The sequence below is a fragment of the Neoarius graeffei genome, chromosome 21 (assembly GCF_027579695.1).
Source record: "Neoarius graeffei isolate fNeoGra1 chromosome 21, fNeoGra1.pri, whole genome shotgun sequence".
In the NCBI taxonomy this organism is placed as follows: Eukaryota; Metazoa; Chordata; class Actinopteri; order Siluriformes; family Ariidae; genus Neoarius; species Neoarius graeffei.
This window is the reverse complement of record NC_083589.1, coordinates 11,747,073-11,891,251: the sequence shown is the minus strand read 5'-3', so window position 1 is coordinate 11,891,251 and position 144,179 is coordinate 11,747,073. Positions and strand designations below refer to the sequence as shown.

Here is a 144,179-nt window from a genome sequence, read left to right as displayed (position 1 = left end):
TTTGGAGCAGTGCTGGCATTAAGCAATTCCATGATCTTTATCTCAATGGGTCCTTTGTCTCCTTTCAACATTTGTGTGATAATGTTAGTATCCCTAAAAATAACTTCTTCCACTTTCTTCAAATTCATGACTTTGCTAGGAATATCTCCTCAATATTTCTAAACCAACCCCCATGTACATCCTTTGATATTAGATAAACCACCATCATTTAAGGGCGTTATATCAGTCATTTATAGTAAACTGATGGCGTTTTCACATTCCATGCTTCCCAACATAAAATCTCAATGGGAGGGGGAACTTGGGGAATCTGAAGAATCTTGGGAGGCAGCATTAGGCAGAGTACATAACTCTTCAATTTGTGTAAGACATGGACTATTACAGTTCAAGATCATACATCGCACACATTGGACTAAACTCAGATTATCCAAGCGATTTTCTGATGTAAATTCACTCTGTGATCGATGTAAGTCTAACCCAGCATCACATACCCACATGTTCTGGTCTTGCCCAAAGCTGAACCACTATGGTCATCTATCTTCAATACTATATCTGGCTTCCTGGGACAATCAGTTTCACCATGCCCTAAAATTGGGTTATTTGGCATTACACCTGACTCAAATCATTTAATTAAGGCACAATCTGATAGTATTGCCTTTCTCACTCTTTTATTGCTAAATAACTAATTTTATTAAAATGGAAAGACTGCAAACCCTGTATTAAAGATGCACTTTTCTTTCTTAAACTTGAAAAGATTAGACACTCTATGAAAGGATCAGCAAAGAATTACCCTAAAATATAGGGACCTTTCTTGAACTACGTTAAGGCACATATTACACTACCTGCCTCCCAGTAGAACAAGGAGAGGTGATCCTTCACCTTCTGGGGAAGGATACCTCTCAGTATGTGAAGCAGCAATGATGACCTCAATGGAATTGAAATTGTATATTTTGTGGTCCCCCCCCCGTGATGTAAATGTGTTTTCATTGTTGTGTAAATCAATACACACAATTCTCTACCTAACACACGAAAATCTAACAGGAAGTAACTTGATTTCCTATTTCGAACACAACCAATCAAAATGCCACACTTATTCATCAGTGCCTCAGACTATGTCCTCATATGTGCAAATAATAATTGCTTTAATGAACACCAACCAATCACTGCCTGTCATAGGCCTATAAACAGGGTAAAGGTCAAGTTATCAGTCTTGAACAATGGATAACAACAATGCAGAGAGAGCCAAGGGAGTCAGAGGAACGCACAGAGGACGACGAGGAGTTCGGGTTCGTGGAGGACGCTTTAGAAGGGGAGCAGGAAGAGGACGAGGACGAGTTGAAGGAGGAAGGGATGAAGAACCAAAAAGAATAGTCTCTGATGAGATTAGGGCTACTCTGATTGATCACATGATCAATCGTGGGTTGACCATGAGAGAGGCTGGACTCGGAGTCCAGCCCAACTTGAGTCGATTTACAGTGGCGGCCATAATTCGAACTTTTCAAAATGAGAACAGGTATGCAACAATCAACAGTACTGTAATGTACATGTACATGTAATAGCCATTCCTGCATAGCTGTAAAATACATGTATACTATTGTAGCTCCAAGCATCCATTTTACTGCACTACACTGTATGAATGGTCACAGGGCAGTACAACCTTGACTTTATACAGCACTCTTACAGTACTACTGTATTTCTGAATTTTCTAGAGTGGAAAGACAACAGCATCATGGAGGACGAGGTCATATATTTTCACAGGAGCAGGAGACCGCAATTGTGAATATGGTTTTGGCAAATAATGCCATTAGAATCCGTGAGATTCAAAAACATATTTTGGAAGACATCACCATATTCAACAATATTGATGCTGTTAGTCTTTCTACGATACATCGGGTCCTCCAGAGGATTCAGTTACGGATGAAGCAGCTGTACAGGGTCCCATTTGAAAGGAACTGTGACAGAGTCAAGAACCTGCAGCGTGACTATGTGCCAGTACATCAGACTTTCACCTGCTGAGACAGACTATTGTATTGTGCGTATCCTAATCTATTCTTTTGTCCAATACAGAGAATTTTGGAGATGGATGCCCACCCCATCCTCCATGAATACATTTATGTGGATGAAGTAGGATTCAACCTCACAAAGTCAAGACAGAGGGGGAGAAACATCACTGGACAGAGGGCAATTGTCAATGTCCCAGGCCAACATGGAGGAAATGTCACCATGTGTGCCGCCATAACGCAGAATGGTGTCCTGCACCACCATGCAACACTTGGCCCCTATAACACTGGTCATATCCTAACATTTCTGGACAATATTCATGGTATTCTTGCTCCAAAGGAAGAGAATCCAGAACAGGCAAGATTTGTGGTTATATGGGATAATGTCAGTTTTCATCGCTCCCAGCTGGTCCAAAATTGGTTTGTCAACCATCCCCATTTTTCTGTTGTCAACCTGCCTCCATATTCACCATTTGTTAACCCGATCGAAGAATTCTTCTCAACATGGCGTTGGAAAGTGTATGATCATCATCCCTATGCCCGCCTTACACTTCTCCAGGCAATGGAGGAAGCATGTGGTGACACTGATGCTGCTTCTATCCAAGGTTGGATACGCCACACAAGATGATTCTTTCCTCGATGTTTGGCAAGAGAAAATATAGCATGCGATGTTGATGAAATATTGTGGCCAGACCCAGCCCGGAGGAGAGATTGATCCTAAATACACACCCAACTTGCTCTCCCCATCAACAAACACACACACACACACACACACACACACTCTTTTTCATACATGTCTATTTTTTGGTTGCGGTATCACCATATGTGGTGGTTGGTGTACTTTGCTTTCTTTTCTTATATGCTGTACAATACTGCATTCACAACAGCAACCGATTTATTCAGAAAATTTTATATTTTTGGTTCCAATATTGCTTGTGTTGACTTCTATTTGCATAATACTGTATTTTCATTCTTGTATGGCAATATATAAAAAAACATAAAAACAAAAGAGCTTTAGATTTTGAGCAACAGTGTGTAAATGATATACACACGTATGTGATACTATAGGAAACGTGTTTATGATGTGAGACAAATGCTTGCTTTTGAGGTGTGTTTAGAATATTCTGAATACTGTGTTTCATTTCGCAGGAGATAGGGCGCTTTTTGCATTTCGTGTGAGTAATGGCTGGATTTGTGTGTAAAGTTTTGAGAAAAAGACACAGAGCTTTGAAAATGTGTGTAAGCAGTTGAAAATAACCTGTACTAGCGTCAACTATCACAATGTACGAATGTCACTGTAATGTCATGGCTATGTTAAGCTGAAATAAAAAACATTTTTAAAAAAGAATGGTTATATGAGTGATTATATGAACATTAACTGAAGCTCTTGATTTGTATCTGCATGATTGCGGCAGCAGGGGTGTGGTCAAGCATCAGTTTGTGAATCGAGGACAGGGCCAGGGAAGGTGAGTGGCAAAGTGATCACACCTGTTGTCAATTGATGATGTGTGTGTGTGTCTGTTGCAGTGATGATTTGTAATCAAAGACCCACATAATTAGGGGTTCCAAGGTTGTCATAGCCAGGGGTGGTAGTGGAGATAAACTCCCACTGTCTAAAAAGTGCTCCCATTCAGCCTGTGGCTCAAATAGCCTCTGACAACCGAGTCCAACTCCTGGTCTGCTCATGTGGCTTAGCCTCTAAGACTGGCAGAACTGCTCTTACTGACAGGAGAAGGGGGTGAAGGCTGGTCTCTGGCATCTTAAAACCAGTTGCTTTGGGTAGGTGGATCTCGTTAGCCTGGGAAGGCAGTCCACCTAGGAGAAGGAAAACTCTGATCTCAAACCTCTACTGCCTTGCAGCATATGGGAAAGGCTTCAAGAGTCAACCCTGAGAAAAAAACCTGGAGCTGGAGTCCTTAAGGCGGTTTACAGCTGTTTTCAGCTACACTCTGGCAACTCCTGTGATGACACTGTTGCCAAGCTTTATCGGTGATTGCCTTTCCCTTGGATCGCATTGGTGGCATGGAGAGGAGGGACCTACCGCATGGACAACAGTTGGTTCTCCATCCAGTCTGCCCAGGCTTGTGCCCTGGAGAGGACACTCTAGTGTCGCTTGACAATGTTGATACAACACGGGAAGTAGCATTTACTGGTTCTAAGCCTACTACTTGATTGGCATAGAGTGAGGTGCCAGGGGTCACTTCCAATGGTGGGAGAAATTCCAGGATTTCACTGGACATCTACCACCCGCTTCAAGCTGCGCAGCCCCTATCCAATAAGGCAATGCATCACCACGGTCCACCTGCTTCACTGGGTGCATGGGGCATAGGGCAAACCCGATAAATGGATCATCAACTGTGCACCAGGCAAAAGTAAGCAAAAACACAACAGACCAGTTCTCAGACTGGGCACCTGGAATGTAAGGACCATGACACCTGGCTTCTCAGAAGATCTACAGGAAGTGAATGATGCTCATAAGACCGCTGTGATCAACAACGAACTGAGCAGGCTCAAGATGGACATTGTCACCCTTCAGGATACAAGACTTTCCTCATCTGGCAGCATCAGGGAAAAGGACTTTACTTTCTTCTGGCAAGGCAAACCACCTGAAGAGACCAGGGAGCATGGCGTTGGCTTTGCCATCAGGAACAGACTGCATGGCTCCATTGTACCACCCACAGAGGGCTCTGAAAGGATCCTCAAGATCCAGCTCCAAACAGCAGCAGGAATGGTCAGCCTTTTCAGTGCCTATGCACCAACTCTGACCTCCTTAGTAGAAGCAAAGCACAAATTTTATGACTGTCTCAGTTCCATCATCAGCAAAGTTCCCCAGCAGGAGCCAGTGTTCCTCCTCAGAGACTTCAATGCCAGGGTTGGTCCCAATCACAGCTTTTGGCCTTCTTGCATGGGTCAGTTTGGGGTTGAGAAGATGAACAAAAATGGACAGTGGCTCCTGGAGTTCTGCTGCCATCACAGCCTGTGCATCACAAGCACCTTCTTCAACACCAAGCCCTAGCATAGGGTCTCCTGGACACATGCCAGGTCCAAGCATTGGCACCACATCAACTGGGTGCTTACAAGACATGGCAACTTCAACACCGTCAAACTGACCCATAGCTTCCATTGTGCAGAGAGTGACACTGACCACTCTCTTGTGGTCAGCAAAGTAAAGTTCCAGCCCCAGAAAATACACAGAGTAAAGAAGGAGGGCAGTTCACGCATTGACACCAGCAAGACTCACAATCCTGACAAAGTGGAAGAGTTCACTCAGGCACTGGAGGATGCCCTCTCTGGGCTGCCCAGTGGCACCAACAATGAGAGACAGTCATACTTGAGGGATACCAGCTACAATGCTGCACTGTTCACCTTCGAAAAGAGGCAGGTCAAATCAGCTGACTGGTTTGAGGCCCATACAGAAGAATTGTTACCCCTGATTGAAGAAAAGAGACGAGCCGTCTTGGCCTACAAGAATCTGCCATTAGAGAGGAACCTGCAGGTACTCCATACTGCCAGGAACAAAGTTCAACAGGTTGCAAGGCACTGCACCAATGATTCACTGCACCACTGCTCCAGCTCTGCTCCAGCATACAGACTGCTGCTAACTTTGGCAACATAAGGGGCATGTATGAAGGGATCAAGCAGGCAATAGGACCCACCCAGAACAAGACAGCTCCTCTGAAGTAAGCCACTGGAGAAGTTCTCGAGGACTGTGAACAACAGGTGAACCGCTGGGTGGAGCACTACTCAGAATTGTACTCCAGAGAGAATTTGGCCAGCACAGAAGCCTTGGATGCTGTGGTGAGCCTGCCTACCATGATCAAACTTGATTGCGAACCTACATTGGAAGAAGTTGAGAAAGCACTGGATGCACTTTCCTCTGGGAAAGCCCCAGGAGGTGATGGCATTCCATCCAAAGTTCTCAAGTATGCCAAGGAGACACTCACCAAGGAGCTGCATGAACTTGTGTGCCTATGCTGAAGAGAAGGCTCAGTGCCCCAAGACGTGAGAAATGTGAACATCATCACTCTCTACAAAAACAAAGGCAACAGATGCGATTGCAACAACTATCGTGGCATCTCACTACTCAGCTTTGTGGGGAAACTCTTCACCAGAGTCTTGGCCAGACTTCAGATCCTCTCTGAAAGAGTATACCCTGAGTCACAGTGTGGCTTCAGAGCTGAGAGATCGACCATCAACATGGTGTTCTCCCTGAGACAACTCCAAACAAAGTGCAGAGAGCAGAGAAAGGCCTTGTACATCATCTTTATTGATCTTACCAAAGCTTTTGGCCTCATGAGTAGGGATGGTCTCTTTAAGATCCTGGCAAAGATTGGAGGTCTTCACACCTTGTTCAGCTTGGTAAGATATTTTCATGAGGACTGAAGGGAACCATCGTGTATGATGGCACAACATCTGAGCCATTTGACATTCGTAGCAGAGTCAAGCGGGGCTGTGTCCTTGCTCCAACCCTGTTTGGCATTTTCTTCTCCGTCCTGCTGAAACACGCCTTTGGAACAGCCACAGAGGGCATCTACCTTCACACAAGGTCTGACAGAAACCTTTTCAACCTGTCCAGATTTCATGCCAAGACAAAAGTACAGTTGAGACTCCTCAGGGACCTCCTCTTCGCTGATGATGCGGCACTCACCACTCACACAATGGAAGACCTGCAGCAGATCCTGAATAGCTTTGCTGCAGCCTGCAATGTGTTCAGCCTCACCATCAGCTTAGAGAAAATGCAGGTAATGTACCCAACAGCACAGTGCTTGAGAGAGCAGGGGTCCCTTCTATGTTTACCCTCTTGAAACAGACATGCATGTGTTGGTTGGGACACGTCACTCGTATGAAGGATGGCCCTATCCCCAAGGACCTCCTCTATGGAGAGTTGGCAGCAGGGAAAAGACCAAGAGGAAGACCCCAGGTGCACTTCAAAGACACTTACAAATGTGACCTCAAGGCACTTGGCATCAACACCAACACCTGGGAGGCAGTCGCTGCAGACAGAGACGCCTGGAAGTGCGAAGTGCAAAAGGGACTCACACTGTTCGAAACCAAGCTGATGTGGCAAGCTGAGGAGAAATGACTCCAGAGGAAGTTTCTGCCACCAGCGGAGAGACCTACCTCAGCTTTCACCTGCACCCGCTGCAGCAGGGACTGTCAGTCCCACATCATATTCCATAGTCAACATTGTTGTTCCCGGACAGACACCTAGGGCATAACTCCATAATCCCCCTGGATTAATGGATGCCTACTACTACATAATTGGGATAAATGGCTTGAGCCCCTGTTATTCACAGTACGAGAGATCTCACAAGCCTCCACGGGGTAATATGGGCATAAACCTCATGGCATTTTGGATGTGCTGTGGGAGGAGGGACCTTCAAACAGTAAAAATGAAATTCAGTAAACTCTCAACCTGTGCGCAAAGCTCCACACACTCGGTCATTTAACCCAGGAGAATTTGCAGCAGGCACAAGAACATCAAGCCCAGCTGTACAACAGGGGTGCGTGCCTTAGAGAATTCACACCAGGAGATAAAGTGCTCATATTATTACCCACTTCGAGCTCAAAATTACTTGTTAAGTGGCAAGGACCCTTTGAGGTCACAGGGCGAATCAGGGACTACAATGAGGTGAGGCTAACAGATAGGGGCAGGACACTACAGATATACCACCTCAACCTACTAAAATCTTGGAGCGAGGGGGTCCCTGTGGCATTGGCATTGGTAGTTCTGGAGAGGACGGAGCTGAGGCCGAGGTAAAAACAAAAGTAACTACTCAAGCCAGTCTAGTTCCCTGTGGAGATCACCTCTCATCAGCTCATGAAGGTTGCCAAGTTGTAAGTAGAGTTTTCCAAAGTGTTCTCGCCCCTTCCCAGCTGCACTCATCTCATAGAACACCACATTAAGACATCTCCAGGGTTGGTGGTGTGTAGCCACCCATACCACTTGCCTGAACACAAGGAGGCTGTGGTTCAGGACAAACTCAAAGCCATGTTTGAAATGGGAATAATTGAGGAGTCCCACAGTATTTTGAGCAGCCCAGTAGTCTTGGTCCCCAAGACCGATGGGTCAGTCTGGTTCTGTGTGGACAATAGAAAAGTCAACGTGGTGTCTAAATTTGATGCATACCCAATGCCTCACATTGATGAGTTGCTTGACTGATTAAGTGCTGCTTGCTTTTATTCAACACTGGATTTGACAAAGGGATATTGGCAGATCCTTTTGACGCCTCTATCCTGAGAAAAAACGGCCTTTTCCATACTGATGGGTGTATCTAATAAAGTGGTCGGTGAGTGTACAATCTACATCTAGACCAAAAAGAACAATCTTCTGGATCTCACAATCCAAAATACTCTGTTAGCTTGAAAACTGATCTGGCTTAAGAGAGCCTGTTAAACTCACTCACAGAGCTGTTAATATTCATACTACTAAATATTTCTACAAAGTACTGTAACATGGCTGTTGTTATCTAAGGTGGTTGATAGGGTAGTGTGACTTGGTTGCTAAGTACTGTATGTAGTAGCTGTGGTAATGAAGGTGATTTATACAGAGTTGATTCAATTGCTATGGTATTTCAGGTGCTTGCTAGGCAGTTGCTATGGAGCCTCAGGTGGTTCTCAGTTTGAGGGTGTTGCGCTGTGGTTTTTGAAGCAGTTACTAGACTATAATTGGGCATTTGATGTTTTTGACCAGGTGGATGCAAAGCAGGTTGTCCCAGGTTGTTGCTATGTAGTTACTAGGTTATTGTTATGGTACATTTGTGAGTGGTTCAAGTATTGCTTGGGTGGTGATAGATCATTGGTAAAGTGATCACTATGGTTGCATGTTATTGTTAGGTAGATATTATGGTGCTGTAGGTGGTTGCAGTGGTATCAGTAGGTTGATGCTGTATTAACTCAGGTTGTTGCTAGGGTGTTACAAGGTGGTTGTTATAACAGGTTGATATGCAGGTGGGTGGTATGATGTTGATAAATGAAATCTGAGTTATCCCAGGTTGTTGCGAGAGTGTTGCCAGATAATTCCTGTGGTATTCCAGGTGATTCCTAGGTGTTAATTGAGAGAGTGACGGAAGTGGTGCTCTACAGTGTGCACCTGAGCTGTGTAACTGACAAACATTCAAGTTTAGAATTTTGAGTATTCCACCATTAATTTTCCCATAAGGGGAAATCTGAACTGAAAAGTTGCTATGTACAGACTGTATACCATTTATGCCAGCATGCCTCTCAGTTCGACTGAACATTCTGTTATTCTGGTTTATTCTGAATGTTAGTAGACAAAAATTCATGAAAAGAAAAAGAACTAGAAATTGGTCATTTCCACTGGTCATTTCCTTAAGAAAATGCAGCATGATTGCGTGCTTTAAGCTATTGGCTAATGTTGACAGAGTGTAATTAGGCTTTTGTTATTGTGTTCTCGGTGGTTGCTGCAGTGCTGCTTGGCAATTGTTAGGGTATCTTATGCAGTTACTAGAGTGTTGCAGTTGTGATGGTATCAAAGGCAGTTGCTAGGGGTTGTTATGTGGTTGCTAGGATTTTGCAAGGTGGTTGCTAGGCTAGGTTGTTGCTATGCTATGTTCCAGGTGGTTGACAGGATTTGCTACATGGTTTCTATGGTATCTCGGGCAGTTGCTGTGGTGATGTTGGGTTCTTAGTATGATCTTACACTGTCAGAAATAGGGGTACAGTAGGAGTCCATTTCTGTCCCCAAGGTACAATTTACACTAATGTACCCTCTAGGGCTCATTATTGGACCTCGAGGGCCAAAAAGATACATATATGTTCCCAAGAAGTATATAAAGGGTACCTTAGAGGGTACTGCCCCAGTGACAAGCTGTTGTATCCCAAAAGGCACAAAAATGTACTTAATTTTTTGAGAGTGTACAGGTGGTTGATCGGATGCTTGGTAATGTTTTGATAGATGGTTGCTATGCGATCTGAGGCCAGAGCATTTATTTGTTGTTTCTGTCATCTGGCTCCTTGGGTATTGGCATGTGGGTGCTATGGTACCATAGGTGGTGGGCAGACGGGTTCTGAGGTTCCTGCTAAGGTATCCCAGGTAGTTGATAGGATTTTACAGTGTGGTTGCTACGAGGTGGTTGCGAGGGTGTTGCAAGGCGGGTACTATGGAATTCCAGATGGTTGCAAGGTTGTTGTTAGGTGATTGTTGTGTGTCAGGTGCCTACTAGGTTATTACTAGGTAATCTGAGGTGGTGGTTGTTGTATACCACATAGTTGCAAGGTGATTGCTACAGAGTTACAGGTTATTGCTAGACGACTGTTGCTAGAGGCTTTAAGTAAGGGGTGCTCTAATGAGAGGTACACTTTTTGGTGCATATATATATATATATATATATATATATATATATATATATATATATATATATATATATATATATAAAACATATGCTACTATAATATGAATCAAATGTATGCCGGTCATGCAACTACCAGGATCTGGTGCACACAGCAGATAAGAATACAAACAGCCAAGACATAGTTATACAGGTCCAAAAGGATGTCACATACAGCGGACAAAAGCACATTAACATATGCACAATATTTTAACAGCACAAATACATTACATTACATTATATTATTTAAAGCCCTGGCTCTGTGACAGGATGCAGACATCAGGTGCATGCACACAGTGACAGGAACATACAAATAACCTGCATGTAGTTAAACAAGTCCATAAGTTCACTGCGCACAGCGAACAAGAATAGATCCAAATACGCACAATATTTTAACGGCTCCAAAGACCCAGTTTGCACAGCACACCACAACATAGGCTAATTTTGCTCCAGAAATGAGTTTGTCTATTCACTTTTCACAGCTTGTCCCACTTATGTGTGTGCGGTCACTGCCATGTGAACCGTATTGATGCACATATCATATTATTTGGAGCATAGTTTTACGCCGAAAGCCCTTCCGCAACCTTCCCATTTCTGGGCTTGGTAAATAACCATTCACATTTATGGACAATTTAGAATAGGGTTAACCTAACTGCATATCTTTGAACTGTGGGGGGAAACCAGTGCACCCGGAGGAAACTCATGCAGGCATGGGGAGAACATGCAATCTTCATACAGAAAGGCCCCTGTCAGCCACTGGGCTCAAACCCAGAACCTTCTTGCTGTGAGGTAACAGTGCTAACCACTGTGCCACCCATCAGTCAGAAATTATTATTTATTGGTTTGTATAGCTGCTTGGTGGCAGCTCATACAAACCAAAGCCTTTAACTTGAGGTGGGTTTTCTAGTTATATTACTCCAAACATGGCTTGGAACTCAGAGGTTGAGAAGATCAAGTCCCTCATGAGGGCATTGATGTCCAAATGAAATAATAATGAATAATTATTCAGCATTGCTAATAATTTTTCAAAACTTATTCAAGCATTAAATTCTTAGGTGAATTTAGGTGAATTTAACAGGAGAATTAGTTACTATTTGTTTGTGTGTTTGTTTGTATATTTATTTAGCAATCATCCGGTAGAGAATACTGTGATATCTGCCTTCTCCAACAGGAGGTGCTACAACTCCCTCAGCACCCCTCCTTCCTCTGGCCCTGTGTACACGTGATTGTTACCCAAAATAGTTGCTCGGTGGTTGTATGGTTTTTCAGGTGGTTGCTGGGGTGTTGCTGTGATCTCAGGTGGTTGCTGGGGTGTTGGGATGATCTCCAGTGGTTGCTGGGGTGTTGCTATGATCTCTGGTGGTTGCTGGGGTGTTGCGATGACCTCAGGTGGTTGCTGCAGTTGGAAGAACACTGTGTAAGGTTCCTCAGGTTGGAAGAAGAGCAACCTGTTGGGCGATTGCTGTGGAATCTCAGGTGGCTTCCTGATATAAAACAGAGTCCTGAAGAGTGATTCATACCAAAGCAGTTTCCCAAATCTAACAACGTTTTATTTCTTTAAAAAAAAGTCACACTTTTTTACCCATTTGTAATCATATACATGTTGTAGAACATCTGTGAAATAAATAATTCCCTGTTAGTGCACATACTGGAGACTGCTTGTATGAATGATACATAAACATCTCGTCCTTTTGTCTTTCTTTCTTTTTACGCTAAAATCTTCCAGAAGGCACACATCTGTAGCGCGGAAATTACATCTCAACCATGTGTCGTGCAGCTTTGTTCATGATTTCTTATTACTATTATTATTCAGACGCGCAGCTTGTGAACAGGCAAGGCAGGCAACTGCTTGGGGCCCCCTGGCCCAGGGGCCCCCCAAGAGTCAGGGCCCGAGGGCTTATTTATCTCATCTCATCATTATCTCAAGCCGCTTTATCCTGTTCTACAGGGTCGCAGGCGAGCTGGAGCCTATCGCAGGCGGGGTACACCCTGGACAAGTCGCCAGGTCATCACAGGGCTGACACATAGACACAGACAACCATTCACACTCACATTCACACCTACGGTCAATTTAGAGTCACCAGTTAACCTAACCTGCATGTCTTTGGACTGTGGGGGAAACCGGAGCACCTGGAGGAAACCCACGCAGACACAGGGAGAACATGCAAACTCCGCACAGAAAGGCCCTCGCCGGCCACGGGGCTCGAACCCGGACCTTCTTGCTGTGAGGCGACAGTGCTAACCACTACACCACCGTGCCACCCAGGCTTATTTATTTTGTTTTTATTGTTCTTTACCATTGTATTTTCACATCTCATCTCATCTCATTATCTCTAGCCGCTTTATCCTTCTACAGGGTCGCAGGCAAGCTGGAGCCTATCCCAGCTGACTATGGGCGAAAGGCGGGGTACACCCTGGACAAGTCGCCAGGTCATCACAGGGCTGACACATAGACAACCATTCACACTCACACCTACGGTCAATTTAGAGTCACCAGTTAACCTAACCTGCATGTCTTTGGACTGTGGGGGAAACCAGAGCACCTGGAGGAAACCCACGCGGACACGGGGAGAACATGCAAACTCCGCACAGAAAGGCCCTCGCCGGCCACAGGGCTCGAACCCGGACCTTCTTGCTGTGAGGCGACAGTGCTAACCACTACACCACCGTGCCACCCAGGCTTATTTATTTTGTTTTTATTGTTCTTTACCATTGTATTTTCACATGTGGAATTTAAAAAACTTTGGTTTCATACATTTTTCGTTGGTGTCAGATTATTTATAACATATTGGTGATGAACACTGGTCAGAAGGGCCTCCTGGAAATTTTTGCTTGGGGCCACGTACAACAGACTCTAAAATCGCCTCTGTTATTCTTCTTATTATTATTGAGTGTTGTCAGTAGTCCACTTTTTAGAGCTTTAATGAAGTTATAATATGTAATTGGTTACTGATTGTAGTCAGTTTCATGTTTTCGGCTGAATAAATCCCCCAATGTTGGCTTGTGCCATCATTCACAGGAGGAAAAGATGCTGCTCAGATGGTGAGAGTGTAGAGAAGAAATAACTGATCACCAAGAGGGGGCGCTGTCTCACAACACACAACTCTTTAAAGCCTATATAACGCTGACGCCCAGCTGAATGTAACAGATGATCATCAGAGCGATGTTACACTGAGGTCCTTACAGCAGCACAGGAGTGGAAGTCTCTGAGACTCTCAGATGTAAACTGTGCAGTCTGGCGGATTCACCTGCTACCTGAGAGCAAGATGATGATTATATTCCTTTTATATGCATTCATAGTGTTTATTTTAATTTTCCTCTTACTGAGGACAGGACACACACACACACTATTTACATTGCGCTTTTAACAGCAGATATTATCACGATAATTTTTTATATATATGAGCATCCTTTGATAAATGTATTTTTGCACGAGATTATATTACTGTCAATCCCTGCATACAATACACTATCCCTGTTTTATTTCTATTTAACAGGCTACATGTTAAATGTAAAATGATCAGTAAATAATTTAGGAAATGTATATTTATTGTATATTATTATTTCTTTTGATGTATATGAACGAACTGTATAAATGGGCGCGTGAGAACACAAATAAATAACAACAAACGAATAAATAAATTACATAGATGACATGAATGAATTAATGCATTAATATGTTCTTATTTGGCAGCTGGACCCCATCACCCTGTCCCAGTTACAGGAGTGAAATGTGAGTCCTGGAGTGATATGTGATCGTGCGGCTCAGTGTGTGTGGTGATGATGATGATGATGATGATGGTGATGCTGAAGGGCAGCTGCTCTCAGGTTTCCGGTTTAGTTTCAGTGACACCGAACCGAGCCACTGCTCCACCACCAGCTCCAAAACCTTTTATTCATACAAGAACATTTATATTTTAAAGCGCAATAATCCTGCTGAGTTTTATTTATTTTTTTTTTAAATGAACTACTTTATTAAATCTTGCTGGCTGCAGACAGGAGGAGATGACTCTGTTGATCCTGAGGATGGAAACAGTGAAGATGATTAAATATGCAGCAGGTTTACAGTTACAGCTCTCCACTCAGAATACAGAGCTGCAGCATCCTTCATCCTGCCTCTGTATAATTCATCATGGACTTTTACAAACACACAGCAGCCTCATTATTTTATTTGGAATTAATTCAGCTTTATTCACTCTCATACAGGAATACAACTCACATTACAGACAGCGTCCTGTTCAACAATCGCGACATTATTTTTCTTTGCTTTTTGCCTATATTTATAAGGCTTTATTATTATAATAATTATTTTTTTTTAATGTCTTTTGTACGCCTGCACTTTGTAAAAGCTGAAACCTGGGGATGATTTGTATTTCTGAACAAAGCTGATTTTTTAAAAAATAATTGTTAATAGAATAGAATTGAATTTCATGATAATTAACCTTAAAATAATTTTAGGTCATTAAAACATTTTCTCCAGGTGCTGTATTAATTCTGTAAAATAAATATATATAGAGAGATTTTAAAAAATGAGATTAAATAAAATGACAGAATCCTTGCTTTATGAAATATTCTATTCGACTTTATTTTCATCCTTTTATAATAAATTAATATTCCCTATTTAGTCCTTTAGTATTTTGTGAACGATTAAAGAAAACAAGTCTATGAAATTATTTCTTATATAATTTGTAGCTGCCTGTTTTACTAAAAATATTTTTTCGATGCTCGGTTAAAAACAACAACAACAGGACTGTGCTGCTTCTGCTCCTGTCCTACATGAAATTCACATTGTTCAAATGTTTCTACGGTCAGATCCCATCTTTCATCATTTGTTATTTTTTTTCACACACAAATTAACTTCGACCTGTTTTTAAGTGTTTGACAAAATGTGAAGAAGTATAAAATGCAGCATAACAAAACTGTCTCTGCTCCCTTTGGTCAGCTCTCCATCAGGACTCCACAGTGTGGATGATGAACAGGGTCAGAACATGTCCTTTTTGGATCAACCTGGTTGAGAAATGGAGAATGTGTCAGATCTCTTTGTCCAGATCTCCCCTCTCAGGTAACAGGCAGTGTCCTCAGCAGGTGGTGAAGGTAAACATCTACCCATGGAACTGGACACGACCGAGCTAACGAAGTGAATGTTTAAAAATGCATAGACTTGAGTCATGTCCTCCAGGTTACACTGTCACAGGTGATCCGGAGCTTGCGTTTCAGCTTTCCAGAAGTTAATACCTCTTCGACAATTTCGACAAAGACCTAAACAGGCTCATTTTCGTCGTTGATGAAACAACAATGAGCCCCTGGGATTGATTTCACCGAGGCTGTTGTGTTTGTAAAGATGTAACCAGAGCCACCCGGAACCGCAGTCCAATCATTTGGCGTTATTGTTTCGGTTTCTTTCCACCACGGGGTGAGTCTCATTACCGACAGCAGGTCAGTGGAATCAGCTGCTCCAGCAGAGAGGACTGTGGGTAATTTTAGGCAGCATATATAACCAAGCACAGTGCACAGCAGTATATGTGAGTTTTAGTGAAGAGCTCGGGGTGGAGTGAACCTCCATCACTTCTGCTGGAAGATGACTGAAGGGGCGTGACGTCGCTGCCTGGAAGAATGTGGAGGTATTAGTGACCCAGGAGGATCCCGGGGACAGCAGAGCACCACGGTGACGTGTGTAACACACCTGCATCCCTCACTTCACCTCTGTCTGCTTCACACACCTTTCCTTCTCTCTGTAAACACAGTGTGACTATTTGACTTAGTACATATTGGACAAACTGTGCACAATCCGCCTGATCTTTTTCAGCCTTTTAACGTTAACCTGTATACATCTAGCATAATGAAGTGAATGGTTAGCACTGTCGCCTCACAGCAAGAAGGTCCTGGGTTTGAGCCCAGCGGTCGGCGAGGGCCTTTCTGTGTAGAGTTTGCATGTTCTCCCTGTGTCTACGTGGGTTTCCTCTACAGTCCAAAGACATGCAGGTTAGGTTAACTGGCGACTCTAAATTGAGCGTAGGTGTGAATGTGAGTGTGAATGGTTGTCTGTGTCTATGTGTCAGCCCTGTGATGACCTGGCGACTTGTCCAGGGTGTACCCCGCCTTTCGCCCGTAGTCAGCTGGGATAGGCTCCAGCTTGCCTGCGACCCTGTAGAACAGGATAAAGCGGCTACAGATAATGGATGGATGGATGGATGGAGTGTGTACTGCAAGAGACATGAACACGAAAAATAGTTGATTTACTATAAAACTGTCAGAGGCCTATCATGAAATAATTCAGCGGGAGTAAATGAGGGTGTGTGAAGAGCGTTCTGCTTCGAATGAGTTCCACCTTAACACGAAGGAGGGGTAAGAACCTGACCTATGCTGAAGTGACACTGCAAAATGCAGGCCACAGGGAGGCTGGATTATTCCTCTGCCTTTATTATTAACTCCTCGGCTAATGATCACTTGTGCTGGAAGACTCTGTAACAGACCAAACACACACACACACACATTGTGTGTGTGACCTGAAACAGCAGGACCCCAACCCGTCGCCTAGGTGCGCGCACACACACGCGCGCGCACACACACACACGCACACGCAGTGTTGAGGAGAGAATGAAGGCTCAGGGAAGGGGACAGAGAGAGAATATGAGCGGGGAATCAGTGCAGGTGTTATTTGATACCCAGGAAGTCAGTGACGACGCTTTGACTTCTTTGTTCATTTAAAATCCACACTTGTTCCTGGGAGAACTCGCTCCTTCCACTTCAGGTAAGAACCCGAGTGTTTTGTAAAAATCTGGATCTCTGGGAATCTGGATCTCAGCTCAGTATTTCGGCCTAAACATCTTCAGCACTGCGTTCTTTCTGACCTTTGGGTTTAGAAGGAAGGAAGGATGGATTAAAGTGTGCAGTGAAGCTGTGCGTGTGTGTGTGTGTGTCAGTGCGTCACTCAGAAGGTGCTCAGAGGTTCTGGTTCTGGATCTGGGTGAGTTTTGGTGCAGATCAGCTGCAGACTCTTCACCATTTCACTGGAAATAAAGTTTCCGTGCATTTACACTGAAAGTAACAATAAAACGGTTTAAAGTGTTCTCACTCTCTCTCACTCTTTTTTCTTCCTTTTTCTCTTATTTCCTATAATTTAGTGCTTTAATGTGACAGTAGTGCTGTTTATCTGTAGATTATCTGCCTGTTAATCCAGCCGGACTGTGTGTCAGTGACTCTAGAGAGTTCAGTATTTATCAGAAATGATTTCATTCACTGTTTGCATGATAGAACTTTATGATTTGTTGTTGTTATTGTTATCATTGTTTTTAATATTCAACCAGAATATCTGTCGATCTAATTCAGTACAGTGTTCTTGATGCAGGAGGTCAAATTCAAGAAACCGTTTTTAAGAAAAGTTTCAGAACTGATCCAGACAAGATCTAATCAGACAAAATGCGATTAACTGAGATGCCACTGAGCTGAACAGAAGTGAACCAGGTTACCTTGTGTTCTCGACCCAGGACTCTGCCTTTAGGCTATTCGTGTAGTTTCCAGATCTATCTCTTATTTATTTGTTGTAATAGAATAATTAACACCTTTACTTTTTACTACATTGGCTTGTTAATATGAACCATTATATATTTATTTTCTAACAAACAAAGGTTTTGGTTGAAATAAATATTTACTGTAATGATATACATTTCTGCATAGGAGTACATTTGCGTCTTAATTCTGACCTCGATGTTCTACAAATCATATTGTTTTCAATTTCTGTGTCAGTGTTCTGTACAACAATGCACAAGGTCCAGCTGGTTTTCTTCATTCATCACATTTAATCATAATTCATTAACATTTTGAAAAAGCTGAAGCTCAGAATTGAATCGTGTTAAAGGAAAAATTTCAAAAGACCATTTAGCTCTTTCCAGCTTTTTAAATAAGCATTTTAGTGGTATTGATTATTCCAGGAAATGGTTCGAGGAGTCATGTTCAGGGAGCCATTTGGTAATGTGAAAAAAAAAAATCACTTAGAACATCAGTTTGAGCCGGAATCAATCGGGGTTCCATCTCCTGCAGGAGGAGTGGGAGCAGGAATTAATGGCTGCTATTGAGTCCTCCAGGGCGTGGCCGGGAAGGGGGGGGTATTATACCCTAGATATCATGTTTTTTTCTCACAATTCATACACAACTATTTATTTATATGTGTATTAACAGACAGGAAAGAGTTTTGGCTTGATCTCAGATGTTCCAGACTCAGTTAATGCACATATACTATATTTTTGTTTGTTTGTTTGTTTGTTTGTTTGTTTTTATTTGTTTTTGGTGGGGAATTACTGGTCAGTATTTAGGTCACGATTCCGGGACACATCCCAGGGATGTATGGAGAGATCTTAAGACGGAAGCTTTACTCAGGCTCATGACCACATTTTGAAAGTCACCCAAAGGACAACTGGACAAAACGTTCACTCCGTTGCGTCACTGAGACCGTACTCTCAGTTTCATTCTACTTTAAGTGTAATTAACATTTATGGACTTTCTTGTAAACATTGTGCCATAAGAAACTTAAATAAATGTTACGATAACTTCAGCTCAATCAGCTTAACAGCTTAGTCAGCTCTGCAGCTAATTAAAAATGTCTAGTTGAGTAAATCAGGACCGATAATGTCAGCAGGTCAGTGCTTTACGCTATCATGTTTATTTGCCATATGAGAAAAGATTTTTTTAAAAATATGTGCCTCTTCTTCTTTGAGCTGTAGTTCTTATGTCTGATGGTCTGAAGGTAAGATGATCATCAGAGCTGTATTACAAAGCCTTAGCTTCTGGTTTGCTGCTTCTTTATTGTTTGTTCATAAATGTAGGAATATGAAATGACACTGTTTTAATGTGAAATATAAAAAAAGGCTTATTAGTCGGTGTCAGATTCCCTCCATCTCACACTTCCTCCTGCCATTAAGAAGATCCCCAAGTTTGGGAATAGGGTTTGTCGATCTATTTCCATAATTGCTATATATAGCTAATAAGTGACATAACAATAAGATATATATATATTTTTTTAATGTGTTTCCATAAATGAAAAAGGGTTGACCTTGGTCTCTAAGCTTGTGAACATGAAGGTTAAACATTAAATTGGTTTCTTTTTATCAGACTTGTTCTCGGGAGCCTTCACCGTTTCTTCTGATTGACATTACAGGTTTACAGGCTGACAGACCGTTCCGTCTGCGTTCCTGTTCTTGTGCACTGGGGTAATGCTGACTCCTGTTCTGTGTATGGCACTGGTAGAATTCACTGTGAAGGCACACTATCAGTGAATTACCATAGGGCCATAAACAGAGCAGAGAAAGAACCACTAGATGATGCTGTTCAAATTCCCCCCCCAGTGGAAACATAAATCTCTTCTCAAATAAGCTTAATGCCTTTATATAACACTCTTATCTTATCCTGGCCCATTTTGGCACTAGCACATTTTTGCTTCTTTAGATATCCATTGAGCAATTATGTGTAGTGCCAATATCGGAAAAGATAAAACGCAGCCTGATTTTGTCCTCCAGTGGAGTTCATACCCAATGGACTTCAGGAGGAGACAAAAGGACAGTGACCTGACTGTATCCACTCCATCCTTCTTTTAGTTTTACTTTTTGTTGAGCGTAACATAAGACATGACATCTCCTGAGGTAAACTAATGCCTTGTGCTGTTTAAGAGAAGGCCATTTTACACTGTCAATGACTTTATGCCAAAAAATAGTAATGTTTTCAGTGACTGATATACAGATGGACACTGATCTATTTCCTGTGATACATTTTCATTCGTGTGCTGGTTAAAACGATCACTACAGACTTCTGTTAGGTGACCATCATCATTTTGTATTTTAATCTGCTTCTGTTTACTTTTAATACATTGAATCTGTTCAGATCGACCCTGCTTAGAGCAAATATATCCGAAGTGTTCTGTCCCTTTTACTAAGACACAAGATTTTTTTTTTTCTGCATTAAAATCACTATTAATTTTCCATGTCTGGGGATGAGTTTCATCCATGTTCTTCAGTCTCAATGAGTCTATAAATATGGATAATTTTTCGACATAGCATGCGTATTTAGTGTGTATGTCACCGTGTTTCTCAGCTTCAAGGTTTTAGGAAGACACAGGTAGCTCTCTGGTGGTATTTGGCAATAGTAGAACTCACACTGGTAATGTAAAAAAAGGATCCGGTGGTTCTAGACTTGCCAACTACTGCTTTAGTGCTCCAGCAGACTCCCCGGTGTTACCTTAGTGCTCCAGCTAAATCTGTGGTCCTGGGATGTGACTAGATCTTGTTGAATGTCCTGTGTTTTCTGACTGTATACGTAGATATTTTCAATCTGTGGAGGGTGGAGCACTGTCGTCCTAGAATTACTGCACCACTGCACCCCTCAGTCTCAAATCTCCTGATGCTTCTTTGAATATTTTAATACACAAGTGTCAGCCCTTAATTAATACGGACCTTCTTAAATCCTGTATAATGATCTTTGTATTGTCTGTAGTATTGTAATAATGTTTGTATTACTATAGAATCAGGACCGAAATCATTATTTTGGACTGAAGAGATGTAAGTTGTAATGCTTGTGATTTATTTTCGATCACATGAAACATGTTTTATTAACAAAAAAAAATGTTTAAACCCATTGAACAAAGATTTGTGTAGCCTAAAGCAGGTGGTTCGTACAGATGAGATTTAAGAATAAACATTTTATCCCTTATACGTGTCACGTGAAATATTTTCTCTAAAATAAATACAACTTGGGGGGGAAAATTATTATAATTGTGCGTATCTGTGCCTAAAACTCCTTGTGGGAGTTGTGTGTGTCCTCAGGTGAGGAGCAGTTTTTAAATTAAATGAAAAACTATAACCTATATGTGATTAGTTTATCCTTTAAACTGTGGACAGATTTTATTGACAAATCAAATTAACAAAAACATTCATGTAATTTTATTCATTCAAGAAATTTTAAGAGCGAAAAAAAATAGCTCACATATTTCATGACTTTGAATTAATATCTCATAAAACGTGCATGGGATTTAAACATTTTAATCTATTAGCTATTAACCATCGACACACAGTACAGTATATATTTTATAAAAAATAATATCCTGTCCATAGTGTCTGCAAATCATGCAAAACAATATCAGGTGCAAGTTTATAATCTGCCAAATAATGAGGGTGAATAATGAAGCCATACTCGTACTATGCTATCTTTTCATTGATGTATCATTATATTAGTTTTCATTTACAATATATTGTGGGTATCAGCAAAGAAAAAGCTCCAGCTTTCAAAAATGCTTCTTTGGTCCATATTTTCTATCCCCTGATTTTTGGGGCACGTATTATTCTTCTGTCCAGCACTTAACTCTTTCTTGAGTTAACTACAAATTTAATGAGATGAAATCCATTACGAAAGGTACACGTCTGACCAGCTTGAACCTCGGCCCTCAAGATCAGCTGCACATTCTACAATATAAAAATCGCATTTCTTTTCATCTCTGCCTTCACATTTTTATTCAGTGAACTGTAGTTATATTATTTAAGGATCCAAAATAAAATAATAAACTTTGTCACGTTCAGTTCATCACCTGCAGTTGAAGATATTTTCATTTCTGGCAAAAGAAAAATACTGAACGTTCGAGAAATAAAAATGGCGCACAGTTCATTCTTGGCTATAAAAAGAAAAAGAAATGCGGCAGAATGAACGGTTTTAAGTGTGACCTAACAGTTGTGACTGTGTCAGTTTCTTAAAAGAAATCCACACCACAGTAGCTGACGCTGCTAATACCAATAAGCCATCTGGTGTTAACGTGCTGGTGAATTAAATCGGCTGTTATACACTGACCAGTATTTACATCCAGTTTCAGTTCAGTCCGGTTAGGTCAAACCCAGCTGAGTATAATACAAGATCGATGGATAGATGTGCTCTGAAAATAACAGAAGCATGATTTTAAAAAATGGCCTGATTTTAGTAGAAATACAGTATGTGTATGGGCGTGCATCTTTTACTGGGTACTGTTACAAGCCATTTTGTTCATGTGTAAAAGCAAAGGCAACATCAGGAGACGTGTGATAATATAAATCTAATACATCAGACACCAGATTAGACGTTCGGATGTCAATGAAATGCAACTGAAAGACAGGAACAGGAGCTTGTTGTGGAAGAATAAGCATCAGGCTGAGTAATGACCAGCATCATGAAGACAAGGACGACTAACTGAGCATTTTAGATTACTTTGTATATGGCAAAAAACAGTAAATGAAAAATACAGTTCCTCTCCTCTCTCCCTATAAAAAAAAGGACAAAAAGGCTGGAGTTTCCCCAAAAGAAAAGGCACTCAGCCTTACAGTCACCTGGCAGCTCTAAAGGACGCGCGTGTGTGTGTGTGTGTGTGTAAGTGTAACACATATCTGTCTGATATCAGAGCTGGTATGTACAAAGAAGCTGATGCAAAATCATTTAAATATTTACACATGTGCAACATACACAGTCATAGAGTTTATACTCCATTCTGAACGCTAGTTTAAGTTCTATATCTGGCAGATTGTGTGTAAGTGGCAGAAGCTTTATATTTTTATTATCCAAAGTTTAAAAGATGTCAGGAAGCTGAAAGTACAAACCTAGCAACAGGACTGACATGTTGGGCTCGAAGCAAGGCCTCCACTGAAACCGACCGTCTCCCTTTTATACTCTTCCAAGCACTGACGTCACTTCTGATCAGCCAATCCTCATTCCGGATCTGGTTCTCTCCTGGGAAATCCTAAATGCGTAGAGACCGAAGGAGGGACAAGGAGAAACGTGCGTTCACACACTCACGTGCACATACACATAGGTATATATTCAGGTAGATTACAACAGCATATATGTTATTAACATGCAACTTTTTTTTTTTTTTAACAAATCCAGGTAACGTTAATAACAATCTATTCATTGTCAGAAAAGTTTAACAGAAAGAGGTTTTCTTACACCAGGTTAAGATGTTCACTGTTTTCTGACTCATGTCTGCTCTCATGACAGCATCCTCAAGCTTCTTTTCATTTCCACCTTTTTGACTGATTATTCAGTAAAAAGGCTTGTTTAGCTCATATTAATATCATTTATTTATTTATTTTAAATCTCCTGTATGCAGGAACTACTACTCATTGTGATGTTAACATTGGATGAGAACTAATAACAGCCAGTGAGTAACATATAACATGATTTATACATAATTATTAGCACCAGATGATTATTTGGAAGGATTCCTAATCAAAATGCTGATAATTTGTAATAACATACATGTCAACCTATACGGAATGTCCATATTTTATACGGATTTGATTCAATAAACGTAGTATACGGGCGTATAAATAAAGTTATACGGATTCTTTTAAAAAAAACTTCAATATTTATTTAGAGCTATAATCAATTCCCACGATGATAAGAGCGTATAACATTTACAAACGTACTGTACACCACAGACAGCCAGTAAAGAGTCTTATGAAATCGCGCGTTATCTTGTGGTAGCGAGACTTCGTTCCACTTTTGATCATGCGCACACCGCATTGCGAGAATCCCGCCAACCGTGAAGTCATAGACATATAAACATAGACGCCGCCTTCTGCGTAGAATCATACGTCATCCTCGCCGCCATATTGGATGTGGCAAAGTGGAGATTCTTCAACCGTCTCTGGTATAGCGTCTAGACAGTAGCCGAGAATAAAGATGCCTCATTCATGTGCTGCGTTTAACTGTACCAACCGGTTTACCATCCAAACGAGATCACATGGGATTACCTTTCACAGGTGAGACTGGAAAAATACTTTTCATTGTATTTGGTCATTATAACGTAATTTTACAAACAGATTTTCCTGACTTTGTGGCTAATATGAAGTCTCGCGCATAATAGCCGCTCGGTGAAACCTGTCTCCAAACAACGAAGTATTTCCTTCGTAACTACGCTGATAACACTTTGTGTTTTTGTCAAACATTGGAGCTTTGTATTCATTCTGAAGGTTTATTGTTATTAATATTGAATAAAAAGTAACTGGGATACATCATTGTTAATTACCATTCAAATTTTCGGTAAATTATTTTAATTTGCATCTTATACGGATTTTATAAGGGAAATACGGATTTTGGAGGTTGGTTATACAGGTTTGATTGACCAAAGGTTGACATGTATGTAATAATTAGATACAAGAACTTGTAATTCAAAAATATTTATTAAAAAAAATTGACTCTACATTGAATGAGGCCTTGATGAAGCAGCTGGTTTTTCTGTATGATGAGGGCTAAAGCTATATGTGGGTCATTGCTAATGTAGGTGAAAGAAGGATCTGCAGATTAAAGTCGTTTTATCTGCTTTTGCCCAAATCCAAGCGAGACACTTGTCACATGATTTGTACTGTTAACCATTCTCTTTTTTTATTCATTTGCACACAAAATTATTTGAACTACGTTGTTCATGCAGAATATTCTTAAAATATAAGTAATTAGAAAGAAATCCAGTTTTAGTGATACTGACAATTTCCCATATTGCACGATACATTATTTAAAAGGAAAAAAAAAACAGTAGTGCATAATAATTTATATATTTATAAATTATTTCAAGTAACATTTGAGGTTTAATATTTTTGAAATTTATAGCATTTTGCTTGTTTGTTGCATTGTACAAGCTTTTTTCTTCTCTTTATGCATAATTCTAGCTCTAGCAGGTAAAAATGTTTATGTACAAAGAAAGGTTATGGCAGATGCCACTTGAAACTTCATCTGCTATAATTGGTTTGTGGGAAATCTCTGTTGATGTGGCCTTCTCCAAATGGGCTGCAAAGCTCAAATTACTCCCCTCCCCCAACCCCACCCCACCCAACCCAACCCCACCATCTCTGTGTAGAGATCTCTGTATCAGAGGGTAAGAAGGAGCAAGAAGCAAGCAACTCTGATATAGTGAAAGAGATAGATATAAACAACACACGAAAAACATTAAATGGACAAAGAAACAGAAAGCGTGATATTGCTGTGCCTGTCCTTTAATCCAAATAAACATTACGAGAATGAGATTAACGGCTACCAGTTTCACAGACTGCCTCAAGCATAGATGGGATAAAGAACAATTTGATCTCTTACAACCAGAATATAACCAAGATGCTGTGAGTGAGCACAACCTAGAGGTAAGACACCTATCCACAATGCCCAAAACATTGTGACTGTCTGGCGCACATTCTTCAGTGAAGGTGTGGGATTGTGGCAAAGTCATAGATAAAGAGTATAAGCTTCTTGTGATTATATGAATGGTGACTGAGCCCCTGCTGGTGCTATATTAGCATAGTGCAGATGTGTGCACACTACAGGAAAATGAACAAAAATAAACTGAAATGTACAACATAGCCAGTGGGTTGCTGTTGTTCTTGTTCGTCCGTCGTTGTCAATGATAACCAAGGACATCATTTGAAAGACGACTGAGGCCCTGTCCATACGGCAACGGATTCAGGTGAATCTGATAAAATTTTTTATCGTTTCGGCCTGGCGTCCACACGGCACCGGCGATTTGGGTGCCCCAAAACGATATTTTTTGAGAACGATTTCCAGAGTGGAAAAATCCGGCAACGGCGCCATTGCGAAGTCGTCTGGATGAGTAGAACGGATTTGTTTACGATGACGTCACAACCACATGACTAGAACAAGTTATCACGCCGGGTAGAAGAAGGGGTTTATGCGCATGCGTCCTACTTCTTCTATTGTTCTGGTGTCTCCAATGGGACCGTCTTAGGCCCTGTCCACATGGCAATGGATTCAGGTGAATCCGATAACATTTTTTATCGTTTCGGCCTGGCGTCCACACGGCACCAGCGTTTTGGGTGCCCCAAAATGATATTTTTTGAGAACGGTTTCCAGAGTGGAAAAATCTGGCAATGGCGCCGTTGCGAAGTCATCTGGATGAGTAGAACGGATTTGTTTACGATGACATCACAACCACATGACTAGGACAAGCAGCACTCACTCATTCACGCAGGGTAGAAGAAGGGGTTTATGCGCATGCGTCCTACTTCTTCTATTGTTCTGGTGTCTCTGATGGGACCGTCTTACAGCGCACGTAGAGGTGTGGCATGTGTATTGCATTGTTTTCAGCAAGCGTTGTGTTGCCATATGTACCTGATATTTTACTGATCCGTTGCCCATGTGGACGCGATTTTTTTTTACCCGCTAAAAAAAAAAATCTCGTTGCCGTTGTCGTGTGGATGTAGCCTGAATGTGGTGTGTCTGGCCACTGGTGTAGAGGGTATGGCTGGGTAATGATGTCTTGACTTGCACCTGAATCGGATTTTAGTGAGGGAGAGCTGCACATGTTATCAGCCTCACTCTCTCGTCCCAGACCTACCTTGATCCAGTAGCAAGACATAGTCAAGATGACTAGATAGGCAGGGATGCAGTGGCTGGTCAGCAGTGTCTTTCATGTCTCACCATGCCCTAGTTGCTCTCCACAGCACTTCACTGGGTTCACCTTCCTGCCCATTAAACCAATATGGTGGTTTCCTCCATGCAGACCGCTGGATCCAGTCTTCACGTGGGTCAAAAAGCCATCATCTACATAGACTCAATATACTTTTGGAGTATCTCATAACTTTGGCCAACTGTGGAAACACTGAGGACTCTTACTGAAATGAGGACTGGATTGCTAGCTCAAAAATTACAAGCCGCACTGCAACTGCCAGAAGAACCATCACTCATGAAAGCACACACAAAGCATGAAGCATGGAAATAATATAACAAAATGTGCTAGTACATGAGTTATGAAGAAAGGGGCCAACTAAAAACGTAACTAACACCAAAAGCCAAAAATGAGACACTGTAATAAAATTATAAGGTGGATGTAGTGGAGAGGAAAGGTGGTTCTTGGATGGACAGTGGAGTGACAAACAATGTAAATGAGGACACAAAGTCATAGCTACTGTAAAGTTGCTACCATATCTAGCCACACAGCTTCATTCTCAAAATATGCTCCATAGGTTCAAACCCATCTTGTGGAACCCTACATTCAGAAAAGAGGCAGAGGATATGACACAAAGATGCACCACCTCTCAGAAAAATAATATAGTGGAGAAAAAAACCCTCAAACACCTGAAAGCTCCAGCACCTCCAGGTATTTTTCAATACCACTAAATTGACATCACACTGCCAGCATCATGGCACAACAAAAGGATGCTGGGTTCAGCCCATGTAAAGTTATTACAGGCCACTCAAGGACTGTGTGCCTTTATTGATGTACATCTGAACTATGAATTCTCTGAGTAGAAAGTGAGAACAACTCAAGTTTAGTTCAAGTTTATTTTTATAGCGCTTTTAACAATAGACATTGTCGCAAAGCAGCTTGACAGAATTTTATTGACTTTAAACATGAGCTAATTTTATCCCTAATCTATCCTCAATGAGCAAGCCTGTGGTGACAGTGGCAAGGATAAACTTCCTCAGATGACATGAGGAAGAAACCTTGAGAGAAACCAGACTCAAAAAGGGAACCCATCCTCATTTGGGTGACAACAGACAATGTGACTATAACATTTTTAACAGTTTTAACATGAAGTCAGTTTCGTTGATGATATAAACTCTTCATTGATGGAAACTTGAGTGCAAAACTGTTCATGACAACTGCAGTCCTAAAGTTAGCAAGTCAACTGTAGTCCTCAGCCATAAAAGCATTAAGTGTCCAGAGCGTCTTCCAAGTGTGACTTTCAACTGTCCATATGGGGCCGTTGTCCACAGGAGCAATGTGATGAGACTCCAGCCAGACATAGGGGATCAGGATGGATCAGGCAGGGGCGAGGAGCAGAAGAAGTCAGCATCTCGATCTCAGGATTGACATGTAACTCAGAGGGACAGACAGAGTGGGAGGGGGGGAGAAAAAGAGAAAGAGAGAGAAAACACAGGTTGTTAGGTATGCCCAATGTCACCTGATGAGTAGGAACAGTATACATTTTGCGTTGAGTGCAAGCAGGGACTCCGGCAAAACTAACTATGACAACATAACTAAAAGGGGAGCGCCAGTAGATAACACAGGCATGAGGGCACCCCGGGACATAAAGCAGCCAGCCACTACACCATCAACAAACTCGAGTGAGCAAGTAAGTGGGGAACTGACAGCATCCATACATCCCAGTTTATCAAAACAATCTATGTCTGAGGACCCTCCAGATCTACTCCTTTACCTCATAAACACTATTAACAAAAGGCTTGACTAAACAGATATGTTTTCAGCCTAGACGTAAATGCTGTGACTGTGTCTGATTCCTGAACACTACTTGGAAGGCTGTTCCGTAACTGTGGGGCTTTGTAAGAAAAGGCTCCGCCCCCTGATGTAGCCTTCACTATATGAGGTACCAACAGATAGCCTGCACCTTTTGATCTGGGTCATAAAGGACCAGAAGTTCGCTCAGGTACTGTGGCGCAAGACCATTCAATGCTTTAAAGGTCAATAGTAGTACTTTATAATCAATGTGAAATTTGATTGGGAGCCAATGCAGTGTGGATAAGACAGGGGTGATGTGGTCATATTTTCTAGTTCTAGTAAGACTAGGACTCTTGCTGCTGCATTTTGAACCAACTGGAGCTTGTTTATGCACTTATTGGAACATCTAGACAGTAAGGTATTACAATAATCCAACCTAGAGGTAACAAAAGCATGAACTAGTTTTTCTGCGTCACGTAGTGACATTAAATTTCTTATCTTAGCAATATTTCTGAGATGAAAGAAAGCTATCTGGGTAATGTTATTGATATGAGTTCCAAATGAAAGACTGGGGTCAATAATCACCCCAAGGCTTTTTACTGCTGCACGTGAAGAAACAGAAAGGCAATCCAGAGTTACTGTGTAATCGGAAAACCTACTTCTAGCTGCATGTGGCCCTTGTACAAGTACTTCAGCCTTGTCAGAGTTAAGCAGAAGGAAATTAATAAGCATCCAGTGTCTAATGTCCTTTACACATTCCTCAATTCTATTAAGCTGGTGTGTCTCATCTGGTTTTGCAGAAACATACAACTGTGCATCATCAGCATAACAGTGGAAACTAATACCATGTTTATGAATAATATCACCCAGAGGTAACATATAGATAGAAAAAAGCAGTGGGCCTAAGACAGAACCTTGTGGAACACCCAACTTTACCTCAGTATGTCTAGAAAAATCATCATTTACATCAACATACTGATAGCGATCAGTTAAATAAGAGCTGAGCCAGGAGAGGGCCATTCCCTTAACTCCCACAACATTTTCTAGTCTATCCAGGAGAATGGAAAGATCAATGGCATCAAATGCTGCACTAAGGTCAAGCAACACAAGCAGCAAGACACAGCACTGATCAGACACCAACAGTAGGTCATTTACTACTTTAACCAGTGCTGTCTCTGTGCTATGATGAGGTCTAAAGCCTGACTGATACATTTCATGGATGTTATTCCTATGTAAATATGAGCATAACTGCTGTGCGACAGCTTTTTCTAGGATCTTGGAGATAAAGGGGAGGTTTGATATTGGCCGATAATTGGACAGCCGACAGGGATCAAGGTCAGGTTTTTTTAATCAGGGGTTTGATAACTGCAAGTTTAAAGGATTTGGGTACATAGCCAATCCTAAGAGAAGAATTTATTATTTTACAGACATCTCAGAAGCTCCTCAGAAGACAAATCCTGGTCTAGAGCTGGCCTCACCATCCACCTGGAAACATTGCTGTGATCAGCTAGCACCAGTTTTTCCAGACATCGCTGGACTTCTGCACTGTTCCCACATGCTTCAACTCCCTTTCTCCTGAGTAACCATCAATTAACCAAAGACCTGAATGAGTTCTACTGTAGGTTTGACAATAGGTTTGAATCTTCAGCCCTATTTTATAATTATTCTGCCACCCACCACCAGCCATCAAACCTCAACTCACAATCAATGAGCAGGACATTAAACAAGCTCCTCAGAAGACAAAACCTGGTCTGGAGTTGGTCTCACCATCCACCTGGAAACATTGCTGTGATCAGCTAGTACCAGTTTTTACAGACATCTTCATCCAATTGCTGGACCTCTGCACTGTTCCCACATGCTTCAAGTCCTCCATTATCATCTCAGTCCCCAAAAAAGGCAAAGATTACAAGATTAAATGTCTCCACACTGGTTGGCCTGACCTGTGTAGCTATGAACACCTGGTCTTAATATCATGAACCCCTTGATGGACTTCCTGCAGTTTGCATACAAAGCCAACATGCTTGTCAATGAAGTGGTCAACCTAGCCCTGTACTTCACACTACAGCATCTTGACAATCCGGGGACCTACGTGACAGTTCTTTTTGTAGACTTTAACACCATCACACCAGAGCTGCTGCAGGTTAAACTTTCCAGATTTTCCAGATGTCCATTTGTGATCACACAGGCTGGTGAGTAATGGACATCCTCACAAATAAGTCAGACAGTGTGGCTAGGCAATTTAAAAAAAAACACTTTAAAAAAAAAAATAATAATAATAATAGGGCAGCACAGTGGTGTAGTGGTTAGCACTGTCGCCTCACAGCAAGAAGGTCCTGGGTTTGAGCCCAGCAGCCGGCGAGGGCCTTTCTGTGTGGAGTTTGCATGTTCTCCCCGTGTCTGCGTGGGTTTCCTCCTGGTGCTCCGGTTTCCCCCACAGTCCAAAGACATGCAGGTTAGGTTAATTGGTGATTTTAAATTGACCATAGGTGTGAACGTGAGTGTGAATGGTTGTTTGCCTCTGTGTCGGCCCTGCGATAATCTGGCGACTTGTCCAGGGTGTACCCCACCTCTCGCCCATAGTCAGCTGAGATAGGATCCAGCTTGTCTGCGACCCTGTAGAACAGGATAAGCAGCTACAGATAATGGATGGATGGATAATAATAATAATAATACATTTTATTTATTAGCGCCTTTCAAGACACTCAAGGACACTGTACAATGAATAAAAACAACAATAAATAAAATCAACATACATAAAAGAAACAATGAAGAGTGTAATAGAAGTTAAAATGAGTGAGCAATCTTAAACAGGTGAGTTTTGAGTTTAGACGTGCAGATGGGGAGAGAGTCAGAGTTACGGATGTGAGGAGGCAGAGAGTTCCAGAGGGGGGAGCAGAGCGGCTGAAAGCTCTGCTCCCCATGGTGCCAAGGCAGACAGAGGGGACAGTGAGGTAGATGGAAGAGGAGGAACAAAGGGAACGGGCTGGAGTGGCGATGTGAAGAAGGTCAGACAAATATGGAGGGGTGAGGTTGTGAATGGCCTTGAAGGTATGCAGGAGGAGTTTGAATTCTATATGTTGCTTGACCTGGAGCCAGTGGAGTTGCCGGATGATGGGGGTGATGTGGTGATAAGAGGGGGTTTTAGTGATGATACGGGCAGCAGAGTTCTGGACCAGTTGGAGTTTTTGGAGGGACTTTTGAGGAAGGCCGAAAAGAAGACAGTTGCAGTAGTCAATCCGGGAGGTCACAAGGCTGTGAACAAGGATGGAGGCAGTATGGGGGGTGAGAGGGGGCAGAGTCGATTAATATTACGTAGATGGAAGTATACAGAACGGGTAATGTTATTGATGTGGGATTGGAAAGATAGTGTGCTATTGAGGATGACACCCCAGGCTCTTAACCTGAGGAGGTGGGGAAACTAAGACATTGTCAATGGTGAGGGAGATGGTGTCAGCTTTAGACAGTATGGATTTGGTGCCAATAAGGAGGAATTCAGTTTTATCGCTGTTTAATTTTAGGAAGTTTGAGGTGAACCAGGATTTTATTTCAGATATGCAGGAAGTGAGGGAGAAGGGAGGGAGACAGGAATCCGGTTTGCAGGATAAGTAGAGCTGAGTGTCATCTGCGAAGCAGTGGAAATGAATGTTGAATTTGTGGAAAATGTGGCCAAGGGGAAGGAGGTAGGTGATAAAGAGAAGGGGCCCCAGGACAGAACCCTGGGGAACACCTGAAGTGACAAGAGAGGGGTTGGATTTAAAAGTTTTGAGCTGTATGAACTGAGTGCGGCCTAAGAGACAGAAGTGAAACCAGTCCAGGGGGATATGAGTGATGCCAAGGGAGAAGAGTCAGCTGAGGAGGATGGGATGTGAGATGGTGTCAAAGGCTCCACTCAGGTCAAGGAGGATGAGGACGGAAAGTAACCCAGAGTCAGCTGCAGTCAGAGTCAGGAGGAGATCATTTGTAATTTTTAATAGGGCAGTTTCAGTGCTATACAGTGCAAAAGTCTCAGGCACCCTAATTTTTTATCATATATTTTTTCTTAGATGTTTATTTTATGACTTCCACATTACTGAGTCATTAAAATTTGATTTAAAACAACAAGAACAATAAAAAAAGTTGCAGAAAAATGTTTGTATGTCATTAAAGAAAATGACATATTATGCAATACACAAAAAGACGTCTGAGACAATAAACATAATGCTGGTTCTCAGGTTTTACTTTCAAAAACAGAGGCAAGTGTGACAGAGGAACTTGTGCAGATTTGCCAAGATACTGAGTAAAACTTACCAGCCATGTTCCTTATAAAACTGCACAAAAAAAGCAAACGGTTGTGACAACAAATACTGACTTTGATTAGTTCAGTTACTATTACTTAAAGTAGGCAACTAGACTTGCTTGAAATCCTTGAAGATGTTTCACCTCTCATCCAAAAGGCATCTTCAGTTCTGTCTGACTATTGGGAAGTTCCAGGTATTTATCCTCTAGTGGACCAAAAGCAACCCTAAGGAGAGTTGTTGGGGTCGCATGGGTCGTTGACCCTCTCAGTCATCCTGTAGGTTGTTAGGGCCACTGGAGGCCAGGTGTGAATGGTGTTAGCAGCCTACAGGGCCATTAGGGTGATCTGTGGGTTGCTGGCTCTCTCTGCCATCATGGAGTCAGCTGAGTCTTGGTGTGGATGTGTATTCAGTTTTCTGGGAAATGTGCCAAGGACTGTATTGTAGGTGGCTGATAAGTGGTGTCTCAGACCACCTCCTCTGTTCAGCAATGGTCATTCCAGGTTGATGAAGATGGCTTCTCCTACTGCTCTTTCAAACCTCCGGTCTTCTCTGGCTAAAATGCATATATTGCAGTCCTGAAATGAGTTAGCCTGGGCCCGCCCATCCTAAGCGTGACGCAACACGAGGGCCTGTTGCGAGCTTAGTCTGGCCAAGCAAGCTATCTACAGCTCTTCCAAGCTCCCGAAAAATCGGGAGCCAATCAACTTTGAGCATCTCCAACGGCCCTGGGTAGAGGCGTGTTCAAGGCACTGACGTAGTAGAACTGCGACCGGAAGCCATAGATTGTTTACAGAATCTATGCCGGAAGCGCTTCATTCACTAGAAACAATACGAACATGGAGCAAGTTCTCATTGAAAACGGAGCAAAGAGCAGCCCTGGAGGTATTTATTGAAAGGAAAGCCGTTTTCGCCTTGCTCCCGACCGGCTTCGGTAAGAGTTTAATCTACCAGTTAGCCCCGTCGCGTCACACACGTCAGAGGAAAGAGTGATGTGATTGGTTTAAGCTTCATCACAGCCTTTTCTGGCTTCGACCAGTCGCAAACTGAGGCATTTCAGGGAGGCAGGTCAACCACGCACTTTGGGAAACGGTTGGGCTTAATATCTTTGCCAGACCAAATGCTCGCAGAGCTTTGAAGTCGCGTTAGCCAGACTAGAAATGAGTATCCTTTGTTACTGAGATGACAATAGATAGTTTTCACATGACGTCACAGAGTCGGGGATTCCCTGGTGGCGGCCATCTTGGGGGGCGAGCTTACCGTACGGGTCATTGAGCACACATTGTAATGCGCGAGTTACATTTATTTATATATTATTTACATTTATAGTTACATTATTACTATTTAAAGCTAGCAATGGTGCACACCTGTTGTATTCACGGCTGTCGTAAAAGGTCAGGTGAGGACGTCAAGCGGAGCTTTTATGGAATTCCCACTGTACGGGAGCACGAAGGCGAGCAAAGAAACTCAGCATACAAAGGAGAAATCTATGGCTTGCGAGAATCAACCGCAAGGATTTTCAGCCTTCCAAACACAGCAAAGTCTGCTCCGATCATTTTATAAGTGGTAAGTTGTTTAAATAAACAATCAATTGTGTTTAAGTTTGTTTTTGGAAACCAAAACATCATGTAAACAATCTCTAGAGAATGCCTAACTGGAACCGCTGAGTGTACTGTATTTATAAAAACATTTGGTACAAGGCTACAAACATATGATTATTACTGGCCTATAAATTGTCATATTTATCATAACAAACAAAATGTAACAAGCTTACATACCAGTTAATTATATTACAAAGTTTATACTGACATGGTACTGTAATACCACTAATGGATGTAAAATTTGTCTTAAATCAACTCAATATTATACACACACATATGCAGTGTTGAGAGCTCTAAAATTCCAATGTGTACATACCTTGGCTGTAATTAGGACACGGCTCTCACTGTTTTTTACATGGCGGACTTCGCGGACCCAGCCACAGACAAAATAATTGTATGACTCCAGCGACTTGTATGCTTTGAGGTCGTCAAGTGTGTAGGCACTTTTACTATTCACGAAATAGTTCACAATATCAGGGTACGATATGGATGGCAGCCCTGCATAGTCACTTGAAAATGCTTCTTTGTCCACTTCGTAGGGGTCAATTCCCCCAATCAAGGCCAGTTTGACTGCATACCGTTGTCGTGAGATGTAGTCCAATGTATCTATATACTTCCATTTGCTTGATTTTGCCGACATTGATCTTTATTTTAGAAAACTGACTATATAACTTAATAAATTCGTCCGAGATAACGTAGCCGGTAGTGGCGATGGTCCGTTTTGTTAGCCCCGCAAGATGGCAGCTGGGGGGTGTTCCCCGGGATGCTGTGACATCAGTGAAAACTATCTATAGACTGCAGAGTCCTGGCCTGAGGAACTGGCTCTCCTGTGTTGAACCATGTGCTTGTGAAGCAGTTGTTTCTTTTCCTCAGTGTACAGGTCTGTGCATTCCTCACTGCATTGAATTGTGTACACTATGTTGCCCTGTTTGTATCTAGGTATTCTGTCCTTAGGGTGGAACAATTTCTGCCTCAGTGTGTTACTGGGGATGAAGTGTACAGGGATGTTGTGTTTGTAGAAGATCCTCCTGAGTTTCTCAGATAGTCCAGACATGGAGAGAATTACATTGTTCTTGCATTTGTTGCTGTTTTCTTCCCTGTCTGTTGTTTCTTTTCCTGGTCTTGATGAAAGTGAAGTCAGGATACCCACACTTCTGAAGTGCTCCCTTGATGTGTTTTTGCTCCTTCCCTTTTCCCTCTACCATTATAGGAATTTTCTGACCCCTGAGATGGAAGGTCCTAATGACCCCCAATTTGTGTTCCAGTGAGTGGTGAAAGTCAAACAGTAGGTACTAGTCTGTGTGTGTGGGTTTCCAGTAGACCTTGATGCTAAGGCTTCTGTCTTGTTTGATGTGGATGCTGCAGTCCAAAAAGGCTAGGTTGTTTCCACTGACATCCTCCCAGGTGAACTTGATGTTGTTATGCACTGCACTGATGTGCTCTGTGAAGGCTTCCACCTCACAGGTTTTGATTTTTACCCAGGTGTCATCTACATACCTGAACCAGTAGCCAGGAGCAACTCCTGAAAAAGTGGTCAAGGCTTTGTTTTCCACTTCCTTCATGTATAGATTGGCCACTATAGGGGACACTGTTGAGCCCATGGTGCATCCATGCTTCTGTCTATAGAAACATTTGTTGAACTGGAAATAGGTGGTGGTCAGGCAGAGGTCAAGCAGGGTGCAAATGTGGTCCGTGGTGAGGTTTATTCTGTATGGTAAGGTGCTGTCTTGAAGAAGTTGTTTCCTAACTGATTCAACTGCTTCTGTGGTGGGAATGCAGGTGAAAAGAGAAGTGACATCGAAGGAAACCATGGTTTCATCTGAGTCTAGCTTTAGGTCTGCAACTTTTGTGACAAAATCTTGGGAAGTGATGTGGCGTGTTTCTGACAAGAGAAGTCAGGATGGTGGTGAGGTGTTTAGCAATGTTGTAAGTAACCAAGTTCATGCTGTTGCTGATGGGTCTGAGTGGAGCTCCTTCCTTGTGAATCTTGGGGAGTCCATAAATGAGAGGAATGGCTTCCCCGGGGTACAGTCTGTAGTACAGAGATTGGTCGAGGGCATGGCTCTTTTCTAGTTGTTGTAGGCAGCTCACAACTTTCTTTTTGTCAACCTGAAATGACCATCACTGAACAGAGGAGGTGGTCTGAGACACCACTTATTAGCCACCTACTGTACAATGCAGTCCTTGGCACACTTCCCAGACAACTGAATACACATCCTCACCAAGTCTCAGCTGACTTCAATGACTCACATGATGGCAGAGAGAGCCAACGACCCACAGATTGCCCTAACAACCCTCTAGGCTGCTAACACCATTCACACCCTGTCTCCAGTGACCCTAACAACCTACAGGATGGCTGAGAGGGTCAACGACCCATGTGACCTCAACAACTCTCCTTAGGGTTGCTTTTGGTCCACTAGAGAATAAATACCTGGAACTCCCCACTAGTCAGACAGAACTGAAGAAGTCTTTTGGATGAGAGGTGAAACATCTTCAAGGATTTCAAGCAAGTCCAGTTGCCTTCTTTAGCACCTATGGATTACGATGACCTGGATGACTGAGAACCTTCACAGATATATTCAGTTACTATTCTTTATTGCAGATTGTTTTTATGTAGCTTGTTAAATAACATTTAATTTCATTAAAGCACATTCAAAGACATCTTTGCTATACATTTCTTTATACCTATCTAAGACTTTTGAACATACATTGCCATATGTATGTATGTACAGTACCTGTCAAAAATTTGGACACACCTTCTAATTCAGTGTCTTTTCTTTATTTTTATTAATTAAAAGTCACTTCATGTCTTAAAGTAATGATGGATATCATTTCTCTTTACTTAGTTGTTCAGTTCTTGATATAATATGAAATACTATAATTGTGGAATAGGGCTATTTACTTTGTTTTTATTATTTATTATTTACTGTTTGATCTCAAACACATTAAGAAGGCAAGAAACTCATCCACTAATGATGAGACATACCTGTTAATTGAAATTCCAGTTGACTACCTCATGAAGTTGGTTAAGAGAATACCAGTAGTGTGCAAAGCATCATCAAGGTAAATGCTGGATACTTTGAAGAATCTAAAAAAACAAAGTATTTGATATTTAACACTTTTTTGTTTACCACATAATTCCACATATGTTATTCCATAGTTTTGATGTCTTCAGTTTTGTTCTATAATGTAGAGAATTGTCACAATACAGGAAAAACTATGAATGAGTAGGAGTGTACAAACTTTTCACTGGCACTGGAGGAACACATTGTGGTATTCAGCTGTATAATTAATTTAGGTTAATTTTTACTATGACCAAAAGCACAGAATAACCCTAATAGGTTCCAGTAGGTACATATAAGTTTAACCCTTTGGTGACTGACCCCTTGAAAATGGTTCCTCCAGGAACGATGACGTTTCAGTTGTCAAGACAACGGAAAAACTAAAATACAAAAACAGAAAGATACGTCACAATGCTCTTGTGCACAAAACAAAATGCTCTTGTATTTGTATTTTAGTTTTTCCGTTGTCTTGACAACTGAAACGTCATGGTTCCTGGAGGAACCATTTTCAAGGGGTCAGTCACCAAAGGGATAAACAGTTATGCCGCTTTTCCACTACAAACGCGGCTGAGTCGGGCTGAGCCGTGCCGTGCTGAGTCGGGCTGAGCGGGGCTGTTGGAGTTGCATTTCGACTACAACCGCGCTGAACCGTGCTGGCTGGAAGTGGGTGGACACATTGGGTGGAGTTAGCGAAAGTGGGTGGACGTCAGGTGATGTTGTTAAGCAGCGCAAACAGTGACATCAGTGAGCTTTTAAGCGGTAGTCTCACGACCCGGATAGTAAACAATAAACATGGAGGACATGGAGTCGTTAGTGTTGCTGGTCTTGGTGCTGTGGCTTGTTGTCACCGACAACGCGGACAGATACTGGCAAGAGCGTATAGATGAGGCGAGGCGCATAAGGCTTCAGAAATTCTCGTAATTTGTAATTCTTCTCCTTCCGGGTTTGCGGTGTTTACAGATCCCAGCGTACTCGCGGGGCGTGTGTGGGCATGTGAGGACACTCCTCCTCACCAATCAGTGCACAGGGGAGTGTCTGCTCACGCCCCCAGCCTCACTCGGCTCGCTTTGGCTCGCTTCAGCCCCACTCCAAAACGGTGCGAGTTTTAGGGGCTAAGCAGGGCTGAAGCGAGCTGAGTCGTGCTGGTTTTTGGTAGTCGAAACGCAAGCCGTGTCGGGCTGAAGTGAGCTGAAGCGAGCTGAAGTGAGCTGGAAAAGGGTAGTGGAAAAGGGCCATTAGTGAAAAATGTATCAGCCTTAACCAGAAGACTGGTTCGCATCACCCCTATTGTATCCACACTGCACTGGCTTCCAGTAAAATTTCTTAATGATTATAAACTACTGTTAATGACCTAAAAAGCACTGACTGCACTTGTGCCACAGTACCTGAACAAACATTTGTTCTTTTATGATCTGCCATGCCTGCTTTGATCAAAAGATGCAGGCTCTTTATGAGCACCTAGAATAATTCAGACTACAGCAGGGGGCAGAGCTTTATCTAATAAAGCCCCCAGTTATGAATAAGCCTTCAAATTAGTGTTCGGGAGTCACTCTCAATCTTTAAGTCAAGGCTGAAGACCTTTTTTTTTGTCAAGATTTTTGTTCATAAGCTTTTCTCTTAAGTAAAGCTGCAGATCTTGGGGGTTTGTGGGCATAGAGTGTTTTGGTAAACTAGGACAGTCAAAACCCAGACCTAACTGCAATTGTGACTAGGTTTTAAAAATGCTATTCACCAACAGTCTCCTGCCATTCTGACAGCTTCAACCCACTTTTCAAGAAGAAAGGGCAAAAATATCAGCATCCACATATGTGCTGATCAAGACATATTGCAGATGTTTTAGAGCTGTAATTCCAGCCAAAGGTGGTTCTACCAAGCATTGATCCAAAGAAGTGAAGATTCATTAAAAAGACATTTATTCTAGTTAATTTGTGAGAATTGGTGTCACGATAAAAATATTTGGTACCTTCAAATGACAGATTGTGTACATCAACTGGTAAAATCAGAATTTATTGTTTTCAGTTCTAGGTGTATCACTATAAAATGATGAAAAGCTCAAGGAAGTAAATACTTATGCAGGCTTAAGAAACTTCAGTTATCTTTGTTCACCTCATGACCCTCTAATAGTCATAAATATTCTTCAGTGCTCCCTGTTGTGTTCAATGACAAACATTAGGACACAGTAGAGAGCTACTAATGTTTCTGAAATCTTAAACAAGAATGTATTTGATGAAACGAGTTGTCTAGTCTCTAATGTCTTCTGATTCTTTAGCTGGTGGCCTAAAACCTGTCCATTGCAGAATGTAATGTCTGTTCTTTTAATTGAATATAACTTATAAACATCCATCCATTATCTATACCACTTCTCTGTCAGGGTCATGGGGGAAGCTGGAGGCAATCCCAGCTGACTTTGGGCAAAATGCAGGCTTCACCCTGGGCAGGTTGCCAATCTATCGTAGGACTACACAGAGATGAACCATCACACCTACAATTTAGAGTAGAACAGTTTAGAGTAGCCATTTGACCTAATCCAAATATGTTTGGACTGTGTGAAGAAATCAGAGTATCAGGAGGAAACTCACACAGGCACGAGGAGAACATGCAAACTTCATAGAAAAAGGCCTCAGTCGGCTGCAAGGATCAAACCCGAACCTTCTTACCATGAGGCGACAGTGATAACCACTGCACCACCCAACTTATAAACAATATGTTGTAAATGTTATAAAATATAATGTTGCAAACAATATGGCATCCTCATGTTAATTTATCCTTCCTCAGCTGAGCTTGGTTGACTCAAATAGCTGTAACTTGTGGATCCCCATAAAATTAATCCCATGACAGGACAACATTGCAAAGATGTGTGTAAAGTTAATAATAAAACATTAATGGAGGGTTTGATAACATTCAAATAACTCTTTCTTTTGGAATTTCATTTCAGGCTGAGCTGAAATTTGACATACTGCATATATGGAAGAAACCTTGATAAGAACCAAACTCAAGCTCTTCTGGAGGGGTAAAAGATGCAAAGATTATAAATCATTACTTTTTTACAACTGTATACTATAAAGTGAAACATTACCATGTTGAAAGGATATTAATTATGAGCATTATTATTACAGCAGCAGTTCTCAGGTACAAGTCACTATCCAGCACTGAGCTCTATTAAAAAAATCTGGAGAGCTCATAGACTCATCAGAGTGAAGCCATCTGGCTGCCATCTTATGACTCGCATCACGGAGCGGAACAGTCATTTAGACTGCTAGAAGCTACACAAAACTGGACAAGTTACTGATGTAGTTGGTGAGAAAAATTACAAGAAAAATGCCTGCATGTACAGCAGTGAACTGCACAAACCGTCAAGTCAAAGGTTGTGGACGGATATTTCACCTGTGAGGATTGATCATCATACATGTCAACCTATACGGAATGTCCGTATTTTATACGGATTTGATTCAATAAACGTAGTATACGGGCGTACAAATAAAGTTATCCGGATTCTTTAAAAAAAACCTTCAATATTTATTTAGAGCTATAATCAATTCCCACGATGATAAAAGAGCGCATAACATTTACAAATGTACTGTACACCACAGACAGCCAGTAAAGAGTCTTATGAAATCGCGTGTTATCTTGTGGTAGCGAGACTTCGTTCCACTTTTGATCATGCGTACACCGCATTGCGAGAATCCCGCCAACCGGGAAGTAACATTTTGTTTGAAACGCGTATTTCCACCTGAGCAACTTTCACTAGCGACTGAAAAGATTCTGAATGGGCACTCCGGCAAGATCAACACAGACACTTGCTGTGACATGCAGCCTAGTGAGGTATTGGTGCAGACTGCTAAAAAAGCTGTCATGGAGTACAATTCAGAACATTAGAGTGACACTTTGTGTTTTTGTCAAACATTGGAGCTTTGTATTCATTCTGAAGGTTTATTGTTATTAATATTGAATAAAAAGTAACTTGGATATACAACCCAGATTCCAACAAAGTTGGGACAAAGTACAAATTGTAAATAAAAACGGAATGCAATAATTTACAAATCTCAAAAACTGATATTGTATTCACAATAGAACATAGATAACATATCAAATGTTGAAAGTGAGACATTTTGAAATTTCATGCCAAATATTGGCTCATTTGAAATTTCATGATAGCAACACATCTCAAAAAAGTTGGGACAGGGGCAATAAGAGGCTGGAAAAGTTAAAGGTACAAAAAAGGAACAGCTGGAGGACCAAATTGCAACTCATTAGGTCAATTGGCAATAGGTCATTAACATGACTGGGTATAAAAAGAGCGTCTTGGAGTGGCAGCGGCTCTCAGAAGTAAAGATGGGAAGAGGATCACCAATCCCCCTAATTCTGCACCAACAAATAGTGGAGCAATATCAGAAAGGAGTTCGACAGTGTAAAATTGCAAAGAGTTTGAACATATCATCATCTACAGTGCATATCATCATCAAAAGATTCAGAGAATCTGGAAGAATCTCTGTGCGTAAGGGTCAAGGCCGGAAAACCATACTGGGTGCCCGTGATCTTCGGGCCCTTAGACGGCACTGCATCACATACAGGCATGCTTCTGGATTGGAAATCACAAAATAGGCTCAGGAATATTTCCAGAGAACATTATCTGTGAACACAATTCACTGTGCCATCCGCTGTTGCCAGCTAAAACTCCATAGTTCAAAGAAGAAGCCGTATCTAAACATGATCCAGAAGTGCAGACGTCTTCTCTGGGCCAAGGCTCATTTAAAATGGACTGTGGCAAAGTGGAAAACTGTTCTGTGGTCAGACGAATCAAAATTTGAAGTTCTTTATGGAAATCAGGGATGCCGTGTCATTCGGACTAAAGAGGAGAAGGACGACCCAAGTTGTTATCGGCGCTCAGTTCAGAAGCGTGCATCTCTGATGGTATGGGGTTGCATTAGTGCGTGTGGCATGGGCAGCTTACACATCTGGAAAGACACCATCAATGCTGAAAGGTATATCCAGGTTCTAGAGCAACATATGCTCCCATCCAGACGACGTCTCTTTCAGGGAAGACCTTGCATTTTCCAACATGACAATGCCAAACCACATACTGCATCAATTACAGCATCATGGCTGCGTAGAAGAAGGGTCCGGGTACTGAACTGGCCAGCCTGCAGTCCAGATCTTTCACCCATAGAAAACATTTGGCGCATCATAAAACGGAAGATACGACAAAAAAGACCTAAGACAGTTGAGCAACTAGAATCCTACATTAGACAAGAATGGGTTAACATTCCTCTCCCTAAACTTGAGCAACTTGTCTCCTCAGTCCCCAGACGTTTACAGACTGTTGTAAAGAGAAAAGGGGATGTCTCACAGTGGTAAACATGGCCTTGTCCCAACTTTTTTGAGATGTGTTGTTGTCATGAAATTTAAAATCACCTAATTTTTCTCTTTAAATGATGCATTTTCTCAGTTTAAACATTTGATATGTCATCTATATTCTATTCTGAATAAAATATGGAATTTTGAAACTTCCATATCATTGCATTCCATTTTTATTTACAATTTGTACTTTGTCCCAACATTTTTGGAATCGGGGTTGTAATATGAAGAACATTACACAGTGGCATGATGATATGAAGTTTATCTTCTCATGTTGAAAAATATTTCACTCATAGGCTTCACTTACTCCTGAATATATTTACTACTCGAAGATAAACTTCATATCTTCGCGCAACCATGTAATATCCTCTATATATTCTGTTTTTTAAATTCTCTTTGGCCACAGGTCCTAAGACTTGCCCCCTCACATATGGTAAATCCCATAGGGTTGCCATATGTGCCTTTGGAAGTTTTGAACTAAGCTAACCACAGTTGGCTCAGACCCAAATGTCACATTGGCAATGAGTCACCCAGTGTCCAGGCCCAAGTGGTCTACCATTAAGAGAGAGGTTTCATAACTCATTTCAAAACATCAGCCTCATAACTGAGAGGTCCACTGCTGTGCAGTGACTCGTCCTATGTCAGCAACACAACTGCTAGCATACAGTGTCTTGCAAAAAAGTATTCATCCCCCTTGGCATTTGTCCTGTTTTGCTGCATTACAAGCTGAAATTAAAATGGATGTTTGGAGGGTTAGCAGCATTTGATTTACACAACATGCCTACTACTTTAAAGGTGCAAATTGTTTTTTTGTTTTTTGTTTGTGACACAAACAATAATTAAGATGAAAAAACAGAAATCTGGAGTGTGTATAGGTATTCACCCCCCAAAGTCAATACTTTGTAGAGCCACCTTTTGTTCCAATTACAGCTGCAAGCCTCTTGGGGTATGTCTCTATTAGCTTAGCACATCTAGCCACTGGGATTTTTGCCCATTCCTCAAAGCAAAACTGCTCCAACTCCTTCAAGTTAGATGGGTTGTGTTGGTGTACAGCAATCTTCAAGTTATGCCACAGATTCTCAGTTGGATTGAGGTCTGGGCTTTGACTCGGCCATTCCAAGACATTTAAATGTTTCCCTTTAAACCACTCCAGTGTAGCTTTAGCAGTATGTTTAGGGTCATTGTCCTGCTGGAATGTGAACCTTTGTCCCAGTTTCGAACCTCTGGCCAACTCAAACAGGTTTTCCTCCAGAATTGCCCTGTATTCAATGCCATCCATTTTTCCTTCAATCCTGGCCAGCTTTCCTGTTCCTGTAGATGAAAAACATCCCACAGCGTGATGCTGCCACCATCATACTTCACTGTAGGAATGGTGTTCTCTGGGTGATGGGAAGCATTGGGTTTGCACCACACATGGCATTTCCTATGATGGCCAAAAAGTTACATTTTAGTCTCATCTGATCAGAGAATCATCTTCCATGTGTTTGGGGAGTCTGCCAAATGCTGTTGGGCAAACTCCAAATGTGTTTTCTTATTTTTTTCCTGAAGCAATGGGTTTTTCTGGCCACTCTTCCATAAAGCCCTGCTTTGTGGAGTGTATGGCTTAAAGTGGTCCTATGGACAGATACTCCCATCTCTGCTGTGGATCTTTGCAGCTCTTTCAGTGTTATCTTCAGTGTCTTTGTTGCATCTCTGATTAACGCCCTCCTTGCCCGGCCTGTGAGTTTTGGTGAGTGGCCTTCTCTTGTCAGGTTTGTAGTGGTGCCATATTCTTTCCATTTTGCTATAATGGATTTAATGGTGCTCCGTGGGATATTCAAAGTTTGGGATATTTTTTTATAACCCAACCCTGATCTATACTTCTCCACAACTTTGTCTCTGACCTGTTTGGAGGCTCCTTGGTTCTCATGTTGCTTGCTCAGTAGTGTTGCAGAGTCAGGGTCCTTCCAGAACAGGTTGATGTATACAGACATCATGTGACAGATCATGTGATACTTTGATTGCACACAGGTGGATCTTAATCACCAATTTCACACCAAAATTGAGACAGTACGTGAAAAGTTCACCACTGTTGTTAAATTGCATGTTCGACAGAGGAAACTACCATGGGTTAATTTAGAACTAGTACAGCTTCTTAAGCAAAAAGCTGCTTCTTTAAAAACTTATAGATTAAACAAAACAGCTGAAAGTAAAAATGATTTCATACTGATAAGAAATAAGTGTTCCGCTGAATTGCGTAAGGCAAAGGTGGCCTACTTTAAAGATCAAATAACTCAAGCTGCCTCTAATCCTAAAGCACTATGGCGGACACTTAAAACTATTACAGGAGACAATGTAAAGAATAAGAATACACATTTTCAGATTTCTTTTAATGGTACACTTATCTCTGATTCAGAAAAGATTGCAAGAGCTTTTAATGATTATTTTGTTACATCTGTGAAAGAACTTGCATCTAATTTTGCAACTCCCTCTCATCATATTGGTGTTTCTTCTTTAACACCTGATCAGTTCTCATTTGTTGAGATCACACAGGATGAACTGCTTAAAGTAATGAATTCCTTGAAAAACTCTCATTTTTGTGATATATATGGTTTAAATACTAGCTTTCTGTTTACTCATGTTAGCACTTTCATACCTATGTTCCATCATCTTATAAATCTCTGTATTAGGTTCTCTACTTTTCCTTCTTATTGGAAAACTGCCCAAATCACTCCAATCTTTAAATCTGATGATCCCACTAGTATATCAAATTATAGACCCATATCAATCCTTCCAGTAATGTCCAAATTACTTGAAAAAATTCTCTGTAATCAACTAAGTTTTTACCTTGAAAATGGAAACTGGCTCAATGACTCCCAGCATGGTTTTCGTGCCAAGCGATCAACTATGACGGGACTATTATTATTTACAGAACACATTAGACACTCTTTAAACAAAGGCCATATAACTGGTGCTATTTTTATTGATTTCCGTAAAGCTTTTGATACTGTAAACCATCAGATTCTGTTGGACAAACTTATCTCATTTCAGTTATCTTCTTCTGTGATCTCAATGCTGTCTTCATATCTCACTAATAGGTCACAAGTTGTTAAGATTGGTCATGAAAGATCTGACTCTTTAGAGTGTAATATGGGTGTCCCCCAAGGTAGTATACTTGGTCCGTTACTTTTCCTGCTGTATATAAATGATCTTCCTTGCATTTGTAAATTCTCAAACTGTTTGTTGTATGCCGATGACACTGTTATTTTTCTTTCTGATTCTGACCCTAACATTATTAATTTAAAACTATTATCTGACCTTCAGCATCTTCATGATTGGCTGGAAACAAATCATTTAACCATCAACGTCAAGAAGACTGAATGTATGTATTTTTATTCCCAAAGGAAAAGCCTGTCCATCTCTGTCCCTATTACCCTTTCAAATCAAAACCTTGTGACCACAAAAATCTATAAATATCTTGGTGTGATCTTGGATTCACATCTTACTTACAGAGAACATACAATTAAGTTAGCAAGTAAAGTTAATCAGAAGCTATATGTTTATAGTAAGATCAGACCATATTTGTCACCCTCAGTATCACACACATATTTACACGCAATTATTCTTTCAACATTATCTTATTGTCTTCCTATTTGGTCTCTCACTACAAAACAAATCACAGAACCAATTGCTAGATTATACAACAGAGCATTTAAGATCCACCATCAACTTCCTAGTTGGACACATCGCTGTACTGCACTCACCCACTCAAATGCTCTCACTTTTCAGAACTACATTAACACCCATGCTATGACATTTTACTTTCAGCTACAATCAAATTGTCCCATAGCTAGTCTTGCTGTGTTCCTTCCAACAACTAACATGCAACAGGGGCGGACAACAAGATCAGTAACTAGGGCACTTCTTACAGTGCCAGCCTTTAGAAACACCTATGGCCAGCGATCATTTTTTCACACTTACACTAAAACATGGAATGATATTCCACACCACATCAGAATAATACCATCTATTACTCATTTTAAAAAGGCTTATATATTTCTTTTGCTGAATAGTTATACTTGTAACCACTAACACATCATATATACTTACATACACTGACATTATTCAAAACCTTAACTGATTTATGTCTGTGTAATATTGTTTTCTTTTGTTTACTTTTATCCTTGTCCCACGTTTTTGTTGCTGTTATTGTACTGTATTGTGGTGTTTATACTTGTCAGTCTGGTGTTGGTGTCTTGTACTCTTGTTGTTTTATGTGCTGCAGAACAGGAACCTGCTGAAAACCAGCTGAAGCTGAGCCAGGCCCTTTAAACTGTAACTGTCTGTTACTTTTAAAAATTCCTGTATAATAAATGAAATGAAATGAAAATGAAATCAATTAATTATGTGACTTATGAAGTGAATTGGTGGGAGCAGCTCTTATTTAGGGGTTTCATACGAAAGGGGGTGAATACCTATACACACTCCAGATTTCTGTTTTTTCATCTTAATTATTGTTTGTGTTACAATATAAAAACTATTTGCACCTTTAAAGTGGTCGGCATGTTGTGTAAATCAAATGGTGCTAACCCCCCAAAAATCCATTTTAATTCCAGCTTGTAATGCGACAAAACAGGACAAACACCAAGGGGGATGAATATTTTTGCAAGACCCATATGCGTGCAGACCTCAAAAATCTTTGTCAGAATGGAATACAAGTTTACGCATTACTGGTGGCATTTTATAGTGGGTCAACATGCGAATTGGTGTCAAAACTTCTTGGAATGTGTGCACCCTTGTAAGAAAGTATCCAGGTGTTGAAACAATGCCAGTGATTGTTAGCAGTGATTGTTACCTAATTTTTCTCTTTAAATGATGCATTTTCTCAGTTTAAACATTTGATATGTCATCTATGTTCTATTCTGAATAAAATATGGAATTTTGAAACTTCCACATCATTGCATTCCGTTTTTATTTACAATTTGTACTTTGTCCCAACTTTTTTGGAATCAGAGTTGTATCATTGTTAATTATCATTCAAATTTTAGGTAAGTTATTTTAATTTGCATCTTATAAGGATTTTATAAGGGAAATACGGATTTTGGAGGTTGGTTATACAGGTTTGATTGACCAAAGGTTGACATGTATGGATCATGTGTAATCATTTTTACACGTGTGTGCACAGTGCCATTTGCGTGGACCCCCTATAGCATTTTATGATGGTTTGCAAGAGCGAAAGGGGAAAAAAATAGCAGAAAATCTATCTCATCGTCTTGTCTGTTTTTGTTGAAAATCTGACATTGATATCTGGGATGAACACCATGACTGTGCCAGATTTTCAATGGAAATGTCTCAGACTAGATCAAAGCCAAAGTCTAGACATGTTTGATATTGAACATGAGAGCTCAAGCTCAATGGCTCAGATTCAAAAAGAAAAATGAACTGAGTAAATTAGCCTCAGTAGCCTAAATGAAAGAAGGAACATAGCCTAAGGTAGAAATGGCAGTGAGGGATGCAAATAAAAAGAGAGATGTTATTGTTCTAGTTGCACAAATTGACAAAATGTGCATGATTGTCTGTTTTAACTACATGATTTTAGCTTAAATTGAGTACAAGTACATTGATAAGTACTCTTAAATCAGGGTCGGTCATATTTCCCGGTCAATGGCTTATTTCCCGGACGGCATCCGATATATGATTTCCTGTACAAAGAAAAACTAAATAATCCCTGTAAAAATAATTATAGTCATAAAAGAGCCATTTAAAAAAAAAGTATCAGAGACTGAACTGGAAAAAGAAAAAAAACAATAACAACAAAGGGGAGCACTATAAAGATATGTAAGGAATGTGGGTAAAGTTGAGAAAATAAGAGGAGGTAATGAAAGGAAAAAAAGGCAGGAGATAATTTTCTTGGAGCAAATTTGATCAGATACGATGGGTTAACACATAAGCCAAAGACAAGCAATGCAAGTGGTAAGATGGCAGCCACATGGCTTCACTTGTCTCTACAGCAGGGAATGGGCTATGAGCTCTCTAGATTTTATGTAGAGCTCAGTGGTATCGAGGTAAGATTATCCGCTCTTTAGGGTATCCAAGTTTAGGGACCAAGCAAAATTTGAATGGTGTGGTAATCTACGCCATGTTGAAAAATCTAGCTTGGTCTGACCAGATACCAACAGCCAAAACACAGGCTGAACTGATCCAGCTAGTAGACCATCCTTGCCAACTGGTCAGTTATTTTCCAGCTTCCTTATTACTTGATTAGATGTTTATAAGTGATCTAATGTTGCATAATTTTCTTTTTAAAAACTTTTTTGTGATGTCACCTTTGTAGTGGTAATTCACAATGGTTACAATTACCAGCTGTCAGAGACGGTCTACCAGTTTAACCAGCTCTGCTTGTGGTTTGTCAGCTGGTATCTGGTCAGACTAAGCTGGATTGTTCATCAGGTTGGATTTCCATGAACTTTCATTACAAGATTTTGCCACCAGTATGCTCTAATTTGGCATTTAAATATTTCATACCCAACAGGTTCCTCTCGAGGTTTCTTTCTCATGTCGTTTGAGGGAGTTTTTCCTTGCCACCGTCGCCACATGCTTGCTCATTGGGGATAGATTAGGGATAAAATTAGCCCATGTGTAAAGTCATTCAAATTCTGTAAAGCTGCTTTGCGACAACGTCTTTTGTTAAAAGCGCTATAAAAATAAACTTGCCTTGACTTCTCATCTCATTATCTGTAGCCGATAAATTGCCTAATAATCTGGCATCTCAGTGAATATCTTACGGCTTTTGGATTAATGACAAGTGTTTGCAGTAACACTGCCCTGATATTCAGATTCAGCCTATGCACAAGGCTTTCCTAATATTCAGTCTCCAGTTTCCACAAGCATGTCCTGACATTCAGTCTCAGGTTTCCACAGCAGTGGCCTGACACTCAATCTTAAGATTTCCACAAGACCGTTTTGATGTTCAGTTTCCGTTTTCCACAGCATGACCTTGCATCTTTGGTTTTGCTTTAATTTTTTGCCCGTGCTGATGCCAGTCTGACTTATGCACGTAAGATCTGAGACAGCCTAACATCAGGAACTATTTCTGATATGACGTATACTGTATATTAAAATTCACTGGGCAGTCAGGATTGAATTCCCTGTATGATTTCACAGCACATAAAGGCTCTATCAGGACTAGTGGAAAGTGCAAAAGCGTTTATATTCCATTTATAATAAATGGTACATCATTGGTTACTGATGGTGATGTGTGAGTTAGTAAACTGTAAGGAAAATGATTGCAAATGTCCTGTAAAATGTTTACATTTTTCAATCATACTGATGGAGGGATTTTGCTCAATGCTCCAATAAATACATGAATGTTTGCATTGCAGTCTCAGTGTCTTCTCTTGGAATAAATGTCTCTTTGAAGTATTTTGTTATGAGCCCAACCAGAGAGTTCACACATCCACTATGCCCGCCATGTTGTAAAGATTTTAACTAACACACACAGCCTTTTCCACTGTGAGCCCTTGTGGGCTTGAATTCCCTTGTAAACAATGCAAGCCCAAGCTAATTTCAGAGGAAACTGAATGCATGTACTACCACTAGGTGTCAGTCTCTCTTTTACTGGTTCAATAGGTGTTGTTTTCTCTAATCCAGATTTTAAGCATTTTTTTTTTTACTCAATGCATTACCACGTTTTGTCACTGAACGTAAAATATTGGTCTTATTGGTAATTTTTCTTCAGAATTAAAACACATTTTAATAAGTGTCCCAAATGACCCGTTTACGAGTCCATATGAAACACCGATATTTTTAGTATATATCTTTATAACCATGTTTCTCTGTGTCTTTGTGAAGTCTTTTTTCTTCGTTTTTCATTGTCTTCATTTTTGAACCTGTTACTCAATTTTCATAGTTCCCTTGATTTGTAATTACAGTTTGACAGTCTTTTTTGATCCTGGTTTGCCCTAAATAAACACAATGATAACATGCACTTGCCTTCTGCTGCTTCTTTACACATGATATAAGACTTTGTCCAAAAAGGCAGTGCTACAGTTCTCAGCCTACAGAGTTAACGTCTTGTAAACACTGCCCGCTCTCTCGATACTAGCATTTAATTCCATCGTATTCACACAAACATTTATGAAGCGCTATCATGCTCCCTACAATGGCTTTATCCTTCAGTGTGAATTTTATTCTCAAAGCATCGCAGATCCTAATCCTGATGTGTGTGTGAAAGAGAGGTGGTTAGATTCATGCTATCACAGCATACCAGTCAAACTCATGTTTAGGCAGAATGTGTGTATATGCAGGGACATTCAAACCTAATGACAATTAAAGGGTTCTCCAGCTTCCTGAAAGGGGAATTTTCAACAGCCAAGAGAGAGCCTCACTTAGAAAATTGAAGCCTCTGAAGCCAGTGCTGAAGCCTCTCCAGACCTGCATGAGTTCAGCATTGAAATATTTTCAACCCTGCATGAGGGTTCTGCCAAGGATATCACTCTGCTGCCTGACTCCAGTGAGGTTGTCAGTCCTTATCCTTGCTCTGCTGAGGACATCACTCTGCCCCAGGCAATGCCTTCATGCACCAATGAAGACGTTGATTTGCCTCCTATCTCCACTAAAGACATCACTCGTTGTGCTGTCCCTGTGTCCAGGGCTGGCCAATGTCTTGGTCTCTCCACCTTCCTGGGCTTTTCTAATCTGTGCGTCTTCCTCCTTTCCACTTCCCGGCTTCACCAAAGTCAACTCCTCTCTGTCTCCTGGCCAAGATCATGTTGTCTCCTCTCCTCCTCTTGATTACAGAAGAAGCCAAGCCAAACCATTTAGCCATTATCCATAACTGCTTATCCTGTGCAGGGTCATGGGCAAGCTGGAGCCTATTCCAGCTGACTATGTGCGAGAGGCGGGATACACCTTGGACAAGTCACCAGGTCATCACAGGGCTGACATATAGAGACAACCATTCACACTCACATTCGCACCTACAGTCAATTTAGAGCCACCAATTAGCCTAACCTGCATGTCTTTGGACTGTAGGGGAAACCGGAGCACCCGGAGGAAACCCACGCAGACATGAGGAAAACATGAAAACTCCACATAGAAAGGCCCCCGTCGGCCGCTGGGCTCGAACCCAGAACCTTCTTGCTGTAAGGTGACAGTGCTAACCACTACACCACAGTGCCACATTTCACTGCCAAGGAAGTCATAACTCTGTCTGACTTGGCTGAAGAAATTATCGTTCCACCCAGCAATTTGGCCCAGTGTGGGGCCTGATGAACAGCTTCATCACTGGTTGCATAAATGTGTAGATTAGTACTGTCTTGTCATGTCCTTCACCTCTTTCACATACTGTAAGCATACTGATACCTTCATCTAGCATGCCAATCTGATGTAGTAAACTAAACTCCTCTGTCAGAGACAGTGTCCTCTGGAAGGCCATAGTTCCTAAACTCGCTTTCTTCCTGGCAGTTGGAAGCTTAGGCAGAGGCACCAGGCGACAGACTTTAGAAAAACAATTGATTATCATTAGAATTGTTGTATTATCTTTGGAAATGGGAAGATCTGTGATGTAGCCAAGGGTAATATGTGACCATGGCTATCTTGGAATGGATACAAACTGAACAGGATTTGACAAATTGTTTGACATCAGAGTTTAAAGTTCTCCACCAGAATGTGTTTCCTGGCTGGGGTTGGGTTATCTCATTATGCACATAGAATATCATCCATGATTTCCTGGTGCTTTCCTGAATTTTGCTTGGGCAAAATGGTTTCAAAAGAATACAGAGTCATGCAGTCGTAGAGGATGCACTTAATGGTGCTGCAGTAAAAGTTCACCAGGACTTTTTAATCAGGTAAGAGGTATTAGAGGACCATGCCAGCTCTTTTGTTCTGTAGACTCCAGTCGAGCTGGGATGTACAGTTGCGGTCAGAAGTTTATATCTGCAGACATGAATGTCATAGCAATATCAGGATTTCAATGATTTCTTTGAACTGTTTTTTGCCCCTGTGGCAGAATGATTGTACTATGTACATCTTTAATAGAAAAAAACACAAGAATTTGTTGGGTCAAATGTAGACATACAGCACACCTAATATTTGGTTAAAATTCCCTTAGTAGGTTTCACCTTGCCCAGACACTTTTGGTAGCCATCAAAGCTTCTGCCAGAAATCTGGTTGGCTCTTTCTCCACTCTTCCTGGCAGAGTTGGTAGAGTTCAAATAAATTTGTGTTTCCTGGCATGAACCCAACATTTAAGCACAGTGCATATATTTTCGATAGGATTGAAGTTAGGACTTGTTTTAAGCTTAAGGGTACCCTGCTTTATCAATTCCACAACCAGCTCTGATATGTGTCTGGGGTCATTGTCCTGTTGGAACATCCAGTTGTGTTTAAGTTGCAGCTGTCTAGCTCATGGATTGTGGTTATGCAGAAGAATACTGTGGTAGTCCTCCTTCTTCATTATTCCATCCACTTTGTGCAGTGCACCAGTTCCACCAGCAACGAAACATCTCCAGAATCTGATGCTACCACCAAAATGCTTCACAGTTGGTACAGTGTTCCTCTGTACCCCTGGTCATTGTGGATAAACAACTCAATCTTTGTCTCATCTGACCATAAAACTTTCCTCCAGAAGGCTTTTTCTTTGTCCATGTGGTCAACTGCAAACTTTAGGCGAACTTGAAGGTGTCAATTTTGGAGCAGGGGCTTCTTTCTTAGATGGCAGCCTCTCAATCTATGGCAATATAAATCTCTCTTGATTGTAGACAGTGTTCCAGCAGCTTCCAGTTCACCAATTTCCTCTCAACTCAGGGTGACAGTTTGGGTCTTCCAGCAAAGTGGCTACACCTCCCAATAACTTGTACTTACATATAGTTGTTTGAACTGATAATCTTGGAATCTGCAGTTGTTTAGAAATGGCTCCAGGAGACATTCCTGTGTGTACATCAGATTCAAAAAGAAAAATGAACTGAGTAAATTAGCCTCAGTAGCCTAAATGAAAGAAGGAACATAGCCTTAGGTAGAAATGGCAGTGAGGGATGCAAATAAAAAGAGAGATGTTATTGTTCTAGTTGCACAAATTGACAAAATGGGCATGATAATCCATGTAATATCCTCTATATATTCTGCTTTTTAAATTCTCTTTGGCCACAGGTCCTAAGACTTGCCCCCTCACATATGGTAAATCCCATAGGGTTGCCATATGTGCCTTTGGAAGTTTTGAACTAAGCTAACCACAGTTGGCTCAGACCCAAATGTCACATTGGCAATGAGTCACCCAGTGTCCAGGCCCAAGTGGTCTACCATTAAGAGAGAGGTTTCATAACTCATTTCAAAACATCAGCCTCATAACTGAGAGGTCCACTGCTGTGGAGTGACTGGTCCTATGTCAGCAACACAACTGCTAGCATACAGTGTCTTGCAAAAAAAGTATTCATCCCCCTTGGCATTTGTCCTGTTTTGCTGCATTACAAGCTGAAATTAAAATGGATGTTTGGAGGGTTAGCAGCATTTGATTTACACAACATGCCTACTACTTTAAAGGTGCAAATTGTTTTTTTGTTTTTTGTTTGTGACACAAACAATAATTAAGATGAAAAAACAGAAATCTGGAGTGTGTATAGGTATTCACCCCCCAAAGTCAATACTTTGTAGAGCCACCTTTTGTTCCAATTACAGCTGCAAGCCTCTTGGGGTATGTCTCTATTAGCTTAGCACATCTAGCCACTGGGATTTTTGCCCATTCCTCAAGGCAAAACTGCTCCAACTCCTTCAAGTTAGATGGGTTGTGTTGGTGTACAGCAATCTTCAAGTTATGCCACACATTCTCAATTGGATTGAGGTCTGGGCTTTGACTCGGCCATTCCAAGACATTTAAATGTTTCCCTTTAAACCACTGCAGTGTAGCTTTAGCAGTATGTTTAGGGTCATTGTCCTGCTGGAATGTGAACCTTTGTCCCAGTTTCGAACCTCTGGCCAACTCAAACAGGTTTTCCTCCAGAATTGCCCTGTATTCAATGCCATCCATTTTTCCTTCAATCCTGGCCAGCTTTCCTGTTCCTGTAGATGAAAAACATCCCACAGCGTGATGCTGCCACCATCATACTTCACTGTAGGAATGGTGTTCTCTGGGTGATGGGAAGCATTGGGTTTGCACCACACATGGCATTTCCTATGATGGCCAAAAAGTTACATTTTAGTCTCATCTGATCAGAGAATCATCTTCCATGTGTTTGGGGAGTCTGCCAAATGCTGTTGGGCAAACTCCAAATGTGTTTTCTTATTTTTTTCCTGAAGCAATGGGTTTTTCTGGCCACTCTTCCATAAAGCCCTGCTTTGTGGAGTGTATGGCTTAAAGTGGTCCTATGGACAGATACTCCCATCTCTGCTGTGGATCTTTGCAGCTCCTTCAGTGTTATCTTCAGTGTCTTTGTTGCATCTCTGTTTAATGCCCTCCTTGCCCGGCCTGTGAGTTTTGGTGAGTGGCCTTCTCTTGTCAGGTTTGTAGTGGTGCCATATTCTTTCCATTTTGCTATAATGGATTTAATGGTGCTCCGTGGGATATTCAAAGTTTGGGATATTTTTTTATAACCCAACCCTGATCTATACTTCTCCACAACTTTGTCTCTGACCTGTTTGGAGGCTCCTTGGTTCTCATGTTGCTTGCTCAGTAGTGTTGCAGAGTCAGGGTCCTTCCAGAACAGGTTGATGTATACAGACATCATGTGACAGATCATGTGATACTTTGATTGCACACAGGTGGATCTTAATCAATTAATTATGTGACTTATGAAGTGAATTGGTGGGAGCAGCTCTTATTTAGGGGTTTCATACGAAAGGGGGTGAATACCTATAGACACTCCAGATTTCTGTTTTTTCATCTTAATTATTGTGTTACAATATAAAAACTATTTGCACCTTTAAAGTGGTCGGCATGTTGTGTAAATCAAATGGTGCTAACCCCCCCAAAAATCAATTTTAATTCCAGCTTGTAATGTGACAAAACAGGACAAACACCAAGGGGGATGAATATTTTTGCAAGACCCATATGCGTGCAGACCTCAAAAATCTTTGTCAGAATGGAATACAAGTTTACGCATTACTGGTGGCATTTTATAGTGGGTCAACATGCGAATTGGTGTCAAAACTTCTTGGAATGTGTGCACCCTTGTAAGAAAGTATCCAGGTGTTGAAACAATGCCAGTGATTGTTAGGAGGGGTGATACAGAACAGGGAGTTAACATATCTGTGAAGATACTCAGTCATCCAGGTACATAGTAATCTGTGGTTGGTAGAAGAGAGCAACTGGACTTGCTTGAAAAGTCTTGAAGACGTCTCGCCTTTCGGACGAGAGGCGAAACGTCTTCAAGACTTTTCAAGCAAGTCCAGTTGCTCTCTTCTACCAACCACAGATTAACAGGGAGTTAATTTTCCCAGGAAAAGCTTCGACACTATGCGTGTTTTCATTTTCTGGGGGTGTTATGTAAGAGTTAAGGTAGGCTGGAGAGGTGAACTGAACGTTTATTACTGTTTAACTTCTTTTAACCTCAGTGCTTAGCTAATTACAGCTTAAACACAATGCAATTAGAAAGATTCTATGTCCATGCCATGACCCTGATGGCAAACCAATACCACTACTAGCGATATATAGTGGCTATAGTAATTATAGTGGCTAGTTAGTAGTATATTACAAATATAGTAATACATATGCAACGCTAGGTGGCACGGTGCTGTAGTGGTTAGCACTGTTGCCTCACAGCAAGAAGGTCCTGGGTTCGAGCCCAGCAGTCGACAGGGTCCTTTCTGTGTGGAGTTTGCATGTTCTCCCCGTGTCTGCATGGGTTTCCTCTGGGTGCTCTGGTTTACCTCACAGTCCAAAGACATGCAGTTTAGGCTAATTGGTGGCTCTAAAGTGACCATAGGTGTGAATGTGAATGGTTGTTTGTCTCTATGTGTCAGCTCTGCGATGATCTGGCAACTTGTCCAGGCTGTACTCTCTCACCCATAGTCAGCTGGGATAGGCTCCAGCTTGCCCAGGATAAGCAGTTATGGATAATGGATGGATGGATGGATGGATATGCAATGTTTCAGTGTAATGGTCTGGAACATAGCCCATGTATTAAAACAAGTGTCTGGAGCAGAAAAGGAAAAAGACAGGAGGAGAACAATCTAAGAGGGCGGTCATCTCGGACTACTCACACCAGTCACTTCTTCCCCTGCATGCCATCTGACCCAATTGATCTAGAATGCAGCTGTATAGCTTGTTCTCCTACTACTAGTGCAAACAATTAAAATATTGTGAAAAAGTTTTTTTCATAATTTAATTTAAAAAGGTAAACTTTCATATATTCTACAGTGATCAAAATTAGAGAACAACCTATAATTTGCTAAATTTAAAGTCACTGCTTATACATATTTGAAATGATCCTAACAGGAATAGAAGGGCAGGTTTTTGAGCATATTTTAGAATTTAAGTATATTCTGGAGCACAATATAATAACCTTATATGAGAAATTTGAAGAACAAATCCGATCAAAATTAGAGAACACTTTCAGATACCTCCTAGTTATTGGTGTTAATCTGGCACTTGGTGACAATTTCCTTAATCATTTGACAAGCCCTATTTATCTGGCAGCCCTCCTACAGTAGTTACTTTGCAAGATGGCTCTAAGGTGACTGAAACCCTGCGGCAGCAGGTTGTCCAGATGAAGGCCCTCTCAGCCACTGCAAGAGAAGTTGGGCGTTCCAAGCCTGTGACTTCTAGAATATTGAAGCTTTACAATGACACTAATTCATTCAAGTCCCCCAGAAAGGCTGGTCGTCCACATAAGACAAATGTACGAGAAGACAGGATCATGTGGAGACTCTCAATGGGGAATGGGTTCAACACTGCAGCTGGAATTGCTTGCCAGTTCAGTGCTGAACAGGGCAAGGATCTGTCTCAGCATACGACAGGGGTCTTCAATCCTATCCGCAAAGGGCCGGTGTAGCTGCAGGCTTTCATTACAGCCAAATTGGAGGCTCACTTGATTGTTGATTGGAGACGAGGATGAAATGATTAAACAAGTGAAATCAGGTGTAGCTCCTGCTTGGTTGGAATGAAAGCCTGCAGCCACACTGGCCCTTTGTGGATAGGATTGAAGACCCCTGGCATACGATGTCCCGCCGTTTAAGACAATTCGGACTGAAAGCCCACTCTGCAGTGACCAAACCTCTCATAAGTAGAAAGAATAAAAAGGTTAGACTAACCTTTGCTGAGGAGCATGTTGTGTGGACAGAGTAGAACTGGTCCAAAGTTCATTTCAGTGATGAGAGCGAGGCCAATTTATTTGGGTCTGATGGGAAACATTATGTTCAGCGTTGAACCGGGGAAAGACCGAACCCAAAGCGTGTAAAGAAGTCAGTTAAATTTGGAGGAGGACACGTCGTGGTTTGGGGGATGTTTTCTGCAGCAGGAGTTGGGCCTCATGTATATACAGTTGTGTTCAAAATAATAGCAGTGTGTTTAAAAACGTGAGTAAAGCTCAAAATCCTTATAATAGTTTTTATTTCCATGCATTGGGAACAATGCACATTATATTCTACATCAAAACATGAAAAATGTATGAATATTTTAATTACTTTACAGAAAATGAAGAAAAATGATCATTGGGCTGTTCAAAAAAATAGCAGTGTCTGCATTTTTCATTACAAACTCCAAATATCTACTGTATAAACTGAAAAAATCTTAAGGATTTAGTATTCCTGTGAATCACTAAACTAATTAGTTGTATAACCACGATTTCTGAGAACTTCTGGCACCTGTGAACAGGTATTCCAGCCCAGGATGATTTGACAACATTCCACAATTCCTCTGCATTTCTTGGTTTTGCCTCAGAAACAGCATTTTTGATGTCACCCCACAAGTTTTCTATCGGATTAAGGTCCGGGGATTGGGCTGGCCACTCCATAACTTTCATTTTGTTGGTCTTGAACCCTGATGCTGCTCGCTTACTGGTGTGTTTGGGGTCGTTGTCTTGTTGAAACACCCATTTCAAGGGCATTTCCTCTTCAGCATAAGGCAACATGACCTCCTCAAGTATTTTGATATATGCAAACTGATCCATGATCCCTGGTATGCGATAAATGGGCCCAACACCACAGTAAGAGAAACATCCCCATATCATGATGCTTGCACCACCATGCTTCACTGTCTTCAGAGTGTACTGTGGCTTGAATTCAGTGTTTGGGGGTCGTCTGAAAAACTGTCTGCGGCCCTAGGACCCAAAAAGAACAATTTTACTTTCATCAGTCCACAAAATGTTTTTCCATTTCTCTTTAGGCCAGTCGATGTGTTCTTTGGCAAACTGTATCCTCTTCAGCACGTCTTTTTTTTAACAGTGGAACTTTGCGGGAGCTTCTTGCCGATAGATTAGCTTCACACAGGCATCTTCTAATTGTCACAGTACTCACAGGTAACTTCAGACCGTCTTTGATCACCCTGGAGCTGATCATTGGCTGAGTCTTTGCCATTCTGGCTATTCTTCGATCCATTCGAATGGTAGTCTTCTGTTTTCTTCCACGTCTCTCTGGCTTTGCTGTCCATTTTAAAGCACTGGAGATCATTTTAGCCGAGCAGCCCATCATTTTCTGCACTTCTTTACAGTATACGTTTTACCTCTCCAACCAACGTTTTAATCAAAGCACGCTGTTCTTCTGAACAATGTCTGGAACGACCCATGTTTCTCAGGTTTTCAGAGAGAAATGGATGTACAACATGTGCTGGCTTCATCCTTAAATTAGGGCCACCTGACTGACATCTGTTTTTTCACAGAATGAATGATCTCACTAATTAAACTCCACACTGCTATTATTTTGAACACGTCCCTTTCACTTAATTATTCGATTACACAGACTCAGGAGTATGCATATCATGAATGTTGGGTCTGTTGGTTTTCTATGACTCTACTACACCTACTGGTAAATTATTTGCCATGTAGTAATATAATTTCCACCAAAAACAGTGATTGATCTGGTTAGTCGTGTTGGACTGCTATTATTTTGAACACAAGTGTAGCTACATGGCAGGGTGAATACAAACGTTTATCAGAACTTCCTTCAGCAACATGCAATTCCTTCACTGTGAGCGTCTCCCAATCAGCCCACAATTTTTATGCAAGACAATGCCGCCGTCACACTGCAAAACAGGTAGAGCAATTCCTTGAATCTAAGAACATCGAAACAATGAAACGGCCAGCCCAGAGTCCAGATCCAAACCCTATAGAGAATCTCTGGAAAATCCTTGACAAAGGATGACAAAGTAATGGCTAAGAAACCCACTACAGTTACCGAACTGTGGAAGAGACAAGAAGAATGGACCGAGCTCAAACCAGAGCAGTGTGAGTAACTAGCAATGTCCTGTGGGCACAGATGTCCTGAAGACATTCAAAGCAAGGGCCTCTACACTTCCTAGTAGGTTTTGAATCCTGTATCTCTCAATCTTTTAGCTTTAATCTTCTCTTCTGCTACAGTGGTTACTGTTCTCTAATTTTGATCACTGTGTTTCACACAAAAAAAAGCTTTTTTGTCGAAGTGCCTTGATTATTTAAAAAAAAAAAAAAATACGAGTACAACAGTGGTATAACCACAGCTGGTATTCCTTCAAATTCTGAGCAAGGAAGATGAACAATAGTTCTGAATAAATCAAGTATTTACAGTGCCTTGCAAAAGTATTCATACCCCTTGAACTTTTTCACATTTTTCCACCTTACAACCACGAACTTAAAAAAATGAAAATGATAAATGGTCTTCAAAATTTTAAACAAATAAAAATCTGAAAAATGTGGTGTGCATTAGTATTCAGCCCCCTGTACTCTGATGCCTCTAAATACAATCCAGTGTAATCAATTGCCTTCAGAAGTCATCTAATTAGTTAATTGAGTCCTACTGTGTGTAATTTACTCTCAGCATAAATACACTTGTTCTGTGAAGGCCTCAGTGGTTTGTTAGAGAACACTGAAGAGCAAACAGCATCATGAAGACCAAAGAACTCACCAGACAGGTCAGGGATAAAGTTCTGGAGAAGTTTAAAGCAGGGTTAGGTTATAAAAAAGTATCCCAAGCTCTGAACATCTCAAGAAGCACTGTTCAATCCATCATTCAAAAATGGAAAAAGTATGGCACAACTGCAAACCTACCAAGACATGGCCGTCCACCTAAACTGACAGAGAGAGCAAGGAGAGCACTGGTCAGAGAAGCAGCCAAGAGGCCCATGATCACTCTGGAGGAGCTGCAGAAATCCACAGCTCAGGTGGGAGAATCTGTGCACAGGACAACTAGAAGTCGTACACTCCACAAATCTGGCCTTTTTGGAAGAGTGGCAAGAAGAAAGCCATTGTTGAAAGACAGGCATAAGAAGCCATGTAGGGGACACAGCAAACATGTGGAAGAAGGTGCTTTGGTCAGATGAGACCAAAGTTGAACTTTTTGGCCTAAATGCAAAGCGCTATGTGTGGCGGAAAACTAACACTGCTCATCACCCTGCACACACCATCCCCACTGTGAAACATGGTGGTGGCAGCATCATGCTATGGGGATGCTTTTCTTCAGCAGGGACAGGGAAGCTGGTCAGAGTTGATGGGAAGATGGATGGAGCTAAATACAGGGCAATCCTGGAAGAAAACCTGTTGGAGGCTGCAAAAGACTTGAGACTGGGAAGGAGATTCACCTTCCAGCAAGACAATGACCCTAAACATACAGCCAGAGCTACAATGGAATGGTTTAGATCAAAGAATATTCATGTGTTAGAATGGCCCAGTCAAAGTCCAGACCTAAATCCCACTGAGCATCTGTGGCAAGACTTGAAAATTGCTGTTCACAGACACTCTCCATCCAATCTGGCTGAGCTTGAGCTATTTTGCAAAGAAGAATGGGCAAAAATTTCAGTGTCTAGATGTGCAAAGCTGGTAGAGACATACCACAAAAGACTTGCAGCTGTAATTGCAGCAAAAGGTGGCTCTACAAAGTATTGACGCAGGGGGGCTGAATACTAATGCACATCACATTTTTATTTGTTTAAAATTTTGAAGACCATTTATCATTTTCGTTTCACTTCACAATTATGTGCTACTCTGTGTTGGTTCGTGGTTGTAAGGTGGAAAAATGTGAAAAAGTTCAAGGGGTATGAATACTTTTGCAAGGCACTGTATAAGTTGTTCTCTAATTTTGATTGCCACTGTATATTCATTACACGTCACATGAAAGATTAAGCCTTTTTTTGTTTTAATTTTGATGATTATGGCTTATAGCTCATAAAAATTAAATAATTTGGTTGGTCATAAGTAATTCATGAAAATTAAGGTCATCCGTAATGCAACTTATTCACCGTCAGCGTGGCTAAGAACCTAAATAACGTATCTTGTATGAGGGTTAGGAGTATGGGGTGTGTTAAGAAATGGTTATTGATTAAAAGTGTTCGCTTGAGGTCTGTGCAGTTACATATGGGAGGAATGATGTCCCATGAAGATGTAGGTCTTCAGGTGCAGCGAGTCCATTTTTCTTCACAGGCTCTGAGGAAACATGACCGACCGCCTCATGGCACGTGTTTTTTTTTTGCAGGAACTTGTTTTACTGACAGCAACTGTTGTTTTTCTTTATTCTTTTTATAATCAAATCTACACTGAACAAAAATATAAATGCAGCGGTCCATATTTTATGAAATACAAATGTTCAGATAGAAATTCATTTTCATTTTCTATGTGCCCGAGCCCAGTCCAGATGAGAACGTCGTCGCCCAGCAGTCAGGTCCAATCCTCGATGAGGTCTACGTGCATGGAGGCCAGCTTCTCTGAGTCGGTTTCTCACAGTTTGACTGCTGACCCTGCGATTGTGTCTCCCCATGGTCTCATCTGCGGTCCGTGTTGCAGTCCGGCACCGATCACGCAGGTGGGTCAGACGGATATGCTGGTCTTGTGCTGGAGTGGTGACACATGGCCTGCGTGCATGTGGCATGTTGTCTGTGGTGCCATGCTGCTGAAATCGTCGTCGGAGGCGGACTATCGTGGAATAGCACCCCCAATTGATGCCCTACAGCTCTGATGGACATTCCAGCCTGCAGCATGCCAATGGCTCGTTCCCCGTTGATTCTGGTCATCTGTGGCATCTTGATATTTGAACATTTTTGTCATTTTAGGGTGGCCTTTTATTGGCCCCACATAAAGGATGGTCATGACATGCATTACTCAGTGAAATTTGTGTCTGCAATGGTCACACCCGAGTGGATCATGGATTATCTCAAGTCTGGGCACTGCTCAGAACTTGAGTAGAGGGACATTTTTTTTTTTTCAAAAAATGTTTACTGGTATGCTATACTATCATTTGATGTGGGCAGAAAAAAAAAAATCAGTATCGGATGTACAAAATAAATAAAATCTTTAGGTGCTGCGTTTATATTTCTGTTCAGTGTAAATTGTCTGAAAAGTAAAGGAAGCTTGAGACCGAGAGAGATCAGTTCAGTCCAGTGGACTGCTTTCTTAAAAAAAGTGTGATAAAGATTACAATGAATGAATTAAGCTGATATGTCGACAATAAATGGATGCAGGGGGAGATATTGTTTTTATTAAGTCACACTAAAACATGACCGCTGTAATGAGCATGAGTGTGGATGGAAATGGGACAGAAAGTGACCAGAGCAAGGCTAGAAACCTCAAAGTGTCTTAAATCTTAACAAAGCTCCAGATTGATACATGCGTGAGTATCCCCCAGCCACAGGAATGCTCCACCAGTGTCAAATTCTTACAGCTGATCACAAATCACAACAGATCTTTGGTTAAGTTACACTGAAGAAAAAAGAAAACTGTTTTGAAACTGATCTACCGCTGTTAATAATCTGGAATTACTACAGCCTGGGTGCATGTTTTTCTCCTCCACAAGAGCAGAACGGCTTTAAACTCGGACACTCCCAAATAGGAAACGGATCGAAGTTTATAAGGCAAGCTAATTTGTTCCCGCTGATCAAAAACACCTGTGGACATAATGAGATTAGATGGAAGACAGGCGTGCTGATGTTACAGATGTTGTATCTGCCGTCACTGCAAGAAAAACTATGTAATTAAAATAATGCATTGCATTTTAAGATATAATCAAGGATCAGTTTAGTTTGCCAGAACATCCATGCATCAAGTGAAAGAGAAAAAAAAAAAAAAAAAGGTTGCTGGACAATCAGCCTTACAGACGATATCAATCGTGAAGAGCTTCCAGAACGTTCAACAACGTTATAAAAGTAAGTTTATAGTCTCACAGAACAAGCTTCATCTTTATGTACAACAAAACACAAATACAGAGCTATTTCTGGCATGGAACAGTGAAGAACTTTTTTTTTGTGTGTGTGTGTGTGTGTGTATGTGAGAGAGAGAAAATGTTATTTAAATTAGCGAATAAAAGTCAATGAGCAGTCATGGAGGAACAGTTATAATTCAGACTGAGCCGATTTAGATTTACAGGATGCAAATATCATAAAAGATGCGTGACGGTACACTACTCAACCATACTGAGCATTTAGAAATGGTTTGAAAATGGAGAGATGAAGATGAGGCTCGACGGGAGTTTTGAAATCCTTTTCGTACTTCAACAGTGTGCTTGTATTAAACAGTGAAAAGACCTTTCTGGTTGCCAGATAATACTTGAACTCTGTGGTAAACATCTGGTGCAACAAGAACACCTCAGTAAATTCAGGGACATATTTGTATTCTGTAGATTAAATTTGTGTGAGACATGCAAAAACACTTAAAGTACACTCTTCTTCTGCTGGCCTACATCAGTTTGATCACAATGCAAACAAACGAGCACAGTTTATGACTTATGACCACAAAAGTGTAAGTAAAATGGCACAAACACATTCAGAAAGCAACGTGGAGATGAAGTAAACCCGAAGGGGGGGGGGGAAGGATTTTTGGCTAGGACAAAACAAATGTAGAAGAATTTTATTCAGGGGCTGCCGATGATGCCACTCTGAATTTGGTCCAGTTATTTGGTCCATTTACATCCTATGACTAGAAACACAAAGGACGACAAAAAAAAAAAAATCCAAATATTATTTGAAGCAACGGTTACACTACTAAAAAAAAAAAAACAATCCTTGATAACTTTTAATTCCCCGTTAAAAATATCCATTCATGGGAGGGCACAGGTTTCGACCCAACACACTTGCGTCACTGTTCTAAAGTCACAACCTCCACAGCTTGCCCATCCAGTGTTACTGTGTTGTCGATGCGTGTGGCAACAGGAGCCATGGCGACTTGAACAGGCCGATTTCCCTGGGCCAAACTGGTAACTACAGTCTGATACATACTCACGGGAATCTGCACTAAACCTAAGGAAGGAAGCAGAGGGAAAGACGTTAAAGACATGATTATTAAACCAGCACTGCTAAGAAAGTTTGTGATTGATATAATGAGATTATTTCTCCTGTTAGACTCGTGTTAACAAACAATCTTGCTCATTTCAACAGAATTCCCACTATTTTTATAAAATTATTTATTTTCCAGGAAATGTACAGTACTTTGCAAAAGTCTTCAGCACACTTTTTTTCATATAAACTTTGCTACAGATTTCTATTTGATGACTTCTACATTATCATTGAAGATATCTACCTATTCGGAACCATGATTACAGGACTTTTGCTGATTGGATTAGGCATTGCCCTGGTATATCGAGGAAATCAGACAATGGTGACAGCTGTTCAAAGCCCCACAAAGCTGCCCGATATGATTGGAGTGGTGGGCAAAGCTGTTGGCACTCAGACTGTGGACATTCAGAACTTTAACCACAAAATGGTTGTTATCTCGGAGCAGCTTTCAGCTTTGCAAGGAATACATTTTTCGGAGATCAATTTGAATAGAATGGACAGATATGGACGAGTGGTGTGGACGTGCAAAGACTGCGTCTGGAAAGACCAAACAATTCATATCTTATCGACATTCGGCGCCCTGAGACAGCACCGGCCTTGGTTCAGGCCGTTGCTGAGGAAACAGTTCCCCCTGAAGGTCACTGCCGGAAGACACTCTCATTCCTCGCATTCCTCTCTAACTCTCCGCGGTCGCCATTTTTACCCCTAGTGTGACAAGCGGGTGCGTGACCAGCGCCTTCATGGCTGCAGGAGCGGACGGCTGCTTGCTTGCGCTGGATTACCTCCTCCCCTCCCCCTGATTCCCCCCCTCAAGTCCCGTGTTTAAAGTGTACTTGTGTTGTTGTGTGCTTATGCAAAGGTTTTTAAATGTTCCCACACTGTACTCCTGACAGGAGCATAGTGGGGGGTGTTCTTTTTTTTCCTTATCTCTCCTCATGTTGTGTTTCCTTTTTATCTTTATCCCTGTCTTCCTGTCCTGTCTACCCTATGTCAATTGTATGTTGTATATGTACGGACAGGTTGATGGCTAATTTCGCTGGTACATGTGACTAGTGACAATAAAGGGCATCATCATCATCAAATCAGTACAAAAACATTGTAAAACTTTAAAAAATCTTATAAAACTACACTCACTGTACATGAGACTACCAATTTTTTAAAAAAATTATTTTTAAAAAGCAAAGGGTTGTTTCACACCAAACATTTACTGAAAAATAATGAAATGAAAGTCTTTTTTTTTTGTTCTACAGCATTTCTTTACATGTGCCAGAGACTTTTGCACAGTACTGTGTACACATGACAAGTGTGTGCATGCAATTTACTCACGTGTGTGTGTGTGTGCACTAGGGATGGAGCTAAATACAAATGCATCATCCATCGTTCTACACTTCAGATAGCAAGCTAAAATTAGGTGACCGCTCACTGTATCAATACATTCTGGTTGAATTACTGGCGACCTTCACAAACATGTCAAAAAATGACTTGAAGTGGATGCAATGCCTTATCGTCATGCTTTAAAATGAATATCATTAGTGACGACCAAAATGAATTAATAAAGCACGGGGAAAAAATAATTATTTCATTCTCAAGCACAAAACTAATCGATAAATTGCGGCTTCTGGATCCCAGAAAAAAAAAGCAGCCTTGCCTCAGGGCAAATCTGGCATGACGTCACACGTGGAACCCCGGGTCATTTCCGTTCGTCTGACTCCGTGCTTGTTTACTCGCTGAAATTGGATATTATTGTTGGAATCTTACAATAATAACGACGTGAAAGTGCTGTGTTGTGTTTGGATGTTCAAATTCATATACAACAGGACATTCGGTTCACGAATTTCCAAGAATCTAAAGCGAAAGTGGGTGAAGTTAGTGCAAACAAAGCAGGCAGATTTTGTGTCGCCTACTAATAATAAATCCGATTCATCAAATGTTCGTCACCACCAGAACGGCCACATGGGAATTACTAGAGCAAAAAAAAGAAACCCATTTATTTACGAAATGACATTTGCGCTGACGGTTGGACAGTTTGTCGATTCCCCTATTATCGCCCACTTCATATTTTCTTTCAATAGGAATAAGTGTACGTTTTAAAGATATTTCTGCGTTTATTGCGGTACATGTAAATGTTTTCCTGATATTTTGCAGTGGCCAGGTTAGAATAAAAATCCACAAACCAATCTGTTTCTCCAATCCTCTCTGGCTGGTGGTGCGCTATCGGCGGTGAGCGGGACTGTCGCGAACTGGCATCCGTTTCTCGTTTTGGGGGCTCGAAAGGATAACCATTTACTTCCGAATATCCTTAATAATCTTCTGCCCCTTCATCCGACATATAAGAATCCCAGTCACTATCAGAATTCTCCCCAAAACATGATTCCATATGGAGACTGGTCTAACCACTGCTGCTGCGCACATGAATGAAACGGATGCCTGGATTGTTACACGTGTGACATCACACACCCCTTCAGGATCAGTCTCGGCAGATTCCGTGAAAATCGGCTGATCTTATTGATTTTTCATTAATTTCTGGCCTTTTGGATCAGCTATGGTTCAAAAACACATCGGTCAACCAACATGATTGTTGCTTTGTACAAGGGGGGGAAAAAAAAAGTGGGGTTTCGTGGCGTTACATTCACTTTCATTTAAATTTTCTTTCACAGTGACACACCTAAGGAATACATAAAATAAATTCAAGCCCATAGTCCTACTTGAACAATGAATTTCAGAGCAACAATCAGGTAATGGATATATATAAGTAGCAAAAAACACCATTAAACACAAGAAGTTTGTTCTAAATAGTATCTGAAAGAGACGGGATTGAAGAGGACGGTGCAGAAGGTGGAGGAAAAGCCCAAAGAGCACAGTGTTGCTGACTGTCGCGCACGTGTGTGCCGAGTGTGGTTGAAAGCGCTGTAAGGAAGGCGTCCTTCCTGACAGCATCTCACAAAATGTGCATGTAGCAGCTGAGTGAACATGACAGTTAGCTTCGAGTGACATTGCAACCTTTTGTCCATGCATGCAATCAGCATGTTCAGCCACAGAAAAGCAAATACGGGGATGAGTGACTGATACTCTGGGGCCGTTTTGTGGCAGGTGGTTCAGTGGCTCGTGATAGCATTATGAATTATATAAAAATGAAAAAGCGTGGTCTGAATTAAAGATTTCCATCCATATGCGCAAAGATAGGAATACAAAGGAGTTTAAAGTGTTGTTCCTGAAAGAACAGACCGAGACGCCTCTCAGGGTCTCCAACCTCATTAGACATGCAGGAAGAGACACAGTGCTATCAGTTAGCACCACGACGCTAATTGTTCGCCGATGATTTTGAAACCAGTGTTTTGTTGAAAAAAAGCAGAACTTATTGTGATTGGGGAAAAAGTTGTTGTTGATACAACATGTCCCTGTATTTCTGAACTCAAAAAAAAAAAATCACTTATTGCTACTTTTTAAATATTTTTTGCTCATCGGTCAGGACGACAATACTGCCAGAGGGCACCGTACATTCGATTAAATAATACCTGCACACCTGATGCACACTGATATTATTCTTGAATATTCATGTTACGGTCACCCTGCTTGTGTTGCTTGACCTTAGTGCAGCATTTGACACCATTCCATTCTCCTGGATAGACTAGAAAATGTTGTGGGAGTGAAGGGAACGGCCCTCTCCCGGTTCAGCTCTTATTTAACTGATCGCTATCAGTATGTTGATGCAAATGGTGAGTTTTCTAGACATACTGAGGTAAAGTTTGGTGTTCCACAAGGTTCTGTCTTGGGTCCACTGCTTTTTTTCTTTCTACGTTACCTCTGGGTGATCTTATTCATAAACATTGTAATAAACATTGTATTAGTTTCCACTGTTATGCTAATGACACACAGTTGTACGTTTCTGCAAAACCTGATGAGAGACACCAGTTTAATAGAATTGAGGAATGTGTGAAGGACATTAGGCGCTTGATGGTTATTAACTTCCTTCTGCTTAACTCTGACAAGACTGAAGTACTTGTACGAGGACCACATGCAGCTAGAAGTAAGTTTTCTGATTACACAGTAACTCTGGATGGCCTTTCTGTTTCCTCACGTGCAGCAGTAAAAGACCCCGGAGTGATTATTGACTCCAGTCTTTCACTCGAAACTCACATTGATAACATCACCCGGATAGCTTTCTTTCATCTCAGAAATATTGCGAAGATAAGGAATATAATGCTACTACATGATGCAGAAAAACTAGTTCATGCTTTTGTTGCCTCCAGGTTGGATTATTGTAATGCCTTACTGTCTGGATGTTCCAATTAGTGCATAAACAAGCTCCAGTTAGTTCAAAATGCAGCAGCAAGAGTCCCAGTCTTACTAGAACTAGGAGATACGACCACATCACCCGTCTTAGCCACACTACATTGGCTCCCAATCAAATTTTGTATCGATTATAAAATACTACTATTGACCTTTAAAGCACTGAATGGTCTCGCACCACAGTACCTAAGCGAACGTCTGGTCCTTTATGACCCACCATGCCTACTTAGATCAAAAGGTGCAGGCTATCTGCTGGTACCTCATATAGTGAAGGCTACATCAGGGGGCGGAGCCTTTTCTTATAAAGCCCCACAGTTATGGAACAGCCTTCCAAGTAGTGTTCGGGAATCAGGTACAGTGTTTAAGTCTAGGCTGAAAACATATCTGTTTATTCAAGCCTTTTGTTAAATAGTTTTTAAATCAGGTAAAGGTGTAGATCTGGAGGATCCTCTGGCAGAGTGTGTTTTGGTAAACTGGGATGTATGGATGGTGGAGTGGCTGCTGCTTTATGTCCAAGGGTTCCCTCATGACTGTTACCTTCTGGCTATCCCTTTTAGTTAGTCTTACCTACCTACACTGCTGCCACTCCGCAAGCTGAAGTAAGCCTATATACATCTTTTACAGTGACATGTCACGCTGATGTTATCCATCAGTAGCCTACTCATGAATACCTGGGCATGTGTCAACCTGCATAGTGTTGTACTAAACAGTACGCCTCAACACATACGATGTAATTAAATACGACTGTAAGCAAATACAGAGACATTCAGACTGAACAGATGGTACGTTCTGTATTAGAACCAGGCTTGTAGTACTCGAGTCTGACTCGTGCCCTAATTTTAAGGACTCGTGACTCGACTTGGATTTGAGCACTGATGACTCGGACTCGGGCATTAACTGCATTCGGACTCGTAAATTGGAGACAAGGACTTGGATTTTTTTTTTGCTTTATTTTTTGTAACACGCCATCATAATTTGGCATAAGATATTTATATCTACATTAATTTTTGTACTAATTTCGTGCAAGAGTGTCACACCTGTGCGCCTTGGCGCGTGCATCAGATAGACTCTTGGGTATGCTCTGGACAGCGCGCGCATTAAGCGGACTCTCATGCGTGCGCCGTAAACGACTCGCACCTGCACAGGATTCAGGCGCAATCAGCGCGCCGATATAAAAACTGAAAACACGCTTACTTTGCGAAGTATTGAATTGCATTGCTGACACATTACCAATCCTTATTTCCTTGTCTGGTTTCCTGATCCCTGATTTCCTGTTTCTTCTCTTTGATTCTGCCGAGTCTACAACAGGCTGTTTGTGCCTTGCTCAACCTGTTTTACGATTTTGCCTGCCATTCTGGATTGTTTACCCGTCTTCTGCACTTACATCCGTCTCCCAGCCATCTCTGACAGAATACTTCACACTCCCTGATAAAAGAAGCACATTCACCTGTTCAGGAACAAACTAAACGTTAATAGCGCTGAAACAGCCACCGTCAAATGGCATGGATGGAGTCTTGTTCTCGGACTTGACTCGAAATTTTTTTTAATGACTTAGACTTGAACACTGGGGACTTGAGGTTTAGCGATTCAACTACAACGCTGATTAGAACGGATACGAACAAAGATACAAACAGAAGTTGCAGAATTCAGGGTTTCCCCCCAGAAATCAGACTAGGATCCTGTTCAAGTGAGTGAGCGATCATATCTGAAGCTCACAGGACAAATACGTTAACACGAATGTCAGTCGTTGCATGATACATTTAGGTTCATTCATTCATCCTTAGTAATTGCCTGGTCTGGGTTCAAATCAAAGTCCTTCCCATGCCATGTGGCGCATAGGGCGGCGCTGATCTCCGTTTCCGTGGCCCTCGGCCTCTCGCATAGCTAGGGTTGCAGTGGGGGGCTAGTCCTCTGGTAACCGCAAGAGTTTGACTCCTCATTCACATCTATATTGCAGCGTGCCTTGGGTACCATTTTTATGGTGGTCTTTGATATGACCTGACCGTGAGCAGAACTCGCGATCAAGAGGTGAACACGTTAACCACTAGGCCAACTCGCGGTCCTGGTCTGGGTTGTTGTGGTTTAAATCAGGCGACTGGTTTGTTCACATTTTGGGAAAGAGAACCAATTTCATTCACTGGAAATCATGGGTAGGTAGAAACCAACATAACCGCGTGAGCACAGCTGTTGCTTGGACTAATTATGAACTCCAGTGAGGTGGAGTCAGAATTCACAGAGCAGGGTTTGTTTCCTGTGTTTTATGGACGGCGTGATCGGGCTCATATTCAACAATGCATGACGCGTCCACGGTACACCAACGACATCACTGAGATTGCAGCCGCACGGGGAGGTGAGCATAGCACAAGGCACGTTATAAAATGTTCTTTGCTCCTTGGCAACAATAATCGTAATTCACAGTCACAGCCGCTGTGCTCGAATTGGCAGGAGTTTTAGAATACAAACTTCATAAACGAGCTTAGATGCCTCCAACATCGTGACAGCCTAGCTATCGAAAGGGCAGCCTGGAAACCCCAGAATAAATAATAATTAAAAAAAAAATTATACAGACGAGATAACACACAAGACTGCGCAGTCTTTTAGCTCGCTCTGCAATGTGTGTCTCAGAGTTATATAAAGAACTGCAGCGTGACTAAGCTGAACCGGTGAGATTAAAGCATAGCTACCCTTCCTGCTTCAATAAGAGCTTGGTGCGATCAGCCTGCAGACTGCATGTAAACTCACTGCACAGGCCTGTCTGAGAAGCAGACTGACCGATCAGAACAGACAGAACCACTGCCAAACTACAAAAAGAGCCTTAAACATCCCGTAATGCATCTGTCCACTAACGCAGTCGTTGATTTTTAATGACTTAGTACTTTATATACACGTGATCCGTTTCAATTTCTCACACTTTAAACCACGATCCTCTCACCTTAAAAAAAAAAAAAAAAAACAGCACGTTGGCTCGGGTAATGTGAGAGAAATCTGCCCTTACAGTCTTCTACCAAATCTTCGATACTTCATCGATAATGTCATCTTGGTTGTTTTAACTCTTCAATAATAATAATCTGAAGTGAGACTGGACATTGTTCATGTTGAAATATTTTTCTCTCCTTTTTAATTTGTATTTATTGATTTAAACATAGAACGAATTGAAAAAGTTAACTACGAATTAATGCTGGATTCCATCATGTTAAACGTGTTTTTTTTTCTTCCTTAAAACAGTAATAATCGCAGCAGGAATAGCAGTGAAGAGAAGAGAAGTGAAGTGAAGTGAAGCACAGGTTCAGCAATCAGACAAATGGCCTTCAGTTCGCCAGTCATCTGAGAACATTAGAGAGAAGGCAGACTGTGTGTGTGTGTGTGTGTGTGAGAGAGAGAGAGAGACTAAGTGGTCATGTTGCACTTCAGTTTGGGAGTCAGCGCAGTAAAGAGGGCAGAGAGAAGAGTAGAGAGAACTGATGTAATAGAGAGAGAGAAAGAGAGAGCGAGCAGTGGGCAGGGCTACACTGCTGCACTGCAGTGACAAACAATAGGGCAATTTAGTCGTCCACAGCCTGCCTTTCAGTGCTGTTTCTCCACTTCAGCCCTCTTTACATACACAACGTGTCCTTTCTCTCCCCTGCTGTGTGCCGTGCACATCACAAAATGAGAGAGTTAATAAACATTAGTGGCTTCCAAAAAAAAATAAAAAAAACCCACACCACACACAACCTTGGACCTCCTTTGCCATGTTCTTGGCTCTTGAAGATTAGTAATGTTGGTTTACGTTAAAGTTTATTTCATAATCCAGACACAGACACACTGAAGAGTACTAATAACTATGTGGCGGTTTTTTTTTTTCCCTGTGGCTACTGCCTCATAGAGGCGAAGCGAGGGAGTAGCCACTATGTCATCGTGTTGTAAGAATGAGTGTAACAATAGCGCACTGCGCATACGCATAAGCATTACAATCACCAGAACGGCGAATCGTGATACTCGCGTTATCAAAGGCGCACGAGAACGAGTGTCGAAGCCGCTATGTCATCATGTTACAAGAATGAGTGTAACAGCGAAACTCTGTAACCAATCAGCACTTATCCTGATGGAGCTCGATTACCCGTTCTACTTCTTGATAAACTTCGGAACCAGAAACCTTGTTATAACTTCGTAGTATCGGAAGATAATCGGCAGATAAACGAGATTCACCTCGTGGTTCGCCAAAGCCACTGATTCGATACCAAGTGAGTGGTGTTTACTTGAAGAAAATTTACCTTTTGATTATCACGGCTTTTGTTTGGTCCTTCTGAAAGGTCAAATGAAAGGTTTTTGGCACATATCTTGAGAAGCTGATATCAAACTTCGGCTATTCGCTTTAATTTTTATTATCCCCCGCCTAAATGAAGTTTGGAAGGAATTTGAGACATTTTTCAAATAAGGATTTTTCAAATATTTACATGAAAAATAGATTTGGACTTCGTTTCTAAGAGCAGTGTTTGTTGCCGGAGCATATATCCAAAACTATCCATGATACGCGTTTGAAACTTGGTGTACGTGTTAACAAGGTGACGTCCAGTAGATGCGCCTTTTCATACTAAGAAATTTGAGACGTTTAAATTTTTCATGTTTCCATGGAAACCATTTCAGACTTAGTCTTAGGGGTAGGTTTTGTTTCCGGAGCGCAACTTGAAAACTATGAGTGGTATGGCTTTGAAAGTTGGTATATGTGTTGATTAAGTAATGTATTTGTGCCTTTTGATACTAAGAAATGTTAATTTTTCGCTCACCTGGACCAAAGGTCCGGTGGGGTTTATGCCATGGGCTGCTGAGGTCAGTGTAAAGAGGCAGGGCTGGTTTTCTGCAGCACAACTTGGAAAAACGTGACAAGTAATATCCTGAAACTTGGTATATAGTTGGTATATAAAGGGGGGGGGGTATAGAGGCTTTCGACGTGACATCACAGGGTCACGTGACGCCTCGGTGTCCACCATTTTGAAGGTCAAGCTAGCTAATGTCAACAACATAGTAGCTGGTATGTTACTGTAGCAATGTTTACGTTCAGTCATTTGGATGACTGTTAAAACCTTTCAGTCTCAAGTTTTTCCTTTACTGTATTTACTAGTTTACTGAGCTAGCGCACTCGCTCCCAGCCTGCCCGAGCACGCTAGCTCAGTAAACTAGTAAATCCAGTAAAGGAAAAACTTGAGACTGAAAGGTTTTAACAGTCATCCAAATGACTGAACGTAAACATTGCTACAGTAACATACCAGCTATGATGTTGTTGACATTAGCTAGTGCTAACAGCTAGCTGCTACTAAACTGCTACAACACAGACACCGACCCTAATAATACAGTTCTTGGTCATTGCCTGGTAACAGCAAATTTATAACGGGCCATGTCTCAACAGACTAAGAAGTTATTTCAATGACATTTAATAACATTTTGTTTATCCTGAGGACCGAAAGTAAATGAAAATGTGAACAAACCTTAGCTGTAATAAGATGGCGACCACCGGCTCCAGGGACGACCCGCTGATGTAGGCATTTACCCAGTCTGGTTTTTAATGACATAGGTATACAGATCATGTGGGCCGAAGTCAGGTAAAGACAAGGGCTTCGTGTACTTCCGTACGTCAGTGAACAATCCTAGTGGAAGCAGGTAAACGTCGTTCTCTAAGCCTGCTAACCTCAATTTTTGCAAATACCTCTCCCTCTGCTCGCCCTGTAAATGCCCTACGTCGCTGGATAGTGAAGGTATTTTCTGCATCTTGCTCCTTTTTCTTTTATGTTTTTTCCCTGGTATTTCCCACACACCTGACTGCAGGTCAGGAAGATCACCCACGCTGCAAAGCCAGAAAAAGATAGCCTGGTAAGGTGTACGGATCACGTACACCAGCATCATTGATTTTCTGGTGATATCGCTTCTTACTCGCGTCATCTAGGCCGGATAAAATACTCGACAATGAGACTTCATCATGATCAACAGTGTATCGCTACCGGTAGTCGCCATATTTGTGACCGTCAAAATGGCGGCATAAATATTGTCGCTATGGAAACAATGACGTAGGCCGAAATCCTCTATAGATGACTGTCTTCTTATTTAATTTAATTTTATTTTAGAATCTTTACACTACACTTGTGAAGCAAAATGTGCTCATTAAATTACTTAGGTATTGGGACCCAAGTTATTTATACTTTATTTGAATGATATTTGTACAGTATTTAATAAGTTGAAATTGATTGCATTTGCGGATGAGACAAATTTATTTTGTTTAGGACCAGATATTAAAGAATTGTTGACAACAGTAGAAAAGGAGTTGATCAGGTTAAATATCAGGTTTGATATCAATAAGTTAGCATTAAACGAAAATAAAAAAAATTTATGGCGGTTGGTGGGGTTAGGGCAAATTGTGAAATTCAATTAATCCTAAACGGAGTCGAAATTGAAAGTATATGAAACTAAATTCTTGGGAGTAATTTTAGATCATAAATTCACTTGGAAGCCACATATAGAACATATAAAACAGAAATGATCTAAAAACTATTGGCATTATTTACAAAACAAGCAATTTTTTTGAACAAGAAATGTCTGCATATATTGTATTTCTCACTTATAATGCCATTAGGGTTGTTTTACAATCAGGGTACGCAAGCTAAAAATCACATTTAACACTTATAAACTTGGTTGTTTATTGTAGCCCTGTGATAGCTCTATTTACCCTGCAAAAAAAATTTGGTGATAAGGTTATTTTTGGTGAATGTATGGCAATATGTGTCATATTTAGCAAAATTACTCGTGTCATTTAGAAAAAGTGCTTTTTTTGACCCAAAAGGGATGCACTTAAATCATTCTTTATACCATAAAACACATATTTGGTTCCATATCATTGGAAACATAGTTAAGTTTTAATGTTGAATGCCAGTAAGTTTTCAGACTATTTTGATCAAATTAGTATGGAATTGTGTCAAAAAAAAATAAAAAGTCCTCTCCGAGACAGCTAATTTTTCAATATAAAATAACATATCTAAAATGATTATTTTCATCCTAAAATGTGGTCAAGATATTGGGACATAAATATTAGAGACAACTAACACAAAGCTTACATCCTTATATTTAAAAGCACTATGGAAGTAGTGGATTCTGAATTGTCAAAAAAAAAAAAAAATGTCCTCTCCGAGAATCACTTCATTTGTTTCTCCCATCTTATAGCAGATTACACAAAACTACCACACACACACGTCAAAAAATTACCTGAAATCTGTTCTTTAACTTGTCCTTCATTTAAAAACTGGTACAAGAACCAGTTTGAATCCATTTGAATTTTGGACCCCTGTGACACAAACTTTGTAAAACAACCCATATACGTCATATTGTGTTGAGGTTTGGGGAAATACGTATAGAACATATATAGACCTGATAATTAAACTCCAGAAAAGAGTTACCAGAATAATAAATAAAGCTTCCTATCATGAAACCACTAATAAACTATTTATAGAGTCTTGTACCTTAAAATTCTTAGATATTGTATACTTGAAAACATTAGAAATACTATTTCGAGTAAAGAAGAAAAGTCTTCCCACCTGTATTCAAAACATTTTTAAATTAAGAGAAAAAAAATTATAATTTAAGAGGGTTGGGCGTCTTTGAAAGAGGTAATGTGAGAACTAATGTTAAATATAGATGTGTTTCATTTTTGGGAGTTATATTCTGGAATGGACTTAAGGGGTGTTCACATGGCACATATTTGCATCGATGCTGCACCGATGTATTTTGTTGCGATGTATCTTACACCGGTGTAAATTTTGTGGAGCGTTCACACGTCACAAACCTGCTTACTAGAGAGAAGCGTGTTAGCACCGGTGCAGCCCCACTTGCGTTCACACGGCAGTTTTCGTGACCGTGCTATACGATAGTAATAATGCGGAAATGAAATATGCGCATGCGTGAAAATGTACTTCCTTTTCCCGGTTGTCATGGCATCACCAAGCGCCGGGAAAACAACGTGGATGAAGACACCAGTGTTGCCAGATACTGCGGACGTTTTCCAGCCCAAAATATGTTCAAATCCGCCAAAATGCACTTAAAACCGCCCAATCTGGCAACACTGGAAGACACGCAGTTCTGTTGTTGTTGATATTCGCCATTTTGGAAGCGCAAAATACCAGGATGCAAATTATGCAATGCCCGTATGTAATCAACTCTCGTCACGCGTAGCGAGTCTACCCCTATAGTGTTCAGACGTCCCATTTTATATCGGTGCTGCCCCGCAAACTAGCATTTACTCCGGAGTAAATTTCTTAAACCACCTCCCGAGCAGGGTTAGATTTGCACCGGTTTAAGCAGCTTTCAGGGGCGACACCGGTATAACTTTGTACCGTGTGAACGCTCTAGCGGGGCAGCCCCGGTGCTACACCGGAGTAAAAGTTGCCATGTGAACACCCCTTTAGTGATGATTTGAAATTATGTAGCTCGCTGTTGAGTTTAAAAAAAAATAAAAAATTGAAAAGGTAAAATAATTAAGGATTACAATGTAAATGTTATGGGGTTTTTTTCCCCCCTTGTATTACTGATATTCTGGGTTATTTTATGGATTGTACAGGATAGGCAAAAATAAGCCTTGGCTTCGGCCTATTCCTTTTTCGGTTACAGAGTTTAAATTTTTTTGTGAGAAAACGTTTAGTGCAAGCGCGTAAAAGAATCCTTTGTCAGCCGAGTGCACAAAATTTAAGTTTTGTACTGTAGATTGTAACTGAAATAAACCATTCATTCATTCAAATAATGCTTTTAAGACAATTCATCAACAAGTGCTTTCTTTCTTACCTACCATTCTGAAACAGATCTAGTTCACGGCACGGGATTTTGAACAAAACACGGTCAACAAAATTGGTAGCCAAAATATTCCAAGCCCTGATGCTGCTCACAGCTTGGTGATGCTTCTAATACCCTGTCCACACTAGGGATTTTGTACCGAGACGATACTACTTTCATACCGCAACACCTGTCCACACTAGCAACTATACCGGTACTGTAGCGGTATAACGGTATCGGTACGAAACCCACAAATGTATGGGTTTCGTACCGGTACAGTAGTTCTTCGCTGTAGTGTGGACAGATGAAGCGGTTCTGTATCGATACAAATATAATGCGCATGCGCAAAGTCACACACCTCAATCGCTGTCTTCGCTGAATAAAATAGTGAAGAACGGAGATTCATTTGTTTCTTTCTCAACTGCCTCGCGCGTTTTATACGATTCAACTGAATAAATGACCACCAGAAATACAGACTGTACACTGACAACAAAAAGCGCACACACGTTGTTTCATCCGTACGGAAGCCACGAGAGGCCCTTCATATAATCCTTTTTTTTTATTCACCTTGTTATCCCGAGATAACGACATAATTAATTCAGGATCTCGAGAAAACAACACAACTAATTTGAGATTTCGAGAAAACAAAATTATTTCATGATCTCGAGTAAACAGCTGAGAAATGGTTCATTCAGGTGCGTCAAGAGACTTGTGATATGCTGACTTCGGGGCTATTTCTCATTCTGTATAGACGCAACTTTGGTCATTAGAATGTCTGGAATAATCGATCACCTAATAAGGCAATATTTTGATCAGGGGTTGACACAGGGAGAGATTGCATTAAGCCTTTTAATAAGGGATAATTTCAAAATTAGTCCGCGGCACCTCCGCAGAAGACTGGCCCGGCTTCGTCTCTACCGACGGAGATGCAGTGATCCAGCTGAGATCAATGAATAATTGTTTTGTTTTCTCGAGATCTCGAAATAGCGGATGCCATATATTCTCGGAAGGAAGTTACTCGGTAACCACGGAAACATTTCGCGCACACGCATTTCAACTACCGTGAAAGAAAACTCGCTAGTGTGGACAGATGCACTAAACTGTACCGGTACAGTTACACCACTATCGTACCGGTATAAGTGTGAACACAGCATAAGAGATGAGGCGAGTATAACTGATAACATATGCTATATTTACTGTATGGACATGGGATCAGAAAACTATTTTATTTATAAGCAGTAGCCACATGCACCCATAGGGTATCTATTTTTTTTTTTAAATAACACATCCAGAGCAGGAGATCCTGATCCTCCATCAGTTATCCAAACAGCAGTCAAATCAGGAGTTGTCGACTCGACTAGACTGATTTTTCTTAATTACACAGTGTATGATTGCAGTGGTTTACGTGAAGCATCGTTATAGGCTCAAGTACCGCCATAACTCCCCCCCCAAATCATCATGCCATTGAGGACTGCTAAGTGGCAGAGAGAAAGGCGCCAAGTAAAGCAAATCAGGCGCGGCCACCTCAGACAGGCCACTTCAAGGCTGCTCATGCTTGTCTCCTTCATTGATTAAATAAATAAATAAATAAATAAATAAGGTCAACAAACTGCTTACGACACATCTGCTGCTGACCGTGCTCGCACAACTTCAGTGTTACGGTTTCAAAATATACAGTTTTGTTTTACCGTGTGGAAAACCTTGCCATGTCATCTTAAACCTCCCATACACACGTTAGGGCCTCTGCATGCTCTTGCGACAAGGCTTTCGCAGACAGCTTTTCGCAGACAGTTGTAATTTATCGTTGAGAGTGGAGTAATGGGCGTGCGCGATGTTATTCACCGCTACAACGCAAGCGGGCGCGAAGTCGCGAAATCGCTAGGAGTAGTTGGTGGGTGTGGTTAGTGGAGTGTTTATCCTCCGGTTACTTATAATGACTAGAACTGGAGTCGTATAGATGTACGTACTTCCTCACTTCCTCGATCAACCGCTCTTCGTGCTGCTCCATCTTCGCTCATGTTTTTAAAAATGGTGGTCGTGAAAACAAAACAAACCGGGAAAGTAGGGAAGCGGAAGTGCGTGTACAGCGGATGTAGAGTGGACCAATCAGAGCCCTCTTGTCTGCGACGCTTCTGCGGTGGTCACAATTTTTGGGAGGTGCGCGCAGAGCGTCTGCGAAGGTGGTGGTGGTGGGGGGGGGGGCTACGCAGACGCTATCTGCGGCGCCGTCTGCGAGGACTGGGTTGTCAGCATAAATTGGCCTTTACCCTCGTACGCTAAAACTAAACAAAAAACAGCAGAGAAAAAAACAAAAAAAACAAAAACAGCGGATTAAGAGACCGTTTACAGTCTCTCTGGTTAGCTGGAGCAGGAAATCATTTCCCCACTTCAGTCGAAACTTTCTCTATCAAAAGAATCAGGCTCGATTAGGGCTGCTCGATTATGGAAAAAATAATAATCACGATTATTTCAGTCAATATTGAAATCACGATTATTCAAACGATTTTTTGAAACAATGTATTTATTCAGCATTTCTCTTTAAAAAAAAAACGCTCTTTGTTATTGATCATTTACGTTCACCTTTCTTTCAAACTGAAAATATAGTCTAGAAAAACTTAAGTTTGCGATGTATAAAACAAAATAAAAATATTCTTTTGACATAAGACAGAGAAAAACAAATGTACATAGGCTGCATGTCTTTGGCTAAATAATATCCGATGGATGCCGTGAGTGTGTTGTGCCTCGTGGCATATGGAGTGGCTGAAATGGATGGCTGCATTGTCTTGCTGGTTGTGGCGGCATCGGCTTTATCTTTGTGTTTGTTTTTTATTGTTTCGTCGTGAATAACTTTATGGCTCAGTTTCAGGTGGTTGAAGAGGTTTGTAGTGTTGCCAAGAGGCGCAGATACTACCTTATTGCAAATCTTACACACGATGCGCTTCTGTTCCACGTCGGATTCTTCGAATCCAAAGTGATCCCATATTACAGACTAGGGCTGTAACGATACACCCAACTCACGATTCGATTCGTATCGCGATTTTTGACCCACGATTCGATACGCCCACGATTTTTTTAAAAATGTTTTTTTATAGTAAATTTGACTTATTAACATTTACTTACTTACATTAACTATTTAATAAATAATTCAGATCACTGCAGAGAATGAGTAATATGTACGCAAAAATGAACAAATGTATATCCAAATGTGTTTTATTTCTCAAAATAATACTGTTGAGCCGGAAGCTGTTTTTTTCGGTTCTGAAAAAAATCATTTTTCCAGATCGTGTAAATCCGTTAAGATTTTTTTTTGGGGGGGTGGCTCTCTCACTGTCTCACTCTCATAGGGCCAATGATTTTCTGTGATCGCGGAAAACAGATGGAAATTACGGAATTTTTATGGTGAAACATTGCTCGCGTGTCAAAATGTAACTGCCGCAAAAGGCTTCCGCCCAAGCAGACATGCCTTCAGTGTTGCCAGATATTGCTAACGTTTTCCACCCCAAAATATGTTCAAAACCAGCCAAAAAGCACCTAAACCTGCCCAATCTGGCAACACTGCATGCCTTTCCGGTCAAGTGATTGTGATTGGCTTGTGGCACACCTAGCCAGCCAATGAGCTGCTTGTTTACAGATTCGCTCCCCGCGTCTCAACCAGAATGGCGACCGCTTAAAGGAAATGAATGCTCTGCCAGTGGCGAGTGTGGACGTTGCGTGACTCGCAGAAGATTGTCGCAGGTCGGCGAAAAAACGACTTACTAATAGATATAAAAAAATAAAAGTAATTTAAGTAAGTTTAAAATGTAATTTAAATAAAAAGTATTCATAAATTGAAGTTTGGAAGCGCCTCTGTTTTTGGGCTGAGGAGAAGTTTGAAAGGGTGTACCGCGATTCTGCCTTCTTGTATCGCGATACGGATCGTGGCTCTGCGTATCGCGATTTCGATTTGCATATCGTTACAGCCCTATTACAGACGTTTTTCGTCCCTTTTTGTCGACCAACCGATTCTGCCCTCCTTCTGTCATCTTGTGAGCCTACCTCGCGCCAAACAATTCACGATCTCTCTTCCTTTCAGCTGCACAAGTGGAGAGCCATAGAGACACACACACTGCTTCCGCTGCGTGAGTGTTGTCGGCAAGTCTGCGCATGGGCCCGCGGGAAGGAAATGTATTGCGTGTGCGCGTCCCCGACAAATGGCAAAATAATCGTTTCAACTCGATTATATGAAGTTTGAGATCGTTTGACACAAAAATCGAAATCGTGATCAAAATTCGATTAATTGCACAGCCCTAGGCTCGATGGATCAAATCCTGACTCCTCCGGAGGTGTAGAGCTTCAGTTATCGAGTCACTTAACTTCGCTGACGTTATTAACAATGAATGAAAGCCATCACCCGCAATTTGCATTATGCAAAGTGTTGCATTAAGACTTTACTATTCGTTAAAAAAAAATATTTCAACCAGACAGATATGCCAAGTTGTGCAATGAAGCACTGCATGTTATGAACAGGTTTAATCCACCCGTCTGTGTACTGCTAGAAAGAAATAAGCGTAAAACCTAAAATATACCGCACAGAGGTTTTTGGTTTATTACCGAGTGTGTGTATTGCCCATGTTTTGTCGCCGTGTCTTTAAATCCGCAGCACGAAGAGACTCGAGTTCTAACTTTGTTAGAGTTCAGACACAAATCAGGTAAGGATTTGTGTAAACACCGGATTAAGCCAAATCCTGATTTCTGTGACTGGAATGTAAAGGCTATTAGCACGGACGGTAAAGTAACACGGGTCGAAAAGTTATCCGAAAGGGAACTCATTATTTTAGGATGGTTCCTGCATGACGGCTTCGTTTACAGCGGGGGAACTAAAAACAGTGCCACTTCGAAAACAAAACTCAAATCCAGATGACAATTCCGATCTACATTTGATTTCAGTTACCACGTAATCGTTCATTCATTCATCTTCAGTATCTGCTTTTATCCTGCTCAGGGTGGTGATGGATATCTCTGTCTGTCTGTCTGTGCGTGCGTCATGTTTTTCGGACAGTGGGAGGAAGCCAGAAAACCCAGAGGGAAACCGCATGAACGCGGGGAACGCAGATGAAACTCCGCACAGACAGTAACCTGAGCTTGGGAATGGACCAGGGACCCTGGAGCTGTGACACAACGCTACTCACTGCACCACCAGGCCACCAAACACACACACGTATACGACTAATCGGTTCTATTTAAGAAAAAAAAAACCAACCCTGGACTCCTCGGCAGTATCATCAGGCAGACGGTCAGAGCCACATTAATGAAATCAGCCTTTCATTTGAAGAAAAAGCGCCAAACACCGGCAGCATTTTTTTCTGAAATCAAATCCAATAAACCACAGAGGAACAAAGGCCAGAGCCGTCATCATCTTCCTTGGCACGTAGCTGCATTACTATTTACATTTCTCTCATTTACTAAGTGCAGAAATCACTACAGAACCCAATCACGAGGAACGAAGGGTTAAAGCACTTTTGGTTCCTCTCACGGTTTCTTCTGCGTGACGGGCAGTAAGGGCATTTTGATTATTTACAGTATATTTATCTTCTGTTCAATCCTGACACTTTTGCACAGTTTTCATTCTGGTTTTTAGCACGTTCACCTGTACATGGTACATACGTAGATATTTTTTTTTTATCGTTATACATCTGTATATTGTCTAGTTCTTGGCCCCCCCAATTCCATTTGATGTTCTATAGCAGGCATCACCAAATGGCGGACCTCGGTCCGGATCCGGATCCAGTGATGGTTCTGTCCGGACCCGTGACCAATGGTAAATTCACGAGATTAAGTAATTTTCATGGAGCATTATTTTGGACGGTCGTGGCTATTGACAGCGGGCGCTGCTACTCCAGTTAATACGACAATAGCTTCACTCAGTTGAGCCAATAAAATCGTTAGTTTACCCAGCGCACTAGGGCTGTAACGATACACCCAACTCACGATTCGATTCGTATCGCGATTTTTGACCCATGATTCGATACGCCCACGATTTTTTTTTAAATGTTTTTTTAAAGTAGTAAATTTGACTTATTAACATTTACTTACTTACATTAACTATTTAATCACAAATAATTCAGACCACTGCAGAGAATGAGTAATATGTATGCAAAAATGAACAAATGTATATCCAAAGATATTGTTTTATTTCTCAAAATAATACTGTTGAGCCGGAAGCTCTGTTTTTTTCGGTTCTGAAAAAGTCATTTTTCCAAATCATGTAAATCCGTTAAGATTTTTTTTTTTTTGGGGGGGTGGCTCTCTCACTGTCTCACTGATCGCGGAAAACAGATGGAAATTACGGAATTTTTATGGTGAAACGTTGCTCGCGTGTCAAAATGTAACTGCTGCAGAAGGCTTTCGCCCAAGCAGACATGCCTTCAGTGTTGCCAGATATTGCTAACGTTTTCCACCCCAAAATATGTTCAAAGCCAGCCAAAAAGCACCTAAACCTGCCCAATCTGGCAACACTGCATGCCTTTCCGGTCAAGTGATTGTGATTGGCTTGTGGCACACCTAGCCAGCCAATGAGCTGCTTGTTTACAGATTCGCTCCCCGCGTCGCAACCAGAATGGCGACCGCTTAAAAGAAATGAATGCTCTGCCAGTGGCGAGTGTGGACGTTGCGTGACTCGCAGAAGATTGTCGCAGGTCGGCGAAAAAACGACTTACTAATAGATATAAAAAAATAAAAGTAGTTTAAGTAAGTTTAAAATGTAATTTAAATAAAAAGTAAAGTATTCATAAATTAAAGTTTGGAAGCGCCTCTGTTTTTGGGCTGAGGAGAAGTTTGAAAGGGTGTACCGCGATTCTGCCTTCTTGTATCGCGATACGGATCGTGGCTCTGCGTATCGCGATTTCGATTTCGATATGCATATCGTTACAGCCCTACAGCGCACCACAGCAGAGCAGAAGAGAGTTAAGTTCAGAGACAACCGACCGAGACAACATGGCTTGCTCCAAAAGGCGGCGGAAAGTAGACAAGGAAAATCGTTGTTTCAAAGATGAATGGACGGAGAAATATATGTTCATTCTTCCGGCGAGCAGTTCAAAACCAGTGTGCCTCATATGCTCCGGAAACGTGGCATTAATTAAAAGCGGCAACGTGAAGCGCCACTACGAAACGAAGCGCAGCTCTTTTGAGCAAAGTTATCCCCTGAAGTCCGAGCTGAGGGCCGCAAAATAACCCAACTGCAAGCACAGTATGACAGGTCTACCCGACTCATCACACACACACTTACAGCCCAGCAACGTGCAAACGAATGTTCCTTAAAAGTAGCGTGGATTTTGGGGCAACATAAACACATTGGAGTGTGTTTCCTGGTCTAATCAAAGGAGCACTGCACACCTTGACTACGTTTGGATCGACTTACAGCTGTGAGTCAGCTTTTTCCACTATGAACATTGTCAAAACCAAGTACCGTTCTAGGCTCAACAATGAACACCGACATATCTGCATGAGAATGGCACTCCAACCAAGATTTAAATTACTGGCAGGTCAGCCACATGCCCGTTTTTCCTCATTAAGGTGGTGTTTACATTAGACCGTATCTGTCTCGTTTTCGTCGCGGATGCACTGTCCGTTCACATTAAAACGCCGGGAAACGACTCCACAGGCGGAACAACTTGAATCCGCCAGGGCCCACGTATTCAACCCAGTTCGTATCTGATCCGGTGCTGTGTAAACATTGAGGAACGAGGAAACGCAGTGCTGAGCTCTAGCTGACGTCGTCATTGGACAACGTCACTGTGACATCCACCTTCCTGATTCGCTGGCGTTGTTCATGCCATGTTGGTCATGTGACGCGACTGCTGAAAAACGGCGCGGACTTCACTTCCTGCTATTGTTCCCGCCTTGTATCACTTTTTTGTTTTTCATTAAAGAGTATAAAAGTATGAATATAATGCTTTGCCATTCTTAATGCTGTTCATGGTAAGATGCAAATACTGCCCATTGTATAGTTATGATTGTCTTTAGGCTTGCCATCCTTCCACTTGCAAGTGGCATGCCCGATATGCACTGGGATCACACACACAGCGGCTCAGTCCCGAATCACTGCTCGTGCGCTTCACTCGCGCGCTCTGTGAGCTGCGCAGGGCCGGAGTGCGCACCCTCCAGAGGGCACTCGCTGTTCAGGGCAGAGTGATTTGGAGCGCAGCCGCTGAGGAGGAAGCGCTGAGCCGCACTGACACATTTCAACTTGCGTGCCGTCTAATTAGTCATGTGATTAGCGTTGCTGTGTGCGCGCGAATTGTGTATTGGCGTTGCTGTGTGCACGCGAATCGTTTTAAAAACGTTAATCTGATGATCCGCTGATACGGTCTAATGTAAACACCACCTAAGAAGAGTAAAAGAAGAATTAAAAGAGAAAAGTTCAAAGAAAAATGTTCGGTTTGCATTTCCCCCCCAAAAAGCCACTTGTTTTCTGAAGATGTGGACTTTTTTTTTCTTGAAAAGTAGGCCCTCACTTTTTTTAGGCTGGGACCTCCTTATTTTAAGAACAAAGAAGAGAAAACGTGAAGTCAACGCTCTGTTTGCACTTTTTAGTTAATGTTTTCTGAGTTGACTTTTTTACTTGAACCGTAGGCCTTCAATTCTTCAGGTTGGGACCTCTTTAATTTAAGAGAAAAAGGAGTTATTCCACTCTGTTTGCACTTTATTTACTTATTTTATTCTAAGGTTTCGGTTTTCTTTAATCTGAAGTAAAGGCCTTGAATTTATTTTCCTGGGACGACTTTTATTTATGGTAAAAGAGATAGTTGTGCACTCAGTTCATTTCCTGCATTGGAAATGAACAATAAATATTGTTGAAACTAGGGCTGCACAATTAATCGAATTTAATCGAAAATCGCGATTTTGGCTGCCACGATTAAATTAAATGAAAATCGCGATTTATTTCCATTTAAAATGCGAGCTCTGCTGCATATCTGATCAAGCACTTTTTGACCAGTACTCCGCCAAATCATTAGGGGGCGAACCGACGCATGTAAGGTTTCATTACTCCGCCTAAATAAGCAAGCAAGCCAAGTGCGCAGAGCTTCAGTGCAGCGGTATCCAGTGTTGCCAGATTGGGCGGTTTTAAGTGCATTTTGGCGGATTTGAACATATTTTGGGCTGGAAAACGTCAGCGGTGTCTGGCAACACTGGCGGTATCTTCTTCAAGGGGTGATAGCGTGAGAGGAGGTAACAGATTGAGCGTATTTAGCACTGGAGGCAATGCTGTGACCTGCCTTCGCTCATGTTTAAAGCCAGAGCATGTTGATAGGCTGGTCTTTCTAGCTAAAAACTTGTAGGCCTCAGTATAATGCTATGGAATTGTTGCAATTGAGTTTTCAGTTCCTTCATCCTTTGCTAATTTCTTGGATAAATTTAATTTATTTGTCATTTGGAAATCAGAAGTTCTCTTTTAAATTTCATTCTGCACTGAAAGCTGTTCATATTGTTTGTTTGAATATAGTGAAATAAAATTTAAGTGATTTCCCTAACATCAAGAATAATCGTGATTAATCATCGTGATTACAATTTTGATCAAGATAATCGTGATTATCATTTTTTCCATAATCGTGCAGCCCTAGTTGAAACCATATGAAAACGTGGACATAGGGGAAGGCTATAAGACACAAGCTGGACTTCGGTTCGGACCTTCTACTTGGACAAAATTTAATAACTGGACCTCAGTGACTTTTAATCGAACACCCCTGTTCTACAGTGTGCCTTTTTCTTTTCGCACGTCTGATAAACTCGCTGTAACAATTTTCCAGCTTGGGATCAATAAACTAAATCTCTCGCTACTGTAAGAACTGCTATATTAAAGACAAAACAACAACCAGACAACAAATAAATCCAGATTTTTACACATGGCTCTTTAAATGTGCCGTTTCAAACACCCAAAGATCAAATGTAGTTTTACGTCAGGTTGAAGATTAAAATGCATCCTCTTCATTTCCGTTCAAACTTTGTGCGAGTATGCATTATAGTCTGGGTGCTGCTGCTGCCTTGGGCAAGCTAGCCGACAGCTGGCCTCGTGATTAGCCTATGCACTTATAATGGAGAGGATCAAAGCCCTTTAAGAGGGCTCCATCGGGACCGGCCTGTGGTTACGATGGCTCGGGGGGGTCCACTAAGACACCAGCAGGACAGCTACTACTAATGGTGACCAGGCAAAATGGGTGTCGATGCTCTTAGCTAATACCGCAGATGGAAATGATAAAAAGTGTTATAAATAAACAGTGTAATTTCTCGTATAGTTTATATATCTCGAGTGTACAGGAGTGCAACAATACACACACACATGTTTCGTCATTGCTGCAAATCGTGGATTAATTAGAATTGTGGAGGATAGACAGGGTGACATGGATCTTACACACACACACACCATCTGTTCCATAAACACCCAGAGGATTATTACAGACCAGCTTGCACGGTCTGCAGATCTCGCTCGCTCTCTCTCATGTCACCTTATAACATGTACTCTACCAACATAATCACTGAGCTTAATAATGAACAGGACTCAGGGTTAGGACACCACACCAGGCAGTCCGTTATATCACTTATTACATTATAATATCTGTACTTGGACTGCACCATATATTGACCACAAAGGCAGCAACAGTCAAACTGGGCTGAGAGCATCAGTAACGTTACGCTAATATTTACTGCTTCAGAACACAAACCAGCAAGATTTGTGACTTCAACGACCTCATGGAGAATACATAAATTGGTTATAAAAGCTTAAAGCTATATGCACAACACGCTACCTATAGATGGGTTCTGTTTATCGTCACATGACTCAGAGTGAACGCGCTGGGCCCATTTTACCAAGCGGGATAAGGACGGATTTATTCGTTAATCGTTTTCAGGAGCGTTGAAACAGTCATGTCCTGCTAGTATTCCTGAGTGTGTGAAAATTCACACAAGTGCTTATTTATGTATACACACACACCCCACTATAAAACGAAACGTTTCCGAAACCCAAAGATTTTCACCTTTTTAGGCTGAACCGTTCTCGCTTCACGTTACTCAACTCCAGTAGTGGATAACGACTATATAGGTGGGTCAGGGTGCCATTAATATTGCCAAAGCCTCACATGAAATTAAGTCAAGAAAATATCAGACATGACTTATGCTATAGGCTACTATACTCACTATCCAGAGAGTTGTGAATGAGGACTTTAATAAGATGAACATTTGTGAAAGAGCTAATATTATTATTATTTATAATAATAATAATAATAATAATAATAATAAAAGGGAGGGGACGCACTGCCACTTTCTTCACACACACGTACCTTTTTTTTTTTTTAAACTTTGTGCTTTATCTCCAAGCTTTGCCTTTTATGGAGTTTTGTGGGCGTCACCAAATGCAAATAAGCTGTCATATGTGCATGCAGTTTGCACTTTTCAGGAAGACGTTTTGTAAATCTGGCAGAAATTTTTTCTTTAGTTTGTCTCACGCAAACATTTACATACAAGACAGATAAACGAGGCACGTCATTAGAAAGCTAACGTTCATAATGCTATTCACGTGTTCTGACGAGGACAGAGGATTCACGCCTTTCTGAACACACACACTCTCCAAGTTAGAACTATTATTGCTTCTGAAGACGCTGAGAGAAGAGCGCAGATGTGCTGTAACTGAAACGCCTCGGGATAGCCACGGACTTGTGGAACAGGCCGAGCAAAAACATGCTGGCTGACTGTACAGGAACAAAACCTTCAGTGTGAAGCGCATGACTGAAGTGCTACGGGAAATAAATGCAGAATTAAAAAAAAAAAAAACCCGATCATAAAATCAGCATAACCTCAACTTTTATACGACACATGAAAGTAAACCGAGAAATTAGTTTGGATAGAAAACTTGGTGCAAAATCTAGCAAACAAAGCCAAGACATTTCTGCACGGACCGTGCAGATACCATCGCACTGATTTCTATGAAACTTGGTGGAAGGGTTTAGCACAGGGATGAGAATGGGACATTTAAAAAAAAAAAAAAAAAAAACTCTGAAATGTCTGCCAACTTTCCCACATTATTTATATTTTTATTAGTGCTGTCAAAAATGTCGCGTTATTAACGTGTTAACTTGACTCAATTTGAACGGCGATAATTTTTTTATCGCGAGATTAACGCTCTGTGACATGATGCCACACCCTGCACAGCCAGAGTCCTCTGCCCTCCCCCGAAGAGCCACGGTGCTCGGCTTAGGTTTCGTTTTCCCATCGGCGGCTCCAGCCCCACTTTGCAGTGGCTGTGACAAGACGTGTTATGCTCTACAATAAAAAAAAAACACATCGGTACAACCAGTGTTCGAACTATGCCGATATTTTCAGGGGGTCCCTTTTTTTCCCTTGGGGGGGGGTGCTTGCGCTCGTCTCAGAGCGCGGATCTCCATCGCGCGCTCACTTCGGATATGCAAATTCTTCCCGTTACACACGAATGCTATGTCAATAAACATCATTTTGCCAATATTTTAGAGACCCCCCCAACATTTCCCAAATCATGTTTTCAAGGGATCTCATGTCTGTTTCAGGGGATCTCGGATCCCCCGAGTACCCCCGTAGTTCGAACGGTGAGCAAGCCCATTCACTTTTTTATGCTGATAAGAGAATTACAATGGTTTTTCATGTGACAAAAATGTGCGATTAAATGCGAGTTAACTATGACAGTTGCGACATTAATTGCGATTAAACATTTTAATCGCTTGACAGCACTAATTTTTATATATTATATATGAATGTTTTCAAATTCAATGATGGTTTAAAACGTTTATAAACTTTAAGCTAACAAATCCCTACAGATATAATTTTATATATCGTGAGCGATAATGGAGGTAACCGTAACGATACATTAGATTCCTCCTGACTTTGACAATTTAAGTAAAACGTACGTTTGTGCTGTTTTGTTTTGATGTGCTCCTGGATGTTTCTAGCTCCTCTGTTTCCATAATTGATCATATCTGAGCACAGAATACACAGAACCGTTCCCGGCACGGCCACTTTTCGGATATGTTCCGTCAGGCACGTTGTCACAGTTTGTGTCCCTATCTGCACGGTAACGCCACTATCGAGCCATGCCCATCGGAAACAGTTCTTTATCCCGTTCGATTTCCCTGGCACGATCCTCATTTTTGCGGTCCAAAACTTTCGCCATATTGGCGAAGTACCTTTGAAAACTAACCAAAATAACTAGAACTTAAGAAGTGATCAAAACCGTGTACGTATAGCTTCTCCGCGAATTGTAGAAGTGAGATGAAACTAGCGCCAAAACGTTGCCGGAAATCGTCCTGAGTTGTCGTTAGCATAAATATTGAAGAAAGCAATGACGATTTCCGTTATCACAGCTGCAACTAATTTTGCGATGAGCGCTGCTGAAAGATGCTGGCGGGCGGGCGGTCGGTCCTGCCTGCTTGTGCCACCGCAAGCCTCGCCTCGCGCCGACCCCTACCCTCCCCCCGAAAATTTCTCAACGAATTTACACGTTTCACAAAAATGACATTTTCAGCGGGAAAAACTCGGAATTCCGCAGATCCGCGGAAAATTCTCATCCCTGTTAGCATGGGCCAAGGAAGAACTCACGACATTTTGGAGCGGATCGGAGTCATGGGATGGATCCATACCTTTAGTTTCACGTTTGTGAACGTTGCAAGATTTGGCTTTGGTGGAGGTCTGCGCTCTCCGAGTGCCCTCATAGTTTGACACGCCTTTGTTAGGGTGCATATAGTTATGGGCATTGAACAGGAACAGGCTGTAGCCTTTATACGCGCTCCATACAAAAACAGTGGTTTATTTATGTGCGGTAAAACTCCTAACAGTTTCATTTTTACGTAAAATGCAGCACTAAAGACTTGAAGCAAAACTGACTTCAGCTCAGAGATTTAAGGCATCGCAAAAAGTGACATGCGTGTGTGTGTGTGTGTGGACGCACATACCATTGGCATCTTGCACTCCAGTGAGGGCTCCTACTGCAGCTGCTGTCTCTCCTGCCAACACGATCTGTCCCCCTCCTTGAAGAGTCGCCTCAGCCAGCGTTGCCACAGCGTGGGCTGCTGCCTCGCTAGAACATACACAGTGATGTTCAGGAGAAACGGTTCGCTTTCGGATTTTCATCGCTGACCTGTTAATCTTTAAAAAGCGTCTTCGTATGAAAATCATTTGTCCAAAACTAATGGCTGGAGTACTGACTCTTCAGAACTAGCACAAGCTCTCTCTCTGAATAAAATCATCAAGCCAGGGGTCTTCTAGTGCATACTGCCCCCTAGTGGACAAACCTTCACGCTCAACAGAGGCAACATGGATTGCAAATAGATTCGTAGATGAACCTGAGCAGTGACACAAGAATTTGTAATTTTGGCCAAAAAAAAAAAAAAAAAAACACGACCACACCACTTGTACTATATTTGTGTTGCTCACAAATTAGTCACGTTTGCTACAAGACCCTGGCCATGTCATATCCCCGTACATACTTCGATTCCTTGCTACTGGGACATTTCAAAGCGTTTTAAGGAATCGGACCGGTCCGGTCCGGTCCGTCTCGACCTAGCGTGCCATCATCCATAGACACAGGTTTCAGCCATCTGTTTAATTTACCTAGCAACCTTTAGATTTACATTTTGCACTCATTAGTAATTAGGCATGGACTCATGTCACCGAGCTGCAATGCCCTCCACAGTTCCTCGCAGAGCATCCGGGTTCCTCTCTGCATTTTTGGATACGCTGCTAAATAACGGGGTTTTTTTTTTGGAGACGTGACTCAAACGTACTTTCGCTCCTGCTTCGGAGAAATTCTTTTTGCTCTGTTAGTCATTTGGTACTTTCCCCCCCCACCCGTCGAGCTTTGTGGACGTCATTAAATCAGAGCCTAATCTAGGAATTTGAAAATAGGGGACAGAAAATATTAACATGGGTAAAAATATCCCTCATTTGTTCCAGTTAGTGGGGACGGAAAAATAAGTAATACATTGGTAGATACTTTCAAGAGTACATCTATAAACAGAACAGTTTTATTAATAAAACTAAATACATGTAACAAACATTCATATCAGATGTTAATCTATATATAATATCATAATTATGGCACTATACATATCCTTTAATACAGTGATAGGAAAACCATATCAGCAAACACTTATCCGCAGTTTATAGTATTGCACAAACATGATCAGATCTGAACTTGAAAAATGTAATGAAACGTGTGTTCATACTTCGTTTTTTTCTTCGTCTTTAGTTTCATCGCGTTTCGATTTCGTCCCTGTTGCCTCAGGCTCATCGACGATAACGACAGCTGAACTCGTATCTGCCTGGACTGTCACGTCGGTGGTAACATCGTCGACTTCGGTTTCATATTTCGTTTTCGTTCATCGGTAGTACTTGTATCGGGTTGTGTAATGTCGGCTGGATTAGTATCTGTCGCTTCGGCGTCTTCGTTTTGCTTCCTTTTTTCGTCCGAAGGTCTTTCAACGTGACCACGCGTTTTGACATCGTTACGTTTGGATGAGACAGAACGATATGCCATGTGCTTTTGGGTATTTTTAAAACACTTCACACGATTGGTTGAGATACGCTGTCTTCCGGTTCAGTGACCAATGATGTAATAGTTCACAAAACTGTTTTACCCGCTAAATAAACCATTCGGAATACTTCGGTCCTTTCCGATTGGTGTGTAAACAACGCTATATTTACCGCAGTGCTTGCTAGCTGGTGCTGACAAATTGATACGCGCGAGATTCAGTAAAACGCAACGACACGCTCTCTACTTATAAATGCGCGACAAAATGAATAGATACGCAATATCGCTCTCGTGCCCAAAAAGTGGATGTGCGACAGACAGATAAAAACCGCGTATTATTGCGCCCTAGATTAGGCTCTGATTAAATGCAGTGCTCTATACGTGCACAGTAATACAGTACAAGTGACGGCCATTTGGCTACACACGGAAAATCAGCATTTTGAACCTAAAGCCGGTGGAATTTCTTTCTACTGAAAGGCTGATAAATGAGGCTCAGTGTCTCCGCTGCAGGGGCGTGGACAGAGAACAGAGAATAACGAATCCTCAGCCTGATTTCTTTGGCGGGGGGAGCAGAGAGAATAGGAACAGAATGTTCCATCAGCGATCCCGCTGTCTGCTAGCTCTGCTTACCTGTGATAAACAAGATGCAGATGGGCTCAGGTGAGCTGTTGTAACAGGTCTCTAAGGAAATCCACCTGAGGAGGAGACTTGGCTAGGGACTAACGCTGCTCGAAATGCTACACACAAGTCCCTGTCCCATCCATTTCCCTTACTCATTCTTTCCCTCGTTCCCTTGTGTACCTGTTGAGTGCCATGGTTACGGTTGCTCCTGGCTGCATATCTTGGGAAGCAGCGACAGCGGCCTCGGCTAAAGAAGCTACCGCCTGTGTCGCCTCAGATGCTTGCGTGGTCTGAATGGTCATCTCGCCTCCCGGCAGCGCTGCCCAATTCTGTTCAACCTGAAAGAAAGCCACAGGAAACGACAGGAAAAAAAAAAACCCTGAATATCGAAGTGAATTAGTAAACAACTGTGTGTAGTGCACTTATTCTAAGAAGTAGATCACATCAGACACGGGTGTGGTTATTTTCTCACCTCCCCATCTGCCACTGTAGAATAGTTGACCTGGGCAACAGTAACAGTGCCGGGCAAATCTGAAGCATCAGTCAGCGTGGCTACAGTTGCCCCAGTGCCCACCTGTCAGGTCAGTCATGACAATCAGTGAAATGTTCAGGAGCCCGTTCTTAAACATTCATCATTCCTGTACTTCTAAACACTGACTAATACCTCATGTCGATTAGGGATTAGTTAGCAAACGCCCGAGTACAGGTACTCCATAGGTAACGACGCAGAAATATTTCTACTCTTAATCAAACAAAGGATATGAGAGTTGTCCTCACTGATACGAGGAAAAATACTTTATTTTACAGGTTAATTTTTTATAAAGCCCTTAAAGTGCCATTCCACCATTGGATGTATTTTTTTGGCATAAAATACAATATATTTTATGACAACATGACTAGACAGAGAAATCTTTTAGCTTCTAAATGATATATCAAACAATTTTTTGACAATGACAAGTATATTAATTTTGCGACCAAAGTCACCTACCCTTTTAATTTCCGCGCGGTAGTGAAACGTGATGTCATCGGCAGGTTCCCCTTCTTGTGTACCACGTCACGTGTGACGTGGCACAGATTATCAGCAATGGCGGATAGAACGCGATTTCTACTTGTCGATTGCTGTGCCGATATTCACCATCGACCGTCTCCTTTGGGCATCACTTGCTATTTTCCTTCGCTTCTTTTCCGAAGCTGACAATCGCGTTCTATCCGCCGTTGCTGATAATCTGTGCCATGGCACACAAGAAGGGGAACCTGCCGATGACATCACGTTTCACTACCGCGCGGAAATTAAAAGGGTAGGTGACTTTGGTCGCAAAATTAATATACTTGTCATTGTCAAAAAATTGTTTGATATATCATTTAGAAGCTAAAAGATTTCTCTGTCTAGTCATGTTGTCATAAAATATATTGTATTTTATGCCAAAGAATACATCCAATGGTGGAATGACACTTTAAAGGGGAACTGAAGGCAAATTTATCCAGGGGCAAAGACAGGTTTTTAATTTGGCCACAAAATTTTTTTTTTTTACTATTTTCGTGCGTAGCGTGCCGAAAATTTTTGACGTATCATTTTTAGTAATTTTTTAAAAAACAATTATAAATATATCAAGCAATAAAAATAATAGAAATTACATAATCATGTGCAAGTATAAAGTAGTGCTGTATCTAAAAAGTCAAAAGTTTTCTCCAACATTCTGAATAAATAAAGAAAAATAGTTCATGAATTTTTTTTATATGCATGAAAAATGGGAAACAATATGTAATATCAATCCATTTGCACAAGAATATGGGCAGCAGAGAACTTTAAAATCTCAAACGGTGAAACAATAATGATCTAGAACAATCAAAATATCAAAAATATGACACATGTATCCGTCTAAATTAAGCTATTGATACATATCGAAAAAGCTAGAATATGTCAATTCAACAATATATCAATTAAAATAAAACAAGATATCAATATATAATATAACCACATAAAATAGTTTGTAGTATGTCTTTACATATATTAATATTAGGTCCAGTAGTATAATTAGTATAACAGTCATTCAGCAACACAAAGTTATTACTCTTAGAATTAAATCATTTTCTACAGAGAAATGTGTGCGCAAGATATTTTCTAGCAACAAATACATACCATAAAACTTATTTATAAACCTCCCCATTCCCCCGCCTGTAGACTTAATAATGCCATCGATTGTGCGTTTTCCATGAATATATGAACTGCTGTTCTTATTGTGTGATTTACCAGTTGTCTTGGGTCTACCACGACCCGGCATGACGACCGCTTGTCAATCTATACCATCAACAGTATCACAAACCGACAGCCACGTGTTGTCATGAATCGTTGAGAATTTCACAACATACAACCCCGATTCCAAAAAAGTTGGGACAAAGTACAAATTGTAAATAAAAACGGAATGCAATGATGTGGAAGTTTCAAAATTCCAAATTTTATTCAGAATAGAACATAGATGACATATAAAATGTTTAAACTGAGAAAATGCATCATTTAAAGAGAAAAATTAGGTGATTTTAAATTTCATGACAACACATCTCAAAAAAGTTGGGACAAGGCCATGTTTCCCACTGTGAGACATCCCCTTTTCTCTTTCCAACAGTCTGTAAACGTCTGGGGACTGAGGAGACAAGTTGCTCAAGTTTAGGGATAGGAATGTTAACCCATTCTTGTCTAATGTAGGATTCTAGTTGCTCAACTGTCTTAGGTCTTTTTTGTCGTATCTTCCGTTTTATGATGCGCCAAATGTTTTCTATGGGTGAAAGATCTGGACTGCAGGCTGGCCAGTTCAGTACCCGGACCCTTCTTCTACGCAGCCATGATGCTGTAATTGATGCAGTATGTGGTTTGGCATTGTCATGTTGGAAAATGCAAGGTCTTCCCTGAAAGAGACGTTGTCTGGATGGGAGCATATGTTGCTCTAGAACCTGGATATACCTTTCAGCATTGATGGTGTCTTTCCAGATGTGTAAGCTGCCCATGCCACACGCACTAATGCAACCCCATACCATCAGAGATGCAGGCTTCTGAACTGAGCGCTGATGATAACTTGGGTCGTCCTTCTCCTCTTTAGTCCGAATGACACGGCGTCCCTGATTTCCATAAAGAACTTCAAATTTTGATTCGTCTGACCACAGAACAGTTTTCCACTTTGCCACAGTCCATTTTAAATGAGCCTTGGCCCAGAGAAGACATCTGCGCTTCTGGATCGTGTTTAGATACGGCTTCTTCTTTGAACTATAGAGTTTTAGCTGGCAACGGCGGATGACACGGTGAATTGTGTTCACAGATAATGTTCTCTGGAAATATTCCTGAGCCCATTTTGTGATTTCCAATCCAGAAGCATGCCTGTATGTGATGCAGTGCCATCTAAGGGCCCGAAGATCACGGGCACCCAGTATGGTTTTCCGGCCTTGACCCTTACGCACAGAGATTCTTCCAGATTCTCTGAATCTTTTGATGATATTATGCACTGTAGATGATGATATGTTCAAACTCTTTGCAATTTTACACTGTCGAACTCCTTTCTGATATTGCTCCACTATTTGTCGGTGCAGAATTAGGGGGATTGGTGATCCTCTTCCCATCTTTACTTCTGAGAGCCGCTGCCACTCCAAGATGCTCTTTTTATACCCAGTCATGTTAATGACCTATTGCCAATTGACCTAATGAGTTGCAATTTGGTCCTCCAGCTGTTCCTTTTTTGTACCTTTAACTTTTCCAGCCTCTTATTGCCCCTGTCCCAACTTTTTTGAGATGTGTTGCTGTCATGAAATTTCAAATGAGCCAATATTTGGCATGAAATTTCAAAATGTCTCACTTTCGACATTTGATATGTTGTCTATGTTCTATTGTGAATACAATATCAGTTTTTGAGATTTGTAAATTATTGCATTCCGTTTTTATTTACATTTTGTACTATGTCCCAACTTTTTTGGAATCGGGGTTGTAAACAAAGGAAGTCTATTTTACGACATTCAGACGTCAGAGACTCAGGCACGGTTTACGGTAATCGCTAGACGCATTTCATGTTATGAAGCGACTGAACAACAAATTGAAATATATATGCCAAAAAATTACATTTAACAATAATTTAAAAATATTTTGGGTTCTCCACCCTTATGAAACAGGTTTCTTTCTTCTAGTTTAGGCGATTTTCGTATGTTCTATTTTGGGCCTTTTGACAAGCCCGTAATTTGGGCGCCGTTATACGGTATGTAATTGGGGCTGTATTTGCCCTTGTTATCATCGTCAAAATTCTATCTCTCATTTTATTAAATATCGGAATGCATTTTTGATCACTATTTTGTCACTGCTAGAGCAAGTTATGAGTGTTTGAAATACGCTCTGTAATATATCAGTCAGAGCGATGGCCGTAAACGAGATTCGTCGAGACCTGTGCGAGACATCGTAGGATGGAAGTAAAACGTACAGCGGAAATCAAAGTGACTGACATCTGCCAACATTGTCAAAAGACACGCGCGCCCTCTTTCGAATGCTGACGTGATCAGGAAAGTTTGAAAAAAGTAGGCAGTAATCGTCATTTAAACTCGTTTTTGTGCAATATTTTGTTTGGAAAACAGTTTTCAAAATGGCGGCGCCGACACCTGGCTGACACTTCACGTTTCGAAGTCTTGCGAAGATCGCACGGATAAGCGACGCCTGCCGTGGACCAAACGAACTCGATTCAACACGGCTAAAAACCCAATAGGCCGATAAGTATAACATTTATTGCAATTAGTTGCCAATACGAGTCATGATATAAGGCTACTAAAACCAAAAACGTCATTGAATAACATGTTAAGAAATAAAGCAAGTTTTAAAATGACTTCAGTTCCCCTTTAAAGAGATCCTTCAGTGGATTTATTCCAGGGTTTCCCATACATAGACCATTGTGTGGTGCAGCGCCACACAATCAGACTCGCGATTTTGAAAAAAAAAAAAAATCCGTTGCGTATTGTTCCGTTCATTCATAGTGCTCTTTCTTCTCGTTCACACGTGCACACACACAGAGAGAGAGAGAGACGGAGAGGCATGTCCACAGGCCTGCCAGTGCGCATATACCCGGACTGCAAATAGGCCTGTTAGGCTAATTAAAAATAAGATTCGCCTTCCGACCCCTTATTTTAAAAGGTAGCCTATGTCGTGCTCGTGATGAGCTTTATCATAGCCTTCTTGGCTTACAGGAAACGGACATCGCTGAGTTAGGCTATAAACCAATTCTGATGCATACAGTAGCAGCTTGACGCGAGGAACCGGCCTTATTGCATTATCCCGTTTATCCCACTTCAGCAATGACTTCCCTTACGATAGGGCACTGGAGTTTTTTTTCAGGAAGCCACGCAGAATTAAATGTTCTGATAGGGCATGCAGGCTTTGCACCAATTAGGGTAATGCTTTTCATTATTGTTAGCTGCCTTGGTATTACCTTAAGTGGTTTCTTACATCTAATTATGATATTTTATTATTATTTTGTTGTTACATTATACTACATTTCATTTTAGTATTGGTTGAGGTGTTTTCAATATTTAAAATAAAAACCTCCAGCTTGTTTTTTGCAATTTATTCCTTGAATTTCAACTAAAGAATGATTGAAAGATTGCCACCAAAAAGGCAAAAAACTAAGGTAAAAACCAGAGATGCACCGATTGACCGGCTGCTGATCGGAATCGGACGATTTTCACATGATCGGCCAAGACCGGCCAAGACTGGCCGGGCAAAATTAAAATATGCCGATTTTCTGCCGATCAAAACTTGTGTATCACATAGAGATCAAAGTGGAAATACTCGTAATTCGCAACTAAAAAGACTGCAGCTCCACTGGCAGCTTGAACATGCTTTCTAGTGCGATTGTGTTGCGCTTGTGCAGAACGGTGTCAATCCTGCGCGCCTAACGAGCTCCGGCGCACACGCGGTTAACAAAAAAAAAAGTCCACTATATTTAGATATATTATATATCCAAATATAGTGATTTTTTTTGTGCCAGATATTGGATGTGAAAAGAAGAAAATGTTTGTGGTTGTGTGAATTTCCCATTACAGGAATTAATACGTTAGCCTATTACCAAACATCTAGTTAGAATTGTACAATGAGAGAGAAAGAAAAAAATGCCTTTTTGTTTGTTTTATGACCTTGGTTGCACTTGATTCCATTGGAAATTACTCTACAAATACACATTTGACAAAGATGATAGAATGGCTATGGTATAAGTATGACTGGAAATTATTTTTGTATTTTGATACTGAATGAAGAAATGGGTTGTTCTATAAGGCATAAGTTTTCAGATCTAAATAGGCTTATGAAAGTGTGTTCCATAGCAGTTGGCAAATAATACATGAGGGGGAAGTTGTTTTTGTGCCAGATATTGGATGGGAAAAGAAAAAATGTTTGTGTGAATTTCCTATTTCAGGAATTAAAATGTTAATACCAAACATGAAGAAAGATTTTACAAAGAACAATGTCTTTTTGTTTGTTTTCAACCTTTGAGGTGTTGAAAATTTATTACTGAAAATCTGGCAGAATGTTCTATTAAAGAAAAGATAAAAAGAAAATAGTCTTTGTGTGTGCTGTGAAGTGGTTTGAAAAAATGAAATTGGAATCGGCCAAAATCGGTATCGGCAGGTCACACTCCATGGAAAATCGGAATCGGCCCAAAAAATTGCAATCGGTGCATCTCTAGTAAAAACTAAACTTTAACTTCAATTTTGGTGAGTAATTTTCATAAATTTAAGAGACAGGTTTTTCACCAACATCAAGCCCAGCAAACCAATGGCCTGCCCTGTAATGTAAAGTTGGGTCGAGGAATGAAACCAGGCAGGGTTCGGGTAAAAATTGTTTTAGCTGTCTTCTCTTAAAGAACTTAAAAGAATTTAGATTGAACTGAATAATCTCAAATGCTTCTTGTAGCTTTAAAATAGTCCCAGCAGGTGACTCTGAAGAAAAATATTGTGTGTTTGAACACCGCCCGCTGTAAACACTTTGCATACACCCCAATGACCGACTCCACCGACCGCCACAACACCACCACGCACGATTCCCTCATCGGCACAGTGGAGCACCACAAATTACTACCTGGTCTGTGGGAAATACTGTATTCTCAAACTTATTTTCAGATTTAAAAAAAAAAACTTTTCGGAGACCAAACAGTGTTAGAGAAAAATGATTTTTCTTTAAAACGCCAGATGGGCTTGACGTATGCGATGGCGTCATGTAGCGGTCGCTTGGAGCAACTTGGCTGTTCATATTCTCTGTTTACATCGTAGTTTTACAAGTATTTTACCGAATTTATCAGATTTTAAATGAGTACGCCTCATTGTGTTGCATATAAACGCCACAATGATACTAAAAAGAAAGCACAAGCTGGAACTAGACTGCATTTCCACAGAGAAAATGCAAAGTGTGCTTGATCAGCTGGAACAGAGGGTCACCGACAGAAACTGGAGCAGACGTGAGACCTCGCGCTGCAAAATCTTTTTTACACGATCTACAGGAAGTGTGTATAGTGTAGTGTGTGGCTACACGCTCTAAAATCTCGGGTTAAAACAGCTCAACTCACAGTACGACATGACACTTTACGCGCTAATTTTTTGAAAATTATTATTATTTTTAACACGATCTGCATGGTGCTGGGTAGATTAACAGAGTGTGTGTAAAGCCCTATTCGCACGGGATAAGAATTACCTGTGGACCTCTGGTAATTCGGAATAATTACAGAGAATGTCTGGAGTTCTTAGTCCCGTGCGAATGCGCCATGTCCGTAATTTGCCAAGTAATAATTCCGCCGCGAATTACCTACTGTGTTTCGGCAAAACACAGACGTCCAGTGGTAATACAAGTCCCGTGTCAATGAGCATGTCTGTGTTTGTAATTATTAAACGCGCGTCTCTTGTACTTTTCTGGAGTGAATAATGGAGGATCCGGGTGAAATTTTGATAAACAGCATTTCAGGGGCAAGTGGTAGTAGGCCTATCCCGTATTTGAACCAGATAAGCAGAAACAGCTCCAAGAAGAAAGCACGAAGAATCTTCAACTGGATGGCTTGTATGGCAGCATATGGTAAGGAGCCATGCTAACCCCCATGACACAGCAATACGAAGATATTTTGGTTAACGGAGGGAAGACAAATGTTCGTTTAGCAAAATACCCGGCTATGTGTAAACAGCGCCATAAACTGCCTGTTCACTTACATTGTCATCTCGAGACTGTTTTCATTTGCAGCCTTCTCATTTTGAGAGCGTGGCGCAAACATACTGCATCCAGTGTTTCCCCCAGCACTTTCCAGGCAAGGCGGCCGCCCTGGGTAACTCGACCGCCCGCCCTAGCAAGGTTCCAAGAAAAAAAAAAATGCGTCCAAAAAAAAAAAAAAACCCCGAAGTGGTAATGCATTTCAGCGCAGGGACTGACAGCTAGACTAAACTGCGGCACCTAGTGGTTGGATATATTACTACGCCATATGTCCTCGAGGCCATATTTACAAACATTTTAATTTTAAATTCAACGGTTCAGCGGGAAAGTCGAGACGTTGCCATTATCGTCGGTGGAATAAGAAGGTAAGTTGTATTTGTAACTGCTCATCTAAACGGTGCATTTGCACTGTTACAGTGAAATTTAATTTTCATGTACTAATATAAGTAAGATAATATAATAATATAATTATATAGCCTAATGCTATATAATGTTCATGTGCTAATATAAGTAGGCCTAATATAAATGTATTAAGGTAGGCAATATAAATTATGGCTGTAGGCTACATTCGTGGGACCCTTCCGTTATTTTTGTTGGTCCACCCAGCGAGATTACTCTCATTGGGTCCACCGGAGGAAAACAGGGAATGGTCACGCAACTTTTTTTGTGGAAGGAAGGGGCAGCTATTTAGTCTGGATGTTATGAGAGAGGGTCATGCATTTTCCTCCTCAACAAAAGGGGAGGGTAATCATAGGCTAGATGGCAAAGCCATACATTTTTCGCCGTTGCACACCAACATTCCTCTGATGGGCCGTAAATAAATTATAATAGTTAAAAAAAAAAACGATCTGTCCCAATGATTGCATGATTGACGCTAACTTGTTGCTTCCTTTCTTGCGTGCAGTAAATGGCAGGGAAACAACAAAAAATATAGGGCTTCTTTCAGCCGAGGAGTCGCTCGACTTCACCCACTCAATCGGACTGTGCTCAGTCACCACTGGAGTCCCAGCCCCAAGCATCAAAGCACCGGGGTAGTGGGTGGAACCCAGAGTGGGCTGCTGTACTGAGAGCACTTTTATTGGCCAGGAAACCATTTTACCTCAGTTTTTGTAAGTAGTTGTGACATTTAATTTCAATAAATACCTATTTACAGTTCTACACAGCTTTGTTATTATTGTAGTACTATTCCCCCCCCCCCCCGGACTATCTGTGCAACGTGTGACGCGTTACGGCCCGACAACCCCCCCGACCACTATCCGTGCCATGCGTGATGCCCACCGAAGACTCACCACCTTGACTAAGCAATTTTCTGCGGCAAACACTGGCATCCCTATCATATGCGTTTCCCCTCTCTTAATTTGGATACAGTGCTATTCTTATGCCTACTGTGTTTTCATCCTACCTTATTAATGCACCATTAATGTACTACAGTAATATGTTGGCACTTCCAACATGCTACAACTGTATTGATTGTCACAATCCGGTCACAATGTCTGTAAATTCAGTGAATTACAGACTTTTGCTTATCCCGTCCGAATGCGCCACACAATAACACAGAGGTGCGGGGGTAATTGCGAATTACCAGCGGTCCAGAGGTAATACTTATCCCGTGCGAATTGTACATAAGACATGGTTTAAAACAGATTTTAGAGCGCGCAGCAGCCACACAGATTGTGTTAAAAAGATTTTACAGCACGAGGTCTCACGTCTGATCCAGTTTCTCTCGGTGACCCTCTGTTCCAGCTGATCAAGCACACTCTGCATTTTGTGTGTGGAAATGCAGTCTCGTTCCAGCTTGTGCTTTCTTTTTAGCATCACTGTGGTATGTGTGACACAGCAAGGCATGCTTATTTAAAAACTGATCAATTCTGTAAAATACTTGTAAAACTATGACGTAAACAGAGAATATAAACAGCCGAGTTGCTCCAAGCGACCGCTACATGACGTCATCTCATACGGTCCATCAAGCCCATCTGGCATTTGAAAGAAAATTCATTTCTCTCAAACGCTAGCTATGCGGTCTCCGCAAATGAAAGTTTGATTTTTTTGGAAATCTGCGACTTTTTCTTCAAAGAAGTTTGAGAATAAATCCGCTGGAGGATCTCTTTAAGCGCTCGAAAATATTATAAAAAATCACATAAAACGTACATAATCATTGCTTGTTATCCGTGTTAACCTCAAACTGGGTTTGTGTTAAATCATCAGATGGAGTCTGAGGCCCTTTTCAGACTTTACATTAAATACCAGGTCGCTCACTACTGTACGGCATGACTAACATTTATCGTTACTGCGCTATACTAACTAACGTTTCTCAGATCATCTGTTCATGAGATAATTATGAAGAAACCCAAACTAACACAAGCTGGTATGAAAGATACAGTACAGTGCAGGAGGCAAAGAAATGCTGTAAAGCAAATATGCCTTGAAAAGTCACGAACATTAAATGTTTCTACAGAACAGAAATACTATAAAGCGCATTAAACAGTAATAAACTAAAAGTCAGTGCATCAGTTGTCTCGGGTACACTGTGTGTAGTTTTACTGAGTATCTCAGAGTTCTTCAGGAGACTTGGAATGTCGCACTTGCTTCGGTTTTGCTTCTTACGTGATTTTTTTTTTTTTTGTCTGAAAAGTGATACGTTGGGGCGGCACGGTGGTGTAGTGGTTAGCGCTGTCGCCTCACAGTAAGAAGGTCCGGGTTCGAGCCCCGGGGCCGGCGAGGGCCTTTCTGTGCGGAGTTTGCATGTTCTCCCCGTGTCCGCGTGGGTTTCCTCCGGGTGCTCCGGTTTCCCCCACAGTCCAAAGACATGCAGGTTAGGTTAACTGGCGACTCTAAATTGACCGTAGGTGTGAATGTGAGTGTGAATGGTTGTCTGTGTCTATGTGTCAGCCCTGTGATGACCTGGCGACTTGTCCAGGGTGTAGCCCGCCTTTCGCCCGTAGTCAGCTGGGATAGGCTCCAGCTTGCCTGCGACCCTGTAGAAGGATAAAGCGGCTAGAGATAATGAGATGAGATGAGAAGTGATACGTTATGTAATTTTTAGTGCTGTCAAAGTTAACGCGTTAATTTTGGCGATTAATTTTAAACATTTAATGCATTTAAAAAAATTAACGCAATTAACGTGGTTTTGTTTACTTCCAGTGGCGGCTGACCCATAACCTTTGGTTATGTGTGCGGGAAAACCGGGCAGAAACAGCTATCCTAACTAAAGGAGAGTCTATGGCAGAAAGATGGATAAGGGCGAACTTTTAAGGGGAAAGTTTCATTTTAAAAAGTTGCCCAACGGCTCGTCGGACAAAACTAAGGCAATTTGCACAGTTTGCAAAGCCGAATTTAATTTCCACAGAAGTAACACGTCTTTCGCGCATCACCTCAAAGCAAAAACACCCAAACAGAACCATGTGCCAGGATTGGTCAAGCTTTCTTTGGGAGGAGAGAAGTCAGAATGGCTTTGAGAAGTGGGCGGGGCAGGGTGGAAGGTGATCAGATTTCTCTCATCTCATTATCTCTAGCCGCTTTATCCTGTTCTACAGGGTCGCAGGCAAGCTGGAGCCTATCCCAGCTGACTACGGGCGAAAGGCGGGGTACACCCTGGACAAGTCGCCAGGTCATCACAGGGCCGACACATAGACACAGACAACCATTCACACTCACATTGGCCCAATCCCAATTCTAATTTCTACCCCTACCCCTCCCCCTTCCCCTTCGCCCTTCCCCTTGAAACTGAGCTACAAGGGATAGGGCTTGAAATTCAACCCTTACGTATTGGGATAGCCCTTCAACGATCGCATACGTCATCGCGTACCTCCGTCAGCGTTTACGTTAGCAAAACGCGACCAAATGAGTCATTGGCTGCGACCAGCCGCTACAGTCAGAGACAGAGGCAGAACCAGAAATCTCTGCTGGCAGGGTGTGATTTGTTAACTAACACCACTGAATGGGATATCTTTGGCGCTTCGTGCACCACATCCGACAGAATGAGGTGTCAGAACACTCATGTAAACAATGAAAGCGAGAATAACAGAACAAAACGTACGCAGTCAAGCAACCGAAAACAATACTCACTCCCAAAGCTTTTTAGCAGCAGCTTGGATTTCAGAAATCGCTGCTCATTCTCAGCTCGAAAGCGAATCAAGCGGCGTGTTTCCTCTGGATAACAACTTAAAACACGTAAATAATGGAGAAAATACATTTATGACAATCTTTCGCCGCGGGAACCGCCATCTTTCTGAAATCCGCATGAAATCTCGCTGAAATCCGCATGGCATTGTGGGAAATCACTCAAACCCCTTCGTTCGGAGTCAGCTCCAGGAAAATCTCCGTTTGGAGGGGTACAGAAGCCCTACCCCTTCCCCTACCCCTCCGCGTTAACTGGGATTGGGATACCCCTACCCCTTCACGTGAACGCGCAAAATGGAGGGGAAGGGCCAAGGGGTTGGTCCAAGGGGTGAAATGGGATTCAGCCACATTCACACCTACGGTCAATTTAGAGTCACCAGTTAACCTAACCTGCATGTGTTTGGACTGTGGGGGAAACCGGAGCACCCGGAGGAAACCCACACGGACACGGGGAGAACATGCAAACTCCACACAGAAAGGCCCTCGCCGGCCACGGGGCTCGAACCCGGACCTTCTTGCTGTGAGGCGACAGCGCTAACCACTACACCACCGTGCCGCCCCGTGATCAGATTTATTAAAAAAAAAGAATCTCATACACGCCTCTAATGCAAGGCTTCTAAACAAACAGGGATTGGAGTCGTGCTTCAGAACATCTTTGGCGCACAGGAACCATTTGTTCTAGTTCGAATGATGAGCACTGAAAAGAGCCCCGTCTGAACAGCTACATGTGCTTTTGGACATGTGCCTGTTCTAGGAAACTCAGACGTTTAGGTTTCACTTGAGGCACTGCATATTAAAAAAAAAAAATTAAAATCCTAAATGACTGGGATCGAGCTGAAAGTTACAGAATTGAAAAACGCATGTGGAGTAAATAATCAACAGGAGAATGAAATATGCATCGCTCCTGTAGAGGACGGCCCCATGTGGACAGTTGAAAGTCGCACCTGGAGGACGCTCTGGACTCTTACAGTAATGCTTTTATGGCTGAGGACTACAGTTGACTTGCTAACTTTAGGACTGCAGTTGTCATGAACGGTTTCGCACTCAAGTTTCCATCAATGAAGAGTTACATCATCAACGAAACTGACTTCATGTTAAAACTGTTAATGTTATAGTCAGGCTGTCTGTTGTTGCCCAAATGAGGATGGGTTCCCTTTTGAGTCTGGTTCCTCTCGAGGTTTCTTCCTCATGTCGTCTGAGGGAGTTTTTCCTGGCCACCGTCGCCACAGGCTTGCTCATTGGGGATAGATTAGGGATAAAATTAGCTCATGTTTTAAGTCGTTCAAATTCTGTAAAGCTGCTTTGCGACAATGTTTATTGTTAAAAGCGCTATACAAATAAACAAGTGAATGGAATGAGATTTGAATCAATTCAGTTTAAATTAAGTTGCATTAATCGTATTTATGGTGGCGTTCATCATTAATCACTCGTCAGAAGGTGGTGAATTTTAGTCTGAAAGGACGACACTCGACATGGGTAAGCCTGTGAAAGCAGAGCTCACCTGGATGAGCGAGACGGTCCCGTCAGGGTTACTGATTGTCTGAACGACTGTTTGTGAAGGCACCAGGTGTGCGATGCTGTGCGTCGCCGCTGCCGCCGCCGCTGCTGCAGCAACCTGCTGAGGTGTGACTTGCTGATCTTCGAATGCGTAGAGTAAGTCCTCTCTGCCATGCTGCTTGTAGCAGTTCTTAACGATCGTCCTCAGGGCCTGCGTCCATGACACCTGTTACCAAAGACACGCTCAGAAAGCCAAATCCACAACGCAGTGGCCTCACGCGGCTCGATAATCATCACTTCCTTTTTAAGGAACTAAAACTGAGAAACTCGAGTAAAATCTCTCTCTCACACACACAAAAAAAGGACGGTAATCTCCATGAGCATACCCGCTGTTTCTGGTCCTCTGTACGCACATCACTTCGCACGTTGGCCCAGGGAATGTCCTCTGGCCACCAAACAGGTTTGCAACTCTCCTTACCCCAGCCAGGTTTCCCCCGACCTGTCGAATATTTCAGCATCTCAGGAATGAAAGCTCGAAGCTGAGCCTGAGGAGGAACGTGACAAGAATATAAATCACTGAATGTATATTTACTCATAAAATCATTTCTTTTTGCCAAAATGATTGGATCATCAGGTTTAATATGGAGTCCTGCTACTCTGTGCTTTATCTGGAGAGGCCTAATTAAACGACCTGAACACCGCACTTAGCTTCTTCCTTCATCCTACTGCTCCTAATCCACCTGGGACTCAATCAGAAGCCTTAGAGCTTTCCCTGACACACATACACATGCTGATTCCTGCAAAGACGTGCCTCTCAAACTCCCAAAGGTGAGCCTGTGGCGACGCTGGGGACCTTTATTCAGGAGTGTTTACACTGCAGATAAATGGACACAAACACACAATCTTTTACCTCAAATCTAACAGTTTGTATCACGGTGCAAGCAGCACAACATATTTACTCGCTCAGTCAGTGAACAGGACAAAAGGAAAGCGAAAATTAATCTTGTGCTGGACTAAATATCAGCACTCTTGGGACACCACAGATTACTGAACAATTATTCCACGAAATCAAGCCGTATATGAGCTGACGAGGCGCGTAGGGCCGAGCTGACTCTACGCCATGCACTACGAGATTGAGCGGAATAACTTATTCTATTCACATTCGCTGGATTTTGAGAAACGGAGTATTTTTATTTTTTGCAAATTCAATAAATAAAAACTTTATACAAACGAATTGACTTTAGTGTTGTTGTTTTGTAGAAAGGGCCGAGGTATACAGTGGTGCTTGAAAGTTTGTGAACGCTTTAGAATTTTCTATATTTCTGCTAAAACATCATCAGATTTTCACACAAGTCCTAAAAGTAGATAAAGAGAACCCAATTAAACAAAAATATTATACTTGGTCATTTATTTATTGAGGAAAATGATCCAATATTACATATCTGTGAGTGGCAAAAGTATGTGAACCTTTGCTTTCAGTATCTGGTGTGACCCCCTTGTGCAGCAATAACTGCAGCTGCTAAACGTTTCCAGTAACTGTTGATCAGTCCTGCACACTGGCTTGGAGGAATTTTAGCCCGTTCCTCCGTACAGAACAGCTTCAACTCTGGGATGTTGGTGGGTTTCCTCACATGAACTGCTCGCTTCAGGTCCTTCCACAGCATTTCGATTGGATTAAGGTCAGGACTTTGACTTGGCCATTCCAAAACATTAACTTTATTCTTCTTTAACCATTCTTTGGTAGAACGACTTGTGTGCTTAGGGTCGTTGACTTGCTGCAGTTCATGGACAGATGTCCTGACATTTTCCTTTAGAATTCGCTGGTATAATTCAGAATTCACTGTTCCATCAATGATGGCAAGCCGTCCTGGCCCAGATGCAGCAAAACAGGCCCAAACCATGATACTACCACCACCATGTTTCACAGATGGGATAAGGTTCTTATGTAATGCAGCGTTTTCCTTTCTCCAAACATAACGCTTCTCATTTAAACCAAAAAGTTCTATTTTGGTCTCATCCGTCCACAAAACATTTTTCCAATAGCCTTCTGGCTTGTCCACGTGATCTTTAGCAAACTGCAGATGAGCAGTAATGTTCTTTTTGGAGAGCAGTGGCTTTCTCCTTGCAACCCTGCCATGCACACCACTGTTGTTCAGTGTTCTCCTGATGGTAGACTCATGAACATTAGCCAATGTGAGAGAGGCCTTCAGTTGCTTAGAAGTTACCCTGGGGTCCTTTGTGATCTTGCCAACTATTACACGCCTTGCTCTTGGAGTGATCTTTGTTGGTCGACCACTCCTGGGGAGGGTAACACTGGTCTTCAATTTCTTCCATTTGTACACAATCTGTCTGACTGTGGATTGGTGGAGTCCAAACTCTTTAGAGATGATTTTGTAACCTTTTCCAGCCTGATGAGCATCAACAACGCTTTTTCTGAGGTCCTCAGAAATCTCCTTTGTTCGTGTCGTGATACACTCCCACAAACGTGTTGTGAAGATCAGACTTTGATAGATCCCTGTTCTTTAAATAAAACAGGGTGCCCTCTCACACCTGATTGTCATCCCATTGATTGAAAACACCTGACTCTAATTTCACCTTCAAATTAACTGCTAATCCTCGAGGTTCACATACTTTTGCCACTCGCATATGTAATATTGGATCATTTTCCTCAATAAATAAATGAGTATAATATTTTGTCTCATTTGTTTAACTGGGTTCTCTTTATCTACTTTTAGGACTTGTGTGAAAATCTGATGTTTTCGGTCATATTTATGCAGAAATATAGACAATTCTAAAGGGTTCACAAACTTTCAAGCACCACTGTAGAATAGCTTTAGACGTCTATTTAATTCTTCCTTGGACATTTCAGTTCTGTAATTTTCAAACTTTTGAACCGGTCTTTAAAAAAAAAAAAATTTTAATGCTTAAAGATGAAGGACGCAAACAAACTGGCGAAATGACGAGCAATTTGTAAAAAAAAAAAAAAAGCGATAATTCTTGGAAAAAAAATTCTTACCATGAAATACTTTCATTCCATATTTTATTACTTTTTTTGAGGTTTTGTTTTCAAGTAGTTTTTAATTTCATCCTTGGTTGATTCAGCAACATGCGCTGCCATTTTGTTTTTCTCTACTCACGGTATATAAGCTGATAGCCTAGTAGTAGAGTTGCCAATCAGAGCGCACGAGTGCTCATATCCAGTGAATGTGGATAGAACAACAACAACGGTTGTATAATAACGATTTGATCATCCTTACACGATATTACAGTGCCACGACATCCAGCGATGTTTACTCTGTTCATTATATACACTGTATTACCAGGACTGCTGCAATTTAACACCAGAGTACACGAATACAAAAATACACCCAAAGAAAAGTCTCTCTAATATAATGAGAGATGAGCCGATCGATATCTGCCTGGAAGCCCTGCCTCCTTCTCCATCTCAGGTGTGGGACAGTGAAAATATCAGACATGCCTAATGTCCAACCGATTTGTTAAAGGATTGTACTGAAAAATGTACCGTTGCATGTGAGTGTGGTTGTTGTTGTATATACAATTTATCGATTCCGGATGATTCAACTGTTTACTGCCGGTTTTAAATCAGAAAATCACGAGCAGTGAAAAATCAATCAGTCTCGCACAAGCCTAACAGCTTTACGGAGGAAAAAGTGGCAACAGGGAGGATTTCTGAGGAATTTCCTGACATGAGCAGTGGGACACGTTCTTATAAACGTGGTGAAGAACCACCTACTTTTACAGTCAGAGGCTATTTGGCCGACACTCAACAAGAACATTTCCCACGGCCTATTTACAACACATTGCTTCAAAGCAAGCTTGAAAATAACGTTAAAAAACCTACACATTGGGATTTTTTTTAAAAACTCTTGACTATATTGTGCTAAAAACATGCTCTGTCTCGGTGTTCAGAAGATTTCTCACTGCAGAGAACTGGACTGAAACTCAGAGAAACAGATTTTAGCCTTTACGATCCTGAAGCTCGCTGCCAGAAAAGTGCTCAATAGTTTTTCGATGCGCTGTGACCCGAGTATGTGGGGTCGAGACAAAATGTTTTATTACTTTAGTTTATAACTCAACCCCCTCTAGTTTAAATGTCTGTTCACAAATAAACCATGTGGTAGTGTCGGGTGCAACAGTGCAAAAAAAAAAAACCTGAAGATTTATCCAGTCTGTTTTTGGAAGATATGATAAACTTATTTCTCTTTCCGAAAACCGTAAAACCTGAGCCATGCTGTGAAAACTGGCCCAGAGAAAGGTGTGTGATGTGACATGGGACTGTGAGAAATGAGTGTCTGCCCTGTAGTGCCATCTGCTGGTCTGGTCTGGTCTGTCCCACCTGTGTCATTTTATCCACGGACACTGGGATGCCATCAATGGTAAGTGGAGGTAGTTCAGAGCTCAGGTCTCCGCCCCCGGGTGGTGCGTGTTCAGCGAGAGCATTTTCCAGATCCTCCAGAATCATACTTTTATACTTTCTGACCTGCAGAAATGACACAGTTTGAGAAGTATGAAAGCTAAATGCACCGAGACAAAGAAACTAGAGATGGCACACTTACCACATTCTCGAGTGGAGCAGCACCAAACACCTTAAACACGGCATTGGGCTTCGACGGAGAGATGCAGAGGACGATGGCCTGCTGACCGACCCGTGTGGTGTATTCATCCAGTGTTGCTCTCAACTTCCTAGAGATAAGACCTGTCTTTAAGATTTAAAAACTCTCTCCGTGTTGGTATTGAAGGGCTCAGTCCCCCAGAATCAGTCAGCGCTCAGTTGCTGGGTTTCGCGTGACGTCACATCCGCCTCGTTAGTTATTCAAAACTTTAGCTGGTGGTCGACCAAAGCTCATTCGACAAAGCGTTTGTACGGAGAAGATGCTTGCGTTGTTTGAATTGATAAAACCGTGAAACCGATCAAAGTTTCTTCAGGGTTCCCCGTGAACTAATTAAAAAAAAAAGGGTGAACGAACACAGGGTTTCACAAAAAGGCGTCGAGAAAGGCGGCTTTTCAGTGAAATCGAAGGGAGCCGAGTCGAAGCGTGCTCGATTTTGCAGTGATCACTTGGTGAAAGGTTTGTATTTCCCCAAGTACTTTTCTTGCTGTGCGTCGTTATTTTACGGTACTTTTTTTCTTTTTAGCCCCGAAGCGCTAAAGTCCCCAGCTGTTTCTTTGTTTCCTCCTCACAAAGTCCATATGCATGAAGGTCGCGACAAAATTCTTCCCCAGCCGTACAGTTACAACGCGCCGTGACCACTTCATCTCCGTCTTGTTTAACTAAGATCCGGGTCTTTAAAGGGGTTTCTGATGATTTACGTGAGAGACGAGGAAGAATCAAGCCAACTGATGTTTCTTTGCGCTTCGTTGGAAAGACATGAACGATAGGGTTGGACGGTATTACGGTAAGAAGGTATCCCGAGGTATCCAAAAGTACCAACGGTATCGGTCTCATTACCGTCATTTAAAAAAAATATATAATATCTAAATAAATATGGAGTACATGAGGTCATAATATAAAATAATAAATTGAAGATCATCCCGAATAACTGTGTGATCGTATTTTCACTAATTCTATCAATTTCCTAAAGAAGTTCTCATCGCGTGCAGGGTTGTTTATGTCGTGACCATGGCAACCTGCGTGACATTTGGAGTCTGACAGAGAGCTTCGCAAGAGACTGAGACCGCAGTTGAAAGATGGCAAGTCAAGATAACGAGTTAGTGGCAAAAAAAAAAAAACACAACATCGGCAGTGTGGCAGTATTTTGGTTTCAAACCAAACGAAAAGGGAGAGCCAGCAAACACAGATGAAGCTGTGTGTAAAGTATGTAAGAAGACGGAAGACGGTCACGGCGCGAGAGGGGAACACCTCCAATCTGAGTGTTTTGAGTAGGTTACATGAGTAACAACAAGGTAAAATAATATAACGTATGACATTTGGGATGTGGGTAATAAACGTTTGAAATGTCATCTACTGAAGAAACGGAAGAAAACATCGTAGCGTAAACTGTTCGGTTTCTGGTGGGAATTAGCAATGCGCTTGCTATCTTTGTTGGGTGTGTTAAACCGTATGGATTTAAGTGGAATAATTGTAAGGAGTTATGTGATCGAGACAACGTTTTAAGCAAGGTAAGGCCATTTGATTATTAATTTCCCCGCAATGGCATGACGTGGGCCCATATGATTTTGCCTTGTGCAGCTATCACGCATTTGAATTAGGTTCGCCTCATTTGCGCTGAAGAATATGGTTTATCGCGCAGTCTAAACGGGGTGTTGGTTGATTCTTTTTCTTTTCTTTTTTTTTATTTCCCATGCTTGAAAGGGTATGATCCTGCTCATCGTGTACTTTTTTTTGATGGAGTAGGTGAAATAGTGCTGCAAATGGCGTTTCAACGCAGACATGTGTAAACGACAGTTGAATGCTATTTTCAAGATGAAGGAAGAGTTGTGTGATGCTTTGAAATATCTCTTAATCCATTCATCAATGCACAAAATTCGCTTTGCTGCTTAATCCATACCACAATGCACACAATTCGCTACGCTGCTTTTAAATAGTACATTTGAGACATAGGCGCAGGTCTGGACAAGGTCCGCCGGTATAGGCGCACGTTACACAGTAGGCCGAAACAAAATATTATTTTTTTCTCGGTAATACCGTATACCCCGGGAAAACACAGAGACAGTTTAAAGGTATCAAAATTTGGATACTGCCCAACCCTAATGAACGAAAAGCTTAAAAAAAAAAAACTCACACGGGCAAAAACAATACAGGATTCATTCGGCAGCGACTTGATCCCGAGGTCCTTTACCCAGCCACATAGGAAAAATTGTGAGCCTCCATACTCTTCCACGCTTTCATCTGTTTTGCGGTGTAGAAGGACGTCTGCAACACCAGATAGTTCAAGATGTCACGGAACTTGACTGAAGCATAGTTTTCGAGATCGTACGACAAATCCTTCTTTCCCAGACTGTCGGGGTCGATTCCATTGCACACAGCAATCTTCCGAATAGATCTAAAGCGAGAAGTGGCTTCCAGAGCGTACTCTGATAAGTTATCGCTAGTTGTTTGCTCGACCACCAGCTGTTTTACCGGAAGTGAAATCACTGAAACCCAAGAACAATGTAAAGCACCAATCTCACCTGAGCAGGCGAGTCTGCTGTCTTTTGCGTATTGATGGATTGGACTCAAAGATGTGTGGTCTCTTGCGTTTCTTCCCTGTTGCCACAGCAGCGGCGGCAGCCATGCCGACTGGACCTGAAGGTTTGTTTATAGGTGTAACAGCAACGACTTACAAACTGGCTTCAGAATAAATTATTTCTATTAAAAATCAACAGCACACTTTAACACGACTCTTTAAGATATAACATTTGCCCAAATGTTATCCGTAATCACCCGCATACGTTACTTCAATAAACTTGAAATATGCGAATAATCAGAGAAACAAATGAAACCATCCTGCTGAGTGGAAACATTTCTGTTTGGAGGTGTATTTAATCAGAACATCTGTGACGGCAACGAAGCACTATATACTCACCGGCCACTTTAATAGGAACTTCTTGTTGAATGGAGTGGAACTCAATGTGGTCTTCTGTTTTCTATTACATGCTGAGATGCTTTTCTGTTTACCACGGTTGTAAAGAGTGATTATCTGAGTTACTATATCCTTCCTGGCAAAAAAACTCGAACCAACCTGGCCATTTCCCTCTGACCTCTCTTATAAACAAGGCGTTTGTTTCCACCCACAGAACTGTCATTGCTCACTCCCTCACTCGATGTTTTTTGGTTTTCGCACCATTCTATCTGTGTAAACTCGAGAGACTGTTGTGTGTGAAAACCCCAGGAGGAGATCAACCGTTTCTGAAATACTCAAACTAGCAGCCCATCTGGCTCAAACCAACACCCATGCCACAGTCAGTGCGTTTACATGCACATAGAGAAAATCAAATTTCTGCCGTAGCTCGACTGAAATCGAAGTTCTAAATGCCATGGAAACACCTTAGCTCGGCTGAACTCGAACTGAACTGGATTTCTCGTAATCGAGCTACGTGACCTAGATTATGCGATTGTAGCCGAGCTAATTAGTACATGTAACCCTATTGAGCTACGTAGTCGAGCTACTTACTTCAGCACTGCCCCTTCCGGAAGTGACGAGACCACAAGCGGGAAACACAACAGCCTCGGTCGGCATGACAACAGTAATAGAAACGTGCACTTCTGGAGCAATGAGGAGATAGAGTTCATGCTCATTCAGCTTAAGGAGTTGAATATATATATATATATATATATATATATATATATATATATATATATACACACACACACATATACACACACACACACACACACACAGTGGTGCTTGAAAGTTTGTGAACCCTTAGAATTTTCTATATTTCTGCATAAATATAACCTGGACATCATCAGATTTTCACACAAGTCCTAAAAGTAGATAAAGAGAACCCAGTTAAACAACTAAGACAAAAATATTATCCTTGGTCATTTACTTATTGAGGACGATGATCCATTATTACATATCTGTGAGTGGCAAAAGTATGTGAACCTCTTCTTTCAGTATCTGGTGTGACCCCCTTGTGCAGCAATAACTGCAACTAAACGTTTGCGGTAACTGTTGATCAGTCCTGCACACCGGCTTGGAGGAATTTTAGCCCATTCCTCCATACAGAACAGCTTCAACTCTGGGATGTTGGTGGGTTTCCTCACATGAACTGCTCGCTTCAAGTCCTTCCACAACATTTCCATTGGATTAAGGTCAGGACTTTGACTTGGCCATTCCAAAACATTAACTTCATTCTTCTTTAACCATTCTTTGGTAGAACGACTTGTGTGCTTAGGATCGTTGTCTTGCTGCATGACCCACCTTCTCTTGAGATTCAGTTCATGGACAGATGTCCTGACATTTTCCTTTAGAATTCGCTGGTATAATTCAGAATTCATTGTTCCATCAATGATGGCAAGCCGTCCTGGCCCAGATGCAGCAAAACAGGCCCAAACCATGATACTACCACCACCATGTTTCACAGATGGGATAAGGTTCTTATGCTGGAATGCAGTGTTTTCCTTTCTCCAAACATAACGCTTCTCATTTAAACCAAAAAGTTCTATTTTGGTCTCATCCGTCCACAAAACATTTTTCCAATAGCCTTCTGGCTTGTCCATGTGATCTTTAGCAAACTGCAGACGAGCAGTAATGTTCTTTTTGGAGAGCAGTGGTTTTCTCCTTGCAACCCTGCCATGCACACCATTGTTGTTCAGTGTTCTCCTGATGCTGGACTCATGAACATTGACATTAGCTAATGTAAGAAAGGCCTTCAGTTGCTTAGGCAGCTGGGCCATAGAAGGTTCACGCTGCACGCTGCATGCTGCACGCTACACGTTCACGTGAAGAACCGGACCCTGGGCCATTAAACTTCATGCTTGGATGTTCACGTGTTGCGTCTGTTCTACTTTGACTGAGTAACCAACAATATGGACTCTTCGGATGACGACGATTGCCTCATTCTGCTTTTACTGAGACAGAGGAAGAGAAAAAGGAACAGAATTTGGAGCCGGGAACACTTCCTTCTGAGAGAAACCCGTGGTGAATTTCACCGAACATTCTATAATCTGCTTGACAATCCCGATGAAGAACTATTTTTCAGTTATACCATTCAATTATATTTTTTCTGAAGTTTTCCCCTGAAAGCATAGAGTTATCTCCCTAGACCCGTTCTGATTGGCTGGCGCGGCGGTGACCGCATGCATTGACTGGAATTTCCATCTTCACGCCTAGAAAAAAGTGTGCATGTTCATTTCTCGCTTCACGCGTGAAGTGTGCAGCGTGCACGCCGTTCTATGGCCCAGAGCAAGTCATGCTACGTTTGTCCACTTTTCTTTACACGCGTGTAGCGTGTAGTGTGCAGCATGCAGCGTGAACCTTCTATGGCCCAGCTGCCTTAGAAGTTACCCTGAGGACCTTTGTGACCTCGCTGACTATTACACACCTTGCTCTTGGAGTGATCTTTGTTGGTCAACCGCTCCTGGTGAGTGTAACAATGGTCTTGAATTACCTCCATTTGTACACAATCTGTCTGACTGTGGATTGGTGGAGTCCAAACTCTTTAGAGATGGTTTTGTAACCTTTTCCAGCCTGATGAGCATCAACAACGCTTTTTCTGAGGTCCTCAGAAATCTCCTTTGTTCGTGCCATGATACACTTCCACAAACGTGTTGTGAAGATCAGACTTTGATAGATACTGTACCTGTTCTTTAAATTAAACAGGGTGCCCACTCACACCTGATTGTCATCCCATTGATTGAAAACACCTGACTCTAATTTCACCTTCAAATTAACTTCTAATCTGAGATGTTCACATACTTTTGCCACTCACAGATATGCAATATTGAATCCTTTTCCTCAATAAATAAATAACCATGTATAATCTTTTTGTCTCATGTGTTTAACTGGGTTCTCTTTATCTACTTTTAGGACTTGTGTGAAAATCTGATGATGTTTTCGGTCATATTTATGCAGAAATATAGAAAATTCTAAAGGGTTCACAAACTTTCAAGCACCACTGTGTGTATGTATATATATATATATATATATATATATATATATATATATATATATATATATATATGTATGTATGTATGTATGTATGTATCTCGATGTTGCTGTCAGTGCTTAATTTGTGAAGCGGGAGGTCCCGGAACGCAGGAGGTGGGTGGGTCCGGCGACTCAAAAAAAAAAAAAAGGCGGGGGGTGGTTTACTATAACTTTACACACACACGCCTATTGTATGTGTAAAAAAAAAAATATAATAATAATAATAATAATAATAATAATATCAGACACTATGATCTTAGAAAACGCTTTAGTGACGAACAGTTACAGACAGTAATATGTCGTGATATGTTATAAAATATTTTTTATTAGGCTATATATTAAATTATATATTAAATTTATCTTCTAAAATAACAGACTGTACTCGTATCACAACCGGTTTATTTCACCATTGGAGATCAGATCACAAGACATGAGTTAAATGACTCATTTTAAGGATTTAAGTAGGGGATTTAAAAGCAGTGCCAGCGGGACTTCGTGGCTCAGGTGGGTAAGGTGCCATACCATAAATCCGGGGACCCGGGTTCGATTCCGACCTGTGGTCATTTTCCGAGCCCTCCCTGTTTTTCTCCTGCTCATTAAAAGCAGTGCCAGCAAACATAAGTGCAATCAATTCAAGTAATAGTTAAGAAATAAAGGGTTTACAAAACAAGTTGGAGAATTCATTTTAAAAATTTTAGTAAGCTTTCTTGTTTTTTTGCCATTTTTTCCACAGCGCAAGCTAACGGCTACAAAAAAACCCGGTGTTCTACTGAGCGGAAGTATACACCCCATGTCCCTCCCTCTTCCCCTTTCGCATAGATTTTGTGGATGTCATAGGAGAGAAATCAACAACAGATATCAAAATCAAAACCGAACACTAAACAAATTTTTATTTACTTATTTAATTTATTGTTTGATTTTTTCCCCTTTGTGATGGTCACGGAGGTGATCTGATCCATTTAAATAGCTGCCGGAACACCGAATGAAATGAAAATAGCTGCCGGATCCGACAACGGAGGTTACGGATCTTGTTCCGTCATGTTCCGGCTCAAATTAAGCCCTGGTTGCTGTCCTCGTCGTCGTTCTTCTTGTGAACACGGAACTGATAACTTTGTTTATACTCTTGAATAGCTCTTCTTCATGACGACAACCGGAAGTGTACCAACACGATGGGGCGTGTAGCGCCACCTGTGGCTCGGGTGCACAATGTACCTCACATAATAGCTCGATTTCCTTGTGTGCATGTAGGATTGGATTTCTCTGGCACCCCTGCTGGGACCCTTAGCTCGATTACCGACAGCAGCTCGATTTGGATGTGCATGTAAACGCACTGACTGAAAGAAAGTCACACTTCACTGTGAGATCACAATTTTTCCCCATTCTGACGTGTGAACATTAACTGAAGCTCTTGATGTCTATCTGCATGATTTGATGCGCTGTGCTGCTGTTGAAGGATTGGCTGATTAGAGAACCGCATCAAACAGTATGGGTGTTCCTAAAAAAAAAAAAAAGTGGCCGGCGAGTGTATATCACTGCCTGCGATGTATACATCCCCTCAGAAAGTATTGGAACATCAAGGCCTGTTCCGGCTCTAGAGTGAAGACATTTGGGATTGAGATCAAAAAATCAAGAGGAGACGGTAAGTTGAAGAACACATCGAGATGCAATTCCCAGGAAACAAAAACTAAACTCTGATCTGTCGTCTCGTGTTCGTCTTCTGATCTCAAACCCAAATGTCTTCAGTGGAGAGCAACAAGAAGTCAACTGACCTTGCTGTTCCAATACTTTCAGAGGACGAAAACCCAGTCTCAGGCCACTAGAACACCTTTAAAGTGCCCGGAGCGATGAAACTCCTCCGGCCATGTTCTATTCCGTTAGTGTTTTTTGACGATGGTGGTGGACGCTAACGCTTCAGTCCAAAGCCTGCCATCGTTTTCATACTCATCAACCCATTCAGTGAGCTACTCTGCTCTGTGGATGGAGGCGGGGTCATCCTGGAAGAGACCACTCCCATCAGGATAGAAACATTTCATCATAGAATAAAAGTGATCAGGGCGAAGTAGTTTGGTTTAAAATGTACAAAATACGGAAACTGTAGCGTCCCACAGTCATGTGACTCAACAGGTCTAAGCAACTGAATAGTGACTTACTTTACTGCTTAGAGATGTGTGAAATATTCAATGGCTTTAAAGGAGATACGCAGAGCCATGGCCTCACTTTTTGTTTATAAATGCCTTTTGAGACCTCAAGAACGGCATCGGAATAGTTTTAAGTGTCAACAGTAAATCTAATATCATAATTTTTACGATTAAAATGATTCATATAGGTAGTGGCCTGAGTGAATGACCTTGACATCCGTAATGTCACAGCAGGAAGTCTATCGGTCTCCATCGTCATTTCCGTTATACTAAAACACAGAGCTGACTGCAACTTCGATCCTCCATTTTGAGCTAATTTATCGCCATGCCACGTAAATGTGTTGCTGGCGGGTGCAGCAACATGACAGAAGGTGGATTTACGTCGCATTCATGGCCCAAGAATGTTCAAACTGCAAAGATTTGGATGCGTTTTGCGAGAAGTTCACGGGTTGGACGCCTACGAAGTGCTCTGCACATTTTACTGAAGACTCGTACGAGACCTCTGACCTGTTGAGGAGCGCTGGCTATAAGCCCGTACTGAAAGAGGGTGCAGTACTAACAATTAAAGGAAAAGAAAACTACAAGAAAAGGAAAGTAAGTTCAGTTGCACCAGTTCTCCCGGAGTGTGAGCCGAGCAGTAATGGCGGAGTACTCAGTATGGAGAAAATGGAGAATGAGTGGACCAGTCATCATATTTCTCTGCTGGATATGCTTTTTTCCCCCCCTTTCTGCTGAATATGCTTGCCTCAGCAGCAATATCTCGCCCTTACGTGGAAAAAATCGAATGAATGGAAAACTGAAAGTCAGATTGTTTCAAAACAATCAGCCACAAGCTCGGCCTTCAAGAAGCGAGAACACAGACGGGTAAGATGCGACTCTCATTTGGTTACACAACACTACTACTTGTTTACCTGCATTTAGATTAATACATCCAACGGTGTTTAAGTTACCGGTACAAGATTATTTAATTTGCTTCAGAATGTGATTGTCTCCGTTCACCTGATTATTTAATTAGCCTTTTACGCTTTATCAGTGGAAATGTATGCATGTACATGTATGCTGCATAAGTTATAACACCTATCCTGTTTTAATAAGAGTCACATGAGACTGTCAGTTCAATTCCATCCAATTCTCTAGACGGCTTTATTTCATACGGTGGGGGCCTCCGTGGCCGACGTGTTACTATCAGATTCACTTTCTGATGGCTCGAACTGATACGGTTCTACATGTATATACATTTAGGTCCATATATTTTTGGACACTGACACAAATTTTGTTTTTTTACCTGTTTACTGAAACATATTCAAGTTATAGTTATATAATGGATATGGACATAAAGTCCAGACTTTTAGCTTTCATTTGAGGGTATCCACATTCAAATTGGATGAAGGGTTTAGGAGTTTCAGCTCCTTAACATGTGCCACCCTGTTTTTAAAGGGACCAAAAGTAATTGGACAATTGACTCAAAGGCTATTTCATGGGCAGGTGTGGGAAATTCCTTCGTTATGTCATTCTCAATTAAGCAGATAAAAGGCCTGGAGTTGATTTGAGGTGTGGTGCTTGCATTTGGAAGATTTTGCTGTGAAGAAAACGTGGTCAAAGGAGCTCTCCATGCAGGAGAAACAAGCCATCCTTAAGCTGCGAAAACAGAAAAAAAAACCATCCGAGAAATTGCTACAATATTAGGAGTGGCAAAATCTCCAGTTTGGTACATCCTGAGAAAGAAAGAAAGCACTGGTGAACTCATCAGTGCAAAAAGACCTGGACGCCCACAGAAGACAACAGTGGTGGATGATCGCAGAATAATTTCCATGGTGAAGAGAAACCCCTTCACAACAGCCAACCAAGTGAACAACACTCTCCAGGAGGTAGGCGTATCAATATCCAAATCTACCATAAAGAGAAGACTGCATGAAAGTAAATACAGAGGGATCACTGCACGGTGCAAGCCACTCATAAGCCTCAAGAATAAAAAGGCTAGATTGGACTTCACTAAAAAACATCTAAAAAAGCCAGCACAGTTCTGGAAGAACATTCTTTGAACAGATGAAACCAAGATCAACCTCTACCAGAATGATGGAAAGAAAAAAGTATGGCGAAGGCGTGGTACAGCTCATGATCCAAAGCATACCACATCATCTGTAAAACACAGCAGAGGCAGTGTGATGGCTTGGGCATGCATGGCTGCCAGTGGCACTGGGTCACTAGTGTTTATTGATGATGTGACACAGGACAGAAGCAGCCGGATGAATTCTGAGGTATTCAGAGACATACTGTGTGCTCAAATCCAGCCAAAATGATTGGTCGGCGTTTCATAATACAGATGGACAATGACCCAAAACATAAAGCCAAAGCAACCCAGGAGTTTATTAAAGCAAAGAAGTGGAATATTCTTGAATTGCCAAGTCAGTCACCTGATCTCAACCCAACTGAGCATGCATTTCACTTGTTAAAGACTAAACTTCAGACAGAAAGGCCCACAAACAAACAGCAACTGAAAACCGCTGCAGTAAAGGCCTGGCAGAGCATTAAAAAGGAGGAAACACAGCATCTGATGTCGTCCATGAGTTCAAGACTTCAGGCAGTCATTGCCAACAAAGGGTTTTCAACCAAGTATTAGAAATGAACATTTTATTTATAATTATTTAATTTGTCCAATTACTTTTGAGCCCCTGAAATGAAGGGATTGTGTTTAAAAATGCTTTAGTTCCTCACATTTTTATGCAATCATTTTGTTCAACCCACTGAATTAAAGCTGAAAGTCTGAACTTCAACTGCATCTGAATTGTTTTGTTCACAATTCATTGTGGTAATGTACAGAACCAAAATTAGAAAAATGTTGTCTCTGTCCAAATATTTATGGACCTAACTGTAGCAGTAGCATGTACACACACTCCAATTTCAGGACTATCGCAGTCAGATGTACTACGAGCTGAGGAATCTGAAGACTCTCTAATAAATCCGAACGAAGGGGCCACTGCAACCACTCTCACCTGCCGAGTCTGGCTTTGGTCTATAGCACCGGTTCCTGCTGTGACGTCACGCACTCAGGGCTGGCTGGCTCAGCGGGGCAGCTCGAATGCCAACTTTGCGGTCGATTTTAACTCTCACAAATATACATTTTTATTCCCATTTATGCAGCATACAAGAGTCAAGGATGGAGATACTATCCACTCAGAAATGTATTTAAAAATAAAAGTTCTGCGTATCTCCTTTTGGTAGACTTTACAGGGAGCCGGTTTGAATAGAGTGGTGGCGTGGCAGGAAGGAGTAATGGGAATGACGCACGTGTGGGTGAGATGACGTTTAGTGGAACAAGTTCACATTCCTTCCTCCCACCATCCAGAATATTTATGTATGCCTCACTTTTGCTTTCGACCCAAACTACTAATACATAAAGTACTGATCTGTAAACGTTTAAAATTCTCCTGTGAATGTAACCCTTCTTTGTTGCACGTCCTAGTCGGGATTTTCGTCACCTGAAAAGCACGACTAAACACTTCAAGTGATGCCTTTCCGCCCCCCGGCTTTTACTTTTCGTTGCTGAGCGTGTTGTACCTGCAGCCGCCAAATGTGCTGTAACCTCATCTGTTCCTGCTGAGTTTAGGATGTCGGAGTCATCGTACGTGTCATCGTCAGGGGACGACGGCGAGTCCTCGTCAGCGCTGAGCATGCTGTGCTCTGTGTAAGTGGACACGTGAACCTGCTGAGAAACAGCATGGGCCTCGATGGTGGTCATGTGCTCCGCCTGATGTACCGTGTGGTCGTCCATCACTTCATACAGCTTTCCTTAAACTAACTAACACACACACACACACACACACACACAGCGCCAGTTAAAGGAGTAACACTGTAAGGACAGACTATCTTTAAAACACAGACACTTTAAAATAGACCTACAATAAATAAGGCACAGTGTTGTGTACGTTTCACGCTTCCGTTACCCCCTACGTAGCGTCTCGTGTGTATTTCAAGACTGTGCATTATTACTCACGTAAACAAGCGTTAATTCATTACGAACGCCTGACTAATTCTCGTATGAGAGACGATTTTGACTCAACGTGCGAAGCTGTAAGAGCCAAATAACTTCACAGCTTGTGCTTCTCAGACTTGAGTGTGGATTACGTCGCCCTCTGGCGGTGGTGGAGGGAAACTTAAAACTCAGACGACTGCTTGTTCGGGTTGGAACACAACTAAACAACTACGATACACTTATCCCAGACGTGTTTATCTTTATGAATTATACAGGGACTCAGACACGTAGACACATTTACACACCTCAGCACAAGAACATCATAAACCATCACTGCATCATGTTCAGAGACTGATGGGAAGAAACCAGTAGCCAGGCGCTACAGAGGTAACCTATTACTGGGAACTGGTTTTTATTATTATTATTTTAATCAGTTTGCTAAAATTGAATTACTTCTTCATGATGAAGTCAACACTGGCACAAAAGAAGGCACTGTATGGCGGAGGTGAATATTACAAATCTGGGGGTGGGTTTCCCCAAAAGCCTCTTAACGCTAAGAGCGTCTTAACTAGAAAAGAGTGTGTGTTCATTGTGATGCTTGCTCTACCATTTAACGATGAGCTTCGTGCTACGATGCTTCTGGAGTAACTCGGCACTGTTTTATCAGGATTTACAACTTGACATTCCAAATTAAAAACAAACAAAAAAGTTTATTATAACTACATGCTTAACAAAATGTTCTTTTGATTTTCACCTGGTATGGATTTTCTGACTTTGCTTACAACCCCGATTCCAAAAAAGTTGGGACAAAGTACAAATTGTAAATAAAAACGGAATGCAATAATTTACAAATCTCAAAAACTGATATTGTATTCACAATAGAACATAGACAACATATCAAATGTCAAAAGTGAGACATTTTGAAATTTCATGCCAAATATTGGCTCATTTGAAATTTCATGACAGCAACACATCTCAAAAAAGTTGGGACAGGGGCAATAAGAGGCTGGAAAAGTTAAAAGGTACAAAAAAGGAACAGCTGGAGGACCAAACTGCAACTCATTAGGTCAATTGGCAATAGGTCATTAACATGACTGGGTATAAAAAGAGCATCTTGGAGTGGCAGCGGCTCTCAGAAGTAAAGATGGGAAGAGGATCACCAATCCCCCTAATTCTGCACCAACAAATAGTGGAGCAATATCAGAAAGGAGTTCGACAGTGTAAAATTGCAAAGAGTTTGAACATATCATCATCTACAGTGCATAATATCATCAAAAGATTCAGAGAATCTGGAAGAATCTGTGCGTAAGGGTCAAGGCCCGAAAACCATACTGGGTGCCCGTGATCTTCGGGCCCTTAGACGGCACTGCATCACATACAGGCATGCTTCTGTATTGGAAATCACAAAATGGGCTCAGGAATATTTCCAGAGAACATTATCTGTGAACACAATTCACCGTGCCATCCGCCGTTGCCAGCTAAAACTCGATAGCTCAAAGAAGAAGCCGTATCTAAACATGATCCAGAAGCGCAGACGTCTTCTCTGGGCCAAGGCTCATTTAAAATGGACTGTGGCAAAGTGGAAAACTGTTCTGTGGTCAGACGAATCAAAATTTGAAGTTCTTTATGGAAATCAGGGACGCCGTGTCATTCGGACTAAAGAGGAGAAGGACAACCCAAGTTGTTATCAGCGCTCAGTTCAGAAGCCTGCATCTCTGATGGTATGGGGTTGCATTAGTGCGTGTGGCATGGGCAGCTTACACATCTGGAAAGACACCATCAGTGCTGAAAGGTATATCCAGGTTCTAGAGCAACATATGCTCCCATCCAGACGACGTCTCTTTCAGGGATCATTTTCCAACATGACAATGCCAAACCACATACTGCATCAATTACAGCATCATGGCTGCGTAGAAGAAGGGTCCGGGTACTGAACTAGCCAGCCTGCAGTCCAGATCTTTCACCCATAGAAAACATTTGGCGCATCATAAAACGGAAGATACGACAAAAAAAGACCTAAAGACAGTTGAGCAACTAGAATCCTACATTAGACAAGAATGGGTTAACATTCCTATCCCTAAACTTGAGCAACTTGTCTCCTCAGTCCCCAGACGTTTACAGACTGTTGTAAAGAGAAAAGGGGATGTCTCACAGTGGGAAACATGGCCTTGTCCCAACTTTTTTGAGATGTGGTGTTGTCATGAAATTTGAAATCACCTAATTTTTCTCTTTAAATGATGCATTTTCTCAGTTTAAACATTTGATGTGTCATCTATGTTCTATTCTGAATAAAATATGGAATTTTGAAACTTCCACATCATTGCATTCCGTTTTTATTTACAATTTGTCCCAACTTTTTTGTAATCGGGGTTGTAGAATTTAACTTGGAAAATATGGCGTGAAGTGAAAATGATTGAGAATGATGGATATTTCGTGCACATCCAGAGTGTAGATGTGCTTTTTTTAAAAATTGTTTTTGGTGTTTTCTTGTCGCTCTTCCTTATTCACAGCGACCAAGAAAAAATTACATCGTCCCTCGATGCCATCCGCTACGAACACAGAGAGAATTCCTCTGGTGCTCCCCATCATCCAACTGATAAGACAGTGGCTCAATTTATACATAATGTCTAAATGCTTCAGGATCATCCTGAGACTTCTTCCATTTCAAGGAACCTCGACTCATCTGAGCACATACTTCTGCACGCAAGTACTCAAAGTGCCCTGATCACAGGTTCCCACCCCTCGATCCTGCACCATCCACTACACTAACCAATCAGGGACTGAACAGCCCTTCCTGAGTAGGCGTGGTCGAGCAGGGAAACCACTAGAGCGCAGGACTCCTCATCAGTGACCTGACGGATGAGGTTTTATCCCTCATGACTCCTCGTGCATCACCACAGGACTTGTTTACTGGCTCTCCTGCAAGAGAAAACAATCACAGAAACCAAGAGGAGGCCTCTGATGATCTTATGATCAGAGTGATCTCTCCCTTCCTGTGATGGGACACTTCTACAGCAACTGACACCTCGGTTTGTCTCGCTAGCTGTTCCTCCAGGACCAATGAACTCCCTGGTCTAGACGAGCGTCGTGCTTTTACACATTTCATCATATCCTGCTTCTCTAGAAGCTGCTCTTAATCTCCTGTCTGCGATTCCTGTTCCGATTAGGAAGTGTATTTTAAGCATTTTCAATGTGAATATTGCATATTTTGTGGCGGCACGGTGGTGTAGTGGTTAGCACTGTCGCCTCATAGCAAGAGGGTCCGGGTTCGGGCCCCGTGGCCGGCGGGGGCCTTTCTGTGCGGAGTTTGCATGTTCTCCCCGTGTCCGCGTGGGTTTCCTCCGGGTGCTCCGGTTTCCCCCACAGTCCAAAGACATGCAGGTTAGGTTAACTGGCGACTCTAAATTGAGCGTAGGTGTGAATGTGAGTGTGAATGGTTGTCTGTGTCTATGTGTCAGCCCTGTGATGACCTGGCGACTTGTCCAGGGTGTACCCTGCCTTTCGCCCGTAGTCAGCTGGGATAGGCTCCAGCTTGCCTGCGACCCTGTAGAAGGATAAAGCGGCTACAGATAATGAGATGAGATATTGCACATTTTAATTTAGAAATAGATCTTGGTGGAGATAAAACAGGATGCTCAGTATCCTCCAGTAGTTTAACGTTAGGATGTTCGTACGAATGTTTTCATGACCGGTTTCTACTCTAAATACAGTACAGGCGGCGCTCAATCTGACTGACACAAAATCCAGGATGAGAAGGAAACTGCGAAAAAGCTCTGGAGATCACTTGGAGTGAAGAAAAAAAAAAACGAGTAGAGCGGCGGCTACAATTACATCGACGCCTTTTCAGATTTACCAGTAATTTTTTTTTTTTTTTTTTTACAAAAGGAGAGTTTCAGTTCCAACAGTTGTTATTGGTTAATCAATCAACTGGAAGACCCACGCTTTGATATATTTTTTTTTTTTTTAGCACAATCAGCAATTTTTCGGAAAACCCGGACATTATCATCGCAGGTAAGCATGGTGGAAAGATCATGGATATGTTTTTACTGATCAAATTCACCAACGTTTCATGATCTTGTCGAAACCTGCTTTGTTTCCGTCTCTTTCGTTTGTCAGTCGCCATTTTGTATCGCGTGTGAGAAGTCACATGAGGTGTCGATAATAGTGATGACTTTCACCGGTGTCCACCGTTATCGACACCCTGTGGAATTAAGGGACATTTACAACTGTTATGGATCGATCTTTGTGTTACATTGTTGATAAAGGGTTTGGAATCCGATTGCAGTAAATAGAATTAGACCGGAATTAAATTCCTCGCATATAAAAGATTACATGCTTGAAATATTCAGGGTTTTTTTTTTTTGCAGTTTGTTGTAAATATCTACCACATATTACACCATCAGTAGACATTTTATATTTTGGTTTGAGGAATGACATGCGACATTTGACCTGGATTTTCATGTGGTTACAATGTCAATTTCCTGTTGACATTTATTGGTAAACTCCAAAACTAGAAATTAATACAAAAACAACGACGAATGATTAAGACTACGTTCAGACTGCACCCTGAAACGACCCATATCCGATTTTTTTGCCCATATGCGACCTGTATCCGATTTGTTATTGACAATCTGAACAACACAGATCTGATTTTTTTTCACATGCGACCCAGGCCGCTTGGATATGTGGTCCTAAATCCGATGCATATCCGTTATTTTCACATGCGACTGCAGTCTGACCGGACAGGTCGCATTCATGCGACCTACACGTCATCAACAAGAGACAAACGTCACTATTCTGCGTTGGCTAATCCCGCCTCTTTGGTGGAAAACAACAACATTTGTACAGTTTTCAGAATTTAAATAGACTTTTATAGAATTGATCAAGCTAATGGTGGATTTGGTAGGGACCTGGATGTTAAACCATCCTGTATTACAAGATAAGATTGTTCTGGAAATTTCCAGTAATTTGACACCTTCGGTCTCATTCGTCTGCTGCCCACATTAATCAGATTATTGTGTGAGTTCCGCCGCCGCCACAAAAACCACATCGCCAGGTCTCGCCTCATCTCCATGCTTTACTTGCAAACTTGAAGAGTGCGCTTTTTTTTGTTTACGTATTACGTAGATGTGCTTATTACGTGTCAATTTGCGCATGCGGGACACTTTTGGGTCGTTTTCCGTTCATATTGGAGATCGCACACAAGTCTCATATAATTGGTAATGTGAACGGCCGAACAAAAAAATCGGATTTCACAACAAGTCGGATATGGGTCGTTTCAGATTGCAGTCTGAACATAGTGTAAGAAAACGCGATCTATGAAAAGACTTCGGAAGTGGGTAGAAAGTGGAACAGAAAGACTTTCTGACGCAGGTTAAGACATGTTTCTACTGATCAAGTTCACCGATATTTCATGACCTTGTCGAAACCTGCTTTGTTTCCGTCTTTCATTTGACAGCTGCCATTTTGTATCTAAACACACGTTTAATGTCAACAGGAAATTGACATTGGAACCACATGAAAGTCATTTGTTTACAAACAGAATTACTATCCTCATTTACGTAAGCACAGACATCGATATATTTATATAAAAAGATATTTTGTACTAAATATAAGTCTAGGTAAAGTTAAAACTTTTAACTTAATACCATATACCAATTATTATTTTTTAGAAGTAATCATCTGGGTGTCGATAATTGTGGACAAAGGTGTTACGTGATCTGATGCGCTACAGTAAGTAATCGGGAATCAACTCCTTTTTTCTCCAGTGGGAGTTTGAGTAATTATTCATGCGCAGTTTACGTACTGAAAGGTCTTTCCTACTTTTGCAACGGCCAAAAGATCGTTAAGGTGTCCATAATTGTAGCTGCCACTATATTATTTATATATATGAGTGATTCCACGCTTATGGGTACTGAAATGGGGACATGAACTTATTTTTAAAAATTCACCTAAAACCATTTCTTTTTTTACCATCAGGTCACAAAACATGTAATTTTTAATGAATGATATGTTAAAAGATAACTTTAATTTTCTGAGATGTAATAAAAACATTTATATGCCAAAGTCAGAACGTAACAGAAGTGTTGTGGACATATATATTCTCAATTTTAACAATGTAGAATTACTTTTTGAAACATAGGAAGGTGATGTTTTAGCAAATATAATTAATAAACATGTGTAGTAGAATAAACATACACATTCTTTCAATAATATTAACATGGTATAGAGCTAGATTGTAATTAATTTGTAACAGATGCGAGATGGACAATCGTAACAGAAGTAATGTAACAGACATCATTTTGGAACTCATAGGCTTGACTTTGGCATATAAATATGTTTTTATTACATCTCAGAAAATTAAAGTTATCTTTTAACATATCATTCATTAAAGATTACATGTTTTGTGACCTGATGGTAAAAAAAGAAATGGTTTTAGGTGAATTTTTAAAAATAAGTTCATGTCCCCATTTCAGTACCCATAAGCGTGGAATCAGTCATATTCATATTATATTATCTCATCTCATTATCTCTAGCCGCTTTATCCTGTCCTACAGGGTCGCAGGCAAGCTGGAGCCTATCCCAGCTGACTACGGGCGAAAGGTGGGGTACACCCTGGACAAGTCGCCAGGTCATCACAGGGCCGACACAGAGACAAACAACCATTCACACTCACATTCACACCTACGGTCAATTTAGAGTCACCAGTTAACCTAACCTGCATGTCTTTGGACTGTGGGGGAAACCGGAGCACCCGGAGGAAACCCACGCGGACACGGGGAGAACATGCAAACTCCGCACAGAAAGGCCCTCGCCGGCCCCGGGGCTCGAACCCGGACCTTCTTGCTGTGAGGCGACAGCGCTAACCACTACACCACTGTGCCGCCCATATTATATTATTTTATATATATATATATATATATATATAAACTAAAAACATGAAACGATGAAAACGTCTCATGATCATACCATTATTATTAAATATTTTCATACAAAGATCTCTTTACGTCACCGATCTACATGTACAAAAAAAACCCAGCAAAGTGTTCTGATTATTCCACATTAATCCTGAGGAAAATAAAACCCAGAGACAAACTCCAGAAAAACAGAAACTGTTGGAGTCTTCAGTAAACACCACATCGAGGTCCAGGTGGAGATGAGGCTGATCCCAGAACACTGGGGATAAAGAACCCACAGACACACCACACCAACAGAACCGAGAACCTTCATTGAAATAACTGAAATGATAGAACATCACCGACTTAATCATGTCTTTTCTAGCTAATAATAAACATAACCCTTCAATGAAGACGTATTAAAGCTAAAAACTTTCTAACTCTCCTCCATGATCTGTGCACGAATCAGATTTCTACCGAGTACTGAAGGGTTGTTTTACAATCAGGGTACAAAAGTGTCACAGGGGTCCAAAATTCAAAGCGATTCAAACTGGTTCTTGGACCAGTTTTTAAGTGAAGGACAAGTTAAAGAACAGATTTCAGGTAATTTTTTATGGTAGTTTTGTGTAATCTGCTATAAGAGCTCATCTCATTATCTGTAGCCGCTTTATCCTGTTCTACAGGGTCGCAGGCAAGCTGGAGCCTATCCCAGCTGACTACGGGCGAAAGGCGGGGTACACCCTGGACAAGTCGCCAGGTCATCACAGGGCTGACACTAATGGCCCTTTTCCACTACCCTTTTTCAGCTCACTTCAGCCCGACACGGCTCGCGTTTCGACTACCTCAGAGCAGCATGACTCAGCTCGCTTCAGCCCTACTCAGCACCCAAAACTCGCACCGTTTTGGAGTGGGGCTGAAGCGAGCCAAACCGAGCCGAGTGGGGCTAGGGGCGTGAGCAGACACTCCCCTGTGCACTGATTGGCGAGGAGGAGTGTCCTCACATGCCCACACACGCCCCGCGAGCACGCTGGGATCTGTAAACACCATAAACCCGGAAGAAGAATTACGAATTATGAGAATTTCTGAAGCCTTATGCGCCTCGCCTCATCTATACGCTCTTGCCAGTATCTGTTGGCGTTGTCGGTGACAACAAGCCACAGCACCAAGACCAGCAACACTAACGACTCCATGTTTATTGTTTACTATCCGGGTCGTGAGACTACCGCTTAAAAGATCACTGATGTCACTGTTTGTGCCGCCTAACGACATCACGTGACGTCCACCCACTTTCGCTAACTCCACCCAATGTGTCCACCCACTTCCATCCAGCACGGTTGTAGTCGAAATGCAACTCCAACAGCCCCACTCAGCTCGGCACGGCTTAGCCCAACTCAGCCGCGTTGGTAGTGGAAAAGCGGCAACAGACACAGACAACCATTCACATTCACACCTACGGTCAATTTAGAGTCACCAGTTAACCTAACCTGCATGTCTTTGGACTGTGGGGGAAACCGGAGCACCCGGAGGAAACCCACGCGGACACGGGGAGAACATGCAAACTCCACACAGAAAGGCCCTCGCCAGCCACGGGGCTCGAACCCGGACCTTCTTGCTGTGAGGTGACAGCGCTAACCACTACACCACCGTCCCGCCCTGCTGCAAGATGGAAGAAACAAATGAAGTGATTCTCAGAGAGGACTTTTTTTTTTGACAATTCAGAATCCACTAGTGCTTTTAAATATAAGGCTGTAAGCTTTGTGTTAGTTGTCTCTAATATTTATGTCCCAATATCTTGACCACATTTTAGGATGAAAATAATCATTTTAGATATGTTATTTTATATTGGAAAATTAGCTGTCTCGGAGAGAACATTTTTTTTGACACAATTCCATACTAATTTGATCAAAATAGTCTGAAAACTTACTGGCGTTCAATATTAAAACTTTATGTTTCCAATGATATGGAACCAAATATGTGTTTTATGGTATAAAGAATGATTTAAGTGCGTCCCTTTTGGTCAAAAAAAGCACTTTTTCTAAATGACACGAGTAATTTTGCTAAATATGACACATATTGCCATACATTCACCAAAAATAACGTTATCACCATGCAGGGTAAATAGAGCTATCACAGGGCTACAATAAACAACCAAGTTTATTTAGTCAAGTCTTTTGATATTGAAGATAATAAGCGTTAAATGGGATTTTTAGCTTGCGGACCCTGATTGTAAAACAACCCTAAACAGAACAGAAGTTACTTACAAACTAAGGCTAAGCTAAGCTAAGCTAGGCTAGGCTAACAGGCGCTAATGCTAATTAAAATAAATAAAAACCCCGCCGAACACCAGGACATTCCTCAGCTCCGTTACATTTCCTCAACAATATCCGAACATTTAATATATCTGTCCGTGAAACAAAATCCGTGCGTGTTTACAAAAAGTTTTGTTAGCTTTAGCTTGGTTGCTAGTTAGCTGTCGGACCGGGAATTCCGCGATAATTCCGCGATACGGATTAATAAAGCCAAAGAGGGGATGAATAATTGCTGTGATATGAAGTTAGAGTCGGTGTGCGTCCGTGTAGAACCGGGTCGGGTCACTGAACAGGACCGGAGCTAGAGCACACAGCTAGCTCGCTGGCTAGCAGGATCCGGTTGGGAGCCGCCATCAGAGCAAGAGCGCGCTTTAATCCCAGGCCCCGGCCTACAAACACAACCGCGGCTTTATTTCTGCTCTATTCCTGCTGAAAGTGGCGCTGCTGGCTGGAGGGAGAAAAGCCGCGCTGATCCGGCATGTGGGCTTCAGTCAGCGCGCTAACACAGCGCACACAGCTGCTCAGAGCAGCGCGCTGCCGGGTTCGGTGCTGCGGCTGCGCCACGGCTCAAATACTGGAGATTGCGCGGTAGGGTACTAACCTCAGAGCGGCTGCGCTACTCCGGGCCTGCGCGCTGCGGCGGAGCTCACAGTACAGTGACCTGCACTGGAGGACAAAGAACAGGGAGCGCGCGCGCCCTCTCTCTCTCTCTCACACACTGTGCGCTTTAGTTTCTGTTTGGAAACATTCACAATATCCATTCCGCCGCGCTCTCTTCTCCTCTCTCTCTTCTCTTCTCTCTCTTCTCTTCTCTTCTCTTCTCTTCTGTTCTCTCTCTCTTCTCTTCTCTTCTCTCTTCTCTTCTCTTCTGTTCTCTCTCTTCTCTTCTCTTCTCTTCTGTTCTCTCTCTTCTCTTCTCTTCTCTTCTCTTCTCTTCTCTTCTCTCTCTTCTGTTCTCTCTCTCTCCTTCTCTTCTCTTCTCTTCTGTTCTCTTCTCTTCTCTTCTCTTCTCTTCTCTTCTGTTCTCTCTCTTCTCTTCTCTTCTCTTCTGTTCTCTCTCTTCTCTTCTCTTCTCTTCTCTTCTCTTCTCTTCTCTTCTCTCTCTTCTGTTCTCTCTCTTCTCTTCTCTCTCTTCTCTTCTCTTCTCTTCTCTTCTCTTCTCTTCTCTCTCTTCTGTTCTCTCTCTTCTCTTCTCTCTTTCTCTTCTCTCTCTCTGTTCTCTCTCTTCTCTTCTCTTCTCTTCTCTTCTGTTCTCTCTCTTCTCTTCTCTTCTCTCTTCTCTTCTCTCTTCTCTTCTCTTCTCTTCTCTTCTCTTCTCTCTCTTCTCTTCTCTTCTTCTTCTCTTCTCTTCTCTCTCTTCTCTTCTTCTCTTCTGTTCTCTCTCTTCCTCTTCTCTTCTCTTCTCTTCTCTTCTGTTCTCTCTCTTCTCTTCTCTTCTCTCTCTTCTCTTCTCTTCTCTCTCTTCTCTTCTCTTCTCTTCTCTTCTCTCTCTTCTCTTCTGTTCTCTCTCTTCTCTTCTCTTCTCTCTCTTCTCTTCTCTTCTCTCTCTGTTCTCTCTCTTCTCTTCTGTTCTCTCTCTTCTCTTCTCTTCTCTTCTCTTCTCTTCTCTTCTCTCTCTTCTCTTCTGTTCTCTCTCTCTTCTGTTCTCTCTCTTCTCTTCTCTCTCTTCTGTTCTCTCTCTTCTCTTCTCTTCTCTTCTCTTCTCTTCTCTCTCTTCTCTTCTCTTCTCTCTCTTTCTCTTCTGTTCTCTCTCTTCTCTCTCTTCTCTCTTCTGTCTCTCTCTTCTTCTCTTCTCTTCTCTTCTCTTCTCTTCCTCTGATGTGCTTTTCCTCATGAGTTTTGAACATTTTATATTTCACTAATGTGTGTTATTAGTTAGTGATGCAGTGCAAAGCACAGCATCACTATTGTTCTTCTGGCGTGTTTCTTCTTCTTAGTGATACAGTGCCTAGGTCTTAAACTTATTCATCATTGTGTAGCAGAGTTCTCCAAAGTCGGTTTGCTGCCTGTACAGTATAGAGTTGAGCAACTCCAACTAAATCACATGTTTTAACACTAAATTCCCCGGGGGAAATTGTGAGAGGATGCAGTGCAACGAAGCAATTCGGTCACGCATGTTTGCTGGCCGTGAATGTGTGACCCGCAATGATGTTTCAATGCAATGATTATGTGTGTGATTGAGACAGCAGCCCCCCCCCCCCCCCCCCCCCCCCCCCCCCCCCGTCACTCACTGCTCCCAGTCGGCATGGCGACGGGCCTGAGAAAGCACAGAGTGACACATAATCTTGTCAATTTTTGGCTGATTTTTGCTCAGGATCAGGCCTCAAACAATGACAAATAACTTGACAAAGGAAGCAGCTATTCACAAAATTCTTTCACAGTGAGCGCTAGAAGGGTCTCCTGAATAAACTGATGTCATTTTTTGTCTGTAGTCTTAAAAATGAGGACAGTAGACCGACTTAAAAATGACTGACTTTTCTGTCACGTTTATAATGGGTGTCAATGAGCTAAGACACACAAGGGCTGGAGTTTTCTACTGTTTTTTATGAAGGACCAGGCCTCGAACAATGACAAATAACTCGACAACGGAAGCAGCTATTCACAAAATTCTTTCACAGTGAGCGCTAGAAGGTCTCCTGAATAAACTGATGTATTTTTTTTGTCTGTAGTCTTAAAAATAACGACACTAGAGCGATTTAAAAACGAGTGACTTTTCTCTCACGTTTATAATGGGTGTCAATGAGGCCTGTCAGCTGCCCTGTCCTCAGTTTGACGCTTGTCATTCAAAAACTGTAAATCCTATCGTTTAGGTAGACACATTGTGTGAATCAGGACAAGTTTTACTACTACTTTTGAGAAAATCATGCCTGTAGAGTGAAATTTGTGGCTGAAAACACAGTTTAAGCGAGAAAGTTTGAGCTTTATTTTCAACCTCTCTCCACTCTAAGTTAACGAGCTTCACTGGTGTGTAACGCAATAGACACCCATTCAAAAGCCGGATTTTCTCCCAGAACCCACATGGCGGTTGAGCCGGGACTGATCCGAAAGTGTAGAACCTAGCAGAAAAGTTGAATGCCAGATCCACAGAGGAGAAGTTTTCCTACGTTTTAGAGTTTGAATCACGTCTCTAGGTTAAAGCATGGCCAGAGCAGTGGACGTTTGAAAAACGTTGAAAAAGTGCTTTTTTTTCAATTAATTCCATAGAAATGAATGGGGGTTTTTTCGACGATTTTTTCGCGACTACGTCACGAAAAAATCGTATTCTGTAGAGAAAAGTAATAGCATAGTGAGTCCGATCGAGCCGCACGTTTTGATATATTGTTTGTCTGTGTGCGACGTACGGTTATTGAGTTATTCGAAATCAAAATTTGCGTAGGAGAGAAGAAGAAGAAGAAGAAGAAGAAGAAGAAATACGTAGAAGAACAATAGTTGCAGTGCTTTGCACTGCATCCTAATTAAGCGCGGAAATGCTCCTTCATATCTGAAAGGTCAATTTCATAGTGCAGCACAAACACATAATACAAGACAGAGTCAATCAGCTTTTTTTGTCCCTAGGGTGAATGGGTTTGGAAAGAATTCTTTTTTATTTTGTGGTGTTAAATGCTGGAATGGATTGCCAATCGAAGTAAGACAAATAGATTCAAAGTTTACTTTCAAAAAATGTGTAAAGGAACACCTAATGGCCAAAATAATGAATGAGAAAAATAACCGATTTTAGTTACTATTAGTTATGTATGTATTAGGTGCCAAAATTGTACAGTAATTTTTATTTTTTACAATGGTTAAATACTTATTATTTTACGAGTAGCTCATCTCATCTCATTATCTCTAGCCGCTTTATCCTTCTACAGGGTCGCAGGCAAGCTGGAGCCTATCCCAGCTGACTACGGGTGAAAGGCGGGGTACACCCTGGACAAGTCGCCAGGTCATCACAGGGCTGACACATAGACACAGACAACCATTCACACTCACACCTACGGTCAATTTTAGAGTCGCCAGTTAACCTAACCTGCATGTCTTTGGACTGTGGGGGAAACCCGGAGCACCCGGAGGAAACCCACGCGGACAACGGGGAGAACATGCAAACTCCGCACAGAAAGGCCCTCGCCGGCCACGGGGCTCGAACCCGGACCTTCTTGCTGTGAGGCGACAGCGCTAACCACTACACCACCGTGCTGCCCCTTTACGAGTAGCTACTATGTTAATTTTAATTATGTTTTTTTAAATACAATTTTTGTTTTTAGTGATAAATTAGTTTAATTATAGTATGTTTATAATTTAAATATTTACGTTGTTAATTTTATTATTTTTACGTGCCAAGTTTGCCACAACCATCTTGCTCATTTTGAGGACCACAATGGAAATAAGTGTATTTTAATGCTTTTTGTGTCATCCTCGGCGATATGTACATGTATGTTTTTATCATATATATTTATATTGCCAAATAAAATCATCATCATCATCATCTTCTTCCGTACAAACTTCGCAGATTTTCCCATTCATTTCTACGAATGAATTGAAAAACAACGCACATTTTCAAGGTTTTTCAAACGTCCGCTGCTCTGGCATGCTTTCACCTAGAGACATGATTCAAACTTGAAAACGTCAAGAAACTTCTCCTCTGTGGATCTGCCATTCAACTTTTTTTGCCGGGTTCTATAGTTTTGGATCAGTCCCGGCTCAAACACCATGAGCAAATCTGGAGAAATTTTTCACCAGCCTTTATAATGGGTGTCTATTGCGTTACACACCAGTGGAGGTCAGGAATTTAGAGCCTGAAAAAAAAAGCTCAAACTTTCTCATTTAAACTGTGATTTCAGCCACATTTCTCACTCTACACACATACTTTTCTCAAAGGTTGTAGTCACACTTGTCCTGATTCACACAATGTGTCTACCTAAACGATAGGATTTACAGTTTTTGAATGAGAAGCCTGAAAGTAAGGAGAGGACAGGCGCACTTCCCCATAGACTCCCATTATAAACGTGGCAGAAAAGTCACTCGTTTTAACCTCGCTCTAGTGACCTTATTTTTTACACTTCAGACAAAAAAAATTACATCAATGTGTTCAGGAGACCCTTGTGGCGCTCACTGTGAAAGAATTTTTTTGACTATCTCCTTCCGTTTTCCGTGTAAATCGCCGTTGTTTGGGGCGTCCCCCCTGAGGAAAAACTGCCCTTTTTGTGTGCTTCTCTGTCTCTCTGTTCGCAGCACGCAAGAGGGGGAGGGGCTGCTCGCTCTCACACACAGGAGGGAGGGGCTGCTCCCTCTCCAGAGAGACACAGGCTTGAAGCATAATGGCAAGTCTCACATTTACACAGTACAGCTCAGCTCCTGCAACTGTGACTGCGCGCACTGCATCACTCTCACAATTTCCCCCGGGGGAATTGTCTCTAGTTCATCTTCCGTACAAATTTTGATTTCGAATAACTCAATAACCGTATATCGCACACAGACAAGCAATATATCAAAACGTGCGGCTCAATCGGACTCGCTATGCTATTACTTTGTTCATCAAAATGTGATTTTCTCGCGACATAGTCGTGAAAAAATCACCCCAAAATTTCCCATTCATTTCTATGGAATTATTTGAAAAACTTTGTCGGCCCCAGAACTGTCTGGTGAAAAGTTGTGAAATTGTGCACACTGATTCTTGACAGCCTCAAGGTTCCTCTCGGCAAGTTTCAAGTCACCACCTTAAACTCTCTAGCGCCACCAGCAGCTCAAAGTTGCAGGTACATTTCTGCTTGTAACTTTTGAACCGTCGGGTCCGATTTTCAAAAACTTGGTATCCCTGGAATCCTTGGACCAAGCCAAATCCAGCGCACCCTATTACGTCATTTTCAACCCTGGAAAGTTTTCCCGCCATTTTGAATTTTGTGAAAATCAATTAAAATGCTTTTCCTCCCTCAATTTTTGACCAATCTCTCCCAAACTTGGTACATAGCGACTTTAGACTAGGCTGCACAAGAAACTTAAGCGGTGTTTAGAATTTCATGGGCGTTTGGCCGTGGCAACCAATCAAAATTGCCTGCGCAGACGTGAAACAGGAAGTGTGCTCATATCTCGGCTGCACTTTGGCGTATCTTAACGAAACTTGGTGGCATTATGCCGCACCACCGCCAGAAAGGCCCACAAAAAAATTGGAACAAATTGGCCGCTCAGGGGCTCTATACCTAGGAAAAATGGGATTTTTTTGAAAAACTACACACATTTTCAGACATCCGCTGCTCTGCTCTGCTTTCACCTAGAGACGTGGCTACGCGCACTGCATCACTCTCACAATTTCCCCCAGGGGAATTGTTGCCTCTAGTTAGTGATGCAGTGCCTAGGCACGCATAACTATTGTTCTTCTGTGTGTTTCTTATTATTATTAGAGAAGGAGTACCTAGAAATTTCGATTTCGAATAACCCAATAACCGTACATCGCACACAGACAAACAATACATCAAAACGTGTGGCTCGATTGGACTCGCTATGCTATTACTTTGTTCAGCATTCTACAATTTTTTTTCGCAAATTTTCCCATTAATTTCTATGGAATTAATTGAAAAACAACCCACATTTTCAAGGTTTTTCAAACATCCGCTGCTCTGGCATGCTTTTACCTAGAGACATGATTCAAACTTTAAAACGTAGAGTAACTTCTCCTCTGTGGATCTGCCATTCAACTTTTTTGCTGGGTTCTATAGTTTTGGATCAGTCCCAGCTCAAACACCATGTGGGTACCTGGAGAAAATCAGGCTTTATAATGGGTGTCTATTGCGTTACACACCAGTGGAGCTCAGGAATTTAGAGTGTAGGCAGCCTGAAAAAGAAGCTCAAACTTTCTCATTTAAACTGTGTTTTCAGCCACAATTTTCACTCTACACACACAATTTTCTCAAAAGTTGTAGTCACACTTGTCCTGATTCACACAATGTGTCTACCTACACGATAGGATTTACAGTTTTTGAATGAGAAGCCTGAAAGTAAGGACAGGCGCGCTTCCCCATAGACTCCCATTATAAACATGGCAGCGCTGTGACTGCAAAATCAGAAAAGTCACTTGTTTTTAACTCGCTCTATTGTCCTCATTTTTTACACTACAGACAAAACAATTACATCAATGTGTTCATGAGAGCCTTGTAGCGCTCAATGTGAAAGAATTTTGTGAATATCTCCTTCCGTTTTTGTGTAAATCCCCGTTGTTTGGAGGGAGTACTCTGAGAAAATCCTTCACTTTCTGTGTGCCACTCTGTGTCTGTACTCGCAGCACGCGGGTAGGGGAGGGGCTGCTCGCTTTCACACACACACACACACACACACACACACACACACACACACACACACACACACACACACACGGGAGGGAGGGGCTGCTCCCTATCAGAGAGACACATAGCCTGGCTAACGCGTCTTCAAAGCTCTCCGAGCATTTGGTCTGGCCAAGCTATTAAGCCAAACCGTTTCCCAGAGCCCGTGGTTGACCCGCCTCCCTGAAATGCCTCAGTTTGCTACTGGTCGAAGCCAGAAAAGGCTGTGACAAAGCTTAAACCAATCACATCACTCTTTCCTCTGACGTATCTGACGCGACGGGGCTAACTGGTAGATTAAACTCTTACCGAAGCCGGTCAGGAGCAAGGCGAAAACGTCCTTCCTTTCAATAAATACCTCTAGAGCTGCTCTTTGCTCCATTTTCAATGAGAACTTCCCGTTGAATGCTTTCAATACAGCATCTACCGCTGTGTTAAAGGCTTGCCGCTGCTCCATGTTCGTGATGTGAATGAAGCGCTTCCGGCATAGATTCTGTAAACAATCTATGGCTTCCGGTCGCAGTTCTACTACGTCAATGCCTTGAACACGCCTCTACCCAGGGCCATTGGAGATGCTCAAAGTTGATTGGTTCCCGATTTTTTGGGAGCTTGGAAATGCTGTAGATAGCCTGCCTGGCCAGACTAAGCTCGGAACAGGCCCTCGTGTTACGTCACGCTTAGGATGGGCGGGCCCAGACTAAGAGACACAGGCTTGTAGCCTCATGACAAGTCACACGTTCACACAGTACAGCTCAGCTCCAGCAACTGTGACTGCTACAGCCACTGCATCACTCTCACAATTTCCCACAAGGGAATTGTCTCTAGTTATGTTTATGCTCATGCACACACAACCCCGATTCCAAAAAAGTTGGGACAAGGCCATGTTTACCACTGTGAGACATCCCCTTTTCTCTTTCCAACAGTCTGTAAACGTCTGGGGACTGAGGAGACAAGTTGCTCAAGTTTAGGGATAGGAATGTTAACCCATTCTTGTCTAATGTAGGATTCTAGTTGCTCAACTGTCTTAGGTCTTTTTTGTCGTATCTTCCATTTTATGATGTTTTCTATGGGTGAAAGATCTGGACTGCAGGCTGGCCAGTTCAGTACCCGGACCCTTCTTCTACGCAGCCATGATGCTGTAATTGATGCAGTATGTGGTTTAGCATTGTCATGTTGGAAAATGCAAGGTCTTCCCTGAAAGAGACGTCGTCTGGATGGGAGCATATGTTGCTCTACTAATGCAACCCCATACCATCAGAGATGCAGGCTTCTGAACTGAGCGCTGATAACAACTCGGGTCGTCCAAATGACACGGCGTCCCTGATTTCCATAAAGAACTTCAAATTTTGATTCATCTGACCACAGAACAGTTTTCCACTTTGCCACAGTCCATTTTAAATGAGCCTTGGCCCAGAGAAGACGTCTGCGCTTCTGGATCATGTTTAGATACGGCTTCTTCTTTGAACTATAGAGTTTTAGCTGGCAACGGCGGATGGCACAGTGAATTGTGTTCACAGATAATGTTCTCTGGAAATATTCCTGAGCCCATTTTGTGATTTCCAATCCAGAAGCATGCCTGTATGTGATGCAGTGCCGTCTAAGGGCCCGAAGATCACGGGCACCCAGTATGGTTTTCTGGCCTTGACCCTTACGCACAGAGATTCTTCCAGATTCTCTGAATCTTTTGATGATATTATGCACTGTAGATGATGATATGTTCAAACTTTTTGCAATTTTACACTGTCGAACTCCTTTCTGATATTGCTCCACTATTTGTCGGCGCAGAATTAGGGGGATTGGTGATCCTCTTCCCATCTTTACTTCTGAGAGCCGCTGCCACTCCGAGATGCTCTTTTTATACCCAGTCATGTTAATGACCTATTGCCAATTGACCTAAAGAGTTGCAATTTGGTCCTCCAGCTGTTCCTTTTTTGTACCTTTAACTTTTCCAGCCTCTTATTGCCCCTGTCCCAACTTTTTTGAGATGTGTTGCTGTCATGAAATTTCAAATGAGCCAATATTTGGCATGAAATTTCAAAATGTCTCACTTTCGACATTTGATATGTTGTCTATGTTCTATTGTGAATACAATATCAGTTTTTGAGATTTGTAAATTATTGCATTCCGTTTTTATTTACAATTTGTACTTTGTTCAACTTTTTTGGAATCGGGGTTGTAGTTACCATTGTTCATGACTAATGTGCATTTATTTCAAGACCCGAGTATTTTGATACTGTTGTTAAATACTTAAATGAGAACAACACAGAGCACCATAATATAATATCAACAAATAATAATATATTGGAAAACTTGACAACTTGGTGTATGAGTATTGAAAGCAAATATACTTACTATCATGACTATAGCACCCAAAATATGCCCAACATGCTTTCTGTATTTAACCATAGAGAGAAAGCATTAGGAGCTTCATATTGAGTAGGAATCAACTTGAAAAAATTAATTATTCCATAAAAATCGTATCACAGCCAAGGCCTACCCTGCTCCCACGTTTGCTCCCACGTTTCTCCTCTTCAGACCGAGGTCGCTTTGTCCCCGTCTCTGGCGGTTTCTGTTCACCTTTTAGAAAATTCCACATCGCAACGTAGCTTTGGCAGATGTAGATGATAACAACAGCAACAAAAACACGTGTTTAAATGAGCGATAATGTGGCCCCATCTATTGAATTTGATAACATGATTACCGCGATATTCAACGAGATGC

The 144,179-nt window shown here is 41.7% G+C and overlaps 1 protein-coding gene across 6 annotated transcripts; it reads right to left on the bottom strand.

Moving 5' to 3' along the window:
- Window positions 1-63,373: 63,373 nt before the first annotated feature.
- On the bottom strand, window positions 63,374-134,871 carry nrf1 (nuclear respiratory factor 1). 6 transcript variants are annotated; one of them, XM_060903879.1, is made up of 11 exons: window positions 134,765-134,871; window positions 124,544-124,780; window positions 115,384-115,498; window positions 112,808-112,934; window positions 112,588-112,731; window positions 108,617-108,775; window positions 108,235-108,456; window positions 94,881-94,982; window positions 94,589-94,746; window positions 92,211-92,335; window positions 63,374-65,148 (listed from the first exon to the last, which is right to left on the bottom strand). In XM_060903879.1, exons 2-11 carry the CDS (start codon window positions 124,755-124,757, stop codon window positions 64,988-64,990), a joined length of 1,527 nt encoding a protein of 508 aa, XP_060759862.1. In that variant the 5' UTR covers window positions 124,758-124,780; window positions 134,765-134,871; the 3' UTR covers window positions 63,374-64,987. The 6 variants fall into 6 exon arrangements, with proteins under 6 accessions (XP_060759862.1, XP_060759859.1, XP_060759858.1 ...); XM_060903876.1 differs by having other exon boundaries at window positions 124,544-124,784; window positions 134,765-134,868; XM_060903875.1 differs by lacking the exon at window positions 134,765-134,871 and adding an exon at window positions 127,729-128,237 and having other exon boundaries at window positions 124,544-124,784.
- Between the last annotated feature and the right edge of the window lie 9,308 nt (window positions 134,872-144,179).

Coding starts and splice junctions, on each gene's coding strand:
- nrf1 (XM_060903879.1), bottom strand. CDS start 124,757: ATGGACGACCACACGGTACATCAGGCGGAGCACATGACCACCATCGAG. Junction 108,457..108,616: donor CAGAGGACCAGAAACAGCGG/GTATGCTCATGG, acceptor CTTTGGTAACAG/GTGTCATGGACGCAGGCCCT. Junction 94,983..108,234: donor GGACCGTCTCGCTCATCCAG/GTGAGCTCTGCT, acceptor CTGACCTGACAG/GTGGGCACTGGGGCAACTGT.